We start from the raw sequence: 120,369 nt of genomic DNA, 5'->3' as shown, positions 1-120,369 counted from the left end.
GGGAATCTAGTTCCCTGATGAGGGATCGAACGTGGGCCCCCTGCATTGCTAGTGCAGAGTCCTAGCTACTGGACCACCAGGGAAGTCCCATGAAACATTTTTAAAGAGTAAATAGGAGTCAGAAAGAATAACAGCATCAGTGTCAGGAATGAGAAAGATGAGAGGGAGGCAGTGACCTGGTCCTGAGACCTGAACTAAGTTGGGCAGGGAAGTGAATAGAGATTGGGTGGATGATGTGCCAGGCTCCCAGGACTTGGCACCAGGGAGGGTGAGCCGAAGGGAGGCGCCACAGTGTTTTATCTAAGTGGGGCTCTGTGGTACCAGTTACCACGGAGGGATCAGAACACCTGTCCAAGTTATCTCAAAAAACTCAAATATTTTAAATGTTTACATGTACACACATGTCATTTTTATCTTAACACAGATATTTTTCCTGACAATCTCATAAAATTCTGCTCCAGGAAGATGCACTCTATTGATCGCATGATATTTTAACCTAAGCCACACCCTAACCTGTGAAATAAGAGTACCTCCCTCCCCTCAGGAGAAAGCATCGGGTTAATGCAATTTCAGAGCAAAATGATGGTGGGAAGAAAGGTGCAGAAAGAGGGACCTAACACTAACACAAAAGCCAGGTCAGCAAAGACATGCCTACCAAGTTTACACGTCAGGAAAATAGATTTGAAAGATGTTGTCTCCAGAAATAGCACTGAGAAATCAGGGGAAGGTGTGAGAAAGTCACATGGACACCACTGGCTTGAAGAGGCCCTGCCTCCCACAGTGCTGACAGGACGTGTCCTTTCTGCCCTGGGGAGAGCTCACCCCAGCCTCCCTGTTGGGTCTCTGCATCCTCCACACTCTCATAAAGTGTAAGCCAAATGAAGAACTCAGCCTCCAGCCTCCTGTCCCTGAGTGCCTGGGCCTCCTTCCCACCTTTGCCTCTCCCTGGTGTGGTCACTTCTCTGTCCACAGGACCCATTTCTGTCCCTGGTGGCTCCTTGCCTTAATATATTAGAACATTGCCCCAGTCAGAGCCTCCTCCTGCCTTCACCTCCCAACCCCAGTCCCACAAGCCCAGTTATTGCCCCCATCACTCCTACGCAGGGACCAGAAGGTAGCAGAGATCTCCCAGCCCCACCCAGTCCTGAGGGCACTTTCCTCTTTTGGGACTCCAGCTGGCCTCCAAATGCTCCCCTTGGCGGCTGGGGAGCACCTCCCAGTTTCTCCCCGCTTTCTGTCTAGCTCCCCTCCTTTACATATTTACATATTTATTTGGCTGCATGCATCTTCAGTGCAGCAGGTGGGAATCTAGTCCCCTGACCAGGGATGGAATCTGGGCCCCCTACATTGGGAGTCTTAGCCACTGGACCACCAGAGAAGAGCCATCTAGCTCGCTCTCTGCCCACCTTGTCTTGGCTGCAGTTGCATGAGTATACCTGTGGCTCTTATCTTTCTGCAGGATCCATTTTCCTCATACAGTGCCATCCTGGACCATGCCTTTAAGTTGTGTCCTTGGCCAGGCGGAGTTGTCCTGCCTCCTTGCACAGGTCACCTCCTTCCCTTGGGACTGAGCTATCCTGCCAGCACACCAGGGTCTATGTTCCCCTTCCCAGGCACCAGAGCAGGTTACATGCTTTCCCGTCCCAGTTCCCTTCTCTCCCTCTCGACACTTGACACTCCATCATTTCACACCCTGCCTCACTCGACTGGGACTGCTTGCGGGCGAGGACGCGGCCACCGGTGCTGAGATCAACAGGAACATCGGAGTTCTGAGACCACAAAAGAAGGTCATTATGCTTCCACCCAGGATGCTTCGATTAAAGCGTAATTTATTTTTGAAAGTCAATATATTTACACGGTGCGAAGTCCAAAACAAGGTATATGGTGAGAAGCCCGCCTCCCATCTTCGCCCCCCAGGCCCTGGATTCCTCTAGGAACCGTGTGGATTACTCTCCTTGTGGATCTCTCCACATACGTACAAGCCTGGCCCTTGTTCCTTTGGCGCACCCTGTGCTGCGCAGCGAACTCCTTTCGCTGGCGCTTTAAGTCTCAAAATCGGTTCCTCTCCGGTTTCCCGCTCCTTTCTCGCAGCCGCGGGACCTCGGCGCTGTGACCCACTGCGGCCGCACAGCGCCCCCTGGCGGCCGCGCCCCCACACGGCAGCGGTCGCGCGCCCCGCCCCGCCCTGCCCCGCCCCCGCCTCGGCGGGCCCTGCCGGGGGAGGGGTCGCGGCGGCCGTGGCGGCGGCAGCGGCGGCGGCGTCAGCGGCGGCCCGGGCGGTGGGAGCCGAGGCGCCGGAGCAAGATGGCGGCGCGAGTGCTGCGCGCTGGCGGAGCGGCCTCAGCCAGCGGCTTCCTGCGGCGGGCCAGCCCCGGGAGCCTCCTGCCCGGGCTCCGGTGAGCAGCGCCGCCCTTTCCGGGAGCGGCCGGGGAGGGGCCGCTGCGGGGCGGAGGGCGCGGGGTCCCCGGCGCGGGTCTCCGCCCCGGCCGCGTTCCCCACGGGGCCGGGCCGCCCGGGTTGCGGGGCGGCGGGACCGGGGCCGCGGTCGGTGCGGCGGGGCGAGCTGGAGCCTCGGCGGGGTCCGAGCGCCTGTCCGGCCGGACGGGCTCAAGGTCATGGCGAGAACGACGCTCGGCGCCGAAGCCACGTCCGCGCCCCGAGCCGGCCCGGCCTGCGGAACCTTGACCCGGCGCGACCCGGAGCGGTGGCCGAGCTGCGGGCGCGTGGCTGAGGCCGCAGGCCTTGAACTTGGCCCATGAGGCTCCGGCCGGACCGCCCGAGAAGGCTTCTCGCCCGCGCGAAGCCTCAGTGTCAGCATCCGCACATGGCAGTAGAGACACCCTCACGTCCTGGGTTGTTGGGAGGAAGAAAATAAAATAACGCATCGTCCCGGGTGAGCTCTCAGTGGAGGTCAGGGGAGTGGTAGTGAAGAAGTGTATTTAAAAGTAGGTAGCGGACCAAAAAGTATGGACAGTTATCAGCACTGAGTCGGCGTAGGGTTCATATTTAAACTTTTTTTTCTAACCTCATTGGATTCAATGTTCCGTTTTCTGAATCCATCCCTGGCATCGCCAGTCCCCTTTTCCCCAAACTGAAAAAGCAAAGCCCATACTGAGCTGCACGTCAGTTTGCTGAATCGGTGTCTGCTAGGTACTTTGAAGGTTTATGTTTTTGTTTGTTGATTAAACAGTGAGCCCGTAGAAAATACAATTGACACTTACAAAGGAAAGAGGGAAGGAACTACCTGCTTGTTAAATGTTAATGCGGGCCAGCTTGATTCTGATATGGTTTATTTAACGTAATCCTGTAACAATCTTAAGAAGTAATAGGATCTGTATTTTAGAGAGAAGGCACCTCAGAGAACTTGAGACACATGGCTGGAAAAGGCATTTGAACCCGTTTGGCAGGCTTCAGGCCTAGTACCCTTCCTGGGACTCATGCTTAAGTTATGTTTCACAATTTGATATTGTTTCCAAGTTGATCACCAAGTCAGTCTCCTTTTATCTTTATTCTGTTACTTAGTATCTCCTGTTGCTTTTTTCACACAAGTGATAAAAGCCCATGAAATTGATATTTTATTCTTGACAAAAAAGACAGCTGACACTGATAGTGATCACCTAAAGTGCCGAGAGCACTTGAAGCTTGTAAACTGGAGAACTGGACCCGGTGTGCCTGGTACCCCCATTTCCTGGTGGGACCAGTGCTCTTGACACTGCTCTGTCTTTATCCAGGGTCCCCAGTACCTTCTGACTCTTTCTTGGGCTCTAGTCTGCCTTAACTGTAGGTGTTCTTTAGGACTCAGTCTTGTCGTTCAGTCCCATCCAGCTCTGCAGCGCCATGGACTGCAGCACACCACGCACCCCTCCTTCACTGTCTCCTGGGGTTTGCTCAGATTCATGTCCATTGAGTTGGTGATGCTATATAACCATCTCATCCTCTGCTGCCCCTTCTCCTTTTGCCTTTAGTCTTTCCCAACATCAGGACTTTTTCCTTCATTGGAAAGGACTCAGCCTAGACCTAGTAAATTCATTTATTCTCTCAAATACTGAATGGATACAATGTCATTGAGGCTCTGTTGACTTGAGCATAATAGCGCAGGTTGCTTTCCCCAGGAAGCCATAGTGAAAACCCTTGTAGACTTACAGAATGAGGTAGGTGCCATGGGGGAAACTCAGGGAACCTCCCACCCAAGATCATGGAAGGCCTTTTTGAGAAGGTGACATTAGGCTGAGACCTGAAGGATCAGTGGCCATGAAGGCCCCAAATGGAAATAGTCAGGCATGCTAGGAAACCCCAGAAAAATCTAGAAGCAGAAGTGAAGACAGAGAACAGGTGGCCAGGAGCGGAGCTGGATAATTAAAGGCCTTACAAGCCATTTTGAAAGCTTGGATTTTATCCTGAAAGCCATGGAAAACATTTAAAGGTGTACACTCGAGTGTGACTTCATCTGATCTACGTTTTTAAAAGATCAGTCTGACTTTGAAAAGGGGACCACATCAGGATGGTCAACTGGGTAGATCTTGGTGCCATTCGCCGAGAGTCAGCTGTTCCAAAGGTGAGCATGCCCACTGCATGCCACGGAGACATCAGTGAATAAGGCACATGGGTACTTGCCATCTGGGAGACTGCTGGTCATTCAGAGGAGGAGGAACAGGTACAGGGAGGGGAGAGGGTGGATCCAGGGCAGTTCTGAACCTGGTGAAGCTAGAGATGGCTGTGAGCTATTCAGACAGAAAGGCCCAATAGGCAGTTGGCCTTCTGGAGCTGTATGACTCCTCCACGAGATGTCTGAACCGCATTTGAGAGTTGTGAGCATATAGGAATCCAAAATGTTAATAGATCCATGGGTTTCAGTGTACTCTATTTGATTGACATTTTTCATAATAAAGTGGTTTTTTAAACTATGGGAATGGGTGCGATTGCTTGAGGAGTGTGAACAGAAAAGAGCTGAGAAACAGACCCTGGGACATCTGGTCATTTACAGGCCGGACACAGGAAGGAGAGGCAGCGAGGGAGCCAGAAGGGGCAGCTGTGAGGTCATTGTTATGGGTCAGTGCCCGGGCAGGAGGTATTTCAAAGAGAGTGGGTCAGCTGTGCCAGATGCTGGTAAAAGGTTAAGATGACAGAAGAAAATCGCTTACCAGCAGGGGTGTTGCGGCTGACCTTGCAAGAGTGGTTTCAGGGGGAAGGCGGAAGTGTTCCTGGGAGGCCTGTTTGCCACACACATCTTAGCTCTGCCCAGTGCCAGGTCCCCCTGCTCAGCTGCTTACTGAACTTTCCCCCCAGGCCCTGGAAATGACCATGTATGGAAACTTAACTCATCTTCCTCATGCTAAGCCTGCTTGCTCCTCCTGGGCTCGCTCTCCCCACTAAGGGAACATCTTCCACAGAGTGCCCCAGGCCAGGAACCAGAATATCTTCCCCATGCCCTTCCCCCGCTGCTCCTGCCCATCTGGTCAGGTGCTAGACATGTTAATTCTGCCTCCGGCATGTCTTGACGCTGCCTCTGCAGGAACACTCCCCTAGCTCAGCTCTGGGCAGCTCTTGGCTAGGTTCCTGTGAAGAGTGTGGACTTGAAGCCATTGGTGAGGGGGCAACTGGAGAACTCTGAGCAGGACCATCTCTTGCTAGAAAGATCTCTATGACGTGAACCTTGACCAGATCGTCATCCCTCTTCCCTTCCACCCCACCTCCACCAAGAAAAGCTGTACACAACATTTTAGGAACCATTGGGGATATTTTAATATGAAGTAGGTATTAGATATTATAGGATTACTGTTTTCCTTAGATGTGATATTGTTAGAGATTCAGTTTGTCCTTGATCTCAGGAGCTGTGTGCCGAAGTATTGAAGGATGGAGTAGCATAATGTCTGCACTCTGGTTTCGTATGGTTTGGTAAAAATAAACAAAATACATATAAAGACTCAGGATAAAATAGTCATCATTTTTCCATCTAGATGCAGGGCATAGAGGTCTTTATTGTACTGTTCTTTCATTTCTGTGTTTGAAGTTTTTCAAAATGAAATGTTGGGGACAGCTCTCTCTAGCAGCCACGGTGAAGACAGATTCACTGGGATTCCGGGGGTGTTGGGTGGTGGGCAGGGGAGTCCGATAGTTCCTGCTTTAAGGCAGGTCTGGATCCAGTCCTTCGGCCTCCCCTCTGCCTTTCATCCCTGCCATATTGACACACTCCTGGCTTTGCTAGCAGGTAGAGTTCTGCTTCTGAGAATGTCCTTCCTCCCACTGGCAGCAACCTGACAGACTGCCCCCATCTTTCAAGTCTGAAGCTCAACAAGCGTCTCCCCGGAGAGTTGGCCCATGTCTCCATGAGGCCAGCCCTCCACGTCCTCTGCCCCACCCCCGCCACACCCACCACCTCCATGTCCGGTAGGGGCTCCTTCCTACTGCTTTGCACTGTGATTACTTCTGTCTGCCTGCTTCCACAGCACAGCGAGCTCTGTGAAGTCAGGGCCGGGTTTATTCCTCAGTCTGGCATGTGCAATGCACAATCAGTAGATACCTGGTGATGAGGCCCTTTGCACTACTACTGCCTCATCCCATGGTCTCCACGTTAAATATATTTCCCTTCTGTAATTTGTTCCAACTGAACCTAAAACCATCTTCCGTACCTAATCAGGACCCGAGTCTCCTCCTCTTCACTTCAGGAGTTTTTCCTTTTGTTTTGTTGGGTTTTTGTTTGGTTGGGTTTTTTAAAAAAATTTTTTGCCTTGCCATGCAGCCTGTGGGATCTTAGTTCCTGAACAGGCATTGAACCCAGGCCCTTAGAGGTGAACGGAGTCCAAACCATCGCCCGCCAGGGAATTCCCAGGAGTATCTTTTGAATGTATTCTTTCCCCTTCATCCCTCCTGTCATTGTCTGAACCCAGGATCATCCCTCGGTCTGTCCAGTGAGTATCGAATGCCTCGGCTGTGCCTGGTACTGCGGGGCTGCGTACCCAGCCAGGAGCCATGCCCCGTGCCTTTCTTACTGCTGTCCACCTGCCTCACCACTGCCAGGCTGCTTTTTACACCTAGATCTTTTCTGAAAACTTGCTGGCATTGCCCCATGTATAGGAATAGAGTGCAGCCCTCCCTGCCCACCCATGTTGCCCTCCCATTGCCCAGCTCCATGTCCTCCCACGCCGTGTTCTCTTGCCTTCCTGAACACTTTGCTGTTCCAGAAATATGCCACATAGCTTCACAACTCCATACCCCTGGACACGTTGTTCCTGTGACTGGAATTATCGCCGGCTTCGTGCACCTGTCTTGCCTGTCCTCCAAGACGAAGCTGGAGTCTCTGCCCTGAAGTTCCTCCGGCTCCTGGCCGGCCAAGGCCAAGACGGTTCACTCCCTTGAGTTCCCACAGTGCCTGCGAGTCCACAGCGTCCATGACCCCTCTGGCTGTTTACTGATAGGTTTTTCCCCTGAGACCAGGCAGACTCAGCATCTGGTCATCTTTGTATCCACTGAACCAGGCACTCAGTGCTTGTTCTGTTTAAAATCTAGTGTTTGGGGGAATTACCTGGCAATCCGGTGGTTAGGATTCTGATCTCTCACTGCCAAGGGCCCAGGTTCCAATCTCTGGTCTGGGGTCTAAAAATATCCCACAAGCCCTGTGACTTAGCCGAAAGAAATAATAATGGTAAATTAACAAAAGAAGAGTGTTTTGTTGGATATGCTGCCCCCTACGCGGCACTCCATAGAGTACCACCTGACGTGCATATGATGGTGTAAAAACAGCTGATCCCTGTGTGTGTTGCTCTCAGTAAAGAGCCAGCCCAACCCAGGCCTTAGAATCCTGGTGGCTGTTGGCATGGCTACTTCAGCCCACTGCCATGGTTCAGTGAGGTGGACTGGGCACAGGGGGCAGCTCCAGTCACCTGCCACTCGGAAGATTTCAGAGGTCAAGAGTCATTTGGCGCTGATGCTGAGTCACACTGCCTTTCATTTGTCAAGACAATTGCTACCCAGCTTTGACAAGTAAACAGCACGTGGGTTCTTACGTGTGTCCCGAGATGTTGGCTGTTTCGTACGTTAACCCTAGTTTACAAAGTGTTGTCGTAACCCTTACTTCATCTTACCCATCCTAAAGTAAACCCCTTTGGTGTTAAAAATCTGGAACAAATGCTTACTTGGGGAGATCCGTGTGGGTGAGGTGTCCCTTATCAGTGAAAATATTTTGAACTTTATAGTTAGATCTGGGTTCATATTATCTTGCCACTTCTTACCTCAGGTTGGACTTCTGGGGTCCAGTCCTTAAAATGCAATAGTAACCTACCTTGCTAGATTGTTCTGGGGATTAAATGAGAAGACATATACAAATTGTCCAGAGCTTGACAGGAAGTATGTGCTTATTAACTTGTAATCCCCTTAAATTCTAAAGAAGGGAAGAATTACTTCAGAATTTTTTTCCCTCCAGATTTAGCCTGTCAATAATTCTTTATTATGCTCTTATTTTACAAAGCATTAAATACACTGAGTTAAATAGCAATATGTGTGTGCATGGCATATGCTTGTCTGTGTACTTCTGGAAGGATTCATTAAGAACTGTGAGTAGTGCTTACCTTTGTGAATTACTTCTTAATGAAGTTCCTTAGTACTGATATTTTTAGAAACTTCCATTGTATCTCTTTCCTAGTTGTTCGTAATTGTTATTCCTAAAGTCTTAAAATTCATTTAACCAAAACATATTTTTAAACACAATTTCTGTTTAGTAAATTTGAAATCTAAAAACTCAAGGAACTATACAAAGTCCTGTTCACAAATCTTAAAACTTTCTGCTTTGCATATCACTAATTTTATATGCTTGCCATTTTGCTTCATGATATTATTTAACCCAGTATCCAAAAATGTGGTGTATTTAAAATACTTTAAACACGGGACTTCCCTGGTAGAACAGTGGTTAGGACTCGGTGCTTTCACTGCAGAGGACCTGGATTCAGTCCCTGGTTGGGGAACTAAGATCCCACAAGCCACTGGGTAGGACGAAAAAAAAAAAAGGAAAATACTTGAAACAAATTGACAAAATATTTTTATTGAAATGAATTTTACCATGATTCATTTGGAGAACTGCCATCTTCAGAATTAGTTTATATAATTAACGAGTGAATTGAAAACAGAGATAAATACCATATGATTTTGATTTTTACTAAAGGGCTGATACTTAAGGGCTTCCCTGATAGCTCAATTGGTAAAGAATCCGCAATGTGGGAGACCTGGGTTCAGTTCCTAGGTTGGGAAGATCTGCTGGAGAAGGGACAGGCTACCCACTCCAGTATTCTTGGGCTTCCCTTGTGGCTCAGCTGGTAAAGAATCCATCTGCAATGCGGGAGACCTGAGTTCGATCCCTAGGTGGGGAAGATCCTCTGGAGAAGGGAAAGGCTACCCACTCCAGTATTCTGGCCTGGAGAATTCCACAGACTGTAGTCCCTTGGGTTGCAAGGAGTCACACGACTGAGAGACTTTCAAAGATCTAATAGTTTTTATATATAACTTTTTTTTTTAGTTTTTTAAAGTAGTTTTAAAAATAATTTTTAAATCTCTCACCATTAATCAGGTGCTGTCCTACATGTTTTAAGTGTGTTTACTAGGGGTTAAACGTGTACTTAAAAATATACGAGAGGTACTTCCCTGGCTCAGTGGTTGAGACTTCCCCTTCCAGCACAGGGGGTGTGGGTTCAATTCCTGGTGAGGGAACTAAGATCCTACATGCATTATTTTATTTAAAATACTTGCCCTTTTAACTTAAAAATTGTTACTGAAGTATAGCATACATTCAAGAAAGTACACAAATTCTAGATTTATAGCTTGATGAATTTTCCCAATATAAATACAACTGTGTAAGCAGCACCCACATCAAGATACAGGACATTACAAGCCCTCAAAGCCCTTCTTGTGTCCCTTTCAGTGAGCTCCGTCAAGGGTAACACTACCCTGACTTCTAACACCTTAGGTTAATTTTGTCTGGTTTTGAACTTGTGTGTCTGGCTCTTCCACTCAATGTTTGTGAGAATCATCTATGTGGTGTGTGAATTGTAATTCATTCATTCTTTTTTTTTTGCCATGCCATGCAACGTGGCGGAAAAGGCAGTGGCACCCCACTCCAGTACTTTTACCTAGAAAATCCCATGGATGGAGGAGCCTGGTAGGCTGCAGTCCGTGGAGTCGCTAGAGTCGGACATGACTGAGTGACTTGACTTTAACTTTTCACTTTCATGCATTGGAGAAGGAAATGGCAACCCACTCCAGTGTTCTTGCCTGGAGAATCCCAGGGACGGGGAAGCCTGGTAGGCTGCAGTCTATGGGGTTGCACAGAGTTGGACACGACTGAAGCGACTTAGCAGCAGCAGCAGCAGCAGCAACACATGGGGTCTTAGTTCCCTGACCAGGGATTGAACCTGCAGCCCCTGCATTTGAGGTGCAACAGAGTCTTAACCACTGGACCACAAAGGAAGTCCTTACCAGGGTTTAATTTTTAAAGTCTTTTCTCAGGTTATATATACATATCTAGCTTACCAGTAAAGGAGTTTTTAAACATGCACTTTTAGATATTTTAGCTAATGTTAAGTATAAAAATAATAAATGTATATGGAAAATTCACGAGTGCAGAAGGGTATACAGGGAAAAGGAAAACTCACTCCTCACACCCCAAGCCCAGTCACAGCCCGGATGTCCTCACTGTGAGCATTTCACTTTGTGTGTGTATTTAGGGCACTGTTCTGGGCCTTTCCCCACAGAACTCATCTCAGATACCAACATGGCAGTGCGTGTAGGTCTACTCATTCTTTTTAATGACTGCATTCTGTCCTGATTTTGGATCTGCCTTGTTTGATCTGCCCAGTCCCCATTAATGGACTCCAGATTGCCTTTACCAGGAACAAACTGGAAGGCAGTAAGGAATGCTCGCCTGCATTCAACTGTGTGCGCCTGTCTAAATATAGCTGCCCTTGGACATAACTGCAAGTGCAGCCCTTAGGGCGGAAGGCCCACACAGTTTGCATTTTGCTGTAGATAAATGCCACACTGCCCTCTAGGGAAGTCACACAAATTTGTGATCCCACTAGCAAGCATATGGGAGTTAAAACACTCCGCTAAAATTCTACTGGTAAAGTGTTGCTTGTTAGTTCAGTCAGATTTATCATCACTCGGACAGTGTGTACAGTAGAAGTTCAGTTATAAGATGAAAATTAGCAGGTCATTTATATGTTAATGAGGTTTATATTCTTAGGTTTTTGTGAGTTAAAAATCTTGACTCTAGGGGTAAGATAATTTTTTTAAGGAAGGAATTCATGTCACTTTCTCCGTATATTCCTTTTCACATTTTTTATTGTGGTAAAGTACATAAAACATTTGCCATTCTTAAGGGTACAGTTCAGTGGCATTAAGTATATTCACATTGTTGTGTAATCGTCACCACTGTCTACCTGCAGAACCTTGTCATCTTCCTCACCCATTAATAATATCTCCCCATTCTCTCCTCTGCCCCTGGAACGTACTGGTCTACTTTCTTTCTCTGTGAATTTGACTGTTCTCAGTTTCCGTGTGTGTTTTTTCTATGTTGAAATTTTTCCTCAGAGAAGGGAAGAACACAGCGGGACTCATGGAGATGCACGTGAGGACTCTCCGAGGATTGCCGAAGTTCCTTCTCTCACACTTTGCTCCTGCATTCCGAGTGCACACTGTTGGCACGGAAGGTGGACACATGATATCTCAAGTTCTAGAACAGTGCTTCGAATGTGTGCCCGAGGAGTGCTTGCTGAACGGATTGATGAGTTTATGAAAACAGTGGGCCACGCACTACCACCCAAAGACCCTGACATCTTTGTACCTCTGATTAAACTCAGATTTTTGCATTTGTGATCCCATAGGAAATTGACATCTTCTGATAACAGACCTCGAGAGGACAGCTGGTTAAAATCCTTGTTTGTTCGGAAAGTTGACCCAAGGAAAGATGCTCACTCTAACCTCCTAGCCAAAAAGGAAACCAGCAGTCTGTACAAATTACAGTGTGAGTCCTGGGTTTGCTGTCTTCATAGTTAACGTTTTTCCCTTGGTTCATAAGTTTATCGTTGAATTTTCTTTTGTTTCAGTTCACAATGTTAAACCGGAATGCCTAGAAGCATACAACAAAATTTGGTGTGTATACCAAACTATCCTTTACTTGGGGAAAAGTAATGATTTTAATATTTGTTGGTTGTGCTAACCCTTGATAGCAGAACGAGATCTTTCATGCCTCTTCTTAAAGCCAAACATTGAGAGGCTGTTAAGTTGAGCTCTGTGGGGTTACCAAGGGCATTCTGATTTTAAGCACTTATTCACCGAAGTCTGCATAGACTGTCAGACTTTGGAATGTTACTAGACTTTCAGGTTGGAAGGAACCTTGCCAGTCTGTCCAGTCCAGCTACTCATCCAGTGCTTGAGTCCTTTCTGGAGCCCTTCCTGACACTGTTCTTAAGTACATTCATATGCTCCATCTCTGGGCAGCTCTGAACGTTAAGAGTTAGATTGCACGTCCCTGGGACTGCCCCTATTTCCAGTATTATGCCTAAGTACCCCTGCAATATAAGAGCCCTGTATAATTTCAGTAGAGCTGCCATTTCTTTCAAAGTCTTCCATCTGCCTGGGTTCAAATCCATTCAGCAGATTCTTAGAGTGATGTGAAATCCATATACTCTTACAGAATTTGTAAACTTTAAGACCAAAGAGAATTACATGCACCAGTTCTTAAGTTAATAGAAATAGCAGTTCAGTGATCAGTTGTCTGCAAACATGATTTAAAAGCACTTTTTAAAAACTGTTCATATCTACTGCTTTCATGAGAAAGCAAATGATTTTGTTACCAGAATCAGCCTAACTTTCAGAAGCAAAAAAATCTTTTGTTTTATTTTTGGAGGTGGGTTGCAAAAGGTAACATTAGCGTAGTTTCATGCTCACCTCAGCACTGTCCTCTTTATTTAAAAAATGACCTAAAACAAAGCAGATGGTTTTTCTCTAAATCTCTTTTCATAAGATGAAAATTTTCTATATGCTTATATTTCCCTGGATTATCTTCCCTGTCCTATTTTTTTATTAGTTCATCTCCTGTCTCAGATTCCTGGCCATCTACTCATGTTTCTATTTGAAAGTCTTGTTCTCACTTCACACTCAAAATGTAGAATTGCTCTGCTCCTCCCGCTTCCCCATGTGTGACACTGACCGTGGTTTTATTTGACTCTCGCCTTAGTTTTCTGTGACCAGTCCGTCACTAAGGGCTGGGCATCTTCATTTGACATGCATTTTGCTTCTCTTTGCTTGTTTCCCTCTCCAGGCCGGTTGAGGCCCATTTCCAAGTAGCCCTTCTGACTGCCTTCCTGGGCTTGAAGCTGCCCCAGTACCTCAAGCCCCACCCCCTCCCCACTGCAATCCGTTACCCAGAAGTTTGTCAAGTTGGTCTGCTTGAGTTCTGTTTTCTCCTTCATCCTGTTTCTTTTCCTTTTCTCTGGAACTTTCAGCAGCAACCTATTTCCAGTACATAAAGGCTTAACACCTGCCTGGTTTTTAGGGGCTCCAGTAATGAGGTTCTGCCCAACCCATCCAGTTCTGGGTACTAGGGTCACCTACCTCACAGCCCCGATTCACCTCGGTCATCTGTGCAGGCTTCCATCAGCCGCACTTGCTCCAGCGCTGGGTTCTTTACTTTCTGCTCATGTCATGTGGCAAACAGAAAACCCATTTCCCTAACATAATCCATCTTTCCCAATTTCTATCAACCCCATGTTACTTCTGAGCATTCATGTGTCATATATCAAATAGATTTAATATCTGATCTTAATTTTAAAAGTAAATGCTACCCTTCAAAAAATAATATGTGGTTTGGTCATCGTACTTGGTCAGAAAGACATTTGAGTTTTCAGTTAGTTAGACATAAGACCATTCAGAGCTTTTCTCCATTAACTAGTCACATCCACCCTGTCTTAGGGCTCCAACATTGGGTGATGATCACTAGCTTAATATCACCTGATGTCAGCAAATAATCTGAACAGGTTCCGTTTCTGACCCTTGATACCTTTTTGCACCCATTGTTGGATCTGTATTGTACTTTTTTGTCATAATTTTTCTACTCAAAAAGCGTGCAGGTTTGAGCTTTCCTCTTGGTGCGATTCAGCTATGCCTCTTCCCTTTGTCTTTCCCTGTCCATTAGAATCTGTACTGTGGGAGGGTTTCCATGGAATGAGGCCCTGCCACCTCTGCTAACGTGACACCCTGGCATGACCACGTGTGATGGACAGCAACAACCTGGGCGCTGTGTCCAGTGTGGGACTCTGCGATACCTTTCACATCCCCTTAGCTGGTTGAATATACTTCATGTTGTGTCTTTCATTTGCATTCTCCTGCACTGTGGATGCTCTTTGGGATTGGTGGGGTGGAGGTTTCTTCCAGACTCTGTTGTGTTTCAGCTTCGTCTTCTTCCTTAAAGCCCACCCTCTCTGCCCCTGCTTCCTCTGCCTCTCGGGCCGCTTCTGTCATCTCCCCCATCCTCAACATTACTTTCTTCTCTTTCTCTCTTCTCGCACGTTCTTTTCCCATTACTCTCATCCATCCTATCTTTGGAACCACCAGAACTTAGCTTTTATACATATCACCGTTCCTAAGTGCTTTTTTCCCCCTGAAATGGTGAATAATGGACTCATAGTTGTGGAATTTGGGGACCTTTGACTCTTCTTTATCATTTTTATCAATATACTTGAGTTACTTACCACTGTTCTAGATAGCTGGGTTATCAGTCACCTAAGCATTTGATAACTGGGCCATTAGAGTTTTACAACAGAATTCAGCTAAAAGGCTAATTCTGTAGTTTGTTTCATCATAAACGTATTCTGAGGTCAGTTGTCAGAAGACAGAGTAGATGACCTTTTCCTATTATTGATCATGTGTTATCCACCTGATGTAATTTTGTTGCTTGTTTAATTAGTGTTGCTCTTTCTTCTCTTTAAGTCAAGAGGTGTTGCCAAGGATTCATGAAGATAAACATTACCCTTGTACTTTGGTGGGGACTTGGAACACGTGGTATGGCGAGCAGGATCAAGCTGGTAGGAAGCAGAAGTCTTTGGAATAAACACTTGTTCCTTAAGCCTTTACTGTCATCACTTAAATGATTTTCAACTTAGTGCTTGTTTTTATAATCAAAGCTTTCCAAATCTTGATCTAGTGTTATGGTTGAAGTAGTTTCTCAGTAAATCACCGCAAAAACTCCTTCTTGATCATTTTTCACATTTGAATCTATTATTGAAACTTTACGGTATAACTCAGGCCAACACACATTACAGTTTTGTACTGTGTTAACACTAAGCATATCTGGAATATTTTCAAGATCAGAATATCATAAAGGCCTAAATATATGTTATCTTTTAAAATATGTTTCAGTTCACCTTTGGAGGTATGAAGGAGGCTATCCAGCCCTCACAGAAGTGATGAGTAAACTCAAAGAAAATCAGGTAATGATTTTGAAAAATGTTTGCTTATTCAAACTATTGATATAGTAGATGTTGCTGCTGCTACTGCTGCTAAGTCGCTTTAGTCGTGTCCGACTCTGTGCGACCCCATAGACGGCAGCCCACCAGGCTCCCCCATCCCTGGGATTCTCCAGGCAAGAACACTGGAGTGGGTTGCCATTTCCTTCTCCAGTGCATGAAAGTGAGAAGTGAAAGTGAAGCTTCTTAGTCCTGTCTGCCTCCTAGCGACCCCATGGACAGCAGCCTACCAGGCTCCTCCGTCCATGGAATTTTCCAGGCAAGAGTACTGGAGTGGGGTGCCATTGCCTTCTCTGTAATAGTAGATGTTAGTACAGAATTAAATGACTCTTTTCTAGCATCAGTTTTTGTAAGGAAACTGTTAGTTTTCGGTAGTAAAGATTTTATTATTTGGTTTCTTGAGGTTGTATTTGAACAGAGTCATCAGTAATACTGTTAAAATAACAGTTCTTATTGTAAAAGTCAGTTGTACTTTGAAACTGATAAGCTGGTACGTTTGAAGCCAGTGAGTCAACCTAGTCACCACAGTCAGCCTGAGTTACCTAACACATACCTGCTTTAGGAACTGCCAACCACACATTCTTCACCTTGGGCTGACTTTGCTGTCCTCCCCTCCCTTCACTAATAGAAAAGTGTTTATGGAAAAATTCTACCAGCTTAACATTATTAGAGAAGAAAATGTTTTGTGTAGATTCTCTGTCCCTATATAAATGGCTTTTGGATTATCTGATATTTTGAGGTGTCCATGTCATCTGTCTTATAATACTGTCAAACACTGTCAGGAGGACCTAAAAGCATAGGAAATTAAATTTGTTTCCATTGTCATTTAAATAATCAAGATAACGGTGAAGTTTATTATCTAAACCTGGACACTTCTGAAAGTGAAAGGGAATGCTAATAGCCATTATGCTGACTCAACAAAATGTGAGCTGGGACTGTCTCAGGCCAAGGGACCCTGTTTATAATAGTATTCTACTAGAGGGGGAACGTACATGTTACTCAAGTGGGTTTATATTGTATGTAAATACTAGCAAGTCTCATGAGCACCTTTTTCACTCAAAGGAATTTTCGGAATTCCGTAAGGCAAGAAGCAACATGCTTCTCTCGAGAAAGAATCAGCTGCTGCTGGAGTTCAGTTTCTGGAATGAACCCATCCCACGATCAGGACCGAACATATATGAACTCAGATCCTACCAGCTCCGAGTAAGTCCTGGAACAGGAGTTGGCCATGTCCCCTCGTTCTCTGTGCAGCAGGACGCACACCCCTGGTGTCGAGAGCAGTCGCTGGGCATATGTTCTGTGATGTGTGCTTGGCTCATTTTCTCCCCTGTCCAGTTCTTCTCATTTCCTTTTTTGGTTTGTTTGTTTTTGTCTTTTTTTTTTTTTTTTGCTGTGCAGTATGTGGGATCTTAGTTCCCTGACCAGGGATCGAACCCATGCCTCTCTTCATTGGAAGCAGAGAGTCTTAACCACTGGACCACCACGGAAGTCCCTTCTTTTTTTTTTTTTTAATCTTTCTTTCTCATTCTTTCTCTTCTTTTAAGGATATTTGTTTTTTATAGCCTTAGACATAAGAGAAAAGACCTAAAATGCAGGACCAAGTACATTATATAGCATCTATTGTCATTGAACTAGAGCAACTAATAAGCGTGTGATATCTGAATACATTATACAGCACTGTAAGAGAAAAGGGGAATAATATTTCTATGACTTTCTAGATGTTTCCCTGCTAGGACACGACTAAAAAAAAAAAGCCCAGATAACAGCATAGTTAAAGTGAAAACATATCAGTAGATCTCAGTGGTCTAACATTCAGTATTATACTGGGGGGAGAAAAATCAAGGAATGTCTGTTAGGTTTACTTAAATTGAATTATTTTAAAATTTCAAAGTAGGGACTTCCCTGGTTAGGACTCTGTGTTTCCACTACACAGGGCATGGGTTCCATGCCTGGTGGGGGAGGCAAGATCCCACATGCTGCACAGCAAAAAAATTAATAAATAAAAAACTAAAATTTCTCAATAAAGTCTGAATAGGTACCAACAATTTAATCGTGAATGGCCTAACTGTGATTTTCATAGCTGTAACTGGATGACCTTAACTCTTACCCTTGAGTATATGTTGTCTCCTTAGATGGAGCCATAGAATTATTACTCCCACCACAAGATAGGTATGAACAGAGTGCATAATGTTGTTCTGTTACATTTTTTTACTTGTTAGATCTCACATTATTAAAAGTTAATTTCTTAGTTAGTCTTGTCATTTGGTATTTTTCATGCTGCTGTTTCCATATTTCTTCACAGAAGGACTAACAAACCAAATCCAAATCTCTTTTCAGCCAGGAACTATGATTGAATGGGGCAATTACTGGTGAGTATATGACCAAATGATGAGTTTGTAAGTCTTAGACTTAGATTCGTAAGTCTTAGAGTCTTTTACACCATAGTGTTAATTCTAGAAATAAAATCTGGGGTTCATGCCACAATTTAATATTAGACTGTTGTTTTGTTTGACATATTTGTATTATGAGATTTTTCAAACAAGCACACAACTAGAGAGAAAAATACCACCAGCGCCCCTCCCTGCCTTGCTTAGCTTCAGCAATTATCAACACATGGCCGGCCTTGCTTAAGTCCAAATGCCCTACCCAGAGTATTTGAAAGTAAATCCCAAACAACGTAACACTGCATCTCTGGGAATTTGAGTGTGCATATATCTCCCAAAAGATAAGGATTTTTTATAAAAACAGAACCCCAGTGGTACATGAGGTTATTTCCTATTCTTCTTGGATATTATCTTTTCTGAAATGTTGCTTTTGTCACATAAACAGAACACCACAATGATATAACTGCTTCCATTTCTTATTCTTTGTTTAATTAGCGAAATACCAGTTTTTCTATCTTGTATATATACAGATTCAACAGAATCCCAGTCAAAATCTCAGCAGACTCTAAAAATGCAGAGGACCCCAAAATAGCTAAAACAGTCTTGAAAAATAGGAACAAAGTTGGGGGACTCACTGCTCAACTTCAAAACTGACTACAAAGCTAGAGTAATCAAGACAGTATGGTGCTGACATACAGACAGGCATTTAGATCAATGGAATAGAATTGAAGGACAAGAAACAAATTTTCACGTATGTGAACAATTAGTTTTTGACAAATGTACAAAGGCAATTCAATGGGGACAGATAGACTTTTCATCAAAGGGTTCTGAAACTTTGGATATCCTTGCAAAAAGATGAACTTAGATCCCTACCTCATATTATATACAAAAATTAACTGAAAATGAATTGTATACCTAGATGTAAGAGCTAAAATATAACATTTTCAGAAGAAAAATAAGGGAAAATCTTTGTAACGTAAGGTTAGGCAAAGAGTTCTTAGATAAACACCAAAATCACAATCTACAAAAGAAAAAAATTGATTATTATTCACCAAAATTAAAAACTTTTGTGTAATTCAAAGGATACAGTTTTAAAAATTAAAAGACAGGTCACAGACTGAGAGAAAATTTTGCAAATCACATACCTGATAAAGGGCTTATATCCCAAATATATAAGGAAATCATACAACTCAATAATGAGAAGATGACCCAATTAAAAAATGGGCAAAAGACTTGTAAAAACAGTTCTCCCAAGATATACAAATAGCCGAAAAGGAGATGAAAAGATGGTTAGCGTCACTGATCATAAGAGAAACTCAAATCAAAACCACAAATATATGCCAACCATCTCGTACCCTTTAGAAGGGCCATTATCAAAAGAACAGAAAATATCAAGTGTTAGCAAAGATACAGAGAAGTTGGGACCCTTGCATAATGTAGGTAGGAATATAAAATGGGGCAGCCATTATGGAAAATGTTTTTTCATACAGCGCTTCTTAAAAACATTAAAAATAGCATTATATCTGATGCAACAGTCCTACTTCAAAAGAATTCAAAGCAGCATCTCAGAGAGAGATTTGCACAGCACTGTTCATCACAGCATTCACAGAGGTAAGAGGGTGGAAGGAAGGTAAATTTCCATCGACAGATGAGTGGATGCATATGTGGCATGTACATAGAGTGGAATTTTATACAGCCTTTAAAAAGAAGGAAATCCTGCCACATGCACTGTTAACCTTGAGAACATTGTGTTAAGCCAAGTAAGCCCATTATAAAATGACAAGTACTAATGCAAAGTCTCTAAAGTGGTCAACGCCAGAGAGACAGAAAACAAAATGGTGGCTGCCAGGGCCTGGGCGGGCGGAGGGGAGTTGGTGCTTAGTGGGTAGTTTCAGTTTTGCAAGATGAAATGTTGGAGAGATGTGTTACACAGCAGTGTGTGAATAGACTTGGCCCCACTGGCCTGTACAGTAGGAGATGTTGAGGTAAATTTAATGTCAGGTGCTTTCTACCGCAATAAAAAATAAAATTGTAAAATAAATTTGAAAAAAAAGTTAATAGGCAAAGCATTTAAATAGACATTTCCTCAAAGGAGCTCTGTGAATGCCTGATAAACATGTGAAAAGCTGCTCGGTGTCCTTAGTCATTGTGGAAATGCAAAGTACACCACATTGAGATAGTGGTTCATACCCCCTAGGATGGCTATAATTAAAAAGAATAACAAGTGTTGATGAGGTTGTTAATGAATTGATGCCTTTATACATTGTTGGTGGGAATGTAAAATAGCACAGCCACTTTGGAACGGGAGAGCTATGACTTTTTATTTTCAGTTTATATATGTTCTCTTTTCTTCAGTTATGAAATTTATTGCTTTGGGCTTGATAATCTCTAAGATCTTTTTACCTCCAAAAACAGTTCTTGGACCTTTCTTTCTAATGAGTCTTTTCTTCTTAGATCATCAAGGCTAACTAATACAAGATAGAATTCCCTTTCATTTGAAAACTAAGAAAAACATATTTGATTTATGCTGTTGTTGGGGGAGTGTGTAATTTCCTCGGTTTTGTCTTGCCGCAGCAAAGATTTGAAATGGTGGACCAGTGTTACCGCTTGGTTACACCTCAGTTTTATTTGGCAAGCAAAGGCTAGTACACCCTCAAGGTGTGAGGGCAGGCCAGCCCAAAGGAGAGGCCCTCCTCCTTTGGCTTCCTCGTGGCTTCCTCCTTGTGTGTTTTGTCTCCTCCCCGCTGAGCCGGCCCTATGCAAATTGGGCTAGCCAAGAAGGGGGCGTGTTTGTTTCACCTGATGTTCTCATTCCCATCTGTAGATTTTCTTTTGTTCTGTTTTTGTGGGCTTTTCCTTTCTTTGTCATTTAGCCACTGCTATTTTAGACTCCTTTTTCCTATTCTAACTGCCTAACATTCCCCCCCTCAAGAGATGGGAGACCCAATTCTTTGGGAATAGGGGTATTGCGGTTTCTCTGGCTACTTCCTTCTGAGCTGGGATGGTGAGGGGCATTGGGTCTCCTCCTCTTGGTAATCTAAGCCTCAGAGTCCTGATAGCGGTGTCCATCTAAGGGTGAGTGATATTTTTCATGGTCGGGTGTAGTTTGATATGTCTTTGTTGAACTGGCACTGCATGTTGTAGCTTGTTGACCTGGGCAGAGAGAAAACAGGTTAGACAATTGATAATACATGGAGCAATCATGTGCAGCATCAATATGGTGATAACAGGGATTAGTAGGGGCATTAGCCAACCAAATTCCCCCTCTCCAGGAGAAGGCTCCCCCAAAGAGAGATTGTAGCCACCCTGAGAACTCTCCAGCTCATTCTTTGAGATCCTATAGGATCTGAATATTTTTCTTGAGGATTGTGAAACTTTGTTCAGCTTAGCTGGAGGTATTTCCCAGAAACAACACTCCTCATTCATGATGGCTCAAGTCCCTCCTTGTTCAGGGATCAGGTGATCTGTCTCCTATCTATTTGGAGTACAATTCCGGACAAGCTGTGTTGGCTCTTCAGAGCTATCCTGAGAAATCTTATCCCCAGAAACTTAATTTGGGGAGTGTTCATTAGAATGGCACTCATTTGTAATCCTGAATAGGTATTTGCCCACCCCAAAGGAGAGGCCCCAATCTGCGTTGGCTTCCTCCTTTTATACGTTTTGTCTATCCACCCCCCCCCCAGCCTGCCCTATGCAAATTGGGCTAGCCATGAAGGCTGTTTGTTTGACCTGACGTTCTCACTCCAGTCTTTGGATTGTCTTTTGTTCCATTTTCATGGGCTTTCCCTTTCTTTGTCCTTCAGCCACCGCCATTTTGGATTCCTTTTTCCTGTTCTAACTACCTAACACTTTGATTATAGACATCATTTTATTAAGGAATTGGTGAGTGATCTCGAAGTGTAGTAATTTAGTTGCCCACAGGATAAAATCACTCATTTCTATTTTTCCATGTTACTAATTGAGACATGTCCAATGTGGAATCCACAGAGAAGTACTGAGTGTATTCTTCAGTTATTTTAACAAATTATTTACAAAGCCCAGTTCAGCATGCAATTTATATTTTGGCACATAGGTAACTATTTAAGATGGTGATCTCCTCTTCAGTACATGCTTCTGATTATTTCCAGGCTGAGGCAAGTATGTTTTCTTTCCCTACTGAGAAAGCGGATGAGAAAAATTCCAAATGAAGTGAACAATCCTGAACATTTATCACTATTGATGAATATGGAGGGTTTTCCCCTCTTTGGGTTAAAATGCACACTATAGTGATTTGCCTAATTTTAATAATTAACTAATCAGGTTTGTAATTTTGGGTGATAATTATGATCATGTAACACTAAACGCAAGGTTAAAGAAATTAGCATCAGGGACTTCCCTGGTCATCCATGATTAAAGACTCCAAGCTTCCAAGGCACGGGGTGCAGGTTCGACCCCTGATCAGGGAACTAAGATCCAACATACCACGCAAAATAAAGACATCTCCATTTTTTAAAAAAATCAGGACTGCAGCCACATATCTCATGCTGTTTTTATTTTAATAGTTACGAATTACTCTACACATTTTACAAAACTGACTAATGTTGCTTCAGAAAGGTAGATTGACATCTAATGTACATTAAAATAGCTTTCAAATACATTCAATAAAAGTATTCTTTGTTCTGAACAACTTGCGCTGGGAATGGAGGAAACTCACTTTTTTAACATACCTGATGCGGTATCTGAACGTTGTTTTTTTGTCGTAGGGCTCGTGCCATTCGCTTCAGACAGGACGGTAATGAAGCAGTTGGAGGGTTCTTCTCCCAGATTGGGCAGCTCTATATGGTGCACCATCTCTGGGGTATGTTTTTTTCCCTTTCATTTTTACGTTCCTGGGATTTCAGAATTCATTACTAAATAAGTTGTCCTAGCCTGTAAATCATACCTCAGGTCAGGAACCTGGAACACTGCAGCTGACCCAGATGCCCCAGATGGAAGGTAGGTGTTCGGCCCCCAGCACAAGAGGTCCACAGTGAAGGGTCCCCAGACGCACAGCTCATCGTGAGCTGGTGAGATGAGAGCAGGGCTGAGAGGTGCTGCGGCCTTTCACAAGGCAGTCCCAGCCTCCCTCTCTGAACATCCCCCAGCTCCCTCAGGGACAGTGCCACGCTCCGCACAGAAAGATGTCCTCGAAGAGGGCCCACTGCCTGCCTCGGGTCTGGATCCGCTGTCCTCTGAGGCATCTTCTCTCGCCTTTGCTGTCCCCACCTACTTTGGCTTGACGCCTCCTTTGGTTTGCAAGAAATACTGGAGTGGGTAGCCATTCCCTTCTCCAGGCGACCTTCCCGTTCCAGGGATCAAACCCAGGTCTCTGGCATTGGAGGCGGATCCTTTACCATCTGAGCTACCAGGGAACACTTGTAAATGGTTATTAACGTTAAAAAGATGAAAAGCCTGACATTTCCAAACCCTAAACCGTATTCATTCACTGAGGTGTGGGTGTCCCCTTGAGTGCTGCAGGGGCGTGCGCCTGCTGGGGCAGCTGGAGGCTCAGGGACAGGGTGATGTCTGGCAAGCAGACCTATTAAGTATAACTTAACCTTTACAGGCTTGAGGTAGGGATAAGGTCGTTTTTATTGTGAATTTTTAGTGTATGATCTGTCCAGAGGATTTAAACTGAAAACACAGACCCCTCCCCTTCCTCAGCCTGGAGGGCCCTCTGAGAGCGGCTACTATGGTGAGCGAGCGTTGGGACCGGAGGGTCCGGACCCGTACTCTGGCACAGGCCAAGGTCAGACATGTGTCTACTGTCAGGCAGTGCCCATCTCCACCTTCCTTTGTGTCTCCATCCAGTGTCCCAAATGTCTACTGCCCACTTCCTACCTCATAGGGAAAAAGTATTGAGATGTGCAGAGATGCATTCTCAGTTGGCCACAACTTACCCTCGCTTATCCATCTTTTTTAGAGAAAGAACCAACACTTACCAAGCACCTCCGTGTGTTGGTTATTTATGCACCATTCCCTTTAGCCCTGACAGCCACACACCACCAATGAGATACCATGACCCACACGTGGTAAAGAAATCACCCCAGCCACAGCTGTGCAGGAGCTGGGCCAGCCTCAGACATCAGCCTGTCTGGCTTCAAAGCAGGTCTTCCCCGAGCAGAGCTCCCCTTCCTGTTACCCTCGCACGTGATGCGGTCCTTCCACCCTCCTCCACCAACACCCCTCCTCCTCCGAGGCCTTGCGGCCGCAGCTGCTCCACCACCCCACCTGTGGGCTCCTTCCCTCGGTATGTGAACAGTCTCAGTGCCTCCCGTCTTTAAAAGCCTCCCCAAACCCAGAAGTCCATTAACAGATGAACAAAATGTGGTTTGTGCAAATTCACAAAAACTGAACATAGAATGGAGGGTACCAGGGGTTGAGGGGAGAGGGGAATTGGGAAGAGATGGTTTATAATGGATAAAGTTTTAACTGGGGCTGATAAAAAAGTGGCACAATGTAATGTACTTATTGCCTCTGAATTATACATTTAAAAATAGTTACAGTAGGGACTTCCCTGGTGGTCTAGTGGTTAAGACTCACGCTTCCACTGCAAAGGGAATGGGTTTGATCCCTGGTCAGGGAACTAATATCCTACATGCCACGTAATGTGGCCAAAAAAAAAAAAAAAGAAAATAGTAAATTTTGTTATGTATATTTTACTCCAAAAAGTTTGTTTTAATTAAGAAAACTTTTTAAGGAACACAGGCCTCTCCCCGCTGTGTTCCCTGCAAGGGGGGTCCCCACACAGTGCACGAGGGGTGCGCCTGGCCCTGGGAAGAAAACTGCTGCTTGTCATGTGAATGTTAGCCATTTTCACCCAGGTCATGAGAGGTAGAGGATTTCCTTTTCCTTCTATTCTTCAGTACCTTCAAAATTTTATGTAATCAATTTACACTCCTAGTGGGGAACTTGTGGTCAAATTACTCGGCCTGCATGGTTAGGTCTTCTCATAGGGAGAAGGAAGCCCTAAACAGAGACTAGAACTGAGTGGGGAGCCCTCCCGGGTCAGTGGTTAGAAGGATCTTGCCGGGTTGGGAAGCAGAAACCAAAGCACCCAGTGAGGTATCTGAATTGTATCCCCAGGACCTGACCCTTGGCCCATGCCCTTCCCTCCACTGGAGGGCTTTTCTCTCCGGTTCCTGCATGTGGACAATGAAATGTCGGTTTCAACCTTGAAACCCCACTTGGTCACATCATACCTTCCAGGGAGCTTTCCCTGGTCAGCTGTGTTCTCCCTGTGGAGTCTCCTTGTTCTCCACTGTCGTGAACACAGTCTCTCACTCAGATTGTTGCACGGCCTTATAAGTACTGAGTAAAATTGAATCTCCTATTGCTTATCTGTGGCCTGACAGTTTCTGGTTATGGATTTAACACATTAATGAGGAAGTTCACTTGGTTGGTAAAGGCACATCTTGAATCCACTAGACTGTAAACCTTGAGAGCAGATTGTTTTGCCTCTCCCACATGGCCTGACAATTCTACTCAGAATAACCCGCTCACAGTTAGCCCAGCTTAGTACTAAGTTCACGAAATATAGATGGTCCCTGACTTAGGATGGTTCAACTTACAATTGTTCAACTTTATGACAGTGCAAAAGTGATCCCTGTTCAGTAGAAACTTTGAAGTGTGAATTGTGCTCTTCCCCCAGGCTTTTGGTACAGTCTCTCATGATGCTGGGCTGTGGCAGTGGTCAGCTGCGCAGTCACAAGGGTGAACAGCCAGTACGCTCACAACTATTGTGGTTTTCACTTTCTGTGCAGTATTCAGTTACATGAGACACTAAACTCTTGATATGAATAAGCTTGGCATCAGATGATTTTGCCCAGCTGTAGGGTAACATGAGCGTTCTGAGCACGTTTAAGGTAGGAAAGGACTTCCCTGTAGCTCAAATGGTAAAGAATCTGCCTGCAATGCAAGAGATCAGGGTTTGATCCCTTGGTCGGGAACATCCTCTAGAAAAGGGAATGGCAATCACTCCAGTATTCTTGCCTGGAGAATCCCATGGACAAAGAAGCCTGGCAGGCTACAGTCCATGGGGTCACAAAGAGTTGGACATGACTGAACGACTAATACACATAACACACACGAGGTAAGGAAGACTCAGCTGGGATGTTCTTGTGGATTAGATGTATTGAATGCATTTTCGATTTACAATATTTTCAGCTTATGATGGGTTTATTGGGACGTAACCCCATCGTAAGTCAAGGAAGATAACGTAGGCTATTTGAGAAAACAAGATGAGCAGCTGAGTCAGCACTTACTGGACATCTAGTTGACCCTTGAACAACACAGGTTTGAACCGCATGGATCTTTTTCAGTTGATACACACAGTACGATGCAGCCAACCCACAGCTGGTTGAATCCGAGGGTGCAGATCAATGGGTACATAGGGCCAGCAGTGGGACTTGAGCACCTGCAGGTTTTGGTGTTCATGGCAGGTCCTGGAGTCATTCCCCCCTGTACTAGTGGAATGTAGGGCGTTATGTTTGGCTAATTCTTCTGTGTGGCTATTTTTAAGCTTACAAGGATCTTCAGACCAGGGAGGATATACGGAACGCAGCATGGCATAAACATGGTTGGGAAGAACTAGTGTATTATACAGGTAATATCTTAATAGGCATAAAGTGCTTTATTCTTCTCGTCTCATTGTTTTAATGTTCTTTCACCCTGAAGCTCATGGTGTATTTGAACAAAAAAATAATGTGTTGCTGTCAGATGGTGAATTGTAAGGTTGAGGGAATAGAGAAATCGTCATATTTTTCTTTGATAGTTACATGACTTTTTCAATAGAGAATATTCATTGTTTCAAGTATACATGTTGTCTAGTACAGTTTTCAGATCTTTGTGTGTTGTAAATTTTACATCATTACATTTTTTTGTACATTTCTGTATTCTCTGAAAATTTATCATACAAATAAATTTTTTCCTAAGCTTTCTCATCAGAATTGTTTATTCCCTAAAGCATTACAATTTAATACAGCAATTAAAATAATTTTGGGAATTACTTCAATATTTAAACTTTCCACATGTACGTGTGTATGCCTGTGTACATACATGTAAGCCTATACATCTGTGTATACTCATATGTGGAGAAGGCAATGGCACCCCACTCCAGTACTCTTGCCTGGAAAATCCATGGACGGAGGAGCCTGGTAGGCTGCAGTCCATGGGGTCACTAAGAGTCGGACACGACTGAGCGACTTGACTTTCACTTTTCACTTTCATGCATTGGAGAAGGCAATGGCAACCCACTCCAGTGTTCTTGCCTGGAGAATCCCAGGGACAGGGGAGCCTGGTGGGCTGCCGTCTCTGGGGTCGCACAGAGTCGGACATGACTGAAGCGACTTAGCAGCAGCAGCAGCATACTCATATGTGTATATATAATACATACACTATGAAATCCTAGTTGCTTGATTTTTAGAAGAAAACAGCCAGACTGAATACCACCCAGTGACACCAGTGCAGGTAATAAGCACCACCCATGTTGCACGTCAGGCACACTTAAGCCTCTACCCTACCAGGAAGATCGAAGAGTAATTTGTTCTGGAAAATAACTATTATCTTGTCTGTTAGTTCATGTATCATAAATCCTATAACTGTATGTGGCTTTGCTGCTTATTCTTACACTTTCATCAGGTCCCAAAGACATATTTCCTCAGCACTGACAGTGTTACAGGTACAGTGTATTGTACCTGTAACAATCTTAACAGGTTTTTTGCTGTATATAGGATACGGTCTTTTTGCTGTATATAGGATACCGTCAGATTATTTGATTCTATATACATTTTAATTCAGTTCAAAGGACCTTTTAAGAAAGCACCATTTTTCTCACAATATAGACTTTGCTGGTTTCCAGCACATGAAATACATCTCCTGACAGAATATTTTAATGACACATGATAGGGTGTCAGCTGATCTGTCATTAGCTTGTATTATTTCTGCCCGAGACCAGTCCTTAGTATTCCAGTACTGATTTCAGGCAGCATGTCTTCTGAATGAATATCCTCAGCAGCCTACTTGTTAGCATGTATTTATTGCCATCTGTTTAGAAAACAGTGAGCCCCAGTGATTACGGCCCTTGTTTTCAGTCCCACTTATTCAGGAAATGGAATCCAGAATCATGATCCCACAGAAGACCTCGCCCCTCCAGTGAAGTGACGGAATGGAGATGTGCCTACAGAAGTTTATGTGACAAGTGCTTGTCATCAATCAGCTTGAACTGTGTTACAAGTGAGAGAAAAACACTGAAGTGTAAACTGCTGTATATAGCTTGTAAGAGACCTCTTTTCTTTAAAATTTACATAATCACAAGACAGGAAACTATTACAGCTTGGCTGATTGTAGTCCTCGGAAACATCCCTAAGTTTGTTGAATGTACCGTATAATATTAACACCAAGCCACCTCTCCCTACCCCCCAGGAAAAGAGAGCCCAGTTGAAAATTGGAGTCATCTCCAAGTAAGACTCTAACCATGGGAAAAAAAAAAAAAAAGTTAGCTATTTCTTTATAAAGAGCAAATCTGTTTTATAATTACAGATTTTTAAGACAAATTTCTTGTATCAGGAAGAAATATAAATTTCATCATGTTTCTGTAGCATTTTTTTCTGAGTTTCAGACTAGGAACAAATTATAAGTGTACTCAATACCTGGAAATGTTTTGCTTCACTTTCATTTTTAATGTCAGCATAGTAAACTGTGTCGTTACTGAGGGGGAAGTGGTTGATCAGTAATTCAGTCTCCACTTTGTGTATTGTGTTGTCTTTATACGCGAGGAAAAGATGGCTTGAACCTGTGTATCATATGTGACTTTGAAATGAACACCTTGAATAGCACTAATTTTTATTTGTAATATTTTTCTACAACAAAACGAGTAGCACTAGGAAAAGAGGTTTTATTTTGTAAACAGTCATCTGTGACCTGCATTTTAGTAAGCTCACAGCAGATTCTTCCAAGATCATGAATGGGGGGAGGGGGGTGTGCATGTTGAGATTTAAATTGACATAAAACTGCATACTTTGTCTAGCTCTGATTTCATTTTTAATAGTGCCAATTTTGTGACTGTAATCATGTGAAAGTCCTGTTGAAGTGAAAAATTATGTCTGACCCCCAGATCAAAGAATTTATGTTAAAGTGTGAATAAATCTCATATCAAATGTCAAGCTTTTACATGTGAATGGTTTTCTCCAAGAACATATAAAAGTTAATAAAAATCCTCTTAATTTTCACATATTACATGTATGCGATCTTTTTTAATGAACTGATGCTGAGAGTGAGCCCATCACTCTTGAAAGATGGCTTGTCCCAGTTCAGTGGGCGTGTGTGAGTCTACAGGGTAAAATAAGCTCATCAGCTGCTGCTTATGGCCACGTGGTAGGTGTTATGGGGAGTGGGTGTCTGTATACCAGTGCATAATGGTCTGGTGCTGGGGAGTTGGGGCGCTGATGGAAGAACAGGCTCTGCTCCTTGAAGGGGTACTTGCCTTCTTTGGTTGGGTCCTTAGCCTATGAAATGTGGAGGTGGAATTCAATAGCGTCTAAGGTCCCTTCAGCTCTGAATTTCTGTAACTGGCCCTTCTTGCTGGCACAGGAAGCAGTGGGGGAGAGCGGGTGTAGTGAACTCTGCCATAGCAGACCTGAAGTTCAGCAGCTACTCTGCTGATTAGATGCTCAGAGCATGTTTGCAGGATGTGAATGAATCACTGAGGTGGAACTGCTTTCTAAATTACTTAATGAAAACTGGTAGAATGACTATTACTAGTAAAGGTAATCTAGCTGTTCAGAACTGAACAAAATGCTCTGGACAGAGGGAATTTTCACTTACAAAATTATGTGGGCTTGTAAATGAAACAAACCCTGTAGAAGTTAAGAATCTTCTGTTATTCACTGGTGTATTAGAGTTCTCCAGAGAAATAGAACCAATAGGCTATCTAGATATATATGTATTTGGGGGAGAGAAGGATGGGGAGTTTGGGATTAGTAAAGGCAAACTATTATGTATAGGACGGACAAATATCAAGGTCCTACTGATAGGACTATAGTCAGTGTCCTGTGACCAACCATAATGGAAAAGAATATGAAAATATGTGTGTGTGTGTGTGTGTGTATAACTGAGACACTTTGCTGTACAGCAGAAATTAACATTATAAATCAACTGTACTTCAATAAAACTTTTTTTGAAAGGTGTATTTAAGAGGAGATTTATTACAGGAATTGGCTTGTGCCATTATGGAAATCAAGAAGGTCCATAGTTTGCTGTGCGCCAGCTGGCAAGCCAAGAGTCCCAGTGGTAGGATTCTGTCCAAGTCCAAAGGCCTGAGAATCGGGGAGCAGATGACGTAAGACCCAGTCCGAGGTCAAAGGCCCAAGAACCAGAAGCTGTAGTATCAGAGCAGAAGGTGGGCATCCAGCTCACAAAGAGAGTGAATTTGCCCTCCTTTCACCTTTTTGTTCCATTTGGGCCCCCAATGGATGGGGTGATATCCACCCACCCTGGGGAGGGCAGTGCACTTTACCATCTATGGGATCTCCTGCTAATCCCTTCCAACAAAACCCTGACAGAAACATCTAGAAATAAAGTTTTACCACTTGTCTGCGCATCCCTTAGGCCAGACAAGTTGATACATTAACTGGGCCTGAGAACCTCCCTAAACTGCCGCATCTACCTGACTGCTCATCCATGGGCCGTTCGGAGTGAGAACCTGGATGTCTAGGTGCTGAATATCAATAGACTATGAAAAACTGATCTTTTAGAAATAGTTTGCTACTCTCTTTTTGTCTTGCTTTCTTAAACAATCTTTCTGTTCAAAAAAGCACAGAGCAATAAGCCAACTCTAAAATGGAATTCTGTCAGAGTACACCCTCCTCTAGAGTCTTGAGCGATTTCTGTTCTAATTAAGTCATTAGGTTTCACAACTTTAGGCAGTAAAAACTGGGTTTTGGCCTTCATTCGATTCAACAAACACTGAGCTTCTGTTACGTGCCCAACACCAGGCACTTGGAATAAGATAAACAAAACATGATTCCCTGTCCTTGTGAAACTTGCAGTCCAGTGAAAGTTCAGTTCAGTTCACTCGTCAGTCATGTCCAACTCTTCGCTACCCCATGAATCGCAGCACACCAGGCTTCCCTGTCCATCACCAACTCCTGTTTGAGTAAACTCATGTCCATTGAGTTGGTGATGCCATCCAGCCATCTCATCCTCTGTCGTCCCCTTCTCCTGCCCCCAATCCCTCCCAGCATCAGGGTCTTTTCCAATGAGTCAACTCTTCACATGAGGTGGCCAAAGTATTGGAGTTTCAGCTTTAGCATCAGTCCTTCCAATGAACACCCAGGACTAATCTTTAGAGTGGACCGGTTGGATCTCCTTGCAGTCCAAGGGACTCTCAAGAGTCTTCTCCAACACCATAGTTCAAAAGCATCAATTCTTCAGTGCTCAGCTTTCTTCACAGTCCAACTCTCACATCCATACATGACCACTAGAAAAACCATAGCCTCGACTAGACGGACCTTTGTTGGCAAAGTAATGTCTCTGCTTTTGAATATGCTATCTAGGTTGGTCATAACTTTTCTTCCAAGGAATAAGTGTCTTTTAATTTCATGGCTGCAATCACCATCTGCAGTGATTTTGGAGCCCCAAAAAATAGTCTGACACTGTTTCCACTGTTTCCCCATCTATTTCCCATGAAGTGATAGGACCAGATGCCATGATCTTAGCTTTCTGAAAGTTGAGCTTTAAGCCAACTTTTTCACTCTCCTCTTTCACTTTGATCAAGAGGCTTTTGAGTTCCTCTTCACTTTCTGCCATAAGGGTGGTGTCATCTGCGTATCTGAGGTTATTGATATTTCTCCCAGCAATCTTGATTCCAGCTTGTGCTTCTTCCAGCCCAGCGTTTCTCATGATGTACTCTGCATATAAGTTAAATAAGCAGGGTGACAATATACAGCCTTGACATACTCCTTTTCCTATTTGGAACCAGTCTGTTGTTCCATATCCAGTTCTAACTGTTGCTTCCTGACCTGCATATAGGTTTCTCAAGAGCCAGTGAAAGGAGACTAGCAATTAAATACAAAACTTTGTAAGCTACATGGTACGGCAGAAGTTGATAAATGCCATAGTGGAAAACGGTAGAATGGGTAATGAGGATCACGAATCTGGGGGTGGGCTGGGAGGGGCAGTACATAATATTAAAAATGTTTGGTCGGAGTTGGCTTCACTGAAAAGCTGAGATTTAAGCTTAAACTTGAAGGAGGTGAGTAAGTTAGCCAGTGTTTGGGGAGAAATCCCTTCATGCTGAGGGGATGGCTACAGCATAGGCCCTAAGGCAGGCTCCTGCCTGGTGTGCAGTAGAGACCACTGTGGCTGGTGGGAGAAGAGGTCACGAAGCTGGATCCATAGGGGGTTGGAGGCCATCGGAAGGTCTTTTGCTCTGAGGCAGGATCCACTGGGAGGTTTTGAGCAGAGGAAGGGCATGGTCTGACTTACACTGTAAGTGGTGGCCCAGACTAGGAGTAGCAGTGGAAGTAGGGAGAATGGTCAGATTCCAAATATACTCTGACAGCACAGCCAAGATGATTTGGTGAACAACTCATTTTGGAATGTGGATGAGAGGGGAAAAATTTTTAATGACTTAATTTGGCCTTGGCAACTAAAAGGATGGGGAAGGCTGAAGGCGGAAAAGATCTAAGGTGTGAAGATCAGGAATTTTGCTTCGTTTGAGTCTGACATGTCTATGCAGATACCCAGGTGGAGGTATCAGGTAGGCAGTTGGGTATGTGAGTCTCAAATGCAGAGCACATCTGGCCTGGAGTTAGAATTGTCGGCATATAGAACTGAAAGTCAATGGACAGGGCTTCCCTGGTGGTCCAGTTGTTGAGAATCAGCCTGCCAAGGCAGGGGACATGGGTTCAGTTCCTGGTCAGGGAAGCTTCCACATGCTGTGGAGCAACTAAGTCCAATACAGTTGCAACTAAGTGCAATACAATTAATGAAGCCTGTGTGCCTAGAGCCTGTGCTCCACAAAGAGAAGCCACTGCAGCGAGAAGCCTGAGTACTGCACCTGGAGATGGCCCCTGCTCGCAACTAAAGGAAGCCTGCGTGTGGAGCAATAAAGACCCCGTGCAGCCAAAAATAATTTGTTTTTAAATCAATGAGGAGTGAGTATAGATAGAGAAGAGGACCAAGGTGAAGACAAACCAGGAAGAGAGAGTGAGAAGCCACCAAGGAAACAGGAAGAAACTCAAAGTGGGATTTCCTGAAACATAAGTGAAGAAGGTCCATCAAGGATGAGATTATCTGTGTCAAACACTAGTGCAAGGTTGGGTTGGATGAAGGCTGAAAACAGATCATTAATTTAGTAACATGGCGGTCACTTGGTGACCTTTGCAGGAGTGGTCTATAAATAAGGTAATTTATCAAATTAACACTTTATTTTAGCAATTCTTACCCAATTTGTAAAATTCTTTTATTAAACCCCTGGAGTAGAACAAATCTTATTAATTTGTCCAGCTAGTAATTTTCCCTGGCAATATTAAACTTCCAAACTCATTTTCCACTCACTGGCTATAAGCCTGGTGATTATTATTTATACAAGCCAACTCATTTTTAATTCTAGTTCATGTGACACCACCCCTACTATTTTTTACAAGCCCTCTTGGAACCTCACTTTGCTCTCCTCCCAACTCGGACTTGATAGAACCTGCCTCTTTTCCCTTATCCTCACAGCTGCCTGTGAAAGATTCTTTTTCTTCAATTCTACATTAAACTTTCACATTTCTTATTAAATTGATAATTTCAGTTTCTGGCTGAGACATAGTAGATAAAGATGCTTGATGAGTCAATAGAAGAAACAGGGAGAAAGGGAAGGAAGGGAAAAGGAAAGAAAAGAGATTGTCAGTTCTAACTGGAGAATACACAGAGCTCTCAGAAAGAAGGGCAGCAACTTTATTCCTATTTTTCATGTTCTATAAATCCTTAGAAATAGGATCTGCCTAGACAAGCTCCATAAATGTATTGATAATATACTGATGTATCAATGTATTGATAAAAGGGAGACAAAAAACGTCTATAGGAACTTCTCTAGTGGTCCCGTGGTTAAGACTGTGCTTCCAATGCAGGGGGCGTGGGTTTAATCCCTGGGCAGGGAACTAAGATCCCCTACGTGCCTCGTGACATGGCCAAAAATATACATATATATACATATATATGTATATATATACACACATATATGTACATTCTGATTTGGAAACTGGTCAAACTATTCCTAAAACTAGCACTTTTTCCAGAGTTCAGTAACCATTAAAAATGAAACCACTTCCCTGGTGGTACAGTGGTTAAGAATCCACCTGCCAAAGCAGGGGACACAGGTTTGATCCTTGGTCCAGGAAGAGTCACATGCTGCAGAGCAACTAAGCCCATGAGCCACAACTAGTGAGCCTGCACACTGCAACCGCTGAAGCTGGTGTGCCCTAAAGCTGCTCACTGCGACGAGGAGCCACCACGATGAGAAGCCCACGCACTGCAGTGAAGGGCAGTCCCCACTCGCCGCCAACTAGAGAAAGCCCACACACAGCAATGAAGACCCAGTTCAACCACAAACAATTTTTTTAAAAAAGAAACCACTTGAATTTTTTGCAAAACGGTCTTCAATCCTAAGAGGTAAAATTTCTTCTGTGTATTATGTTAACACCTGTGATCACAGCTTAGGGTGGACACTCTTGGCCCCAGTAAATAGTTCATGCTCTAGTCATGCATAAGATAAAGGATGCTGTGCAAATCACTGGCCTGGGTTCCAGCTCTGAATGAGAACTCATAGTAGTCATTAACTTGTGACCTTGTTTCCTATCTGTCAAAAATAGGACAGTGACCTCTATACTGCTGACCTCAAGGTTGTGAGAATCACACGAGGAGACAGTTGAACACATCTTGGGAAATGTGAAAATAAGCAGGGTGACTTGGGACTTCCCTGTTGGGCCAGCGGTTAAGACTCTGTCTTCTAGTGCAGAGGGTGCAGGTTTGATCCCTGGTCAAGGAGTTAAGATTCCACATGTCCCGAGGCCAAAACACCCAAAACCTAAAACAGAAGCACTATGGTAACAAATTCAATAAACACTTTAAAAATAGTCATCAAAAAAAAAAATCTTAAAAAAAAATCAGCGTGACTTGTGACCAGATGACTGTCCAAATTTGCTGAACCTGATCATAAAGATTCTGAGGGTCACAGAGCAAGAGCCACCACACTATGCCATCACGACTGAGGCCGACCATTTCCATCCCTGGCATCTCCTGCTCCACTCCTGCCCCACATCTAGAGCGCTGTGCCCTGCTCTGGGAGTGGCAGCCAAGTGGGCCTCCCTAGATGTTGTGAAGAAACACTTGTCTCCACTGAAAGAGAGAATTGTTCAATCACTCAGTCATGTCCAACCCTGCAATCACATGGACTGCAGCAAACCAGGCTTCCCTTTCCTCCACTATCTCCAGGAGTTTGCTCAAATTCATGTTCATTGAGTCAGTGATACCATCCAACCATCTCATCCCCTTTTGCCTTGTTCTCCTCTTGCCTCCAATCTTTCCCAGCCTCAAGGTCTTTTCTAAAGAGTCGGCTCTTTGCATCAGATGGCCAAAGTATTGGAGCTTCCACCTCAGCATCAGTCCTTTCAATGAATATTCAGGGTTGGTTTCCTTTAGGAATGACTGGTTTGAACCCAATTCTCAATGTTTGTTTCAGAATGAAAAATGATAGATGTCACAAGGATAGGAAACCACATAACACTGTCGCGGCCTTCTGAACCCTGTCCTGGCGCCACTGTGTACAGAACTCCTGGAAGAGCTTTTCTGTGGCTGTTTCCAATGAGTCCAGAATGAGAAAAGCATGGAAGAGGTTAGCTCAGTTGTTGGGACGTGTCAGACTCACCCCCGACACAACAAAGACAGGACTGTGCCTGCTGCTTCTGGGCAGCCAGTGAGAGCTGGGCAGCCTGGGGGCGGGAGGGGGCCGTGTGATTGGTGTAAGAGGTTCTCTGTGGGTCTCACGATTCCTCGGCAGATCAGACACCCCTGAGCCACATTCAGCACGCACCTTCTGTTCAGGCCGCTTCTCAGGCCTGGTGGTTAGACATGGAGGGCAGGGGGTTGGACGGAAGCCCTGTCCTCCACCCGTCTGCCGGGCTTGCTCCAGCTCCTACACACAGGGTGGTGGCCAAGGCTGAGGCGCTTTGCGGAGCTCTCCACAGTCTGGCCTGCTTGGTCCTGCCCACTTTGCGGCACTAAAGCTGCGAAACAGCTTTGAGGAGAGCTGCCAGTGAGAGCTCACAATGGCGAAACAACCGCCCTCTTGTCTGTGGTCTCATTTAAATGTTGCCAAACCTATGTCATAAGCTCTCCTCTAGAAACTCTGATTTGGAAGGAGGTTTGGTTCATCTGATTTGATTATTTGGCTAAATAATGATCTCATTATTTGACCAAAGTTGATTATTTGGTTAAATTATAAATTTTTCAAATCTCTTCTGATGTTAAACCCTTCTGGCCTTTGCTACTTAATTATCCAACAGTGTCCACTCGAGGCTGCCTCTTCCTGAACCTGTGTGTCTCTGTCTTCCCTCCGTTTCCCACCAGGGAGTGTATAAAATCTCAAATTTTCAAACCAGCAAAGAGTATAAAATCTCAGATTTTCAAAGCATGTTCTGAAATGTCCCCTTTAAGGCCGCTGCTCAGAATAAACATGAACCTGGCCTTTTGGATCCTCCCAAACCACTTGTGAAATAGTTCAGAAATAGTTCAGGGACTTCCCTGGTAGTCCAGTGGCTAAGACTCCTCACTCTCAATGCAGGGGACCCAGGTTCAACCCCTGGTCAGGGAACTAGATCCCACATGTCACAGTGAACAGTTCAAAGGTCCCGACTAGAAGATCCCAAGTGCCAAAACAAAGACCTGGTACAGTGAAATAAATCAGTATTTCAGAAAAAAGAAAGAAATGGTTCGTATAAGTTCTGATGAGCTATTCCTTAATTCATTTAAGGGAAAATGCTGATCTTTATTTGAAATGAATAAGATTTGTTTTTAGTTCTTTTTGGTTTGTTTTTAGTTCTTTTAATTCATGTCATTATCAAATATCCATTTTAAAAAATTGGAAAAAAAAAATTGGAGTACAATTGCTTTACAATGATGTTGTGTTAGTTTCTGTTGTACAATGACGTGAATCAGCTATGTTCAGGTACATCAGTATACATATATCCTCTCCCTCTTGAGCCTCCCTCCCACCCCTCTAGGTCATCACAGACACCAAGCTGAGCTCAAATATCCATCTTTTAAGGTCAGTACTTTCAACCCTCCACTGTTACCTTTTTTAAAAAAGCCTTTGTAACATTTCCTGTGTGACAAATACCAAGAGGGAAGAAAAGGGCTTCCATCCCTCACACTCAACACCGCCCCCAGGGGTGGGGCCATGGTGGATGTGCTGTGACGACCTCTGTGCTCAGCAGGATCTCCACCCCTGGGTTCCTTGCTTGGAGGTTGTTCCTACTCGAATACTGAAAGTATCTGAAATATTGGATACTGAAATACATGATAGGCAGAATTAAAATTTCGACAACTCAGAAATTCCCTGGCAGTCCAGTGGTTAGGATTCTGAGCTTTCACTGCCAAGGGCCTCGGTTCACCCTGGTCAGGGAACTGAGATCCCACAAGCTGAGTGGTATGACACACACACACAAAAAAAAACCCTACAAATTTGTTTTGATATGTGGATAAACTTTTATTTATATATAAAGGGAAAACCAATTTCATTTAAAGCTGCCTAATCCACATTCCCAATAGTGAAGGTGTTTAATTTACCATCCACCTTCCAAAGGCTTCAAATCAAACATAGCTAGAATTGATTGATTGATAAAGAACTGATAGATTGATAAAGAATTCAGATTATAAAACTCTCCAGGCAATTAAATGGTCATAATAATACTGGAACTACAGTTTAAAAAAACAAACCACAATGTTATGAGCCCTAACTATCGTTCACTTGGAGGTACAGATAATCAATACCAAATTCATAGATTGGGTTGTAATCAGCAATTGGAAGCAAACAGTATCAAACTGCATAACTTTTAAAAATTAACCTGAAGTTATGAACTTTATAAAAATGGATCTTATTCTTCCAGTGCTCCCAGAAGCTCTACAAAATCAGTGATGTACCATTCCGCGTTATCTTTTACTTGCTGCCTGATCACGTTTCCTCCGAATCCAATGAAAGCATCCTATGAAGAGAAAGAAAGGGAAATAGTTTATAAGGAGAGAGAGAAAGAGAGACAGCAGCAGCCTAGGGAAATAAGTATTATTGAAAAGAAGAAACTCTGAACAAAGACAAGTGAGCCCAGCATCACCTGGGATGCCTCCCTCCCCAGCTCCCTGTGAGCCTGCTCACCTCCTCCCCTCTTCCCGCCACGCGAATAAATGAGTCTGACCACCACTGCAGCAGAAGCACTCAGCTGGACACTGTGGGCTTCAGAAGAACTGAAGTCCTCGGAAAATCAAGACCACTGCTTACAAAAATAAAACCTGGGACTTCCCTCGGTTGGTCCAGTGGTTAAGACTTCTTGCTTCCAATGCAGGGGGCCCAGATTCAGTTCCTTGCCAGGGAACTAGATCCTGCACAGCACATCTAAGACCCTGCACAGCCAAATAAATACATGTATATATTTTTTTAAATAGGGACTTCCCTGGTAGTCCAATGGCTAAGATTCCATGCTCCCAATGCAGGGGGCCTGCGTTCAATCCCTGGTCAGAGAACTAGATCCCACTTGCTGCAACTAAAAATCCCAAGTACCACAGTGGAGCCTCAGCACAGCCAAATATTAAAAAACAAGTAAATAAAACCACACCAGGTGGCAAACATCTGAGTCCTAAACTGGGTGGCAATCACATCCAGGCCAATTTCAAAGAAAGAAGATTGAAGAGAGGCCTGTGGGGCTGGGGAAATGCCCGAGGCATGGAATCAGGGCCATGGCAGAATATCTCCCAGCTGGTGTCCTGCGTGAACCTGAAGGACCCACCCCACTGCCCGCAGGGAGGCCTGTTATCCCGGGCTGAAGGAGATGACAACCCCGGAGTATGTTAGCAGCACTCTATGTTTCACTGGTAGAATGATTTAAAGGTGCATTGTTTCATTCACTTCTTCTCAGTGATACCTTCTCTTAGTTAATGATCTTTTGAATTTTTTGGCTGCGCCTTCACAGCATGTGGAATCTTCGTTCCCCGACCAGGGATCAAACCCATATACCCCTGCACTGGAAAGTGGAGTCCTAACCACTGGACCACCAGGGAAGCCTCATTGTTGTTAGTCACTAGTTGTGTCTGAATCTTTTGCAACCCCATGGACTGTAGCCTACCAGGGCTGATGCAATCTGTCCACGAGATTTCCCAGGCAAGAATCTGGAGTGGGTTGCCATGCCCTTCTCCAAGGGAAATTCCATAGTCAATGGTCTTTTTAAGTGGTATTTTCTCTTTTTTCTGCCAGGACACAGACACAATATACATTGATTTAGAAGTATAGATTTATCTTACTTGCCCTTTCTCTTCATTTTTATTTTCATACCATACAATGGGGGAAAAATAAGTAGATTCTTACATTTAGAAAAATCGAGCCTCTTGAACTCCTGCCTCTGCGGCAGCCCTCTGCAGGCCAGCACCAGTTCCACTGTCCTAACACCCTGACTTGTTCCTTCTTGGTCCAGAGGCTTCCAGGACTTCCCATGATCCAAAGGTAACACCAGACAGCCTAGTGCGTGGGGTCTTCTTCTCTTGCTGAAGAGAAAGCCCACTCCCACACCTCCCTGCCCACTGGCCAGCCTGAGACTGCGCTAGTCCATCAGGACTGTGCTCTGCTGCTTCCCTTCCCCCTAGAAGCCCTCCCCGCCAAGTTCTGCCTAGCTTCCACATGGCGACTGCTAACTGCCCTTTAGGGCAGGGCTCCCACTCCCGGGCCACGCACTTGGTACTGCACACAGGAGAAGGTGAGCAGCAGGAGAGTGAGAGAAGCTTCATCTGTATTTACAAACTGCTCCGCATGGCTTGCACTCCTCCTGAGCTCCACTTTCTGTCAGGTCAGTGGCGGCAATTAATAAATGCAAAGCCCTTGAATCATCCAGAAACCATCCTACACCCCTCAACCCCCGGTCCGTGGAAAAATTGCCTTCCACGAAACCGGTCCCTGGTGCCACAAAGGTTGGGGCCCAACCTTTGGGCGCGGATTAGGGCACAGATTCCTCGGACCACCTTCCAGGGCTACAGACCTGCACACACACCACCTACCCTTGGTTCAGTCGGGCTGTGTCACCTTCTGACCGATAGGATCTTCTGCACTTTGTAATTCTGTCCTTCTTGGATACCAGGATTCAGGGCCCCCTGAGAGAACCCTGCATTTTATGCCTTGTACTCTGATATCCACTGGCCTGGCTTTCAGTACTTAGTCGACCCTGACATTGGCTGTAAATCATTTAAGAACGCATTATTTCAAACTGACTCAAGTAATGTTAAAAGGATCCCCAAAAATTCTTTAACCACTTTTAATTAATCATTGACAGACAGATGTTATTTTTAGATCTGAGGAAACTAGGTAGTGAAATGTTCACCACTATATTTTTGGTTCAGTTTTTTTAAGGTAGAACGAAATGTTAGAGTCACAGTCCTATGTGAAATGGACATGTGATATTTAAGGTATTGGCTACAGTCCATGGGGTCCCAAAGAGTCGGACACAGCTGAGTGACTGAGCACACATGCACACACACACACACACACACATACATAGAGCACTTATTTCCTGCTAGTCTCAGAAAGCAATGGAAATGCAGAAGAAGAATAAAATGCTTTAATACGGCCATAGTATCGAATCCCCATGACCCTCAGTTACCCCATCAGTAAAGAGGAAAAGATGATACTTTTTACTTCACAGGGCTGTTATGAAGATTAAATAAGATAATGTATGAGGAAATAGTTTATCAAATATAAAACACAAATTCTGGTTGTAGTATAAGAGCTGCATTAATTGTGGAAATGAAGCCAAACCTCATTGAGCACATACTTGGGCTAAGAGGCAGCAGCCATACTGCAGGGACAAGGGGTCTTTGGAAGTTTTAAATGGGGTTTAAGTTCCTTACTTGCAACCTTCCTTGGGTTTGCAGAAAGTCAATTAATATATTGAGATTGAATGTGTTTTATTTATTTTGTTTTTTTGTTTTATGGTAATACAGGTTTTTGTTTCATTCTCACAAGCTGCATAAAAATGAGCATGCTTAATACATACAGCAGGGGGACAGGCTTCCATGTCTGTGGCTCCATCTCCAACCATGACGATCTTCTTAAAGTGAAATTTTTCCTTTAACAATTTAATAACTTTTCCTTTTCCACCAGATTCAGCTGTTGGCTGCGTCTCATCAAAACCTGCATATTCACCTATAAAACAGATCCACAGAATTAGATCAGTAGGGCCACTTTTTTGCATAGATGATATCCTCATTTACATACGACTGGCAAAGCTAAAAACGGCCTTCCACACAGCCTGGACTTCCACACTTATTTCTCAGAATAAACAAGCTATGCTTTTAAATTACAAACTTCTTGTCAAGGTTATTCCTTTAGGTGATAAACACCTTGCAGTTAATTGGTTTTATCTTCTAAGCTTCCAGTACAGCAAGTCTCAAAACTTATTGAAATGGCAGAACACCATGAAACAGTAATATATTAATTTAAAACATGTTATTATATAATTTCTTCTAAGAGGAGATTCTAATTTACATTTGATGGATTATTTCCATCTTACAGTAATTACTACACTTATACTCTACTCTTTTTTTTAAATGATTTCTATCTTAAAAACTCTTCAAAAGTGTTCTAGTAACACATTTAAATGTTTTTAATTAATGCCATTTGGTTTTAAGAATGCCAGCCACCCCCTGACATAACTGGAGACATCTTAAGATGACGAGAAGATTACAGTTGTGGCTCTGTGATGGTTCAGAAAGGGGCCAGGAGGCGCCTCCAAAGGCAGCTACAGTGCAGTGACTTGCTCACAAATTAACTCTCCTTCCTGAGTCAAACACACGAGCCAAGTTGGCTCTAATACATGAGAGCTTTCATAAAACTGAAATATACTGAATGACAAAATAAGTCATATGGGTTACATGACATTATTTACTAAAATGCAGACATGTATATACAGACAGATGATTTTATGGATACTGAAGGTAGGAGAGATGATGCCCTAAGTGTATCTTGCAGAGTAAAGGATACCAAGGTGTGAAAGACATCAGTAAAGAGAACCCTCTATCTCAGCATTTAACTCTGACGCCACCTTGCTGAAGCTGCATTCCAACAGACATTAAATACTAAAACTGATTAGAGGGGAAAATGTGACCATGAAAGTCTTACCATTAAAGTAGAACTTCAGCCTATTGGCAAATACATTGGTTGATGGAATGTTGAGCTTTGAAGCAACATGCTCCACAATGCTCCTAAAGCCACCAGATATCAGGAAAACCTGAACATTTCGTTCTTGTAGGCGACTTACTAGCTCCCTGTTAAAAAAAAAAAAAAAAAAGGAAACTCAAATACCAAATGCTGATCAATACAAAAGTGAAAACAGGAAACGTGAAAAGGAAACTCAAATATGCATTTCTCCTAATGCATCTGTCCAAGGTACATCAGACAAGGTATATCGCCTAGTGAATTAATGTTTCATATATATTTTTCTAAATGCACTTAGAAATTAGTGGGTGGGGCTTGACTGCTTTAGGAAACCATTCCACAACTCTGCTCTGCCCATGGACCTAGAAACACGAGATGAAGAGGGGATTTTGGCTCTCTGTTGGGAGAGAGGGAAGGCAGACATGGGCAGGACCAACCAGCCAGACAAGACCAGTCACAAGGACCGAAAGAACCACACGGAAGCTCTACAGTGATGAAGGACATGCCCCCAAATGCAGGTGCTGAGAGAGAGGCAGTGTGCCCAGACTGGGCATCCCTTACCTTATGCCGGGGGTCAGGTGCGGGGGGTGCTCTGCTAGGAGCCTCTGCACCTGTTCCCTGGAGGGCTGGATCAGAGCTAAGCGCTGTGTGAGGGCAGCCTTGAAAGGCACTGCTCCGCCCATGGCTTGCCGTGTCCTAGGAGGAAGAAGACCCAATAATCAAGCCAGCCAAGTCAGCTGTCGTCAAAGTTTACATGCCCACCCTCCTCAGCTCCTCTCAAGGTCCATCCACAAGGACAGTGCCCCACCATACAACAGACGTGCTACGTTGCCATGGGAGTAAGTGGGGCCAGGGATAAACTATGGAGGGTTTGCTTGAGAATCACATTGATATTCTGCATTCACAAATACACCATCCAGTGAGCTGAGAAAAATGCACGTACTATCCACAGGTACCTTCCTTAGAAGTCGTGAGCTCTTGTAAACCAAGAAAGAGACTAAAGGCCAGTACTCTTTATACATACACATACACATATATAATTTAGCATGTTAAAAACAATCACATCAAAGAAAAGTATACAGGGGCTTCCCTGGTGGCTCAGTGGTAAAGAATCCGCCTGCCAATGCAAAAGACACCAGTTTGATCCCTGGTCCAGGAAGATACCACATGCTGTGGAGCAACTAAGCCCGTAAGCCACAACTATTGAGTTGGTGCTCTGGAGCTCAGGAGCTGCAACTGCTGAAGCCTGCCCAAGAGCCTGTGCTCCACAACCAGAGAAATCACTGTAATCAGAAGCCCATGCCCAGCACAGCAAACAAATAATTTTTAAAGTATTCAGATAAAAAAATGTCATAGATGACATAAGAATAGTGTGCATATATTTTTGCATATATATATAAATCTACAATATTTACCACTGTTGATTTATATATATTTTGGAGCAGCTCTGATGCTGCTATCATAAGCCAAATTGTATGGCTTGGTTTACTAGGCCAGGCATGCTTGCATCAGATGAAGCTGAACATGAAACAGTCTAGGACCTGGTGAGTGTGGGTGGCACAGGGGAGAGCAGAAGGGAGGAAGGAACTCTCACCTGGGCATCCGTGGAGACACTGAACCAAAACTAGCTTTCTAGCAAAGCTCTAAGGCCATACTTTCAACCATGACACCAAGCACTGGACCCCTGGAGATCTGGTAGGTTATCTTTTTTGGTTATTTGTGGTCATCTATCCCCTGGTCAAGCTAAGGGTATGTCATCCATATTTATTTGTCAAAGTGTATATATTAGTGTTATATATACACTTTTTTGGCATAAATGTGTGTATAAATGGGAAATCCCCCAGAAGTCCAGTGGTTAGGATGCCATGCTTCCACTGCAGGGAGACAAGTTTGATCCCTGGTTGGAGGGAACTGAGGTCCTGAAAGCCATGTAGTATGGCCAAATATACATACATACACATATATGCAGCCCTCCAGGCTCCTCTGTCCATGGGGATTCTCCAGGCAAGAATACTGGAGTGGGTTGCCATGCCTTCCTTCAAGGAATCTTCCCAACCCAGGGATTGAATCCAGGTCTCCCACATTGCAAGCAGATTCCTTACCATCCGAGCCACCAGGGAAGCCCATGAATAATGGAGTAGGTAGCCTATCCTTTCACTAGGGGATTTTCCCAACCCAGGAATCGAACCAGGTCTCCTGCATTCCAGGTGGATTCTTTACAAGCCGAGCTACCAGAGAAGCCCATACACATACACACATAGATTTATATAAGCCCATATACATATATACATATATATATATTTATATAAATGGATGGTTGGATGATGTACTACACCAACAAATTCAGCTCTAAGTGATGGAAGAAAATAACCCAGTGCCCATATTTCATAGGAAGGGACTAAAATCAGGGAATTGTGGCTCTGGTCCTGTACGTCATTCAAAAGTCACTCTTCTTTTGCAATCCTCTATCATTTCATAAGGTGAATAAATACTGTTCCTACATTTCTGACACGGCATCCTCAACTCCACAGAATTTGGCCAGCTCATCAATTCCTTCTTCTTGGATGACGGTGCTATCGACATCAAAGCACACTGCATCAGCTGAACAGAAAAGATTCCTCAACTCTGAATGGGAGACCATCTTTGGAAGAATTTTCCTCCTACAACAGAAAAAGATGAATCTATTTAAAGACATAAAATATAATCATTTGTTATTGTTGTTCAGTTGCTAAGTCCTGTCTGACTCTTTGCAACTCCATGGACTGTAACACGCCAGGCCTCCCTGACCCTCAGTATCTCCCAGAGTTTGCCCAAGTTCACGTCCAATGAATTGGTGATGCCATCCAACCATCTCATCCTCTGTCGCCCTCTTTTCCTTTTGCCTTCGATCCTTCCCAGCATCAGACAAAATATAATCATAAAAGGTCTAATTTTGCCTACAAATGTCAATATATTGTATTTCCCATCAAAGTCATTCATTTTTTTAAATACAAATTAAGCACCTTCTAAATGTCAGGCTCTGGGGCTACAAAGTTGAGTGGAGACCCAGATTCTGCTCCCAGGAATTAAGTCTAGTGAAGGTTATCAATTTATGAATGTATTTGATTTTCAACCAATATTCAGATACTTTTGACCTAACAGTTAGAGCAATAAGGCAAGTGCTACAATGGAAATGTGCATAAGATACTGTGAGCACACAGAGTAAATGGTTAACCTTGTCCATGAGACAGGCTTCCAAGAGGTACCGGCATTTGAGCTGAATATGCAGAGTAAGTGGCCTTCTGCATGGGCTCTCAAAGGGAAGGGTATCAGTTTGTTGTGTCCTGAGAATAAGCCAGGGGGAGAACAGCAGCAAGGAGCGGGGTAGTGATGGCAAAGGGAAGAACACGTGCAAAGACAAGGCAGCAGAATATGGCTGATGAGCTGGGAGCTGCCCAGCGGCCCAAGCCAGCTGGCAGGCAGTGCACGCGCAGTTAGTATGGGCGGGCTAAGGAGCTGTTTTTTTTTTTTTTTTGACTTTTCTGGGTTTTCATTGCTTCACACAGACTTTCTTTAGTTGCGGCAATCTGGGACTACTGTTCGTTGCGGTAGGTGGACTTCTCATTGCCATGGCTTCTCTCGTTGCAGAGCACAGACTCGAGAGCTCGGGCTCAGCAGTTGTGGTGCCTGGGATTAGTCGCCCCACGGCCTGTGGGATCTTCCTGGACCAGAGATCGAACCCGTGCCCCCTGCATTGGTAGGCGGATTCTAATCCACTGGACCACCAGGTAAGTCTTAAGGAGTTTGGATTTTAACATTCTAGCTAACAGAAGGACTTACCTGGTGGACCAGGAGCTAAGACTCCATGCTTCCAATGCAGGGGGCCCAGGTTCAATTCCTGGTCAGGGAACTAGATGCCACATACCTCAGCTAAGAGTTCATATGCTGCAACTAAGACTTGGTGCAGCCAAATAAGTAAATATTGGGGGGAAAAAACCTTTTAGCTAATAGGAAACCTTGAAAGGCTTTACACCTCAGAAGTTCGAGCTAAACATACACATGAGTCTGTTTCCAGTGCAGAGATGGTAACTGAAGCCACAGACTGCTGGAAGAGAGAGTAGAGAAAGAGAAAAAGAAGAAGGCTGAGGACAGAGCACAAAGGAACAGGGCAGTCAGGGCAGGAATCTGTGAAGGAAAATGAGAGGGAGAAGTCACAGGGAGGAACTGAGAGACCACAGTGCCGCAGAAGCTGCAGAGGACAGTTTCAAAAGAATTTTGAGTATTTTTTATTTTTTAAGAAAACTGGGGCTTCCCTGATGACTCAGTGGTTAAAAAAAAAAAAAAAAATCCACCTGCCAATGCAGGAGACACCGGTTCAATCCCTGGTCCAGGAAGATCCCACATGCCATGGGGCAGCTGAGCCCAGGCTCCATGACTACGGAAGCTCTTGCACCTTAGAGCCTGTGCTCCACAACAGGAGAAGCCGCTGCAGTGAGAAGCCCCCGCTCGCCACAATAGAGAAACGCTCAAGCGGTAACGAAGACCCGGCACAGCCACAAATAAATAAAATTACTTTTTAAAAAAGAAAGAAAATCAATGGACTAGAGTCTTGGAAGTGAACTAGATCCTAGAGGTCATCTGGGGCCACTCTCCCATCAAAGAAACTAATACGTCATGTACAAGGTACACGGACCATGCAAATCACATAAACAGTGGCTGACAACTGACTCACAGGAGCCTGGCCAACCCACTTTGTAACTCATTACAAACCAGTGCATTTGGTAGAACCATCCAGTTCAAAGTTAACGTGGGGGAAAAAAAATCTTTCAAGACAGGGGTCAACAAAACACAGCCAGTAGGCCAAATGCAGCCTGCCACCTGTTTTTTGTACAGCCTGTGAAGAATGAATTTTACATTTTAAATAGTTGGGAAAAGTAGAAGAGTAGTATTTTGTGACACATTCAAGTCACATAAAATTCAAAATTCAGTGTCTGTAAATAAAATGCTATGGGAACATAGCCACGTTCATCATTTACATGTCTATAGTGACTTCCCCAAAACAGCAGACAAGCTGAGTAGCTGTGTCAGAGACATGGTCTGCAAAGCCTGAGATACATACTGTCTGGCCCTTTAGAGAGAAATTTTGCTGATCCTTGTTTCGAGCCCTTACAAGAGAGTACTCCAAACAGGAAACATCAATTTCATTGGAGTCCCACTAAAAACAGGCAGAGGAGGGTAAATTAATGAATCCAGTTAGATAACAGAATTTAAAACTCTGCACTGACATTATCGACCTAAATGTGGATAAGTCTCCACAGAAGAGAAGTATTTTTCAAAAACATGAATACAAAACACATCTGCTACTGGTTATCTACTGGGTTTTCTATAAGAGATGATGGAAAAACCCGATCGACTTTTTGGCCAACACAATACGATCTGTTTTTTACCCACAACATCATGTTCTTGTTCAAGCTGACCACTCAAGTTAGAGGACCAACTTCCCAGGTTCACATATCTGCTCTTGGAGGCTAAGCTTCTTTGCTGGTTGGTTCTCTTAATGTAATAGCCCAGGGTCCGTACTTGGTCTTCTCTACCTATATACACTCCTTGCTAAGTGCTAAGTCACTTCAGTCATGATCAACTCTTCGAGACCCTATGGACTGTAGCCCACCAGGTTCCTCTGTCCCTGGGAATTCCCAGGCAAGAATACTGGAGTGGGTTGCCATTTCCTCCTCCAGGGGATCTTCCCCACCCAGGGATCAAGCCAGAGTTTCCTATGTCACCTGCATTGGCAGGGGGATTCTTTACCACTAGCACCACCTGGTCACTCCTTAGATGAATTAATTTATCCTTGATCATAGCTTTAAATGTCAGTTCTATGACAGTAACTCCCAATACACAGCTGCAGCTCAGTTTTCTCTCCCAAACCCTAAACTCTATATACTTACCTGACTTCCACTCAGATGTTTAGTGAACACCCCAGACATAAATCATAACATCCAAAACAGAACTCCCAGTGTTCCCTCCCCTCCTCAAAACTGCCATTCTTGCAGCCTTCCTTTTCTCTCTTGATGGCAACTCCACTCCTCAGTCACCTTTAACATTTCTCTTTCCCTGAAATCCCACATCCAATCTTTCAGGAAATGCTATTTGTTCTGCCTTTAATACATATATATTTTTTTGGCTGAGCCTCGCAGCATGTGGGATCATAGTTCCCTGCTGCTGCTGCTGCTGCTAAGTCGCTTCAGTCGTGTCCGACTCTGTGCAACCCCTGAGACGGCAGCCCACCAGGCTCCACCATCCCTGGGATTCTCCAGGCAAGAACACTGGAGTGGGTTGCCAGTTCCTTCTCCAATGCATGAAAGTGAAAAGTGAAAGTGAAGTCGCTCAGTCGTGTCTGACTCTTAGCGACCCCATGGACTGCAGCCTACCAGGCTCCTCCGTCCATAGGAGTTTCCAGGCAAGAGTACTGGAGTGGGGTGCCATTGCCTTCTCCAATAGTTCCCTGAAAAGGGATCAAACCCACACCCAGTACAGTGGAAGTGTGAAGTCTTAACCACTGGACCTCCCGGAAAGTCCGGTTCTTCCTGTAAGAGCTAACCAAAAAAAATCTAACCAAAGTATGACCACTTCTCACCACATCCACTGCTGTTGTTCCAGCCTGTCACCAATGTTTCTAGCCAAGATTGTACCAACAGCCTCTTAAAATGTCCCCACCCCTACTATCTGCTCTCAACATTACAGCCAGAGAATCATTGTAAGCTATAAGCCAAATCATGTCACAATCTTTGCTCAAAATCCTTCAGTGGCTTTTCATTTTACTAAAAGTAAAAGCCCAACTTCCTATGATTACTAATAAGATCTGCCCCCCAACTCTGGCACCACCACCACCACCAGCATGCCCTCCCGATACTTCTCTGGCCTCATCTCCTACCCCTGTCACCCTTGTTCACTCTGCTCCAGCCTCACTGGTCTTCTTGCTGCTCTGCAAATACACCAGGAAGGCTCCCCTCTTAGGGTCTTTGCTCTAGCTTCGCCCTTGGTGGGAATGCTCATCATGCGAATACTCTCTTGGCCAGTTCCCTCAGAAGCAGTTTGCCCAGATGTCAACCTGACCACGCTGTTTATCACTGTAACCCCCTTCCCTGACCTTACCCCTGACATTGCTGATCTCCCTCATGATGCCCTACGTCTTTTCTTCTGTAACATCTCTCATCTCTAACACCTGATAACACATGTCTATTATGTGTTGTTTATCTGTTCCCATTAAGATGTAAATTTCACAGGAGTAGGATCTTTATCATCTTTGTTCACTGCTGGATCCTTAGGACTGAGAACGGTACTTGGCACATAGTAAGGCTCAGTAAGGCTTCCCAGATGGCACCAGTGGTAAAGAACTTGCCTGCCAATGCAGGAGACATAACAGACTCAGGTTCAACCCTGGGTCAGGAAGATCTCCTGGAGGAGGGCATGGCAACCCACTCCAGTATTCTTGCCTGGAGAATCCCCATGGACAGAGGAGCCTGGCAGGCTACAGTCCATAGTGTCACAAAGAGTCGGATATGACTCAAGTGATTTAGCACACGCACAAGGCTCAGTAATGTGTGTAAATGAATAATGCTCAAATGCCATCTTCACTATGAAGTCTTTCCTGATCCCCTGATCTGGAAAAACATCTCTCCCAGAACTTCCAAAGTACTTTATGGAGACCTGCTTTAAGATATGGAATTCATAATATTCCAACTTATCTTATATTGATTTATGTGCATATCACTTTCACTCCGGGATGGCAAGCTCTTTGTACTAAAATACAAAATTTTCCAAAACACCTATCGTTTGAACCTTTTCTGAGTGGATACTCAATTAATTTCTGAAGGTTGAATGAATAAATAAAATGATACAATTGTGAATTACATACCCACAGCTAACGATTTTTTAAAACTTTTTATCATGGCAAATTTCACATGCATATAAAAACAGGAAGTATGAATACATGAACTCCATGTATTTATCATCCTGTTTCAATAATCATAGCAAATCTTACTTCATCAACAACCCCACTATAAAAGGTTCTGCACCCCAATTCCAACAAGGGGGTTGGGGTTCCCACACATCCAAGCAGTTCTTGGATACCAGCAGGGTGTTCTACTTTTCGATTCAATTCTGACACTATCTACCCAGAGAGGGCATCAGATTCCACAGGTTAAAGGTTTAGTCCACAAGACTGACCCCACTCCACCCCCGACACACACACACTCTCTCTCTCTCTCTCCGGATGTCGGTCACAAATCCAGATTATCATCACCTGTGCTTCTGACTGACCAGCTATAGAGTGGAGGTTCCAACAACCCCTCCTTGGGTTCAATTAATTCATTAGAGCAACTCACAAAATTTACGAGGTTTATTATTAAAGGATATAACTTAGGAAAAGCAAATGAAAGAAATGTACAGGGCAAAGATATGTGGAAGGGGAGGTGAGCTTCCATGCCCTCTCCAGGCTCGCCGTTCTGCCCAAATCTCCATGTGTTCACCTACCCAGAAGCTCTTAGAACCCCGTCCTTTGTGGGTTTTGAGGAGGCCTCATTACAAAGGCACACTTGACAAAATCATTGGTCACTGGTGCCCGAGCTCAGCCTCTAACCCCTCTCGGGGTCATGTCAGTGGGACCGAAGGTTCCAACCCTCTCATCACATGGTTGGCTCGCATGGCAAACAGCCCTCATCCTTAGGTAGGTCCAAAAGTCACCCATTCACACAAGAGACATCTTTATCTGTCTCATCATGGAAAATTCCAAGGGTTATGGGAGCTCTGTGTCAGAAACAGGACAGGTCCAAATACCTGTTTATTACAAATCACATTCTCACACCCACACAATTCTATCTTTGAGATAAATCTGACTTATCTCAAAGTAAACCATATCATTTCATACAAAAATATTTCAGTGTATACACTTAAAAGTGTATACTTTTAAAAGGTAAAGGCTCTTTTTAACATAGTCATTTGCATTTATTAAACCATATCATTTCATACAAAAATATTTCAGTGTATACACTTAAAAGTGTATACTTTTAAAAGGTAAAGGCTCTTTTTAACATAGTCATTTGCATTTATTAACTCTACTGTTGGCACCTGCCTGTATGCAGGTGTGGCCACTGACAATCAAATCAGGTTGATCACAGCACACCTCAGAATGCCCCTGCTTATCCACTTCTCATTATTAGCGTAGAAATCAACATAATGTCTCTGTTACTTGATTCATTTATGCCCTTCATGATTCAAGTCCTCTCCATTTCACCAGGCTTTTCCCCACCACTTTCCTCCCCTCACAAACACTCACATACACATACACACACTTTATGCTCAAGGGATACAGAGGACTTCTTGCTCCTTAAACATGTCATGGTTTTTTAGTTCTCTTTATCTTTGCAAATGCTGTTTATTCTGCCTGAAATCACCTAATTACTCATGTTTAAGGGGCAAATTCCTATTTATCCTTCAAGGTGCAGATTAAATTATTTTCCCTGTACTATCTCCTTCATAATCCCCTCCAAGAATTAATTAATTACCCCCATTCCTCTCCTAGAATGTGAGTTCCTTCAGGGTAGGGACCTTGACTGAATTACTTTTCTGTTCCAGCACAGTAGGTGTTAAATTGAAATGTTTCAGGAATTAGAGCTGAATCTAAGCAGTTAATGAGAACCCAACACAGAATCGAGTACATTACTGTTCTCAATTAAACAATTCCAAATTAGTATGCTATTACCCTAAAATTAAAATCCTTAACCAGAAATGGTGACTACAACAGAGAAACAGAATCAACATTATATATTCCGAAGTTGGAAGGAAGCTCAAAGCCATTATCTGGGGCTAGTCCTGTGCCTTTCTACAGGAACAATATAGATACATCCATTTACCAAATTAACTAATAGAGGTATAAGGAATTAAATGTTTTACCCAAGGTCATACAGCTCCTAAGTGATGGCCAAAGAACTGAAATTTGGATCTCAAATGCACAGAGACAACATAAAAGATGTGGATAAATTAAGTAAAATTAAGTAAAGTTAGACACTGTTAAGAACATAACATGGATCCAGGAAATGTCAAAGACTTCCACCAAGAATTCAGACTGGGACTTCCCTGGCAGTTCAGTGGTTGAGAATCCACCTTGAAGTGCAGGGGACATGGGTTCAATCCCTGGTCAGGGAACTAAAATCCTACAGGCCATGGAGAAACTAAGTCCACGTGCCAGAACTGGAGAATCCATGTACCACAATGGAAGCTCCCACATGCTGCAACTAAGACCAACACAGTCAAATAAATACAAATATTTTTTTAAAAAAAGAGTTCAGACTATTCTTCAAAGACAGTGAAGCCAGTGCACAGTGCCACTCTGTGCCCAGCACATGATCTGGGAACCACAGAATGGGCACCACCTTCAAGACGCTCTCAGTCTCATTGGATGGCTGGACAAATCATCATTGTTCACATTTGAAAAGCCAGAGCCTTGAGCCTCTTTCCAACCACTGATACCAGCAATAGCTTCAACCAGATCATGAGCCTCAAATACAAAAGGAAACATACATTTACTCTAATGAAGTGAGAACTGATTTCTACAAATCCGGATGAACAGTAGTCCTGACTTGTAACTCAGAACTGCTGACACCTGTAGGTTGCACTGTGGGTCCCAAGACAGGATGTTTGAGACAAACTATTGGAGGACAGAGGGAACAAAAAGTACCCACAAACTGAGAAGGCATCTTGAGAGCGACAAATGAGGCAGGGAGATCCATGTAATCAGGGTCCTTGGAAACAGGGCGTGCACTCCTAAGCCAAGACTGATGAATGGGTAAGTAGTCTTGGGGGTGCTGGAAATATGTCAGGGAGGGTTTTCATCATTGTTTGGGGACTAACAGAGTGTAGAGCTACCTGGCCCTGATGATTATTAAACAATGTCTATCAACTGTAAAGCCCTTGAAGACACAGAAGTGATTCACTGCACAATACAGTTCTGGGTAGGGTCAGAAGGACAGGAGAAACTGTAAGGACCCAAGATGATGCTAGTTATGCTAACAGCCATGCACAAACATTACACTGAAGCTACCTGGAAGGCTAATTTTTTTCTCTGTGCCCTCCCTAGAAGACAGAGCTAGATTATATGACCTTAACCTTGCCCCCAGAATGCTTGTGCCAGGGGATATGCCCTCCACTCCTCAGCTTACGTGGGTTTCAGTCCCCTGCTTAGACTACAGAACAAATTCAGCTTCCACCAGCACTTCGCAACCCCCACTGTAAAATGCTCTGCCTTCCTGTTCACTTCTGATTCCCTCTTTTTTCATTGTCTCCACCAGGAGTGATTCATAATTCGTACAAATTCAAAATCCTCATAGTTCCAGGGGCAGGAAGGGAAATGTGCTGAGTAAATTCAGTTGCTTCAAAGTGAATTGTGTACATTAGAAAAACTGTTGCTGGAGAATGGACTCTGGAGCCCTCACATCCAGACTAGCAGGGAAGGGGGACAGGACAGGGGTGGAAGAAATCCTGATGGAAAAGGTCTGTGTTTACATGGCAGTTGCCAAGCCTGGTCCCAACCCCTAGACCACTGCCTTCTGGGGCTCAGGACAGGACTCCTGCCCACCCGACCCCAAGCAGGTCCACCTTGGGGAAGCAGAGGGCCAACTGGTAAAGAAGCCACAGCTGACAACCCCTCGTCACCTACTCCCAGCTCCAAAAGTACAAAAGCAAGCTTCCCTTCAAGGCCAACCTTAGGAATTCTGATGTTAGATAAGAGGGAAAAAACTTTCTCATCCCAACAAACTCTCTTCCAGCTTCTCATCTAAGTGTCTCACAAGAGACATCTAAGATCACCTTCACCAACTTCCGCTTTTGCTGGGATTGACCTCTTACCTTCACCTATGTAAGAACAAATATAAGCTGGTACAGAGGTTGAGGAAGCCAACAGAGCAAAGATTCCTGGACTCAGATGGGCATCATCTAGGGTGGCTTTGGTCCTGGTGGTGAGGCTGTTTGGGGCCCTCCAAGCAGTGAAACAAGGTTGAATGGAGTCTGAGAGGCTTCTGGATCAGAGGAGAGTCAAAGAGCCTTCCTCTAACTAGGACGGGGGTTCCTGCCAATGCATTTATAGTACATTTTATGATTTAAAACAAAACAAAACGGATCTTCTTCAGGGAAACCGAGATTGTATGTGTACCACTTTACAGCAGACAATTCTTTTTATGCAGGTGAAGAGTAAACTGATAAACATATAACATTGACAATGACGACAACAGCAGACAAAAAGGACTCACGCTTCTTCAGTGCTGGATTCCCAGAAGACAACGGTCTTCTCTTCCCACTTCTTTCCTGGGGGGGTGGGGGGGCGGGGGATAAAGAAACACAGCATGAAGTTCTGACTACAAATTTCTTTAAGAGAGATCTCGTGAGTTCTGCAAGAGTAAGAACCTAGAAAGAACGGGGAAATCAACATCAAGGTCCAGACACAGGAGAAGAAAGAGACCGTCTAGCTTCACTATCCTCCCTCTGTAGGACTGGAACAAAGAAAGGTCGGCTGCAAAGTCTCCTAAGGCTACTTTCTCTGGGAAATACTTCACATCTGCCTCCTTCAAGCTCCACAGAAGAGGAAACATGCCCTTTTCTGTGGCTCTAAACCAGAAAAAGCTTCGAATCTGATAGAAAATCACCTACACCTGATTGGCATGGCTCAGAGGCAAGGGAAAGGAGAGAAAAAGGGAAAGAGGATCTTGGGGGAAAACAAAATACAAATACAGAGAAGCCAATGTAGGAACATTACAGACTGTACAAAATGGTCCCTGCTGTCTTCAAAACGAGGAAAGTCAGCAACATTCCAAGAATAGTCAGAGAGGAATCCTGCTGCCTCGTAAGAAGGGAACAAAGCCAACAACTTCCAATTATTATCCTCATCATTTAAACTGTAAAAAGAAGTGGACGAAGGTGCTAAATCTCAGAAGAAACAAAGAGACAAAAAGAAGCAGTTAAGAACAGGCAGCAAGAAAGAGCAAAGTAGGGCTTGACAAAGGACAGACGACAGAATGGAAAGAAATCTTCTGGGAGGTTCAAATACAGTCCTCACTGCACTCAGAAAGGGTTTGGTGTACCCTTTCTCTCACCAGAGTCATAGAGGATAATACTCCCGAGAAGGAGGAAGAGAACAAGCTGTACTCAAAGCCTCATACCTGAGCACGCAAGCCTAGCATGTCTTCCCCACGCTGCCAAGCTTCTGCAGGTGTTCTGAATCCCGCTCCCCTGCAGGCCCGGAGAGGGGCATCCTATTGGCCCTCCCCAGAAGCTGCTCCTTTTAAGAGACAACCCACTGCCCAGAATGGCAGCACAAGAATGGTACTATTTCCAATTTTCTTCTTTTTTATTTGTTTCTTTTCAAGCGTGAATTATTTTTTTACGTGTGTATATATTTTATTTTATTTTGGCTCTGCTGGGTTTTTCTTGCTGTGCCTGGACTTTCTCTAGTTGCAGCCATTGGGAGCTACTCTTTGTTCAGGTGCTCAGGCTTCTCACTGAGGTGGCTTCTCTTGTTGCAGAGTGCGGACTCTAGGTGTACAGGCTTCAGTAGTTGAGGCTCAAGGGCTCCAGAGCCCGGGCTCAGTAGTTGTGGCACATTGGTATTTGCCTGGAGGCATGTGGGATCTTCCCGACCCAGGATTGAACCTGTGTCCCCTACATTGGCAGGAGGATTCTTTACCACTGAACCACCAAAGAAGGCCCTAACTTGCTTCTTTAATATAGTTTATTATTTCTCCTTTGATCCATTTACATCTAAAGCAGAAATTCTTTTAATTATAAAGGCAGGCTCTTTTTCTCTTCTAATTTAGAATTTGTACATTGCTACTTACCTTTTTTTTTTTCAACTGGGCATGTATTAAATCATGTGAAAACTTAAAATGTTCTATTTTGTTTCACCAATATGAAAATTACAAGACTCTGATAGTCATTATACTGAAATCCTACCTGGTAGTTTTAATTATATATAGAAATACTGAAATATACATCCTTCCCTAACCTGTAGTCCAACGACAAATTATGTAATAATAATAATAAAACTTGTAGTCCAATGCCAAAAATCAACTCCAAATGAATCAAGACCCAAACAAAAAAGCTAAAACTATAAGACTTCTAAAATGTAGGAGGAAAATTGCACTGCTGTGGCAGGCAGCCTCTAAAACAGCCCCTAGAGGGAATTCCCTGGAGGTCCAGTGGTTAGGACTCTGTGCTTCTAGTACAGAGGTCTTGGATTTGACCCCTGGTTGGGGAACTAAGATTCCGCAAGCCACACAACTTGGCCAAAAAAACAAAACAAACAAACAACACCTAATGAACCAACTTCCTGCTATTCCAACCCATCTCTAACCCCCTGTCCTTGAGAGTGAGCTGGGTTTAGTGACTCTCTTCCAGTGAACAGAATGAGGCAGAGGTGATAGGGTATCACTTGCAAAATTAGACTGACACAAATGAGTGTGTATAACTGTGAGATCTGAACAAGCTCTATGGATTGTGCCAGAGTCAGTTCCTTGAGATGTTGCCCTCAGGGGAAGGGACATGAAAGAAGGAGAAGTGCATGAGATTTCCCTGTATATTTCTTTGCAGCCCTCTGTGAATCCATAATTATTTCTAATCACACAAAAAAAGTGCGTTTTTTAAAGTGAGTTTATCTAGAGAGATTCCCTGGTGGTCCAGTGGTTAGGGCTCAGTGCTCTCACTGCCAGGGCCTGGGTTCAATTCCTGGTCAAGGAACTAAGACCCTGCAAGCCAGGCAGCATGGCCAAAATATAAAGAGTGTGTGCGCCTGTTGTCACTTTAAAAAAAGAATGTGGCTTCCATTCTTGCCCCACCCCCACTCCTTGCTCTACAGGAAGGCAGCTGCCATGTTGGTAGCTGCCCTAAGAGAGATGCATTTGGCAGAACTGAAAGCAAACAGCCAGAGAGAAACTGAAGACCTCAGTCCAACAACCCTCAAGGAACTGAATCCTGTCAACAGCCAGATGAGCGCACTAGGAAGCAGATCTTCCTCCACTGAAGTGTTCAGATAAGTTGACCTTGGCCAACTGCAACCCCTTAGTGAAGTCCCTCAGTCGTGTCTAACTCTTTGCGATCCCATGGACTGTAGTCTATCAGGCTTCTCTGTCCATGGGATTTTCCAGGCAAGAGTACTGGAATGGCGTGCCATTTACTTCTCCAAGAGATCTTCCTGACCCAGGGATCAAACCCAGCTCTCCTGCATTGCAGGCAGACCCTTTACCCTCTGAGCCACCAGGGAACACCTTAAGAGACCCTATTAAGAACCACCCAGGTAAGCTGTTCCCAAACTTCTGATCCACAGAAACTGTAAGAAAATAAATGTTTGTCTTTTAAAACTGCCTAATTTGGGGATTATTTGTTATGCAGGGATAGCTACCTAATAGAACAACCATAATTGGTAAAAATTTTCTTAAATAAAACCCACATAGTATGAATAATAAAAGGAAAAAATGATAGATTGGACTTCATCAAAATTAAAAACTGCTTTTCAAAAGACACCATTAAGGAATGGGAAAAAAAAGGTAAGTCACAGAATGGGAGAAAATATTCACAATCCACATATTTGAGGGGACTTTTATCTAGGATAAAGAACTTTTACAACTCAATTAAACACACAACCCATTAAAATATGAGCAAAAAGAGATCCTAAAAGGCATTTCAAAAAAGATGTGCAAATAAGCTCAAAAGAATAACTTTAAAAAGATCGACAATATCATGTATTGGTGAGGACACGGAACAACTGGAACTCTCATACAATGCAACATTGTACAACCACTTTGGAAAAGAGTTTGGCAGTTCCTTACAAAATTAAACATTTACTTACCGTTAGAGTCAGTCATCAATTCCAAACCTGGAGGTGTATTTGAGAGAAATGAAAACACATTCAAAGCAGCTTTATTCATGATAGCCCAAAACTAGAATAAACATCACTGATAGATAAAGGGATAAACAGAACACTACTCGGCAATAAAAAAGGAATAAATTACCAATGCATACTATAACATGAATAGCTCAATTGGTAAAAAATCTGCCTGCAATGCAGGAGACCCGGGTTTGATCCCTTGGTCAGGAAGATCCCCTAGAGAAGGAAATGGCAACCCACCCCAGTATTCTTGCCTGGAGAATTCCATGGACAGAGGAGCCTGGCAGACCACAGTCCATGGGTTCACAAGAGTCAGACACGACTTAGTTACTAAACCAACCACCATCATACCATGAATATTTAAAAAAATATTATACTGACCAGAAGAAGCCAGACACAAAAGAGTATGATTCTGTTTATATGAAACCCTAGAAAATACCAACAAATGCTATAATAACAAAAATCATTATAGAGACCCTAGGAAACTTTTAGGGGAGATGGAAGTATTCTATTGTGATGGTGAATATAAGTGTGTACAACATTGTCAAAATTCATCAAAACGTACACTTAAAATGTGTGCATATTGTTGCATTAGATTATACATCAATAAAATGTAAGCTTAAAAATAAGTTATAAGGGGTACTTCCCTGGTGGTTCAGTGGTTAAGACTCTTTGCTTCAAAAGCAGATGGTTTGAGTTTGATCCCTGATCAGGGAAAAACTAAGATTTCTCATGCCGAATTTCCCGGCCAAAAAAGAAAAGTTATTAGACATGCATCAGATAATCTGAAAACTTAAAACATCCTGAGTACTTTGTTTTCCAATATGAAAGCCACAGGACTAGGATCATTACACTGAAAACACATCGGGCAGTGGAGATAACATATACAAATGCTGGACTTCATTTTTCTTCCCTGATCCTCATTCCAATTCGGTAGTCAAATATTTCAAGAGTAAACACCATGTGCAGGTCACATATAAGGAAAACTTAGAACGTTAAGTTTGATGAATGGAAGCATTATTTATTTAATTCCCGGCTTGAAGTAGTATAACAATGTATCTGGTAAGTACATATTTAAAATTCGAATTCTGATGAAAAAGAAGTTGACGAAGTCAGACACTGCAACTCTAAATTCTGGAACTTTTCCTACTCTTGTACTGATGACTCCCCTATGCGGGATTGCATCATTCATTCATGCTGTTTGGTAACAGGCAGCAGTAGGATAAAACAAGTGAAAACCATCAAAAGTAAACGGATGAAAAGAAAGCCTTGAAATCCCATGACATAATTTACCTATCCCGATGAAGAGAAAGAAATGCAGAATCATAAAGGCCCCGGGTACAGGACAGGCGGGCCGCTCAATTAGAAAGTTGGGCACACGGCGAGAGAAACACTTGCCCAGACTTACCCCGGCACTGCTGCTCCTTCCTGGGCCGCTGCCACCGCCTTCAGGTCTCCCGCGGCTGTTAAGTTCCGACTGCAAGGGGCCGAGGGTTGGCTCCGACGTTCAGTCGTGGAGCTTGAGGGAGGTGACCGGTGCAAAGCCCCAGGGACTTTATCAATCACCAGATCCGCTGACAAGTGCGGTGGCTTCTTGCGGGATTTGCATCTGTTTTATACTCAACTGGAGCCTGCAAGACCTCCTCTCTGCAGAGCCGGGCTGGGAAGAAGCCCTTGGCCCCGCCCCCGAGGGAGGGACTCCCTGAGCCCGCCCCCTCATCCCGCCGGGGGCTCGGCGCCGGCGGACCTCGACTTGCATTTGGCGGTGGACGCTTTCCTGCGAAGCCGCGAGCCACTCCACCTCCACTTTGCAGAGGAGGAATGGCACAGCTCCGGTCCTTTCCCAGCGCTCCCCACCGTCACCACCCACTTGGGATAAGAGTCGGTGAGAGAAGAGAGGGACCTCTGTACTGATTTTGCAATTAACGAAAGCCCCTTAGGGGCTTTTTGTTTTAATCCACACTTGGCTTATGCTCTTGTAGGAATTTAAGTCCCAAGAGAACTGCAAAAACTGCTCACATTCGCAGCTAAAATGCAGAAACCTATGAGTGACAAAATGAGTCTTTGCACCCCCAGCTTTTTGAGGGAGTCCTCTTACTTTCTTCTTGGTATCACTTGCCCACTACTTTTATGTTGACTACTGTAAATAAGGAGTCATTGCCCACAAACGTTTACCTTTGGGCAGAGCTGTCTGGAGCTAGGCAGTGAGGTCCTACCCTAAAACAACGGAAACCTCGGACACTGACAGTTCACGTCCGCAGGCTCCCTCCAAACTGGTGATTCACACAGAGGGGATGCTGGAGCGAGGCTGGGACACAGCATCCCTGCCTCAAAAAACACAGTTCTATCCAGAAACAAGAGTCCTGATGCTCCGAGGTTACATGTGACTTTGAAGTTCAATATTCTCACATTTCATCAGTAAGAAAATGTTTGCAGGTTTGGGGCACAACCCATTTTTTCCCAGATCTGCCAGGGATGGTTTTGATGAAGGACAAGAAGGAGGAATTTTGATGATTTGAAATATGAGGTAAAAGATTATATAATTAATAGGGGAGGACAAAATAAGGGGGTCTAAAAAATAATCTTGTCAAGAACCTGTTTATAGTCTATGGTTAAGTAATTTAGAAATACAGGGGAATAGAAGAAACAAGGTAATAAACACCAAATACTTGTATATAAGTATTAAAATGGTAATTGAGAGTTTATTTCAAGAGGAAAAGAAACAGTAGAAGAGTCCATTTTTGCTATTATTCATATTTCATAGATGCTTAATGCTAAATAGATTTCAGGTAAAATATACCAAATAAAATCTGTCAACTACTTATGATGCCCGTACCCACCTCACATTCACACCTGTATTAACACTTGTGGATGTGAGGTGGCAGTGTTGTACACTGCACACTGTTTAGCTAGAACACATACTGGAAAAAAAAATTGTCCAGGGTATTTCTTGGTCATTCAGTGGTTAGGACTCTCACTGCCAGGAGGCTCTCACTGCCAGGAGCCCAGGTTCAATCTCTGGTTGTGGAACTAAGATCTCCAGCCACGCAACACGGCAAAAAAAAAAAAGTTTTCCAGAGGAGGTTAATGAGTAGTCACAGATACATGGAACAATCAGACACGGGATAACTATATAAACAGATTTTAATATGCTTCATTGTTGTTCTTCTGGAGTAATGGTAAATAGCATACCTGAACCAAATATAAACATATTGTAAGTCTAATAAAAACATCAGCAAATTTTTTTGCAAACTTGTAACTGGTTATTAAAAAGTTAATATTGAGTTTAATTTAAAACATCAGCAAATTTTTTTGCAAACTTGTAACTGGTTATTAAAAAGTTAATATTGAGTTTAATATTGAGGTTATTAATACAAGTAATACTAGTATTCCTGAAAGGTTTTCTATAGATCATATTTCTATAAGCTAACAAATTTTCTAATGATTAACTATTTTAGAATCAAGTGCTATTTTTATAAAGTAATTCAGTGCTAAGAAAGTAGCCTTCTAAAATATAGTACACTGGACAGTCACTCTAGGAAACAATATAGTATTATTTAGCAACACTTAACCTGTGCATTTTCTATGACCCAGCAATTCCATCTCAAGAATGCACTCAGGGACTTCACTGGTGGTCCAGTGGTTAAGAATCCACCTTCCAATGCAGGGGATGTGGATTTGATCCCATCTGGGAACTAAGATCCCACATGCCGTGTGGGGCAACTAAGCCTACTCACCACAATGAGAGAAACCCCAAGCACTGTAAGGAAGACCCAGTGCAGCCAAAATTAAATAAAAAAAAAAAGAATGTACTCAGAAGAAAGTCATACATGAGTGTCAAGAGTCACATATGAGAATGTGATAGTCAAGTAAGTCACACCCTGGAAATATATCCATGATATGTCATGAATAAAGCAGGTTGCAGAACATTATATACACCAATTCCAAGTTTTGAAAAAGAACTCTGTGTGTGTCTATAAACATGTGCAGTACATGATTATGAGTCTCTATATAGTTGTTAACTCTGGGGAGTAAAAAGAATGAAGAATTTACCTCGCTATGTTATTTGGCTTCACAGATATAGAAAACAGACTTGTGGTTGCCAAAAGCGGGGTGGGGGTTGGGGGTAAGAAAGATTGGGAGTTTGGGATTAGCAGATGCAAACTATCATATATAAGATGGATAAACAACAAGGTCCTCCTGTATAGTATAGGGAACTATATTCCATATCCTGTGATAAACCATAATGGAAAAAAATGAGAAAATACATATATATATGTATGTATGTATAACTAAGGGTTTCCCTGCTCAGATGGTAAAGAATCTGCCTGCAATGTGGGAGACCTGGGTTCAATCCCTGGGTTGGGAAGATCCTCTGGAAGAGGGCATGGCAACCCACTCATGTTCTTGCCTGGAGAATCCCCATGGACAGAGGAGCCTGGCGGGCTGTTACCACAGGGTCATAAAGAGTTGGACATGACTCAGCGAGTAAGCACATGTATAACTAAATCAACACAACATTGTAAATCAACTATACTTTAATAAAATTTAAAATATATATATTTTTATATATATTTATAAAGAGCGACCTAACTTTAGAAGACCTAACTTCTCTTAGGTCTGCACTTACTTTGCAGGTAGCACAGGTTTGATCCCTGGTCAGGGAATTAAGATTCCATATGCTGCACAGCATGGCCAAAAAAAAATAAAGAAAATTCATTCTTAAATTTCTGCTCCTTTGACAGTTTTATCCATATTAGTCAAGATTGTCCATAGAAACAAGACCAACAGGATGTGTATCTATCTATCTATACACACACACACACACAACGAGAGAGAGAGAGAGAGACTTCCACCAACTGAGGCAAGTGTGCCCAGAGCCTGTGCCCTGCAGAGAAGCCCATGCACGGCAATGAAAAATAGCCCCCACTCTCTGAAACTAGAGAAAGCCCTCACACAGCTACAAAGACCCAGTGCAACCAAAAAGAAATAAACAAAATTATTTTTCTTAAATGAGAGACAGGGAGATTGATTTACTTTTTTTTTTTTTTGGCATGTCTTATGGCAAACGGGATCTTAGTTTAGTTCCCCAACTAGGGAATGAACCCTTGCCCCCTGCAGTGGAAGTATAGAGTCTTAACCACTGGACCACCAGGGAAGTCCAAGATTGATTTCCTTTAAGGAATTGGGTCACATGACCGTAGCGGTTTGGTAAACTCAAAATCTGCAAGGTAGGCTGCCAGACGGGAGGCACAGGGGAGACAGAGTCCAAAGTCTGTCTGCTGGCAGAATCCCGTCTTGCTAGGGGGAGGTAAGTCTTTGATTAATTAAGGCCTTCAGCTGAGGAGGCCCACTCATTATGTAGGATACTCTTCACAACAGAGTGTATTTAATCCACCAACAGAGTATATTTAATTCACCAATTTATTAATAAATGTTAATCTCATCTTAAAAAAAACACCTTCACAGAAATGTCCAGAAACATGTTTGACCTAATATGTGGGCACCATGGCCCAGTCACACTGACACATAAAATTAACCATCACAGTCATCTCTAAGTGATGAGATTATAAATTTAAATTTGCTTTTGGTACTTTGTCTATGATTATGTATTATTGTTTTTTTATGTGTATTATTTGTATAATAAGAAAATCAAATACATTTTTTTTAATAGTTAGGAAAAAGATTTGCTTTAGGAAGTCTTCTATAACAGCATGGAACTGAGCTCACATATACCATTACAGGTTTTTAGTACATTGTGTACCTTATGTGTGCTGGTGTATGTTTGTCTCTATCAGTTCAGTTCAGTCGCTCAGTCGTGTCCGACTCTTTGCGACCCCATGAATCACAGCATGCAAGGCCTCCCTGTCCATCACCAACTCCCAGAGTTCACTCAGACTCACGTCCATCGAGTCAGTGATGCCATCCAGCCATCTCATCCTGTCGTCCCCTTCTCCTGCCCCCAATCCCTCCCAGCATCAGAGTCTTTCCAATGAGTCAACTCTTCGCATGAGGTGGCCAAAGTACTAGAGTTTCAGCTTTAGCATCATTCCTTCCAAATAACACCCAGGACTGATCTCCTTGCAGTCCAAGGGACTCTCAAGAGTCTTCTCCAACTATATTGGGAAAGAAATCTTTGGAGGGGCCTTCTCTTTTCATGTGTCTATTTACTCCAAGCACAGTACTCTGCCACAAAGTAGACACTCAAAGAATGAATGGCCAACATAGGAAAAACATTACCCAAAATCAGTATGATTACCCCACCTCCTCATACAAAACCTGCCCCTATTCTGGAATTTCCTTTAACTCTTCAGACTCCTAGTCTATAAATGGTAACTATGTAGCATATATTTTGAAATTCTATTTTGTCAGAAATGCCTCTAACCCCTTGGCCTTTCCCTATCTCCACTTCTATTGCATTAATTTGAATATTCTACCTATTAAACATATGTTTTACTTAAAAATACATGCTTTGAAAGCAACCTATGATCCCAAAAAAAGAGATGTTTAAAAACTGGATTAATTCTATCATTCATTTAAAAAGAAAAACAAACATACAAAATAGCCAGAAAATTTCTGAAAAAAGATTGATGAAGAGGATCTGGCCCTACCAAATTTTAAAACATATTGTAAAACTATAGTAAATGAAACAATATGGTATGTATACTTACAACAGTACACAAGTGAATACAGTCCAAAGTAGATCCAGAGACACCTGGGAATGTAGCAATGCTAATAATCACATTACACAGTAATGGTAGAAAACATTATTCTTGAAAAAAAAAATTGGATTGTGTGAATTTTTTCCCAAACATCAATAACTAATTCTCCAGTTCTCAGACACCAACTGCCATCCAGAAACTCAATTCAATTCTGACACTATCTAGAGTTAGTGCAAACCCCACAGTTAAGGGCTCAGTCTCACAAGACTGTCTCCACTTCACACTCTAGTTACAAGTCCAAGGTCTCTAAGCTACCCACACTTCTGTCCAACTTGGCTACAAATTTGGGGGTTTCCATAATCCCTTCCATAGGGAAAACTGAAAAATGTTGAGACTGATGCAGTACTCAGGAAATCGCTTGACTCAGTAGTTTATTATAAAGGATACAACTCAGGCACACCCAAATGGAAGCGATGCTCAGGACCAGGTGTGAGGGGAGTGACACAGAGATTCCACGCCCTCTGGATATACCATGCTACCAGGACATCAATGTGTCCATTCACAGATTGTTTAAGCATTTTTATAACCCACCTCCACCCCATCCATTCTCTGGAGGTTGGGGGTAGCGGGCTGAGATTTCCCATCCTCTAATCCCGTTTGTTCTCTCTAGTGACCAGTTCCTATCTGAGGTTATCTAGGCTCCCTACTTTGACTCATTAGCAAAGACTCAGGTGTATTCTAAAGGGGACTGTAGTAGGTAACAAAAGACACCCCTATCACTCAGAAAACCATGGTTTTAGTTAGGTTCTAGGAATCAGGGACAAAGACAACATATATTTTTTATTCTATCACAAAGTCTTATCTCATTCCTTATTAAATTCTAAGTGAATCAAACTTTAAAATGAAACAGAAAATCTTGAAAATACAAAAGAAAACATGGGAAATTTTTAAAAATATTTAAGTGTGTAAGGCCTACTTTACACAGCATAGCACAAAATTCAAAACACATTAAAAAAAGGAAACATCTGACTATATGAAAAAAGTTAATGTTTAATTGGAAAAAAGGCATAAATACAAAATACAAATAACACTAGGACAAATTCATTGCAACATAGAAAACATAAAGAGCTCCTGTGAATATTTAGAAACTAAATACAAAAACAGAAGACATGACTAGACAGTTCACAGAAAAATACAAATGGCTCCTACATATAAGATACACTCAACATCACTCTAAACAAACGAAACTTTAAGATACCATTTTTCACCTATAAAATTAGCAGAAACAAAATGTTAAACATTTTGAGGACATCCTTTCCTTTATATATGTATTTATTAAATCATATATACATATATAGGTAAATGATTTAATAAAAATGTTCATTAGCTCAATATGATTTGATAAAAATAAAAATGGACATACTTTGTACATTTCATATTTTCCTGTAAATATTTCTGCCTCCCCCTTTTATGGACACATAAAGTGTGGGTACTGCAAAAATGAAAATATTCTGAATGTTTTTAATATAGTCCATGTTAATATTTTGATGGCCTCTGCCCTTTGAGCTGATGCCTGGGGAATGGTTATAAAAAATGAGAACACATTACACATGCTATTTAAACCATGCTTTTCTCCCTTATTTGTGTCATTAAATATGCTTTCCTCATCCTCTGCACACAGTTTTCAACACCTTTCTGACTGCCCTATCCTCAGTCTTCTCCCTTAGTTCATCCTCCATTCCACCAATGTCTTCATCACTAGTTCTTTGGTTTCTCACTGCCAGCAGGCATATGCGCAAACGTCTTAACTCACAAACCAGGCCCTGGCAGTCAGGACAGGCTACTTCCCTGAATTTGTCTCTTGCAACCTTTTCCCCTCCATTCTATGCATACATCTTTGGTTGGGCTTGACAGGCCCTCCCACTGTCTTCCTGTCTGACATCACTTTCCTAGGCTCTCTTCTCCTGTGAAGTATTTACTTATTGTTCAAAACTCACCTCCTTCAAGGACTTCCCTGGCAGTGCTTAAGACTCCAGGCCCCCAATGTAGGAGGCCAGGGTTCGATCCCTGGTAGGGGAACTAAGATCCCACATGTCATGCAGTGTGGCCAAAACAAAAAACCTCACCTCCTCCAAAAAGCCTTCCCTGATGCTCAGAGTTAATACCTTCATGCTCACAGCACTTCATTCATTCCTTAATTATAACATCGGAATCTTTACTGTTCATTGTCATTGTCTACAAGTTTATCTCCCTAACTAGGCTTATGTGCTTCTTGTGGATTAAGGATCTTCAGGACTAATCACGTATCTCCTACTGTGTAACTCATACACATGCTTTTGTGATTCTCAAATATAAAAAGCCACTGAAAAGCATTACATACCAGGATATTTACTGCAGCCTTAGAACAAGATTGGGAACAACCTAAAAGCCAACCAGTAGGTGACTGGCTAGTCAGGTCATTCTTATAAAGATTATTATGCAGCTGTTTAAACGTAAGAATGAGGAACCCCTTATTTTTATATTTTTTATGTTACCATCTTCAGGATACTTTAAGTGTGACACACCCAACAGTGTGTATTATAATTTGCCATTTTGTGGGGGTGGGGATTTTTAAAAATATTTATATACATATTTATTTAGAAATCCAGACAGCATCTGGGAAATTCAGAGTATCTAAAGGTATATATACATCAGGAGAAAATTGAAGTAGAGGAGGGAGAAATACTTTTCATCATATACCCTTTGTCACCTTCTACATTCTGAACAATTGTAGCTATGACCTATAAAAATAAAAAATAAAAATATCAGAGAATACCTGGTATCTAGGTGGGAGGCGGGAACTGGATACTAGAAACAACTGTGGACATCTTTCAGAATAAGGGAGTCCTCTCACAGGCTGGACACCACTGCTTGGCCAACTTTGAGTTTTCAAACCTGCCTTGAGAGCACTGTGTCGTAAGCCCGAAGGGTGAACCGACTCTTGCTTCTCAACTGTCATCGCCCCAATCAGGTAGCTTTCTAAAGGCTTCTAGCACTTTCCACCTTGCCTTATATCTCTTCTTCCCTAGGCCTAAAACACCTAGGATACTAGGCAAAGGTCCTTTTCAGGTCCACTTTGTAACCGCCAAAGCACCTAGAACACCGTCCAGCACACTGTACATAGTCCAGAAAACTCTGGTCACCGGGATAAACTCAAAAAGGGAGGAAAAAAGTAAACGGCGCGAGTGCGGAATGGAGGAGGCCCACCCTACAACCTAAGGCCGGGGAACTCCGCGAAAAAGCAGCCGCCTCTCCAGTCACGCGCCGACAAGTTCGCTCCGCCTACGTCCTCAGGTCCGGGGTCCGCAAAGCCGGAAACCAACCACCTGCGACACTGGAGCCCTGGGAGCCCTGGGAGCCCCGGTTGCCGGTCGCAGGGATACAAGCTCCGCCCGAACGCAATGGCGCCGCGGCCGACGCGAGGAGCGGGGCTACGTTCGGCCGCGACCCAATGAGCGGCTCCGGCCGGCCCGCGGCCCAGTGGCGGCGGCGCGCGGGCACGCTGGGGGCGGGCCCGGCGCACCCGACTGTTCCAGAAGACCCGGATAGCGCCTCCCAGCCACGCTGAACCGGCTCAGGGCTTTTCGCCACGCCGTGTCCTCTTATCTTCCTCTGCTGGGTCAGTTATGGCGGCCGTGAAGACCCTGAACCCCAAGGCCGAGGTGGCCCGAGCCCAGGCGGCGTTGGCGGTCAACATCAGCGCGGCCCGGGGGCTGCAGGACGTGCTGAGGACCAACTTGGGGCCTAAGGGCACCATGAAGATGTAAGGCGGGACTGGCGGGGAGGGGCGGGCGGGCACCGTGCACCTCGCGCTGTCGCGGGCCTGCGCCGGGGACCGAGGCGTGGAACTCGCCGCCTCTGGGCCTGTGCGCTCGCCACTGCTGCCCTTCTTCCCCGTATTGTCCCGGTTGGGTCGTATTTTTTGCCCTGGCCGTATCCTGGTGCTCGATTCCTTCGCCGAGAACAAAGCTGCCCGCGTGCGCGGCGCTCCCCCGCGCTTGGGACTTGAGCGCCCTTTCAGACTCTTTCCCAGACACTAGAGGGGTGAGCACTGCGCTATCCCTGTTAGCGGGGTACAGAGAACCAACCCCTTTGCCCCAGCTCTTGAAGATCTGGTCAAAACCCGATTGTTAAGGGCCTCTTAACTTGATCTCCATTGAAAAAGTCACAGTGCGATTCATTTCTGCCCATTGAACAGGCTTGTTTCTGGTGCTGGAGACATCAAACTCACTAAAGATGGAAATGTGCTGCTTCATGAAATGGTGAGAGGCTGCTGTCCTAGATCCAAAGTGTCTTGGTTTTCCGTAGTACATTTGATTTGTAGGAAGATTTTTACTCTCAAAAGGTAGTTTTCCAGACAGTGGAAGGAGTAGGAAAAAATGTTATCAGTACTATAATTGACAGTACCGAATAGTGAGGAGCCCTGGAGTCTAATAAAGTCTACTTTGAATCCCTTACTCTTACATTTAAGGCTTTCTTTAAAGGGTGTTAATTAAAATTCTAATAAAACCTGAAGAACTAAGAGGAATGACAGGCAAAATGCGGCAGAATGGTTATACTTTTTCAAACAGTTCTTTTGTGTTACATCACACTTCACCACCACCATCTGAAGGAGAAATAAAACTTACCATTTTTAAAGTCCCAGTGACTAAGAATCTGAGGTTATTGAGAGGAGCGGTCATTTCCTAAGTTCCCCCAAAACAGTTAAAATCCTAGAAAAGGAAATGACTTGCCTATGTTTTGAGTTTAAAATAAGATTTAAGGCTTTGAAAATAGCGTATCATACCTTCAATGTCCAGATGTTTTGTTACTATCTTCAGTATGAATTAGCTAACCTGGAAGGTGTAGTTTTTGTTGGTGGGTTAAGTGGTGGCCTCTGCTTGCAGAGAAAAATAGGAGTCATAGTTTAAAGTCGATGTCAGAAAAGCTATCTTTATCTGACTATTTAATTTTACCTAATCTAATAAACTAGTCTGTTTAGATTCTTAAAACGGTCAGTGTCCCTAAAGACATAAAAGGCTGTAGTAAAGGACAATAAAGGAGACAAGAACAGTGCAGGAGCCATGATTGGATACTTTGTAGTTAAGAATCTGTGGGTGACAAACATTAATATTTTGTTCTTCCAAAACTGTTCCACAGTGACTTAACATCCACTGTGGTAATATTTGCTAAGGAGGCTAAGTGGGTTTTTTCCGTTGTAAATTGTTTGCGCAGTGCCAAATAATAACTGGGCTGCTGAGCTTTCATTTTTAAAAGGCACTTGGTTTATTCTCACAAGAATCCTACATTTGTTATAAAGAGGCTTGCATGGATTTGAAATTGTTGCTATTACTTGTTAGCCCCATTACCTTGAGTAAACCTTCACTGGGCCTCATATTTCCTCATCGATAAAGTCAAGATAATCTGAGAAGTAAATTATACATGAAAATGTTATTGTCATCATAAACTGATAACTCAGAATAGCTAATCATGAGTTTTTAATCAGAGCAATTTGTAGCTGCATACTTTGACATTTTGTGCAAATAGATTAGCCATTTACACATCTTAAGGTATATTTGGACTATTTTAATTTTAAGTTGTTTAAGGAATTTTTCTCTTTCTCTACTTGCAGCAAATTCAGCACCCAACAGCCTCCTTAATAGCCAAAGTAGCAACAGCCCAGGATGACATAACTGGTGATGGCACCACTTCCAATGTCCTCATCATCGGAGAGCTGCTGAAGCAGGCGGATCTCTACATTTCTGAGGTATACATGATTCTTGTGCTGCTTTGAAACTTCGTTGTCAATAAGAAATAATCTCAGTTTGACTCCTACAGACTGATGTACTGATAGTAGCTGAGGCCATATAATGGAATGTAAAGAGCAAAGGGCTTAAATCTGGGAACCAGAGTCTGTATCCTTGTCTGACAAATTTATTGTCATCCTAGAGCTGAAGAATCTTTGTTGACCTGAAAGGTGTTTTTGTTTCGTTTTTTCAATCAAGTTGCATTCCATATATAATTTTTTATATGTCTATAACATAGCTTAATAATTGAGATCTAGAAATGCGATATTCACGATGGCATATTTTTAACGAAAGAGTCAACAAAATTTAAGAATGCCATAAATTTTTTAACTTTCAGTAGTTCCACGGGTAAAGCAAACTTCAGTACTAGTCTGATGTAGGAAGGATTTCTTGGAAAGAGAAAGACAGGCTGAAAAACAGTCTCTCTGTTTTTCATTAGGAAATGATGTGAATTAATTTCAGATTACCTATAGAAAAGATGTAATAGTCAAATTGTTATGACACAATTTTGAGTTTGGGGCATTATCCCTTGTGGTTTGCACAGTGAACACCCAAGTGTGCTTTGTAGTTCCCTTGGCTTTGACTCTGTGCTAGAGTAATGTCTGTTCTTTTCCTCTGCATTGAAAGGACTATTTATCCTTTTAAATGTATTCAGAAAGTCAGCACATTATATTAATTGTGTTTAAGGGTATGAATGATGCAGAATAAACTTTCATAAATTTGCTTTGTAATGAACTGTAGTTAGCATCTACCTGAAGATTTCTAGTGTTAGTGGTGGTTTTGTAATTGTATGTTTACTATAGGGTCTTCATCCCAGAATAATTACAGAAGGATTTGAAGCTGCAAAGGAAAAGGCACTTCAGTTCTTGGAACAAGTCAAAGTAAGCAAAGAGATGGACAGGGAAACACTTATAGACGTGGCCAGAACATCTCTACGTACTAAAGTTCATGCTGAACTTGCAGATGTCTTAACAGAGGTATGTGTTAAGTTTAACATGTGTCTGGTACTTTACGCCTATACTGAGAACCCCTGGCAACTGGAAATATCAGTATTCTTACTAATTGCAACTAGAGAGTGCCATCTAAACTCTTCACAGTGTCATACTGTGTCAACTAAATATTTGGTCAGCCATAAAGTTCATTTTTGTGGCAGTAATAACCTGATCTGTGTCCCTAGAAGAAGTAAAGTGAGAAAATCATAGTATTAGTAGTATTCCTGGCCAGGTTACAAAGATATAATCAGACCTTTCAGTAAAGGGGGTTTATAAAATGGAGATTTTATTATTAAAAAGTTTCCTGTTGTCAGTATTTTTTATTGTAGAGGTGTCAGTGGTTCTTTAATTACAATAGAGGTTTCAGGAATGTAAATTACTCCAGCCCTTTACACATAGTGCATTCTGTTCTGTTAGCATGTAGAAAAAGACTTAGATCAGTTCAGAGATTTTCAAAGACAAGAAACTGCTTTAAACATCTGTGAAGAATAAGTACCATAAATGTCTCAACTTCCACAAATCAAATTCATTGAATGGTTACACTCCTGTTGCAGGCCGTAGTGGACTCCATTTTGGCCATTAAAAAACAAGATGAACCTATTGACCTCTTCATGGTTGAGATCATGGAGATGAAACATAAATCTGAAACAGATACAAGGTAGGTGTTACAATGCTATGAAATACTTCAGAGTACACATTTGAAGCTTACACAGTACCTATTTTTGCCTAATTTTTTTTGAATTAATGTATATTGCCTAGACAAGTTATCATTTACTCAGCAGTATTATCTCTTGAAGTCAATTTTTTGTATTTATAGTCAGAATGATCCTGGAAAGTCAGCTTCATCAGTCATTTGGCATTTATTGAACTATTGAGTACAGAGCATATAGGAGACTTTGAGGAATTTTAGAGATAAATTATTTCAGAGACCTAGTTTGAAAACATTTTTAAAAGGAGGTGATCACCAGTGTAATAGCAACCAATTGTGACTGTTTTCTGTGGAGAATTTTCTGTATAAGAAAGAGTTGTGGCTTTAATTTGAATGGCTTGTTTTTGTCATGTTCTGGAATTTTGCGTTTTCACAATTGAACCTTCTTAGGTAGTACCCAAAAGTCCTATTCAAATAACTCAAGAAATAAAGTTGATTGTGTGAAAATTGTCAATATAGTCTCAGTGTTCTAATTTTGTTAGCATATTTTACACCCCCATCTGGAAATAAGTAAGAATATAATCTCTTCCGTGTTTTAACAGCTTGATCAGAGGTCTCGTTTTGGACCATGGGGCACGGCATCCTGATATGAAGAAGAGGGTGGAAGATGCATACATCCTCACGTGCAACGTGTCATTAGAATATGAAAAAACGTGAGTTTATAGCTCCTTAGAAACGAGCTTGGCATTTGGGTCAAGTCATTTTTTCCCCCTAAGACTCAGTGTCTCCACTAAAAAGGGCAAAGTGCCTCCACCAGGGATTCAGACAATTCTAGGAAGTAGCCTCTGAAAGCATACCAGGGGGTGGCATTGGAGCTTGGTGACCACTTGCTAAATATTTCCTCCCCTGTCTGTAACTTCTTTTTTAGAGAAGTGAATTCTGGCTTTTTTTACAAGAGTGCAGAGGAGAGAGAGAAATTAGTGAAAGCTGAAAGGAAATTCATCGAAGACAGAGTTAAAAAAATAATCGAACTGAAAAAGAAAGTCTGTGGTGATTCAGATAAAGGTTTTGTTGTTATTAATCAAAAGGTGAAAAATCTTGTTTTATAAACTAGTCTGTATCTATTTTTATTTTAATGGTAAAATATTGAAACTTCTTCTGTTGTTATTACAGGGAATTGATCCCTTTTCCTTAGATGCTCTTGCCAAAGAAGGCATAATAGCTCTGCGCAGAGCTAAAAGGAGAAACATGGAAAGGTACGGGTGGCAGATTATCTGTGTGACAGGAATTTCACTTTATTTTGCAAGTTAACTTGGATTATTCCTTTTTTCCCTTTTATCTTTGTGAGTTTGTAATTTTCTATTTTTACAAAATATGCATAATATTAAGTTTATAATTTTAAAATATATAATTCAGTGTCATAAAGTGAAATTCACATTGTTGTGCACCTAGCACCATCGTTCGTTTCCAGAAGTTTTTCCATCGCAAATGGAAAATTTGTACTTCTAAACAATAACTGTACACAGTCTTGCCAGTAAATACTAGTCCACTTACTGTCTCATGAATTTGATACCTCATGTAAGGGAATCATGGAGTATTTGTCCTTCTGCATTTGGCTTATTTTCACTTACTGTAGTCTTTTCAAAGTTGATGTTGTAGCATGTGTTGGGATCACATTTCTTTTTCAGGATGAATAATACCACGTGTTGTTGATTCATTTATCTGTCCATGGACATTTCTTTGGGTTTCTACCTTGACTCTTGGGAATAGTGCTGCTATGAGTGTTGATATATACTTGTTTTATTTTGAAACGATGACCTATATGGTACCGTTTTTTCCTTATCAAGAGACTGCATCAAGGGTTTGAGAGAATACTTCTCCCGCAGAGCTCTTGGTGCATCTTTAGATTTCATGTCGGAGGAGTATTTACTGACTTGAGGAGAGTGGTTTAAACGGGGAGTTAGAAGAAAAGACCAGTTTTCAGCTGGTTGGTGGCAAATGGAAAGGCTTATGTAAAATATATTTTAGAACATGATTTTAGTATGTAATTCTGAAAAAGATTGCTTTCTAAAAAGAATTAACCTCTAGATATAACTAATAAAAGCACTTCTGCATCTCCCTTAAAATACTTGAATATTTCAGGCTGACTCTTGCTTGTGGTGGGATAGCCCTAAATTCTCTTGATGACCTAAATCCTGATTGTTTGGGACATGCAGGACTTGTCTATGAATATACATTGGTAAGTGTATTTTCTTCCCAAAATAATACTACTTTTTGGTTCATGAATTCTTCAGTAGTTAAAAATTCTTCCAAACTCAGGGTAATGTTTTTGCTTTGTTTACATACATTTTGATGATTTGTACATAGTAATAATAAGCCCTTGATGGGGAAATCACATTTCATTTATGTAACCTTTTTTCAAAGAAATTATTAGCTTTAATGTGATCAGTGTGGTGCCCTATTAATACCCCATTTATTCCTCCATAAGCCCCTCTCCTCTGGTCATCCCTTGCACAACCATATCCTGTTTTTTAAAATACTATCTCTTCACACAGGGAGAAGAGAAGTTCACCTTTATTGAGAAATGTAACAATCCTCGCTCTGTCACATTATTGATCAAAGGACCAAATAAGCACACGCTTACTCAAATCAAAGATGCAATAAGAGATGGCTTGAGGGCTGTTAAAAATGCTATTGATGATGGTAAGATCTTCCCTGTGTTTATTCTTTTTTCTAGTCTAAAAGGCATGGCTGAATACTGTGTTCTTTTTGTCAGTAGTTTACACAGCCAGACACCATGCAAAAGTAATGTTTTCCCTTTAAAATGGCTATGATGGTATGCTAAGTTTTTTCATAGCATGCTGTTGTTAAAAAGGGGATACAAATAAATGAACTAAAAGCTTGCAGAATTTGCATGTGCTCCTTAAATCATTCTGTTGTTTGAGATGTTGCTTGTATCGCTTTCAAATGCAGTATTAAACTTGCTGTGGTTACATGGAATTCTCAAATCAATGGCTTTCTTGTGTTTTAATGTATATTTTTCCTTATAATTGACTCAACAGTTTTATGTTCTCTGTATCTTAGCATTTTCCTCTTCCCCTCACCCAACAGGCTGTGTCGTCCCAGGTGCTGGCGCAGTGGAAGTGGCGATGGCAGAAGCCCTGGTTAAATACAAGCCCAGTGTAAAGGGCAGGGCCCAGCTTGGAGTTCAAGCATTTGCTGATGCGTTGCTCATTATTCCCAAGGTGTGAATGCTTTTAACAGTTTTCTAAACTATGCCAAAGTGATTCATCCGATGAAAGCTTTTGATGTGGGTTTTTTCATAATGTGGATTTTGAATAAATAGATATCATCCATTTTCACCCTAACATTAGAACAGGTGTTTCTCCATATCTAATGTATTGGTTCCTCTGGACAGGAGGCTTGACTATCTGAAGTTGTAGTGTAGGACTTATCCTTGAGTACAAGCTTGCTTTTTCTTTTTATTTGTTTTAAACTAAGATTAATATGGACTCCCCTGGTGGCTCATATTGTAAAGAATGCCTGCAATGCAGGAGACCTGGGTTCGATCCCTGGGTTGGGAAGATTCCCTGGAGGAGGGCGTGGCCACCCACTCCAGTATTCTTGCCTGGACAGTCCCCATTGACAGAGGAGCCTGTCAGGCTACAGTCTATGGGGTCGCAGAGAGTTGGAGAAAGATTAATATGTTGGTTTTCTATTGTGTGCTCATTTGAAGGTACAGTTTATGGCTAGTGTATTGCTGAGATTGAGGTGGATTGGTGAATGAGTTAGTAATGTATATTAGTCATTGTGTAAAGTGAACATTAATATCAGTCTGCATTCATTAAAGTTTTTTTTAACTGTTAGTTTGAAATACTATTTCTTTATTTTAGACTTAACTATCACTTAGTAGGTCCTGTCTTTAAATAGTTACATTTGTTTCCTTTAGGTTCTTGCTCAGAACTCTGGTTTTGACCTCCAGGAAACACTAGTTAAAGTTCAAGCAGAACATTCAGAATCCGGTCAGCTTGTGGGTGTGGACTTGAACACTGGTAAGGAGGATGCAGCCGTTTGAAGGGGGAGATCTAGATGCTATAAGCAGAGTACAGATTGCTGATACTGCTGAGTTGTGCTAGGTGGTTCAGGTGTATGTTGAAGGGTTTCATATTGAGCTTGTTTTAGTCACCTTTTTATCAGGGACTTTGATTAAAGTGATATATTTGATGATCATATTTATGGGTGAAAACAGGCTAAGGATAGCAAAAGCTGGAAGAGGGAACCAAATCTAATGAAATGATGAAGGCTTTGATGTTAGGCCAGTGTAGTACAGATCATACAAGTAGAAAGTGGAAGATGTACATACATCTGTGCAGTATGTGGAAGACCTGTTGTGAACAGCAGCATTTACATTCAAGTTAATGTAAAACGTTTCTCTTTTTAATTTTTATTGGAGTGTAGTTGATTTACAGTGTTGTGTTTATGCTGTACAGCAAAGTGAATCAGTTACATACATATATCCACTTTTTTTTAGAGTTTATTCCCATATAGATCATTGTAGAGTATTGAGTAGAGTTCCCTGTGCTATACAGTAGGCTCTTAGTATCTATTCTATATATAATAATGTGTATATGTCATTCCCAGATTCCCAGTTAATAAAGATTTCTCTGGAATGAGGGAAATGATAAGCCTATCTTGCCAGATTATAGCTCAAGTGCTGTACTTTAATATGGACAAACAAGAATGTCTCCAGAAAAAGATACATGTTCAAATGTTTGGCAACCAAATAGAGCATTCCTGTCACTGAAAGTATTCTAACTAGAGATCAGCCACTCATCAAAGCTGCTATGCATAGGAGTCATGGTCTGTAATACAGCATTGGGCTAATTGAGGAACTTTGGGTTCTCATAGTTAATACTGGAGAAATGAGTAAACACTGATGAGTAAAGCAGCACAAAATACTCTTATTAGTTCTTTTAGACAGCATTCTGATCTTATGAACCTGCTCTATGTGATTTTAAGAAGACTGAGTTACTTTTCAGGTGAACCAATGGTAGCAGCAGAAGCAGGCATATGGGATAACTATTGTGTAAAGAAACAGCTTCTTCACTCCTGGTAAGTTTGGGAAAGCCAGAACTGTAAAATAACACTTAAGGAGCCTTCATACTCTTTAAAATTGGTACATTTTGTTTCATTTTCTTCCCATAAGAAAATGTAATCAGTCGGAAGTATAGCAGCTGAAGCTAGTCTTCTGTGTATGTAGGGGTACAGGGGGAATTTGACATAATTTGCACAAGTTAGTTGGAGATTGAGTTGAATTAGAGTTCATACCTCAAACCTGAGCTGTCTTGATTTTTTTCCCCCGTTTTCAGCACTGTGATTGCCACCAACATTCTCCTGGTTGATGAGATCATGAGAGCTGGAATGTCTTCTCTAAAAGGTTGAATTGAAGCTTCCCTTGTATCTGAATCCTGAAGACTACAGAGTGATCCTAATAATACAGCTATGGAATTTTGGTCCAAGCTTCAAATGATCTTCAAAGGATTTTCTTTTCCCATATTAAAAAAGGAGAGAACACTGGCACCTATTCAGATTCTGAAGTTCTGAAATTATAATTACAGTATTTTAAAAATTGCACTGCAGTGTCCACATACAGCAGGTCATACTTACCCAGTAAACAGGACATTTTGCTTTACCCTCAGTGATATAAAAATATTAGATAAGCATATGTTATCTACATTGTTATTAAATATTCATTGAAAACCAAATTTTAATAGTTTAATAATTTCTTCTAATGGATGTATTTTAATTTATTTCCAATAGTTCCCTGTCATTAAGCATAAGACTTAAATAACCTAAAGTTTTGAAGCATTCCTGCTTCCCAAGCATACTTTGGACTTTTCATGCTTTTAAAGTAGCTTTGCTAAAATGCTTCCCAAAAGTGTTAAGTTATCGTGAGTAGAAAGATGGAACTAGAGGCAAGAGGGGTTCAAAGAGCTGAAAGTATAAAGTGGCAAAATACAGGCAGAGGTTAAAAACACGACTGAAAATATGGTGACTAAGGACTAGTGAGGTAGATTTTCTGGCAAGATCGTTATTTTCACAGCTCAGAACCTTTGCTTATACTGATATCCTTAAATCCTCCAGTGTCCTGTTTAAAAACTGTTCTCTTCTACATGTTCGCACAAAATACAGTAGGTATATCTGAAGCCCTTGAAAGTGAAATTGTGTTGCTAAACTTTGTGTTTTGAGGAGTTGGCAGTTGCCTACAGTGAGTGTGTAATAAATATGAAGTTAAAACCTTTCTGTGCTGTCAAGATGGTATTCCAGGGTACAAAAGGAATCTGCATATAAAAGGGAAGGAAATCAATCCATCCAGTGGTTCACAACTTAAGGGGATTCTGAATTGGCAGGGCCTCTAGACTGTTCAGTCTCCCAGTCGTATCCGACTGACTCTTTGCAACCCCATGGACTGCAGCACGCCAGACCTCCCTGCCCCTCACCATCTCCCAGTTTGCCCAAGTTCACATCCATTGCATTGGTGATGCCATCCAGCCTTCTCATCCTCTGACGCCCTCTTCCCTCAACCATTCCGAGCATCAGGGACTTTTCCAGTGAGTCAGCTGTTCAAATCAGATGACCAAAATACTGGAGCTTCAGCTTCTAGACCTTAATCCTGAGGAAACAGCTTCTTAACCGGTTCTAGAACACAACGTGGGAATTTGGGACTCTAGTCGCCGCCTAACTCCGGACTGGCTGCTAGCTGGGTGGGCTCTCGTGAACAGTGCGCAGGCGCGCGCAGGGCACGGCCGCCGACGTGAGGCGTGCGGGGCGCGTGCGCAACAGAGCCGCAGGGTGGTGCTACTCCTGCAGCGGTGCTCCGGGGGCTCGTGTTCCCGGCATGGGCATTTCGCTGTCGCCGCTGCTGACTGTGCTGTCGCTCCTCTCCGGCCGGTGGCTCGAACTAGGTCAGTGTGCTGGCCTGCCCGACTGTCCCAGGAGGCAGGAGGAAAGGGCTGGGGCGCTCGGCCACCGCGGCTGGCAGCGCCCGGAGGTACCTCCCAGAGGCGGCCAGCTGGGCGAGGGGGTTAACAGCTCGTATCGTTGTATTTCACTTTTTTTTTTTAAACTTTTAATTTATTATTCTGGAATCTTTTGAGCATAAAAAAATTAATAAAACAAGCCTCTCCCGCCCGCCCCCCGCGCCTCCCCCCGCCCCCCGCCACGTACCTGTTTCCCAGTTTAAACAGTTGCCAATTTTAATCTTGCTTGTTTGTAACCCCTTCCATTTTTCCATTCCTCTGGGAGATTTAGTTTGGAGTGAATTGAGGCACAATACAGTTTTATTCGTAATTATTTAGTTTGAATAGCCAAAAAGACAAGAAAAATCACACACACACACACACACACACACACACACAAAGTATCACTAACTCTCCCACCTAAAAAATTAACAATACTCCTTAATGTCATTAAACATCCAGTTAGTGTTCAAATCTATCTGCTCTGTTCTTAAATTATAGTTTACTTGTGGAATTAATGTCCAAATAAAATTCAAATATTGCTATTGTGTGTTGTTTCTTAATTCTCTTTTAGTCTGAGAATCTCCTGCTTGCTCTATTCCACCCTCCAGCCTCCCTTAAAGTTGATTAAATCATTAGTGTGTGTCAGAATGAGATCCAGAAAAGGGCCAAAGATAAGATTCTGGGGGACATGAAAACGTGTGGACTCTGCCTTTAGGGAACTTAGAGTACTTAGACATCTTTAGGTAAAAACACAACAAAGTAGTACATCAAGCCAGAGGAGTGTGGCCTTTAGGGTCTTGGTTTCTTCCTGTCAAATGAGGGAGTTGAAATAAAGATCCTTTTAATACTATGATTTTTTTTTTTGAGGTATTCAAACAGCATGTATGAGAGAGTTCATTCGATTATTTGATGATAATTTTTGTGCACTTGTGCTAGGTGCCAGGTATAACCTGGGAAAATAGATGTAGTTCTTTTCTTTCTTATGTAATGGAGAAGAGGCAAAGAAACAACATGAGCAGAAGAATGAATGGAAAGTTGATAGATGTATTTAAGGCTATGCTGTTGTTTAGTCGATAACTCGTGTCGGACTCTTGCGACTCCAGGGACTGTAGCCTACCAGGCTCCTCTGTCCATGGAATTTCCCAGGCAAGTATTCTGCAGTGGGTTGCTACTTCCTTCTCCAGGGGATCTTCCCAACCCAAGGATCAAACCTGGTCTCCTGCACTGGCAGGCAGATTCTTACAATGTTTAGATTTATCTCACTGGGACAAAGGGTTGTCATGTAGAGGGACAGAGAGGTAAAGAAAGAAAATCATTTGTTGAAAACCTACCATGTGCTAAACATTTCACACATTTTAATATAGCCATGCATTTGAGTTAGTTAGATATTACCCCCATTTTATAGATGAAGAAACTGAAATCCAGAAGAAGTAATTTGCCCAAGGTCATTCAGCAAATTAAGTGACAGAATAAGAATTTAAAGCCAAATTTTTCAGCCTCCAGATTTTTTCACTATAGCATTGAGTCTTACATATGATCCAAATATTGCCACTTGTTTTATATATATTCATGTAATTAATGACCACTCTCTTTTTCCTCTGCAGGAAATGGGCAGACAGTCAACATGGTCCAGCTACCAGGTGGGCGATTCCAGATGGGAACTGATTCACCAGATGGCAGAGATGGTGAAGGACCTGTCCGGGAGGTGACGGTAAAACCCTTTGCCATCGACATATTTCCTGTCACCAACAAAGACTTCAGGTACTCCCAGTGTTCTTCCAGGAGAAGTGACTCCTGGAAGAGTTACTCTAATAATATTTCACAATATTTAAAAGGAGCTTAGCTTGTTCACTATCAGAATATGACCTTTGCAAGTGTTATCTGCATTTTTCAGATGAGGAATCTGAAGTCCAAAGAGTCCTCATCTTTCATGAGTGGCCAACTGGGCCTGTAACTCAGATCCCCTGATTCTTGAGCCAGTGGATTGTCCCATGCACTGGGCATAGCACTGAGAAACATGGGCAGAAGTCAGACACTCTTCAACAGAAGAGGATCAATCGGGAGAAGGGGCATAATAGTTGAGAGTTCCTTAAATTCCCTTTATATTGGGTTGGCCAAAAAGTGCGTTTGGTTTTAAGTTAAAATGACGTATTTTTCAGTTTCAACAAGGATGTTACTGAACTAACTGAACAGACTTCTTGGCCAACCCAGTATTACTTAGGGAAATGGAATTATTTCCAGAATCAAACATTTTGATTCCAGCTTAATCTAGGAAGCCATGTTGAATGCCTCAATGTCCCCAAAGTGATACATTTTGGGTAGGCTAAAGTAGAAAATGATCCAGCATATGTCAGTAATTTACCTTCAAACAGTGAAGGGAGGAGTATATAGAAAGGAGGGGGAAGGAAGAGGAAAGGATGGGAAGATAAAGCAAATGTGAAAAATGACTCAAATTTTACATTTGTGGATTTAAAAGTTTTCAAGATCAAAACTTGCTGGTGAAAATTGATTCAGGAGACTCAGGCTAAAATAAGCATAAAGATTGTCAGTAAACTCCTCAGGCCTTTTGACTCATTGGTTCCACCTCTAGGAATTTGTCTTGAAGAATTAAGGTTGTCCAAAAAAGTTTAGCTAAAAAGGTGATTTTGTAAATAAATGTTAACAATTTAAGGATCACTTAAATATATTGCATCAATATAACAGAATACTTAGTAGCCTTAAAAACCTGTTGTCAAAAAGAGATAGTTAAAAATGTTGTGAAGAAAGGTTACAAAATACTACATAGGATTTGGCCCAGTTTTTTAAACTATGTGTGTAGAATGTATATGTGTTAAAAAGAACTGGAAGATGCAATATTGCATGAGGTGATGGATTTTGCTCATGTTTTTGTGATTTCCAAATGAAAATAATGACAGGAAGAACCTTATAAAAGCGATTTAAAAACCCTTGATTGGGGACATCCCTGGCAGTCCAGTGGTTAAGACTCTGTGCTCCCAAGGCAGGGCACTGGTTCAGTTCTTGGTCAGGGAACTGAGAGTCTGCATGCTGCACAGTGTAGCCAAAAATAAATAAATAAATTAGAGATGTCATCTTAAAAAAAAACTTGGTTGTGGAGTGAAGAGGGAGAGAATATAGACAGTTGTATCTTGGTGTGATAATGGATGGTTTTAGTTTTTTCCTTTTTCTTACCTATGTTTTCTCATTTTTCTATAATATAATGTTATATATGCTTTAAAAAATATTTGTAAAAGGAAAGTTATTAAAATCAAAGGAGAAATCACTTCTGATCAGGCTCACACCACATGATGACAACCATAAATTGCTAGCTAGATAGATGCATTCTTTTATGTTTCAAATGATGACCTTTTAGATGAAGGAAATATAATGTCACCCCCAGAAAGCCCCTAAACTTTGCTTAGAACCCGTAATCTGTGTTTACCTCTCTGGTAAGAGTCTCAAACCATTCAGATGGTCAGAGGTCAATAAGTAACTATTGCTACCAAATCTCGCCTCCTCCTCCATTCTTAGTACCCCTTTGATGGGTGAACAGTGTCTTCTAATATCAGAGGGCTAACACCAACCGGGTACTCTTAGTCCAGAGAAAACAATCTGTCTTATCCTGGAAATCTGCATGTTGAAATTGGCTCAGCCATACCAAACTATATGAAAATCCATTATAAAATCTCAGCAAGTCATTTCTTAAAACAAATATTCATTTGTTTGGTGACATTGGGTCTTAGTTGCAGCACTTGGACTCTCTAGTTGTGGCTTTCAGGTTCAGTAGCTTCTCGGCATGTGGGATCTTAGTTTCCCTACCAGGGATTGAACCCGCATCCCCTGCATTGCAAGGCAGATTCTTAACCGCTGGACCACAGAGAAGTCCCTCAGCAAGTCATTTTGATTTGACTCAATTTCTCTCATCTGTCTGAAGGAGATAGTAAAACCTATTCTCCCTTCCTCCCATGATCGATGTGAGATTAGGTATGTGTTGAAGAGAGACCCACTCCCTGCCCTTGAATCTTCTCAGCAGCTTTATTCATTATCTCCAAAAACTGGAGATAACCCAGATGACCTGCAGCTGGTGAATGGATAAATGAAATCTGGTCTATCCATCCAGTGAAATACTACTCAGCAATAAAACTGCAAAAAAAAAAAAAAAGGAACAAACCACTGACATTGTCAACAACACGGATGATTCTTGGAAGCAGTATGCTAAGTGAAAGAAGCCAGACCCCAAAACTACATACTGCCTGATTCAGTTTATGTGAATTGACATTCTGGGAAAGGCAGAACTATGGAGACAAAAAACAGATCAGTGTTTGAGGAGGCATCGGGGAATTTTGGGGGGCAGTTAATGGAACTGCTCTGTATCTTGATTGTGACATTGACTATATGGTTTATCAAAACTCACAAAACTATACCCCCAAAAATGTGAATTCTCCTGTTTGTGAACTGCACACACAGAAACAAATTTTAAAAGAAAATCTGCTCAGGCTCTCAGGTTAATTCCTTGTAGTTCCTAAAGACTCTATGATGTGTGACTAATAGGATAAGGGTGTATGAGGTTTGCTGCAGCAAGAGAGGGTGAGGGTGGAGCACAGAAGCCTGTCCGCTAAACTATGAAATCTCTCTTTTTAGGGAGTTTGTCAGGGAGAAAAAGTACCGCACAGAGGCTGAGGTGTTTGGGTGGAGCTTTGTCTTTGAGGACCTTGTCTCTGATGAGCTTAGAAACAAAGCAACCCAGAGAATGCAGGTAAGAGAACCCAGGCTTGCAGCTGGGTTCATGGGAGTGGGACCTGGACCGAGAAGCCTATGGGGTCTAGGGGTCACCTGGGCCACCGTAGAGAATCAAACCTGAGAACCAGAGGCAAGGAAGAAGCCAGAGAGACCCACCCTGGAAGAGCCAGATGAACACACACTCCCGGGAAGTTCACTCTGTGCTGAGGTCCACAGAGAGAGAACTGTAAGATGCAGATAATACACAGGGTTCAGCGTACTCCCTGGACCAGCCAGAGAACCCCTGGAGAAGCCTCCTTCTAATAAGGGTGTTGAGGTGTCACACTTTAAAGATTCTGAACACAGGGGCTTCCCTGGTGGCTCAGTGGTAAAGAATCTGCCTGCCAACGCAGGAGATGACGGTTTGATCCCTGATCCAGGAAGATCCCACATGCCAGTGAGTGACTAAGGCCGTGTGCCACAACTACTGAGCCTGTGCTCTAGAGCCTGGGAGCCCTAACTACTGAAGCCCATGAGCCACGATAAGAGAACCCACTGCAACGAGAAGCCCATGTACCGCAACTAGAGAGTAGCCCCGCTCACCCTAGAGAAAAGCCCGCACAGCAGCCAACACCCCACACAGCCATAAACAAATAAGTAAAAGATCCCAGACACAGCCTCACTTGGACCACCTGAGTCTCAGCCTGAAGTCTCTGCCTCCTGGATGTCCGTCAGGAAGGTGCCTCGCTGGGTCAGAGCACCTTGTAATTGCGCTCCTTCTTTTTTGCAGTCTCTCCTCTGGTGGCTCCCCGTAGAAAGGGCATTCTGGAGGCAGGTAAGGGTTGGTTCCTCAGTCTTGTTTCCTACCCCTGCTGACTCTCATTGTGGAAGCCTGGCTTCCCGTGATCCCTTGCCCATCTGGGAATACTGAGTTTTAAAGGATGACGGAGAAATTTCAGGGAAGCAGCCAAGCTGCCCCGTGTGCTCTGCACCAGTCCTTTTACCCTGGCCCATCCCCTTTGTCCCCTTTCTCCCTTTTGTCTCGTGTAGTCCTTTCTGTCTCTGGACCTCTCCTCGCTCACCAGGCTCTCTCTTCCTACTTCCTTGCTCCATCTAGTGGTAAAAGCTGAACTCAGGCACCCTAAGCCTAGCCTTCCTCAGACTTCCATGAGCTCCCAGAAGCTTGTCTCACTTCATCCTGGCTATCAGCCTGCAGGTCCTGGCTCTGGCATCCGAGAGAAACTGGAGTTCCCAGTGGTACACGTGAGCTGGAATGATGCCCGTGCCTACTGTGCTTGGCGGGGGAAACGGCTGCCCACCGAGGAAGAGTGGGAGTTTGCTGCCCGAGGGGGCTTGAAGGGTATAGAGATGCCAGGGCAATCTTCCTTGATTCTTTCTCTCCATCCTGCCTTGCATGGGTGCGGGGTGGGGAGCTTCAAAGGGTGGGACGGGCTCACACTCCCTGGAGTAGTGCTTCTTACACTCTGTGGTCATGGATCAGTTGTTACTGTTATTTCTAATCTGTCTCAAACCAGTACTTCCATAAAATACCATAAAAATTAATAACTAGAAAATGGAATGAAAAAACAGACATACTTTTTTTTTTTTTAATTGTTGGAGATTCCACAGACATGTGCCACTTCAGATAAATACAATCAGAACCACATGGCGTGAGGAAAAGAAAAGTATTCCCTACGCTGGATACCTTTTCCATAGCTGTGGAGGGATTAATGTGACAAACTGCTATTTGTTCGTAACTCAGTTATTTTTCAATCCTAACTAAACAAAAAGTTAGAGTGAAATGGCAATTCGCCATATTCACTGCCTCTACACACTCTTTGAATGAACACCAGCTATACCCATAGTCAGTATTATTCATGTGATAAATGAGATTGCTTGTTCATTGATCCAGTCTAAGTCCAGTGAACAAATCTCTCAGTGCTTACCCTTGGTTTCTGTACTTACCCCAGCATGAGTGGGTAACAGATAGTTTACAGAATGGCACTGGTCCAAATCACACCTAGGATTGTGCTGTCCAGGAACAGATCAGAAGTCAGGGGCTCTGAGTGCAGTTCTGTGAGGACAAGGGAAGGGTGTGAGATGTCAAAGTGAGTCATCTTACTCTTCTTTCTCATCACCTCCTCTCTTCCTTTCGGTCCCCTCGCTCCTTCTGTCTTTCCCTTCTTCCCCAACCCTTTACCTCTCCCCTCCTCTGCTGTCTCCTTGCCCTCCCGGCAGGTCAGGTGTACCCCTGGGGAAACAAGTTCCAGCCAAACCGCACCAACCTGTGGCAGGTAAGACAAGTTCCTCGCCCTTGTTCTTTTCTGAGGGTGTGGATTGAGACTTGCTGCAGGCTGGGCATGGCATTAGGCCATGGGACTCAGGGGCCTCCATGTTCTAACAGACCGGAAAAGGGGTAAAGCAGTAAAGGGATAAAGCGAAAGACAGTGTAGTGGGGCTGCGTGGTAAAGATGAGCAGTGTGTGCTCAGGAGCGCATCCCTGCCTGGGACGGTGGGGGAGTGACTGGACGGTGAACGTGCCATTTGAGCTGGTGGAACTGAAGCTTGCCAGGAGAAAAATGGGGGAAACACCATGCGTGTCAGCAGTGGGAAAGGGTCCAGCGTGTTCAGAGATGTGACAGACTCTGAGGGCTGGCACACAGAGCTGCTGCCCTCCAGTCGAATGAATAAGTTGAACAAATGACATCAGCAAACACTGGTTACTTGTTCCAGAATCTTGGTGGTAAAGAGCAGGAGGTGAGGAAGGCAGGGTCAGGGCAGGTAAGGGAGAGTGAAGCCTGTTGGTGGTGGAAGGGAAGGGGAAGGTGGAAGGGAAGGGGAAGGTGCAAGGGAGCACTGGTTCCTGTAGGGAGAGGCGGGGTACAGAGCGGGGAGACGGGGCCTTTCCTCCGAAGGCACGTGGGGTTCATGCAGCTGAGGGAAGTCGCTGAGAGTGGAGAAGTGGGTGGGCTGGGCGGGTGTGGACATACGGGGAACCACAGACTTCCTAATCCAGCCAGGAGGTCATGGTGGAGGACGTGAGGCAGCTAGCTTGGGACCTCAGGTCACTGCCCCATGCCCTTCCCCTACCCCAGAGGGTACCGCAAGATGGCCTTGGTTTAAAACCCTCTGGGCAAGTGGATGGTAAATCCTGTAACCTAAACATCCCTTCCCACCCACCCCAGGGAAAGTTCCCCAAGGGCGACAAGGCTGAGGATGGCTTCCATGGCGTCTCCCCCGTGAATGCTTTCCCCCCACAGAATGACTACGGTAAGACTACACAGTGGGTTGCTGTCGGCGCTCACAGGTTGGTTGGCTGGATGGTTCTGCCTGGTAGTCGAGGCAGGAGAAGCAGCGCTGGGAAGCATTCGGTCCCCTGGGCCGTTGTTGGTCAGGGCGGGTGGAGGTGGCATTCCCAGCCAGGGCCTGAGCCGCCGCTGTGCCACAGGGCTCTATGACCTCGTGGGCAACGTATGGGAGTGGACGGCGTCAGAGTACCAGGCTGCCGACCAGGACATGCGTGTCCTCCGGGGGGCGTCCTGGATCGACACAGCCGATGGCTCTGCCAACCACCGGGCACGTGTCACCACCAGGTGAGGGGCTGGGTCCTGGTCTCCTGGAGCACAGGTAGCACCGGAGCTGCTGTGGGCACTGCTTCTACACCTCTCTCTCCACTGGGGGGTGTGGGTCCAGAAGAGAAAGCAAGCCAACCTCACCAGGTAAAGCCAGGAGCCTGGTGCCTTTTCCTGCCAGCTCTCAGCACCGAGGTAGACTGTGTCTGATGTCTTAATTATATGGGTTTCTCTTATCCTCATAGCTAGGCGTGCAGAGGGAGGGGACTGGAATGGCCACATCAATAGGTCATGGCCAGGGATCATTGAAATATTAACTTTTCTAACAAAGAGGGCACGTAAAAAAACATTTTCTGCAACCATTTTGTTTTACAATCAAGGAAATATAGTCTCAGGGAGGTCCTGGGACCTGCTCATTTCATACGGATGATTAGTGACGGTTAGTGCTGGCCCCTGAATGGTAGAGTTCCCAGCTCCCAAGTTGCCTTCTAGGACTTTCTGCTTTGTCTGTAGATTTATTTTGATTAATCTCCTTGCAGCTCCTCCTGCTCCTGGGTTCCTTAAGGATGGTAGAGAGGCCATGTGGATTATCCTCACCTTTTTTTTTTTTTTTTTTGATGTTTATTTACTTATTTATTTGCTGCATTGCATCAGGCAGGATCTTTCATTGTGACTCACAAACTCTAGTTGTGGCACCTGGGCTCAGTAGTTCAGTGCACTGGTTTAGTTGCCCCAAGGAATGTGGGATCGTCATTCCCTGATCAGGAATCGAACCCCATTCCCTGCATTGCAAGGTGGATTTTTAACTATTGGGCCACCAGAGAAGTCTCCCCTTTTACCTTAGGACAAAGGAGTGGAGAAAGTATTGGTCTGGGGACCAGGAAATTGGGTTTGCTGCTGATTCTGCTGAAAGAGTGGTTGGCCTTGGGCAAGACATGTAAATCTTCCTGGTATCTGATTCTGGGGTCTGTGAGATGGTGAACAAAACCTACCCTCCAGAGCAGTAAGAGAAATAGCAAATGCAGGAATCCATGTGAAAGTTCTTTGAAAAGTGTGAGTACTGATTGAGGCTGTGATGGTCTCACTTGTTGCCAACAGGTTCTTTTTGGCTGAGTTATTAGTCTGAACTACCAACAGTTGGAAGTTATTAGGCACAGCCTTTCCTGCCTTCCATGCAGTCTCAGGACCAGCCTCGCTTCCTCCACCCTGTCCCAAGGTCCCTTCTTACCTCTCCCTACTCCCCAGGAATGGCATGCCCTCTGGACCTGCCCTCACACCACTTTTCTTTCGAGACTAGGCCCTCCTCAGTCCCCAGCCCCCAAAACCCCAGACCACAGAAGGCCCTGGGAGCTGGAGCAGGAGAGCTGGGTGAGGCCCAGGCCCCTTTCTCAGCAAATGTCCGTTCTCTCTCCCATTCTCTGGTGGCAGGATGGGCAACACTCCAGATTCAGCCTCAGACAACCTAGGCTTCCGCTGCGCTTCGGGTGCAGGCCGACCGCCTGGAGAGCTGTGAGTGGCTATGCAGAAACCAGAAGAGTCCTGTGGCACCCAGGCCACTCCCTGGCCACATTCCAAACACAGCCAGACTCCAGATGACCTCCATCCCTTCCCCATCCTCTGTGACAGGCACCTCTCCCCAGGGCAGGAAAGGACCCTGACCTCCACAGAAGGGTGATACTGTGTCTTGGACAAGGGGCCCAACTTATTGATTGTGGCCAGGAGCTGGATGTTTCTCTTAGAGGTCAGATATTGACCATATAGGGGCCACATATTCAAACAGTTGGGTCACAGTGCTCAGAAAGGCAGTTTGTGAAAAAAATTTTCAATCTGCTCCTTCCCCCTTTCATGATGTCTGACCCAGGGATCTGACATTATTCAAGGCAGAATCTCCCCCAACCCAGGAATTGAACCAGGGTCTCATGCACTGCAGGTGGATTCTTTACCAACTGAGCTCTTGGGGAATCCAGAATCTCCCCAGGCCTCCTTGTTTTCCCAGCAAGTTGCCATAGAAAGAAAATGATTCCTTTATTTGCCTTATTTGTGGGGTTTCACATGTCTCCGAGGGAACCTGGTTTCCAGCACATGAAATGCAGTTCCGTGGGCTCTTTAAAGCTCAATGTCAGTCTTAAAAGGGTCTAGGAGAACCATGGATTTACCAGGTGAGACTGTGCACCATGGGAGTCGCAGAATGAATAGTACTCAGAAGAAACAGCAGATGATTCCCTTTCTATTGTTAATTATGCAAGGGCGCCCACATGCCTCTATAAACGTCCCCAGAGAAGAACCTGCTCCCATGGTGTCACTGGGTATTGTGGGGTCAGTAAAAATCACCTGTGATTGTGATTCTCAGACTGTTCTCTTTCATCCTCACCCTGGGACCCTCTGAGCAGTGCACTGAGTGTCAGTAACTCTGGGCCTCCAGAGGAGAAGTGGAGATGGTAGTACACCTGGGCAGTGGAGCTGCGTAGAGGCTCCAGGTTCTAGACCACAGCTGGTCCCCTAGTGCGGGGGCCTGGCTCCGGCTGCACTGACCATCAAATGATGCCTCTGAGAGGGGAGAGTGGCCCCAGTTCCTGAGGTCCTGGCCAGGGCCAAGTGTACCCTCTGGACAGGGCCCTGCACACACTCTCACCCCCTTTTGGTGGCTTCTGCACCCTGCCTGACCCCCGCCCCACCTACCCCGCCCGCCCTCCGCTCAGAAGTCCTCCTCAACCAGGGACAGGAGCACGGCCTTGGGCGTGTTCTCGAAGAGGGCCGCCCGGTTCTGCTGCTGCCCCTTCTTCACCCAGTGACCATAGATCCGGAAAGCGTAGGCGTCGATGAGTCGCCGCAGAGGCCGGAGGGCGTAGGGGTCTCGAATGACAATCTCCCGGGTCACGGGCTTCACCCGGCGGTACTGGTAGTAGATGCGCACTGAAGCCAGCACCGTCAGGCAGATCACCTGCGGGGGGCGGGGCCTGAGCGCCGGGCCACACCCCAGGCCTGTCTCCTCCCGCGTCCCACGCAGGCCGACCCGAGCTCGGATGTCTCCAAGCCTTGTATGGCGACGGTTGGGCGCGTCCTACCGTCACCGCCTCCCGCCCCCCGCCCCCCAATTACCCCCATTCCCGCCCGGCCCGCAAGCGCAGGCTTTTAGACTATCAGCAACAGAAGCCGGAAGAAATTGAGCTGGAACCATCATAGGGCTGGATAGGAGGGGAAGGGCAGGTGGTCGTAAGGAGTCCGTATGAAGGGTACTGGGGGCTTGGGTTTCAGGGGCCCTGAGTGGGAGGTGAGCCCGTAGTACCTTGAACTTGCCCCGGGGGCTGAAGTGACGCACTTCCTCCACCACGTACTGCTGGAAGAAGGGGTGCGCCAAGGCCTCTTCTGCCGAGCAGCGCCTCTGGGGGCTCACCACCAAGAAGCGGGAAACCTGAGAGAAACACGGTGGAACGGAGGACGTGTCAGGCCGGGGTCTCTCTCGCAGCAGGCGCCTCCATCTCTCCCACCACTCCTCCCCCGACCCCCAACAACCCCCCCTCCCCTGACTCCGACACCAACACTGGACTTGCCCCTCGCCTGAGCCCGGGAGCCAGCACACCCGGCCTCTCACCAAGTCCTTCACGGTGTCCGAGTAATCATCCCATTCCGGTGAGCCAAACTGGTAGTTGCCACTCATGATCATTCTCAACATCAGCATCTGCTTGCGGTGCCAGAAGGGCGGGGAGCCGGCCAGCAGCGTGTACATGATGACCCCCGTGCTCCACCTGGCATCCGGGGAGCAGCGGAGGGAGACAGGTGGGCGGGCTGTAGCGCCCACCCCATCCCCCTTCCCCAGCCCGGTGCTCCCAGTCAGGGGAGCACCCCTGTCCCTACGGGTCACCTCCCTCTCCCCAACACACTCACATGTCCACCTCCTTCCCATAGCCGGGGTGGTCATCGTTCATGGAGCACTCGATGATCTCAGGGGCCAGGTAACTGGGGGTCCCACAGACCTCTGCAGGGACAGTTTCCATCGGGGCAGGTCAGCAGAGGCACATGGAAGAGAAAGGCCCACAGGGACAGTAGACGTGGAACTGAAGTGGTATGGCCGGACTGGGACTCTGAACACGGCCCCAGGCTCAGAGCCAAGGGCAGGCCAGGGTGCTGGCTCCTATGGCCACCCACTTGGGGCCTGTCAGTGGCTTGGTCATAGGAGCCAGCACTGGGTTGGAACACAGGCAGTGGGAACCTGGCTCAGCCCAGTCCCGGGAAGAGAGAGCCAGCCTTGAAATGGTAGGATTTTTTATTCTGGGGGGGAAAAACCCAGGCAGTCCCTGTTCCCGGGAGAGCTGATGAGAGAGCCTGAGCCCCTAACACGGGCTGGGGCCACGTTTCCAGACCTCGCAGCTTTTCTCCTGGCTCCAGCTGGCAGGAAAAGCCGAAGTCTGTAAGCTTGATGTTCATGTTATCGTCCAGGAGGATGTTCTCAGGCTTCAGATCCCGATGCACGATGTTGAGTCTGTGCAAGGTGGCGATCACCTCCAGCAGGGCTCTCATGATCTTCCTGGGGTGGCACAGGCACACGTTACCCTCATCTGCTACTCTGCAAGGTCAGGTAACAGGCAGGGAGACCAAAGCCCATAGGCCAGCCTGACTGCAAGTAACAGAGGACTCCAGACAGGCGGACCCACCTAGGCTGGGTCAAGGAAGGAGGGATACCACCATAGCCCACAGCGCACACTCCCCAACCAGACCAGTGCACGCCGTGCTGCCTCCACAACCTCCGTGCCTAAGCTGGACTCAGACAGGAAGTAGGGAGAGGGGCAAGTGGACCCTCACCTGGTCTCTTTCTCACTCAGGGTGACCTTCTCAGTGAGGTAGTCAAAGAGCTCCCCTCTCTTCATCCTGTGGGGACAGAGGATTTGTCACTGGATGGCCCAGCAGGTCACCCCCTCCTTACCCTATTTCCCACCTAACACCTCCAGGGGCAAAGTGGCCCACTCCCCACTAAGGACCACAATCTGCAGGGAGGAGCTGGGGAAGTGAGTGGAGAGGCTGTCTGGGAAGGTTGGAGTAAGAACAAGGGACACTGGAGGGGTGGGGTGCCACCATTGTGAGGGTCCCCATGTGTGGGAGTGACAGCATGGACTGGGACCCATCAAAGCCAAAATCAGAGTCGGGGGAGGAGAAAGGGACCCTGAGTCACTGGCCCAAGGTCCCAGACCCAGATCAGAAGGACCAGAGTGTCCTGTCTTTTTCCAGGAACAAATGGAAGCAGCAGCAGTACAAGTGATGGAGGAGCGGTTTTGCCTATTTTTGGATTTTTTAGAAGTGTGATTCCATCTTCCCACTTGAGAGGATCTAGAAGGAGGTCTCTGCTGGAATAATCTAGTTACACCCTGGAGGGCAACTTGAGGCAGCATTATAAATAACTTCCCAAGCAACTTCTTCAAAGGTTAGAGACATTTGAGCTGCCCCCAAGGGCTCTACAGGACTGAGCCACTGAGCAGAGTTGAGACAGCTGCAGCTGGGCAAGGCTGGAGGGGTCCTGGGAAAGTCTCCCTTGGTTGAATAAAAAAGGTGTATCCTGCCCACCCCTCCAGGGAAAGCAGGGTCCAAGAGATTTTGGCCAGTATCAGAGGGAGACAAGAAAATCCTTGAATTTAGCTGATGCAGCAGGGAGGGGAGTTCTCTTTGAGGAGCAGCCCAGAAATTACAGATGTAATTCAGACATTATCGGTACCATGTTCTTAAAAAGCAATGTGTGCCTCCGGTTTTGATCACTTCAATTCCATTTTAAACACACTAGGAGAACTCACTAATGGCAGCAGCAGCAGCAAAAAGATGTACCAGTAAACGCTGGGACACTGCAAGGGCCATCAGCAGGCTCCTGCCTCCTACAGCTGGCAGTTTAATTATACACAAAGGCCAAATTAAATGGTGTCTCCACGAAAAAAAGTAACACTGTGCATGTTCAGTATGGCGACAAAAAAAAAAAGTTCCAACAATACAAAATCTGCTTGAATAATTCTCTGAAGTAAATCTAGTCCCTAGATGACAAGGAGCTTATCTCAATAGTCCTGTTGGTGCACAAGCAAAGGAATAGTGACGTGTTGTTGACAGTGATGATGGTGATGATGACAATGATGATAATGTCAATCTTTGAACTACATGCCAAATACAATCTCTACCGCCTGCCTCTCTCGTGGGCCTCTTGCCCCAATACTGCCTCAGCTCTTCCCTCTGCTGGGGGCTCCTTCTCTGGGTCTTGGCTGGACTCCATCTCGCCCTTCATCCAGGTCTCTGTTCAGGTCACTTCTGGAGAACATTCCCCACCCGCTCCCTCTGACCCTTGCTCAGCTCTGTGTGTCTGGAAATGTGCATAACTCTGTGTGTGTTTTGTGACTTGATTGCTTTCTCCTCACTCTCGGTGAAAACTCGTGCACGCAGTAGGTTTGCCTATCCTCAGTGTCTAGAATAAGCATTGCCTGGCCGCCCTGGTCATCACATGGTAGTTAGTAATGACTAGCATTTACATTGTGTCAGTCCCTGTGTATTTATTACTCCTGCAATCCTGATGAGAAAGCTGATGTGGAAAGTAAATCGTCCAGCCCAGAAGGGACGCAGGGTTCAAAACCAGGCAGCCTGATCCCAGGGGCCTGATCTGCCTAAAACTTCTGTGTCCTTATTTGATGTCCACCATGTAGGGGGCTGGCTGCTGGTCTCCAGGAAGCCCTGAATGGGGAGAATTTTCTCAGTTAGGCCCCAGGCCTGGGTACTTACAGATCAAACACCAAGAAGAAGAAGGTGTTGGTCTCATAAGTGTCCTTCAGCTGTACTGAAATGGAAATGGCTCATCTCAGGAGCAGAGGAGCCCAGGCGGGGCAGTGGAATGCAGGGGTGAGGGGATTAAAGGCTCTGTGGGCTGACTCAGAAGCTGGAGGGGGTTTCAGGGTTCAAAGGAAGCCTCCCCCTCCCCCCAGGAGAGGGGGCAGCCAGGGACTTTGAACTCCACATTCCTCCACCCACACCCCTGCCTGTCATCCCTTCTGTAGGGCTGAAGGAAGAGGCCTGGAGCTGAATCCTGGGAGCAGGAAGTTGGAGCTGGGAGCCCCAAGCCTCCAGGCACTGCGCCGGCGGGGGCCCTGGGTTGCGGGAGACAGTCTGGGTGTTTCTGGCTAGCTGCACTGGGGCCACACTCCCCGGCCGGGTTATCAGCGCAGAACGGGGGCAGGGCACCCTGCCGTGGCTCGGGGCCACCACTCACTGATGTTGGGGTGTCCCGAGACCTTGCGCAGGATGTCCACCTCCTTCTGCGTGGCCTCTCGCAGCTCCTGCACCTCCTCAGAGCTGAAGCTGCCCCCGCCGGTGATGTCGATGATCTTCACAGCGTACTCCTGGCACGTGGGCTTGTGGATGCAGCGCCTGACGACGCTGCTCACTCCCCTAGGGGTGCAGAGGACAGATGGTCCCGGGGGCCCCTCACCCCAGGGGGAGGCCCACATTCAGGCCACAGCAGAGAGGTCCTGCCTTGTCCCCCAACTCCCTGTGAGCTTCGGGGCAGCAGTCCCCAACTTTGGGGCCCATTTTTGGCACCAGGGGCCAATTTCATGAAAGACAGTTTTTCCATGGACCTGTGGGATGAGGGATAGTTTTGGGATGATTCAAGAGTGTTACATTTATTGTGTACTTTATTTCTATTAGTATTGCATCAGCTCCACCTCAGAGCATCAGGCATTAGATCCTCGAGGTTAGGAACCCCTGCTTTGGGGGACAGAAGGTTGAAGAAGGCTCCGGGGGATGGGGGCGATTTGCCTGGAGCCAGAGGAAGAAGTCTGCTTTCAGGCCTCCTGGTTTCCGTCACTGCTCTTTCTCAGCTCAGAGGAAGAAACCGTACACCCCTAGGACCCCGAGCTGCATTCTGACGCCTGACCCCTGACCCTGAGCCAAGGCTGGATTGGATGTGCTGTCAACAGCTCTGGGGTGGGGGGTGGGGCTCCCTTTGCTGGGAGGGTCTCTGATCTGGGTGCCTTTATACCTGCTTCCTCCATCCCAAACCCCAAACTGAAGTTTTCTCTAAGTGGACAGTGCTTTGGAGATGAAGACGGTCAGGACTCAGGGTCAAGGAGAGATTGCTCCTGCCCGCAGAGCCGTCCAGAGGCTCGGATCGCACTTCTTGGGGGAGGTCTGGGCCTTACCTGCCCAGGATCTCCTTGGGCTCATAGTTCTCATAGAAGCTCTGTGCAGAAGAGGAGTCCGGCAGCGACTTGTCCTGGGTCATATCAGCTCTAAGAGGGGAACAGAAAGAAACCGTCAGCCTTCCTGACCTAGGGGATGTGGTCTGTGAGGGCTAAAACTATCTCTCCCTTAGCTTTGTATGTCCTGGCAGAGGGCTGACCTCTTGTGAATATTCAAAATAAATGCTTGTGAATTTTATAGATAGCCAATGGGAATGTGCTGTATAACACAGGGAACTCAACCTGGTGCTCTGTGTCAACCTAGAGGGGTGGGATGGGATGGGAGGTGGGAGGGAGGTTCAAGAAGGAAGTAACGTAAGTATAGCTATAGCTGATTCATGTTGATACATGGAGAAACCAACACAACACTGTAAAACAATTACCCTTCAATTAAAAATCAATAAAATTTTAAAAATAAAAGATAGTTTAAAAACCACTTGTGAATTTTAAGAAAGCTCTGGAAAGAGCTCAGCTTGCTTCTCCCCACTGGTGTAAACTCTTGTGATCCCAGTTGACCACGTGGCTCGCAAAATGTTCTCCTTGTTAGCTGTTGCTCCCCAGAAGGAGCAGCAGATGGTCAGCCAGGTCCAAGCCCAGGTTTGAGGCAGGAATCAGACCACTGGGCCCCAGGGTTAGCTCTGACAAGGCCAACACACCCCTGGGTTTAGGAAGTACCACCAACAAACTCTGCAAAGGACAAATTAAAGTGCTGTTTCTTTTTCCTCTTGGAGGAGATGAAGCCGGTCCTGCTTTCCTTTGCCTGCCCTCTGCACTTGTGGAAAAGGTGAGAGACTTCACCGGCGCCCCCATAATCTCACCTTATTGCTCCAGTAGTAACTGTCCTACCCGGAAAACACCTCTCCTTCCAGGACAGGCTTCCTATGCTTCCCACTGCTGCTTCCTCACTCCTTCCGTCCTTACCCAGGACTTCTGTCACTCTCCCTCCTTCTCTCTTCCTTCCTTCCTCTGTTCTCTTTCCTCCTTCCTTTTCCCCTTCCTTTTTTTAAAAGGTTTTTTTTTTTTTTTTTTGGCCTATATTGTTTTATTTGGGGGGCTGCACCACTGGACATGCGGGATCCTAGCTCCCCAACCCAGGATCAAACCCACATCCCCAGCACTGGAAGCCTGGCATCTTAACCACTGGACTACCAGTCCCCTTTCCTCCTTCCTTTCTTTCATACTCTGAGAAGCACTGTGCCAGGTGCTCCGAGGGAGGCAGAGCTTGATGGGTGAGTCCTGGTCCCGGCCCCTGGTGTCACTCATGGACGTGTGCCCACTCCATCCAACTGTGATGGTCTCTGGGACTTCCCAACCACCCCTCCCGCCCGGCCCAGTGCAGGCGTATTACTAGTGCTGCTCCACAGATGTCAGTCAGCGGCCGGAGGGATCCCTCTGGTCCAGATTCCTGCCCACAGGATGGTCCTGTCCTCAGCATGCCCCAGGCCCTACCTAACGACCAGTGAGCCCTGGGTGGTCCCGCTGCAAGGCAGGCAGAGTGGAGCCAGGACACTCGGGCCTGGACTCAGAGGAGCTGGCCGGCTTTGCTTCAGGAACGTGGAGGCCACTGGGCACCGAACTCCTTCCTCGCTTGGAGGATTTGAGGAATGGAGAAAATGCTGTACCAACCGGAAAAGGGGCAGAGAGAAAACGGGCACGAGCTTCCGCTCAGCACAGCCAAAGCTGCCTCTGGTCCCACTTCCATCTCGCTTTCTGGGTCCAAGAAGGCCTGGCCTGATCAAGGGGCCAGTTTGCTGACTGGCGGCAGCCTGGGCTGCCTGGAGACAGGCTGGCTGTTCCAGGAAGCCTGGTGTCCTCACTGCTGGGTGCCTGGTTACCGGGGGAAGGACAAGAATAACAACGGTCTCCTCTGCCAGTGGCAGGCCTGGCGCTGCCTCCACTCCACCCTCGTCAGCAACCCCGGCTGAGCACAGGAGTGTCTGTTCCCCAGAAAAATTAGCCCAGTTCCTGGTGAGTCCTGTAAAGCTCCAAGGCGGGCATCTGTTCCCCTGCTCCCCACCTCTCAAAGCCAGATAGGAGGTCTCTCCCTTCCCCCAGCCCTCCATGCGCAGAGGGTGTATCCCGACCCAGCCTGGCATGCCATCCCATCCAGGGGCCCCATTCCCTGGCACCACCATCTCCACCCGAGTTCCAGCACTGGGTGGGTAGGTGATGAGGTCCATCTTGCCCCATCCCCTTGCTCTAGGCCTAACTTGGGGCCAGCTTCGTGCCTCTGTCCACTGTCCCCACCTGCATCCCCCAAGGCACCCCTTTGTAAAGGGTCCCCAAATGCGAGGACGTAGCCCGGTCCTTTTTGGAACATAACATCTCTCCCCAAAACTGACAGTCAGCAAACAGTCACAGGGATCTATTTTCTGTGGACAAATACCTTCAAAAGTCAGTGCTGCCATTCTCCTGGGTTCGTCTACTGTCAGAAGTGAGAAGAAGTGGGCCTAGTGGGTTTGGGAGGGTCTTCTCTACCCCATGACTTCTCCTGCTCCCCACCAGGCTTTTATCACTCACTGACCCAGCTACTCACCGCTATACCTCGCAGGCCCTGGAGTGAACGTGATGGGAATCCCAAAGGTCCCGGACCCGCCCAGGGAGAGGGGACAGCGGAGGACTGAACCGTGTCCCGAGCAGACACTTGCGGCCCGAGTAGGATATCTTGCTGTTCTTCCTTCTACTTGAGGACGGAAGGCTGATGTGCCAAAAATAAAGCACAACTGCAAAGCTGGGATGCTGGCCAAGGCTTGGCAGGCCAAGTCTCACCAGCGGATGACCTCTGGTGGAGGGTGAAGGAAGTTCGGGTGGCCTGGGAGCAGGCAGGACAGCATGTGGTGATCAGTCGGTGACCAGTCTTCCCTCAGGAGCTCACTAAGCCTCCCTCGGGAGCTCACTAAGCCTTCCGGCATGTGGGAGAACAAAGCCAGCTTGCCGGGAATGCACTGACTTCTCTGTGTGCTGAGCGCTCTGGAGACACCCCTGTGCGCCAACTCTGCAGCCTGGCTGTCCAGGGGAACTGATCAGCTATGGTTTGTGTGGCTGATTGACCAAATGCAGACCTCAAAGTTTATCCCGGACTCCATCTCTCATCAGCCTCCAAGATTTCATTCTTAACTCATTTTGTTTTCAGCCAGCAGTTCCTGATGAATGAGAGGAGGTTCATGTGCCAGGAAAAACACTTGGGCGCTAACTGTGGGCGGCTTTGGGCCCTTTGGGTTAGGGTCCTCATCAGTGTGATTCTAGCTTAAGAGGTTGACAGAATTGGAAATAATGTATGCTGGCACCAAAAGGACACTTAAAAAAATATTTCAGAGAAATTAAGCTTTTTCCTATTTATTTTTTATTTATAATGTATTTGGCTGTGTTGAGTCCTAGCTGCGGCTGGAGGGGTCTTTGATCTTCTTTGCCACTTCTTTGCATGAGGACTCTAGTTGCGACATGTGGGATCTACATCTCTGACTCAGGCCTTCTGCATTGGGAGCGTGAAGTCTTAGCCACCAGACCACCAGGAAGTCCCAGTAGACACTTTTTTAATGCTCTCTCATTCCAAAGCTACTTGTTATTCAAACCCCTAATTCTAATACACCAAATGAAGAAAGGGATAATACAGTGCTTCATACAGATGCCGAGCCTATAAAAGCCCACTTAATGAGCATTTTACAATGTACTGCAAATGTACTCTCACTTGAGCCCCTGAAACTCTGGTATTAAGCCAATTTTAGAGAATGTGACTTGTTCTATGAGGTCACCAAGTGGAAGGGCCTAAGTCAACCCCAGGTATACGCCCACATGCTCTTTCCACGTCACTACCTCTTTCATTCTAGGGAAATATTTTGCTGAATTGTTACACAGAAAGGAGTTGTAAATGACTTTGTCTCTATCCATAAAGGCCACCAGCTTACTGAGATGCAACATCTGGTCCCAAGGATGAAAACATTTAAGTCCCCTCTTACAGTCAAAAAGACTCATTTGTTTTCCCTCTCCTGATTCTAAGCTGTAGACTCATGCTGGTTTAGTTTCAATGCAAGACAAAAATCCCTCTGACATTAGGGCAAAAGGCCAACATACCTAGTGAATCATTCCCTGTGCCCTTTTCTGTACAGTCATGGTTCCCCCAGGGAGAGGCCAGATCAGCCAGACTCTTACATTTTATTGTCAGAGGTTCATTTGCCTTGGATTCACTGCTTCAACCCTATCTAGGTACCCAACACACATCATCTTGCCTTGGACATAAACGGCATTAACACTACGAACTCAGGGGTCTTAGGCATTTAGGAAAATAGGCAAAGAAGCCCACTGGTGAACCCAGGCAATAGGCTGGGGGACTGGACAAGAGTGAATTGTCTATGGTCATTTAGGTCCTTGGGCAATGCAGTCTTGGCCTCTTTTAGGAACTGAATTAGATTAGGTGCAGAATGGAGCATTCTGAGAACACTGCTGAGGATAGGAGGTAACAAATGAATAATTCACTCAACAGCACTTCACTCACTTCATGGTAACGGAGAGAAAAATAAAGAATCAGATAATGGGAGCTCTGAGAGGTATATGTGAAAGTCAGAAAACTGCAGACCATAATGCAGACTTGAGGTCAAGAAGCAAATGAAATTTTGAGTTGTGAAGGATAGAGCTGGATTCATTTAAAAAAAAAAAAAAAGATGCACACTAAATGGTGCATCTCCATCTCCTTAAGGTAACATGGAGAGGCAACTTGAATCTTTCAGGAAGAGCAACACACCATGCCTTAAATAGAATGAGTTAAAAAAATTTTTTTTTTATTTGGCTATGTCAAGTCTTAGTTGCAGCACACGGGATTTTTTGTTGCACCACACACTCCCTAGCTGCGGCACACAGGCTTAGCTGCCTTGCGGCATGTGGGATCTCAGTTCTGTGACCAGGGATGGAATCCATGATCCCTGCATTGCAAGGCAGATTCTTAACCACTGATCCCCAGGGAAGGCCCCATATGCCTTAAGTAGAGTAAAAGCACTTGCAGGGGAACTGCCTTCACTAAGGCAATGATTTTTCATCTCTAACCAATTAACTGGATGTTCTAGGGTGAAAGTGATAGATACTGCTGACCTGGCCACGTGGAGACGGCATGTATAATGGCTCTGCTCCCACATTTCCTTTATCACTCTCCTGACTTAGGACAGTACTGTACCTGGAACCTGTTTAAGGAACAGCACATTTGCTGGGGAGCAACTAGGTGGCCGCTGCTTTAATACCCAGAGACTATAAACTATATACATGTAGACAGCTGTGTTTTCCTGCAAAATCCATTGTGTTCAGCATGTGTGATTTATAACCTTCTACTTAAGAAAAAAAGTGACTAGAAAGAAAAGCATTTTATTCTAATCAAGTCACAAACAATAACATCAGAAAAGCACGCTTAAGAGGCCACAACCGCCTCTTCTGCCCAATCCCAAACTCAATACCATCTCAGTGAACTTCTATATAGTGACAATGCCCTCTTCCACCGCAATCGTGAAGCACAAAAGCTATTAATGATTAAGGAGAGTTTTAACGGGTGGTCTCACACTTCACATCTTCACTACTAATTATACTTTAAATGCTAAATCAACATGGTCACGAGAGGTGATTTTTCATGTCTTCAACTGGAACTTCTTGATTAAGCTAATCCTGCAAATAGAAAAGGTTTGTTAGAACAGCACTAGCTACATATTCTCAACAAAGCAGAAGTCCTCCAAAATGATGAAAGGAGGGATGAAATACAAGGTTATTAGTTCCTTTCATAAGAAACCGTTTAAGGCATCTTGAAGTGAAGTGAAAGTCGCTCAGTCATGTCCGACTCTTTGTGACCCCATGGACTATACAGTCCACGGAATTCTCCAGGCTAGAATACTGGAGTGGGTAGTCATTCCCTTCTCCAGGGGATCTTCCCAACCCAGGGATCAAACCCAAGTCTCCCGAATTGCAGACGGATTCTTTACCAGCTGAGCCAACAGGGAAGTCCAAGAATACTGGAGTGGGTAGCCCATTCCTTCTCCAGGGGATCTTCCCGACCCAGAAATAGAACCAGGGTCTCCTGCATTGCAGGAGGATTCTTTATCAGCTGAGCTATCAGGGAAGCCCTAGGCATCTTGCCACAACCAAACTTCAACTCTATACTTGTCACAAGTGAAAAAAGAGAGGGTGTATGTCCTTCTCTGCACAGAGTACTGAAGCAGAAGTATAGTCACTTTGGTATTAGATGGAGCTTCACCATAGACTTCTGATAAAACTTGGCCATTAAATCTCTTAATTCCACAGTTCAACCACCTGAAAAAATTAACTTCTGCCATATTTCCTGCCATAAATGAAGGAAGGAAAATGAAAACAAGCATTTTTAATAGATGGTGAATTCCTAGGTTGACAGGAGGAAATTACAAAAAAAGGGGGGGGGGGGAGGAGGAGGAGAATAAGTTGACTGCCAACATTCCAAAGAGCATAAAGCTCAAAGTCCCACAGAGGGATCTAATAAACTTGTCTCTCCCAAACGGGGTGTGTAGACTGACAATGCTCCATCAAATCTTGTGCACATTTCTGGACTCTGGTGAAATTAGCACTAAGGCTATGCAATAGCCACAGTAAGATCCTGGCACACTAATCTCTATCTGCTTAAGGAAGAATTAGACTAAGAACACAACTGGCAAAAGGTAAGATAATGACTAGAGATCTCTGGACCAGCTCCTTGTTAAGATTATTTTTAGAGTAAACAAAATCTCCTCCAATTTGTCAGTTGGATTTATCAAACACAGACTCCGTAAGTTTTACAGGGTCCAGAAGTACCATTCAGTGAATTAAACAGATGCAAGTTTGGTCATGGACTGAGAGGTCACCTACCATTGGCCAATCTGCACTGTTTCAGCACCTCGCTGAAACCCTCGCAAAGTTTAAGGTCACCCTGGCTCTGGGCACACTCCAAAAACTGTTTCACCTCATAGAAGCAGGGGCCATTCTGCTGCAGTTGTGCCGGCTGGGTTCCCTGAGGCTCCTGCAAACACGCAACATTTAGGACTATTAAAAAAGGAAATCAGACTTATGCCCCAGCAAAGAGAAACAGCCACTCTTTGAGGTTAACTGGGGGAACAGAACTAGAACCAGAGGCAAATTAAGTTCCTATTTCATAACATGAAACACGAAGAAATTTAAAGGCAGAAAGAAATGAGCTGTAACTAAAATTCCAGTCGTAATCAGAAAGACTCATGAATCAAGATGTAATTCAAAGTGGTTATTTGGGCATCTAAAGATCAATGGTTCAGTCATGTTTCATGAAGGAAAAAAATGGGATTACTACAGAAAAATAGAGGAACGAGAGCTTTTAGTACACCAGAAATACAACGAAGTATATGCCCACTCTCCCTAGAGGAGAAAATTCACATGTCAGAAAGAAGGGCAGTGGCAAATATTAGGAAAGATATCAGACAGCATTAGAGTCACAAAACAGATTTCTAAACACTTAACTAAGTTTGAGCCTGGATGAGTTAAGAGTGACCAGGAAAAAATACATATATTTATATTCATTCATTAATTTATGCCAGGCCACCTGGCTTGTGGGATCTTAGTTATCCAACCAGGGACTCAACCAGAGCCCATGGCTGTGAAACAGCTAAGTCTTAACCACTGGACCACCAGGGAACTCCCCAAAACATTTAAAATAAGGGGAAAGGGGCTGCTTGACAGTGCGTCAGGATGAACTGCTACAATTCTACACCTTGGGAAGAAATACCATGTGTACAGGATTCCCTGATGCTGGCCTAAGGAACGTACTAACTCAACTGCCAAATGTGGCTCTTGATAAACCATTTTCCCCATGTGGAGATAGTGCCAACACATAAGAACCTACAAACAACTAGATTCTCTCATAAAACACACCACCAAAGGGAATGCTGCCCCAAGTCTTACCTGGTAAGTGATGTCAGGCCTTGAGGGTTCAGCACTGCTTCCTCCACTGAAGCCCCCAGTGATGGCGTGACCCAGAGTGTGGCCGACGGCAGAACCCACAGCCACACCAGCAGCAGTGGTTGCCATCTGGGCCATCAGACCTGGCTGCCGGGGAGCAGCAGCAGGGGAGCCGACGGCAGACGGTGGCGCCATTGCTGGTGGCTGAGCTGTGGGTGCTGGCCTGGGCGCTGCTCTCATCTGAGGCGCGCGGCTGTGAAAGAAAGGACAAAAAGTAGTTTAAGTTCCCATTCCCAGCCAGGTTTGGAAACTGTCAACTTACACAAACAACCCTGTATATTAAAATAAACCTCAGGGTGCCGGGAGCCGGTGAGGCATTCCACTCGTGACAAAGGTCATGAGGAAGGAGGCTCGGGATACGCAAAGGCGGGATCGAGCCTCAGGAGTCCACCTGGATATTCTCGAGCATTTTCCCCCCAAAAAAACCAGAGTCTGCCTACTTTATTGCTTTGTGCTCTCACCTCTAACTTCACTGGGGGCTGTCCCCTACCACCATCTCACTCTCTCTGTCAAAGAGTTAACTTACAGCTCCAATTAATAAAGTTCCTGGGCAATTAGGAGTGTTTAAATCCAAACCCCTCAGATGGCTCTCTAACTCACCTGACAAGTTTACCCGGACTCCTACAGCTATGCATACGATTGTTTACAGTCTCCCAGCCTCGAGAGGCACAGGAAGCTTAAGATATTCAAATAGCTTAGAGCCTCTCAGAGAGTTAGAAACTGTCAGAATAAAACTAATAAAACTAATAAAAGATTTCATTGATGAGCCAATGCTTGTTGCCAAGTTTTCACATCCCCTGAATTGTATCCTTGAATGTGTATTAATTAATATAGTTGGTATGTAGAAAAAATAAGTAGTGGCCTTGGTGTTAGTAACTTTAGACCCTTAAGGTAATAAATTCTTTCCTTTGTTGTAAACCCATTACACATCCGCCCTATAGGAATGCAATTTTATCTTTGGAAGATGGCGCCAAACCTTAAAATAATTACTCTTAGAGAAAATAAGTCTTTGTTGATAAGTCCTTGTCAAGAGTCATAAAATGTTAATAGGCCTTCTGGCCAGAAGATAATGTAAATCACCTAAACCATTTGTATACGATAAATGTGCAGGAAAGAAACCGCTGACTTTGCATCCCCTATTATCCTCTATGTGTAACTTAGGGTATAAAAGCCCCTGTTAAAAATAAAGCTACGGGCCTTGCTCACCAATGCTTGGTCTCCCTATGTCATTCTTTCCTTTAACTTCCGGCTGAAGTCTCCACCTGGAGCGTGGATATCCTCTGCGACCACTTATTTGCCTGGGCTTCTAAGACCACTCGAGAAGGTGTCTAAGGTGGGGCACCTTCCGCTATTCGAGAGGGCGCCTGCGGCCTCCGTGGTCAGAGCTAACCTGGTGTCACGGGTTATATTGATTTTCCGCGTAAACCAAGCTACTCAGCCTCTTTTCTCCACTGAATTTTCCTACTGAGCTATCCTCATTCTATTACTCTTTATATCTCTAATTACCATTTGAATAGGTCGCCGATGCCGTCTCCCCTTGAATACCCTGGATCAGCCGGGGCTGGTCCCCGGCATCAGGGTTTTAAATTATCAAACACAAATATGATATACATACAAGAAAACTTCACAGCACATAATTCCCTAAGCTATTTACATCATTTCCTCTCTTGAACCTTTTGTTAAGGTTGTAATCACTGGATATAAACTTCTCTTCCCTGCTTTTTTGCAACCATCTCCATGTATTCACAAAGTCTATAGTATCTTTAAGAACACAGTTCTCCCAAAATTTCATAAAATTCGATATAACTGTTCATGAGACAAAACTCTCTGCCTTTATGGAGCTGACATTCTATTGAGGGATCAAGTGAATGTTAAGGGAAAAATACTACGAGAGGGAGGGCATGTTCTGGGATGTTGCAATTTTAGGACTGTCAAGGGAGGTAACAACTGAGTAAAACGGACAGTCGTCTAGAGAAATAAACTAGTCCAATTCCTTCATTTCAGATTAGAAAACTGAAACCCAGCAAGTGGAACTGACTTGCCTCGACTGTTGTACCTACACTAGTATCAGTGATTTCCCATCTGCAGGACATCTGGATATCTTTAAAATTTCACTAAAATGTCCAGTGGCAACCCACTCCAGTATTCGTGCCTGGAGAATCCCACGGACAGAGCAGCCTGGCAGGCAACAGTCCACGGGGTCGCAAGAATGGGACACAACTTAGGGACTAAACCACTACCCAATATGTCCAGTACTGCTCTAAAAAGCTTTCACATAGATTATACTCTCTGTCCATTTTTTAGATTGTTTCCTTGGGTGCTCTTCCTTTAGTTAAGGCTAGGTCAAAAGTTTGACTTCTAATCAGGTGGTATCCAGTATCTGGTCTAATTTCACCAAACAAATGTGGTTTCCCCTCCTTTGGATAGCAGCATCTTTCCATTACTGAACTCCTTCTCTACACTCCTAACACAGTTTGAACACAATTCACCTTAGTCTAGAGAAGCAATGTGGTACTGTGCTAAACGTTCTGAAGCTGTCACCAGAAAACTCTGAGACCTGGCTTCTCTATACATACAGAAGGACAGCAGTGAGCGGTCCTGAAGAGAGATCTTAGCTCCCTGTCCAGGGATTGAACGTGTCCAGGGTAATCAGGAATGAATTTTCATCCAGGATGAAAATCAGGAATCCTAACCACTAGACCACCAGGAGAAGACTCTTGAGAGTCCCTTGGACTGCAAGGAGATCCAACCAGTCCATCCTAAAGGAAATCAGTCCTGAATATTCAGTGGAAGAACTGATGCTGAAGCTGAAACTCCAATACTTTGGCCACGTGATGGCCAAATGAGAACCAACTTATTTGAAAAGACCCTGATGCTGGGAAAGATTGAAGGTGGGAGGAGAAGGGGACAACAGAGGATGAGATGGTTGGATGGCATCAGGGACTCAATGGACATGAGTTTGAGAAAACTCCGGGAGTTGATGATGGACAGGGAGGCCTGGAGTGCTGCAGTCCATGGGATCACAAAGACTTGGACACGACTGAGCGACTGAATTGAACTGAGACCACCAGGGACTGGAGGCTAGATGCAGTTCCTGGCTCTTCCCCTGTTTGAAAGCAAAAATGTTTCCAGGAAGCAAAAACTATAAAAACAGGTAAAAAGTTTAACTTAAAAGTCAGAAACTAGGCAGAAATACACACCCAGAGAGGAGTGCCAGCATCCTGAATGACACGCTCAGTAAAGAGGTGATTTAAATCACTTATACAGGACAGTCCTTCAGGGTCTTTGTTTACATTTGGCCAATTACCTTGTCCCTTTTCACACAGTGACTATTCCTAGAACCCTCCCCAAGATGCACGTGCAACTTTTTGCTAAGATGGTTCCCATCGTGGAGGCCTGTGGTATATTCCACACTTATCATGGGGTGGCGCACCCTCCCTTTCTGACCCCCACGGAGCCTTCCTGCCCATGTGCAGAGAAGGACGTTTTCCTTGACCTCAGGAGTGGACACCTTATCTCTTCACTTCAGCAGAGCTCAGCTTCTGCCACTAGCTTTGTCCTTAGTATCAGGGCGAGAACAAAGCTTCAGTTTTACTCCGCTTGACAAATACCAGCTGCCTGGCCCAGGGGCCCATCTATTTCCTACCTCTACATGACCTTGGACAAGTCCCTTATTCTGCTTCTCCAGTTTCCTTGTTCCTGTAACAGGAAAACACCTACCTTCGGAGGCTATCAGGAGGTGCAACTGACAGTATATTTTACAAGTATCTTATGAACCGGAAAACGTCATGCACACGTGAGACCTTAGCCACTGTATACTGGGCTGAGCCCTTGGAACGCTCACTGCTTATGGAAGGTGCTCAAAGGTTATTTACTTGAACTGAGGTACGATCATTTTCCTGTTTATACCATCTGTTTTCTACTTTTTTTTTTGGTTGTTGTTATTGTTGCTGTTTTTGACGTTTCAGCCAGATTACACTTACAAATATCCACTTTCTAGAACTGGCATGTTTTAACACAAAATGGACTCTAAAATATGTTAAGAAATAACTCATGGACATTCGAAATTAGGAAGTTTGCACTAACGGGAAAGCTACCCAAAGCCCCATAACCAGTTTGCGGCGACCGGAGAAAGGCCCACGCCGCCCCAGGCTTCAGACGCCCCCGCCCGTAGACGCCCCGCCGTCCCAAGGCAAAGCACAGCGTCCCTCTGTGACACAGCACGGGCAGGACCCCAAACCCCGACGTAGTCTCACCTGGCAGGAGGAGCCACGCGGGAAGTGCGGCTTCGGCTTCCACGAGGCATCTTGACTGCACTGCTAAGCGACGTCAACAGGCGGGAGACTCTGAGACCCTGGCGGATTCTGCGAAGCGCGAGAGCGGAAGTTGAGAGGCCGGGCTGGTCTTAGCGCGCGGCCAATCAGCGCACAGGGTTTCCGCTCTCCGACTTCTCCGCGGGTTTGAAGGTCACAGGAAGAGCAGGACGTCACGGCTGCGCCTCGTCGCATGCAGTTGACGTCAGACGCTCGGGGCCAGGACTGTTTAGAAAATCGGAGGTGGCCGTGGGTGTGGAAATTCTGTCCGAGCCTTAGCGCGACTCACAACCGTTTCCTAGGGCACAAGGACCGTCGCTTCTACCTTCAAACGTTTGCTTATTAATGTGGTAGGTCAGCTTCAACCTTGAGAGAGTGAGTCAGACCTCTGGCGAGAGTGAGTCAGACCTCTGGCGTGGTTGTTCCTGGACCTTGGGTCAGTTACTTAACCTTTCTCACCATTAAGTTACTTATTTGAGTATTTCTTGAAGCACAGTGTGGGCACATAATAAGACTGAAATGAAGAAAATGGACAATTTTAGGGATCTACAGAGCCGAGTTGGTTCTACTTGTGTTTTGTCTGTTCATCCAGTAAACAAAAGTTAAATTCAGACAGTAATAATGCCTTACTTTTATGTATTTCACACATTTCCGAACCCCTTCATGTGTATTATAGAACTTGTGCCCGTAAGTGGAATGATATTCGTTCACTGATAATGAAATAAGGTGTTCTGAATGATTTCCCAAGTGCTATCTAGGTTTAGAGCAGGAAACAAAACTACCTTCAAGGAGTTTAAATTCATAGAGGCGAGACACAAACACCTACATTAATTAGATGGTGATGATAGGAAGCAAAAGCAGGATAAGCGAGGTGTAGAGAGTTAGGGGTCCGAGAGGGCAGGAGGTTTTTTTTGAAGGGGCAGTATTTGAACGGAGTCCTTAAGGAAGTGGGGAGGCAAGCCACCCCAAGGGTAAGAGCTTTCCTTACAGTGAGAACAGCAATTGCAAAGGCCCCAAGGATCTGTGCTTCAGTGATACTTGGTGGAAAGTTCTTTTAACCATGTATTTTAGGGCCTCTGCAGTAGGGGACAAGTAAACTAATGGCATTTCATGGGGGGCTTCGTGGAAGTCCTTGGAGATGGGATGGGTTTTATGGAGGAGAGAAAGCAGAGGTAGAACCTCCATTTCTGCTTGGATGTCAGTCAGAAATTTCCCCCTTTCACCAGAGGTGACAGAGTTAAAGCAGCCTTTTCAACAACAGCAGAATGTTTGTGGAACTGAGGGGTAAATAATGCAAAAAAATTTGTGAAAAAGTTTTATTTTCACAGAATTTCTTAAAGAAATGAAAACTGTAAATGGTAAGCCCTTGTATTTGCCTTTGGATAATTCATAACAAGAGATGGGAGAAAGGAACCTTATTTATATACTTACTTTTAATTGAAGGATAATTGCTTTAGGAACCTTATTTATAAAGGACATTCTGGGACCGGAAGAGCTTAGACTGAGGAGAGCTTTGGACAGACAGGCATGCAGACCAGAACAGAGACAACTTTAATTTTACCTCGCTAAGTCATTCATTCCTAAATTGAGGACAGAAAATTAGATGTTTGTACAAGGTTATTTTGAAAGTAAGAGATTTAAAATAGTCTAAATCTCTGTCAGTAAAATACAGGTTAAAAAAATAATGGCACACTCACAATATCAGTGCAGTTCAATTGCTCAGTCATGTCCAACTCTGTGGCCCCCATGGACTGCAGGCCTTGCCTCCCTGTCCATCACCAGCTCCCGGAGTTTACTCAAACTGTCCATTGAGTCGGTGATGCCATCCTACCATCTCATCCTCTGTCGTCCCCTTCTCCTCCTGCCTTATGTCTTTCCCAGGATCAGGGTTTTTTTAAATGAGTCAGCTCTTCACATCAGGTGGCCAAAATATTGGAGTTTCAGCTTCAGCATCAGTCCTTCCAATGAACATTCAGGACTGATCTCCTTTAGGATGGACTGCTTGGATCTCCTTGCAGTCCAAGGGACTCTCAAGAGTCTTCTCCAAACCACAGTTCAAAAGCCTCAATTCGGCACTCAGCTTTCCTTATAGTCCCAACTCTCACATCCGTACGTGACTGCTGGAAAAACAAAGCTATATATAAAGCTACAAAAAAAAAAAGTTTTTCTGTATATTGATATGAAATGATTTCCAAGCTAAACTGTCAAGAGAAAAAAAGCAAACGGCAGAATTGAGTGCAAGGTGCTATTATTTGTGTGAAACGGAGAGAAAAGACCATATTGTGTGTGTATAACATAGCTGACAACACTGGTTGCCTTAAGGCAGTGGCACAAATTCAGTTAAAAAGTAATCAAAATTTGAACAAAGAACTCTTGCAGATGTTGTTACAGACATTTGGCTGAATGGACTCTTGATGATTGCAATTAAAAATTGCAGAGGGAGACAAAGGGTAAGGGAAGAAAATCCTGAAGGCTAAGATAAATATCAGAAACTTTAAAACTGTGCAGACTTTGTTCCATAAATTCCATATCTAGGAATTTTCAAAAGTCGTGAATGTGAAAGAAATTAGCCATAAGGATGTTGATTTAACAAAATGTATAAAATAGGGAAAACCTGAAATACCTTAAGTGTCTTGCAATGTATTTAGAATTAGTTAAATAAGTTCTAGTACCTAAATATGATGAAATGTTTGGCATCCATTTAAAATGTTATAGAATATCTGATATGAGAATTGTCTTCACAAAATATTAAGTGAAAGCAGATTATAAAATAGTATATACAGTATGTATTTTGAGAAAGTTCATATATATTTTAAAAACTGGAATTACATATAGCCAAGTAGTGATGTTATCCATTGGATACTGCTTTCTCTGCTTCCTTTCATTTTTTTTTTTTTTGGCCTGTCTCTATTTTCCAATTTGTCTACAGTGAACACACAATGAATAAACCTACCCTGGTGGTTTAAAGCGTGTCCTCAAATTCCTTGACACTCCCTTCAAAAGGTGAAGCCAAATTAAATTCTTCTCCAACCTCATGAGAGACCCTGAGCTAGAACTACGCAACCAAGCCACTCCCAAATTCTTGACACACAGAAGCTAAGATAGTAATTTGTTACACAGCAATACGTAACCAATACACATAATCTCTATCTACAGTGACTGTATTTGAATTTTAAAAGCTCTACTATCTAAAATGGGCAAAATCTAGTTAGAACACTTTACGGGTTGCTTTAACATAGCTGATGTCTATCTGGGTATGCTGTACTTTACAGCAGAAATTGTGAGGAACTGAGATGTTTAAGACATTAAGGTCCATACACTGTGTACTCAGTTGCTCAGTTGTGTCCCACTCTCTGCGACCCCATGGTCTGTGGCCTGCCAGGCTCCTCTGTCCATGGGGTTTCCCAGGCAAGAATACTGGAGTGGGTTACCATTTCCTGCTCCAGGGGATCTACCTGACTCAGGAATCGAACCCGTGTCTCCTGCATTGGCAGGTGGATTCTTTACCGCTGCTCCACCTGGGAAGTCCATACACTGTAAATGTAGTTTTGTGTTTGGATAACTAAGACATATGTATATGATTATAGTGCCTGGCACATACCAGACAAGAATGAATGAATGAATTTAACTGATGATCTAAAAGTACAAAATACTATAAAACAAGTTGTTGTGTTGTCTATATGAAGTTCTAAAGGATTTTAAGGGGATGGATATTCAGTGTGAATGATGGCTTCAGGAAGAAAGTGGCACTTTTAAGTATAGCTGACACTAGTTTTAGAAAAATTAAAATTGATTAAGGGCACCCTGAGTAGGATAGCACAGATTTAAATGAAGAGGAAGAATTGAATATGGTGAGTTTAGAGGACAGAAGACCTGTGTCAAGAACCAGTGTGTTTTCGGAAGTTGTGAGAAACAGATTTAAGAAAATCCAATAGATGATTTCCAGCACAATATAAGGCATCTAAGCTTTTTAACCTACAAGGTTACAGCAGTCATTGAGGGTTTTTATATGATTAAAGTGATCTTCAGGAAGATTGGTCTAGCCATGTCTGAGATGCAGTAGAGGGAGACTAAGGGTAAGGAAAAAAAATCCTGAAGGCTAAATAAGACAGTGGTGATGGGAACGTTATTAGTAACTATTATATATCAGGCAGAGAGCTTTATATGCATTATTTCATTTATGCTTCACAAGAACTCTTGAAATAAGTACTGTATCATTCCTAACTTATAGGTAAGGATACAGATGTATAGAGTTTAAACAACTTGCCCAAGTCCATACAGGCATTTTACTCCAAAACCAGGAGGACTCCTACCACACTGCCTGAACGTTGGAGACATTTTTAAAGAATTAATGAAATCAGTGAAAGAACTTAAGGCTTCCTGACAAGAGAGGAAAAAGAGGGATCATGTTCTGTAAACTTAAAAATAATCACCATTTATTGAGCACCGATTATGTGCCAAGCCCTTAAGTGTGTTAGATGTTTTATATACTTTATCAATTATCACTTTGGCAGGGCAACCCAGTATGATTCCCATTTTACAAATGTGAAACGTGAAGCTTGGCAGAAGTTGAAAGTAGTTATCACTCAAAGTCTGCTGAATGCCAGGTCAATGAACAACCATTGCTAGGATTAAAATTCAGGTTGCTCATTCCAGAACACCACCCTTCTTTCCTCACCACTGGGTGCAGAGGCCTGACAGAATGCAGACTGAAGAGACAGGAAAGGGACCCTGCCATACTCTGCATAATCTTTAAACATGGAATTTGTGGGTGGTTCTGAGCCACAAAAGGATGTCTACAGTTGATGAAAATGGTGGTGGTGGGAAGAGTGAATGTTTTTGAGTATCTGTTAATGTCTTCTAACTTGTACGGCCTCTGGAAAGTTACTTGAATTCTATGCCTCAGAATCCCCTGTAAAATGGAGATAGCATTCACTTCAAACGATTGTTGTGGGCCAGTGGTGCAGAGAACCTAGCATACACCATTTGAATTTAAAATACTTCTATTCTGACAAATATTAAGGGCACACAGTCCTAGGTGACATTTGAGTTAAAGTCTTATACAAATTCCTATCTCTGTTCTGCCCGTATTCATCTCTGTCACTTCTTTACACTTAACTCAAATATTTGTGGGCTTGAAACAAATTACCACAACAAGTTAACCAAAAAAACACCAGAAGACTTAAAATGCCATTCTTGCTGCTCTCTTTTAATGAAAAACCCTAAACCCTAAGCAGGCATACCCACTTGGATGTTACTTAACAATCAGTAAGGAAAAGTTACTGAAGCAGTAAACTTAAGCGATGTTGTAAAGTTCTGCTGACCAACATGGACTGTTCCCCTTAGGACCACAATTACAGCTGGAGTCAGAGAAAATACTTATATCAGGTCCTTCGGGTATGGGTATCCTGTAGAAAATCAGACAAAAAACAAAATTCAATTATTCTCTTTAGTCCGTGCATAAACACTGCAATTAAATCCCTTCCTTGTATTTTTAGGAAGATGTTTTCTGCGTTTCCTAGCCCCGTCTACCCAACTACAAATTTCCAAAATATAATTTTACACTATTCCAACCGCAGCCGGGAGAGAAGCTGGGAGTGTAGGGGGCCCACCCGGCTAATGACTTGGCTACAGGGTAGCCTCAGAAGGGGGCGACTGTGCCGGGTCGAGTCGCAGGGATCGGATCGGAGCGCCGCCCGGGCGATCGCACGGCTCCCCGGGGCCCGGGCCACTGGCTGCCTGCACGCACCGGCGCTCAGGTGAGACGGGTGCGCGGCCGGGGCTGCAGCTGGCGCTGGCGACGCTTGCGCTGGCTGTTCAGGAGCTTCTGCGCGATCTTGCGCTCGTGGCCGCCGGGCACCAGCCAGTTGGTGCGCAGTTCTCGCTCGCGCCGCGTCCGGCCCTTGATGCGACCGGCCCCGCAGGCTGGGAAGTCGCGCAAGTAGTAGTAATCCGGACAGTCATAGAACTCCTCCTCGGAGCCCACCGGGGGCCACACGTCGGGTGGCGGTGGCAGCGCTCGAGGCTGGACAGTGGGAGCGGCCGGGTCCATCGCGCCGGGTCGCCCGCTCGGGCGGGTGCGCGCGTTTCTGGAGGGCCACGCCCCGCGCTTCGATTGGCGTCGCCGGAGAGGGGGTGGAGCCTAGGGATGACGTCACAGAGCTGGGATGCTCCCTGGCGTGAGGCCTCTGCGCTGCACGCAGTCCGGGTAACCATGACCTTTTTCTCCATCCAGTTTTGTGCACCCCCAGTGGGAGAGGGGCGGAGGAGGCAATGGCACCCCACTCCAGTACTCTTGCCTGGAAAATTCCATGGACGGAGGAGCCTGGAAGGATGCAGTCCATGGGATCGCTGAGGGTCGGACACGACTGAGCGACTTCACTTTCACTTCTCACTTTCATGCATTGGAGAAGGAAATGGCAACCCACTCCAGTGTTCTTGCCTAGAGAATCCCAGGGATGGCGGAGCCTGGTGGGCTGCCGTCTATGGGGTCGCACAGAGTCGGACATGACTGAAGTGACGTAGCGGCAGTAGCAGTGGGAGAGGGGCATTTGGCAAATCCGATCGAAGACCCGTTTATGTCGGTCAAAAGTGGGAAATTAGCCAATTATCAATAGTGAGGGGCTGTGCATTCGTCGGGGTGATCAACAGTGAGCATTTTGTCAGGTTATTTGATGACATGAGTTAAGTGCTCAGTAATGATGATGGTTTGATCGCTAAACCATGGACTGTAGCCTGCCAGGCTTCTCTGTCCATGGGATTTTCCAGGCAAGAATACTGGAGTGGGTTGCAGTTTCCTTCAGGGGATCTTCCCAACCCAGGAATCGAACTCGGGTCTCCTGAATTGCAGGCAGATTCTTTACCAACTGAGGTACAAGGGAAGCTTTGCGCAGTAATAATGCAAAATGAAAGATAGGGTTCTGAAATAATATCTCTGGTATCCCAGAAATGTATTTTTTGAAATTGATTCATTCGTTTTTCTGCACCGGGTCTTAGTTGCAGCACACGGCTCTTCTTTTACCTTCGTTGCGGGCATGTGGAATCTGTAGCTGGCATGTGGGATCTAATCCCGACTGGGGATGAATCGTTCCCTTGAATTGAGAGCGCCAAGTCTTAGCGACTGAACCAGCAGGGAAGTCCCCCAGTAATGTATTTTTAAAACACATCTAGATGAAAAGGAAATGCATCAGAATGCTAAAAGTATTCCTGCTGCTAGGGGCATACATTAGTTCTTTTTTCTTTCCATAGTCCATGTGTTTGATAAGGAGTAGGAAATAAGTATTAAGCGAGCAATTAAGAAGGGAAAGTTACCTTGCCTTGTGGAAGGCCAGGAACCGCGCGGCAATTTCGGATTATCCGAGGGTGCCCAAGTACTGTGGTCAGGGGACGCTGGTGTGATAGCTTGATGCTCTGGCAGTTAGGGGGTGAGGGCCGAGAGTCGGGGAGCAGCCGCGCGCGCCCCTCGTCCCACCCGCCAGCCCGGGCTGCGTCCAGCTCCGCGGGCATGGGGGAAAGGATGCTCGCGGAGAGCAGCTGAGGCGAGAGGAATCAGGCCGGGTGTTCTGCGCTGAGAAAAGGCCAGGCTTACATCCTCGCCGAGGGCTGATGCACCGCGGAGCAGGAGTCATTAACATCCAGCGGCACCCGAGGCTCTGCGGCGACTCCCAGGTCTAATTGCCTAATTACTGTCTCCCTAAACGCTGCTCTCAGGGTATTATTGCCAAGAATGCCTTTGTTTGCGTTTGGTTTAACTAGTGCAGATAATTCTCTTCCCACAAATATTGCAGCCATCTCCCCCGGGGACTTTTCTTTTTAATAGATGGAAAATAATTCTCTACTAAAAAAAAAAAAAAAAGCCTCAGATATTTGATCTTGCTGAGTTTCTGTCAGTGACCAAGTTGCCAATTTGAGTTTTTTCCCCCTGCTCTCTAAAGTCGTGTCCCTGGTGGGGCGTGGCCTACATACCGAGCTCTGAGGGCAATTTTGGCAGTTCCTTAAATGAGCAAGTCCCAGGAGAGTGTTTTTAATAACACACCCAGGGGATTTTCTCTTCCACCCTCGTGTCTTACACCTGCTACTGGGAAAGAGAGAACCTGTTTATTCCCATCCACTCTCCCACACATTATCTCTTAAAAAAAAAATCTCTTTAGAATTTTTAATGAAAATATTCAGACATTCTCAAAAGTGAAAATAGAACAAAGAACTCTCATAGCCCCTCACAGGGGAGCTTTTGCACAGTTATCAAGATCCTGTCTGGTTTGCTTTATCCCTTTCTGTTTTGCTCTGCTACAGATCTTAAGTTTTATTCCTGTGTATCTCAATGGTTGTGGTTTAGTCACTAAGTGGTGTCAGACTCTTGCAACCACATGGACTGTAGCCTACCAGGCTCCTCTCTCCATGGGATTTCCCAGGCAAGAATACTGAAGTGGGCTACCATTTCCTTCTCTAGGGAATCTTCTCCACCCAGGGATCCAACCCATGTCTCCTGCTTGGCAGGTGGATTCTTTACCATTGAGCCACCTAGGAAGCATGCATCTCAATATACAGCTCTAAAAAACTCAGCCTATTTCTTAAATAATTTCAATCTCTAAATTACAATAGGAAACATACAACTTGGAATACATTTAAAAAATCTACAGATAAAGTTTGCTTGTTATGGTGTTTAAGTCACTTCTTATATAGGGCGGGCCCCTGCCCTTTTCCTTTTGCCCTGACATGACTTGTTGCAAAAACTGGGTCAGCTGTCCTGTAAATGCCCCACTTTGTGGATTTATCTGCTTCCTTGTCATGTCATGTAACTTGTTCCTCTCTCCCATATCTTGTCAATTGAAGTTGATTCTAGAGGTGGGTTTATGCACAGATTCACTTTCCTAGGAGGTGATGTGTTTTGGCATCACACCAGGAGACCCACAATAGCTCATTGCCCCAGTTTTAGTGATTAGTGGGCTCAGGTGGTGACAGCCTATCCCTACAACTGTATAGTTCAGGATTAATAGTTTCAATCGAATAGTTTCAACCATGGTTCATTTTTTTGTTTGCTGTTGTGTTCATTTGTTATTATTTCATTAGGTGCTGTGAGATGGTAATTTTTTAATTCAATGATTTCTTCTACACTTAGTAGCTAGAATTTTTTCCCTCATGAATATACCTTAATATATTATTTAGGTAATATAATATATTTTTTTAATATTTAATATAATATTTTTTCTTCCAGTTTTATTGATATATAGTTGGTGTAGAGCACTGTATAAGGTTTACAGCATAATCATTTGACTTACAAAATGGCAACCCGGTCCAGTATTCTTGCCTGGAGAATCCCATGGACAGAGGAACCTGCTGGGCTACAGTCCATGGGGTTGCAAAGAGTCGACACCACTGAGTGACTAACACTTTCACACTATCATGAAATGAGGACCCCAAGTAAGTTTAGTAAACATCTGTATCATCTCACAGAGACACAAAATTAAAGACATAGAAAAGCATTTTTTGTCCTTGTGGTGGGAACTCTTAGGATTTGTTCTCTTTTGTATATAATACACAACAGTGTTAATCATATTAATCATATTGTATGTTACATGCCTGGAACTTGTTTGTCTTATAGCTGGAAGTTTGTGTCTTTTGACGGCCTTTGTCCAAACCCCCACCCATACCGCTCTCCCACACATTACCACTAGACCTGTCCTACCAGAAATGCCACAAGGATTCCTTCAGGTTGACATGAAAGGATGCTAAACAGTAACTTGTAGTCATATGGAGACATAAAAATTCCTGTTAAATGTAATACATGGGTAGTACTTCTCTGGTGGTCCAGTGGTTAAGACTCTGCACTCCCAATGCAAGGGGCCAGGGTACAATCCCTGGTCAGGGAACTTGATCCTGCATGCTGCAGCTAAGGCCTGGTGCAAACAAATAAAAATAAATACATACTTTTTTAAAAAGAATACTATCAGGAGTTGTGAAAAAGCAACTTACAGAATGGAAGAAAATATTTGCAAATCATATATCTGATAAGGGGTTAATATCTAGAATATATGAAAAACAACAAGAACCAAAAAACAACACTGGTTAAAAATGGGCAACAGACTTGAATATACTTTTCTTCTTTCAGAACCTTCCTTGCCATGTTGATTTCTAGATGGAGTCTGTGCCAGGTTCCAGTTAATTGCCTCTTGACTCCAAATTCACCCTTTATTGCTTGCTGTGCAAAAATTGAGGTGGACCACTTGAGTATTTTTTTCTAAACCAGCTGGCACAATGTTAGTTTTTGTCAACTGAACGCTCTGGAGAGTAACTGCAGGAGGAAGGGCTTTCCCTCCTCCTTTTGTTAGGTAGTCAGACATGGGCTGGTCCCTGCCCCATCCTGGACAGGGTCACCTTTCTCTCTGCCTCCCTACCCCCACCCCACACTGGTGATCAAAACACACCTCAAGATCTTCCCTTTTTGTGATCAACGACCGATAAGTTTCCAGCCTTATCAGGACCAAACAAGATAAAACCTGCCAGCACAGGTGCACCAAGACCTAAAAGATGACTCGAAGTAACCCGGGGTTCATTATATTGTATTTGTAGTAAATTAGCATTTCAAGTTTGCCCCACCCACCCCGCCCCATGGTGGGTTCCACTTGGGTGCTTGTGGGTAAGCGCCTGTGCGCTAGGAGGAAAGTTATACAACCTAAAGCTGCCAATCAACTTAGTCAAATAACACAGGACAGAGAGAGGGACTTGCCACCACTCTGAAAAACCAACCCGACCCTGTTGCAGGCGGCTTCTTGTTTCCAGGCAGCCTGCTTTCCTTCATTTTCTCTGTTTGGTGTGTACTTCTGCTTTGCTTAATACAACTCTTGCTATTTACAACTGCTCTCTGTCTCTTGATTGAATTCTTTCCTTTGGGGGATAAGAACCAAGGAAACACCTGTGTTTCGTGGTAACAATTCTAGGGTACTCCTGTATCGGGCTCCTGCAATGTGTAGGGGTTCAGCTCTTGCAGTGCAGATGGCTTCTCCAGCACCACGTTTCCAACTCATGTAGCTCCTCCGGAGCCCCAGTCCTGCCATGACAGGGGCCAACACCACCCAGCAGCCGTACTTTCCCCCAATTCTCCCCACCTTGGATGGCTTTGTCTCAGGATGCCTCCATTGAGATTCCTCTCCATGAATGACTTTTCTTGACACTCCAGATGGTAAGTTTGTTTTTTGTTTCTTTAATTTATATTTTGGCTGTGCTGGGTCTTCATTGCAGCACTCAGGCTTTCTCTAGTTGCTGCAGTCAGGGGCTGCTCTTCATTGCATTGCATGGGCTTCTCATTTCAGTGGCTTCTCTTGTAGAACGTGAACTCTAGGCATGCAGACTTAAGTAGTTGTGGCACATGGGCTTAGTTGCCACAAGGTACGTGGCATCTTCCTGGACCAGAGATGCAACCCTTGTCCCCTGCATTCTTAACCACTAGACCACCAGGGAAGCCCTAAATGGTAGGTTCTTGACACATTCTGGAGGGCAAATTTCCAGCAACTACCATTGTTACTGAAAGTTCAGCTTCCCTGTACACCAGTGCCAAAGAGAATCTCAGTTTTGGGTGAAATAGGTAAGGAGAGCTTTATTACTTCGCCAGGCAAAGGGCTTCTGCCTTGAAAAACTATGTGTCCCAACCCAGGATAATTTTTTTTTAAGACACCCAAATCTCTTTTAGTGGGAAAGTGAGGCAGTTGAGGTGGGGGTCTTACTGCACAGCTTGTCCATTGGCTCTGCTTCCTGAGTCCTGTGGCTTCATTACATCTGGCAGCTCGGGTGGGCTGGAGAAGGGCTCGATGCACACGTCTTCAAATGCCTCGTCTTCCCTGAAGGCTAGCCCCACAGTCACTGGGGCCTGAGGTAGTGCCATTTGGCTGGTGAAACCACACTCGCCCAATGTCTTGCTGTCATCCAGAAGCTGGTTGTCTTTATACAGCCGCTGCTCATCTGGTGGACGCTTGAGGATACCCTGGATGACGCGCTTCAACTCAAACACGGTGCTCGACTCCTTGGCCTCAGTGAAGATGGTGGTCTTGCCGCGCCGGATCATGAGGAACACATCCATTGCGGTGGCGGTGGCGGTGGCGGTGGCGTAGCTGCCTTTCCCCCTAGATTGCCAACCCAGGAGGATTGAATGAAGGGTTTTATAAAAGGGACTCCAAGGTGGGTCTCTGA

General features: G+C 44.4%; 8 protein-coding genes and 3 non-coding genes across 16 annotated transcripts in view; 6 read left to right on the top strand and 5 right to left on the bottom strand.

Annotated features, from left to right (window-relative positions):
• Positions 1-2,209: 2,209 nt before the first annotated feature.
• On the top strand, positions 2,210-29,143 carry NIPSNAP2 (nipsnap homolog 2). 2 transcript variants are annotated; one of them, XM_070362794.1, is made up of 10 exons: positions 2,217-2,396; positions 11,868-12,007; positions 12,090-12,135; positions 14,974-15,068; positions 15,403-15,473; positions 16,572-16,712; positions 17,847-17,878; positions 22,636-22,730; positions 26,433-26,516; positions 28,003-29,143. In XM_070362794.1, exons 1-10 carry the CDS (start codon positions 2,305-2,307, stop codon positions 28,065-28,067), a joined length of 861 nt encoding a protein of 286 aa, XP_070218895.1. In that variant the 5' UTR covers positions 2,217-2,304; the 3' UTR covers positions 28,068-29,143. The 2 variants fall into 2 exon arrangements, with proteins under 2 accessions (XP_070218896.1, XP_070218895.1); XM_070362795.1 differs by lacking the exons at positions 12,090-12,135; positions 15,403-15,473 and having other exon boundaries at positions 2,210-2,396.
• A 7,551-nt stretch (positions 29,144-36,694) lies between these two features.
• TRNAE-CUC (transfer RNA glutamic acid (anticodon CUC)) lies at positions 36,695-36,767 on the top strand. The gene has a single exon. It is a non-coding gene; the product is annotated as a tRNA-Glu (tRNA).
• Positions 36,768-37,214: 447 nt separating this feature from the next.
• Positions 37,215-59,939, bottom strand: PSPH (phosphoserine phosphatase). Of its 2 annotated transcripts, XM_005886954.3 has the most exons (7): positions 59,681-59,937; positions 54,647-54,701; positions 44,864-45,022; positions 42,924-43,058; positions 42,327-42,472; positions 41,203-41,351; positions 37,218-38,157 (listed from the first exon to the last, which is right to left on the bottom strand). In XM_005886954.3, the coding sequence occupies exons 3-7, from the start codon at positions 45,001-45,003 to the stop codon at positions 38,050-38,052; spliced, it is 678 nt and encodes a 225-aa protein (XP_005887016.1). In that variant the 5' UTR covers positions 45,004-45,022; positions 54,647-54,701; positions 59,681-59,937; the 3' UTR covers positions 37,218-38,049. The 2 variants fall into 2 exon arrangements, with proteins under 2 accessions (XP_014332157.1, XP_005887016.1); XM_014476671.2 differs by lacking the exon at positions 54,647-54,701 and having other exon boundaries at positions 37,215-38,157; positions 59,681-59,939.
• Positions 59,940-68,487: 8,548 nt separating this feature from the next.
• On the top strand, positions 68,488-78,701 carry CCT6A (chaperonin containing TCP1 subunit 6A). The gene is made up of 14 exons (XM_070362336.1): positions 68,488-68,736; positions 69,172-69,235; positions 70,585-70,719; positions 71,563-71,736; positions 72,306-72,409; positions 73,003-73,113; positions 73,329-73,488; positions 73,574-73,656; positions 74,543-74,639; positions 74,956-75,103; positions 75,512-75,645; positions 76,350-76,452; positions 77,440-77,512; positions 77,770-78,701. The coding sequence occupies exons 1-14, from the start codon at positions 68,600-68,602 to the stop codon at positions 77,840-77,842; spliced, it is 1,596 nt and encodes a 531-aa protein (XP_070218437.1). The 5' UTR covers positions 68,488-68,599; the 3' UTR covers positions 77,843-78,701.
• On the top strand, positions 71,296-71,429 carry LOC138985677 (small nucleolar RNA SNORA22). The gene has a single exon (XR_011462717.1). It is a non-coding gene; the product is annotated as a small nucleolar RNA SNORA22 (small nucleolar RNA).
• On the top strand, positions 75,146-75,286 carry LOC138985676 (small nucleolar RNA SNORA15). Its single transcript, XR_011462716.1, has one exon. It is a non-coding gene; the product is annotated as a small nucleolar RNA SNORA15 (small nucleolar RNA).
• Positions 78,702-79,233: 532 nt separating the features above from the next.
• SUMF2 (sulfatase modifying factor 2) lies at positions 79,234-94,875 on the top strand. Of its 2 annotated transcripts, none has more exons than XM_070362337.1 (9): positions 79,234-79,365; positions 81,027-81,183; positions 84,061-84,175; positions 84,929-84,973; positions 85,348-85,498; positions 86,377-86,432; positions 87,324-87,408; positions 87,587-87,731; positions 94,727-94,875. In XM_070362337.1, the coding sequence occupies exons 1-9, from the start codon at positions 79,299-79,301 to the stop codon at positions 94,851-94,853; spliced, it is 948 nt and encodes a 315-aa protein (XP_070218438.1). In that variant the 5' UTR covers positions 79,234-79,298; the 3' UTR covers positions 94,854-94,875. The 2 variants fall into 2 exon arrangements, with proteins under 2 accessions (XP_070218438.1, XP_070218439.1); XM_070362338.1 differs by lacking the exon at positions 94,727-94,875 and adding an exon at positions 89,139-89,978.
• PHKG1 (phosphorylase kinase catalytic subunit gamma 1) lies at positions 89,711-101,091 on the bottom strand. 3 transcript variants are annotated; one of them, XM_070362334.1, is made up of 10 exons: positions 98,445-101,091; positions 95,870-95,959; positions 94,939-95,117; positions 94,455-94,509; positions 92,511-92,576; positions 92,072-92,235; positions 91,596-91,686; positions 91,303-91,456; positions 90,997-91,122; positions 89,711-90,651 (listed from the first exon to the last, which is right to left on the bottom strand). In XM_070362334.1, exons 2-10 carry the CDS (start codon positions 95,950-95,952, stop codon positions 90,406-90,408), a joined length of 1,164 nt encoding a protein of 387 aa, XP_070218435.1. In that variant the 5' UTR covers positions 95,953-95,959; positions 98,445-101,091; the 3' UTR covers positions 89,711-90,405. The 3 variants fall into 3 exon arrangements, with proteins under 3 accessions (XP_070218435.1, XP_070218436.1, XP_070218433.1); XM_070362335.1 differs by lacking the exon at positions 98,445-101,091 and adding an exon at positions 98,295-98,339; XM_070362332.1 differs by lacking the exon at positions 98,445-101,091 and adding an exon at positions 97,535-98,260.
• Positions 101,092-101,241: 150 nt separating this feature from the next.
• CHCHD2 (coiled-coil-helix-coiled-coil-helix domain containing 2) lies at positions 101,242-108,289 on the bottom strand. Its single transcript, XM_005886949.3, has 4 exons — positions 108,130-108,289; positions 103,817-104,066; positions 102,755-102,905; positions 101,242-101,551 (listed from the first exon to the last, which is right to left on the bottom strand). The coding sequence occupies exons 1-4, from the start codon at positions 108,177-108,179 to the stop codon at positions 101,541-101,543; spliced, it is 462 nt and encodes a 153-aa protein (XP_005887011.1). The 5' UTR covers positions 108,180-108,289; the 3' UTR covers positions 101,242-101,540.
• A 5,067-nt stretch (positions 108,290-113,356) lies between these two features.
• NUPR2 (nuclear protein 2, transcriptional regulator) lies at positions 113,357-114,280 on the bottom strand. Its single transcript, XM_070362386.1, has 2 exons — positions 113,936-114,280; positions 113,357-113,594 (listed from the first exon to the last, which is right to left on the bottom strand). Exon 1 carries the CDS (start codon positions 114,236-114,238, stop codon positions 113,942-113,944), a length of 297 nt encoding a protein of 98 aa, XP_070218487.1. The 5' UTR covers positions 114,239-114,280; the 3' UTR covers positions 113,357-113,594; positions 113,936-113,941.
• A 5,622-nt stretch (positions 114,281-119,902) lies between these two features.
• Positions 119,903-120,369, bottom strand: part of LOC102265644 (elongin-B) — a 1,384-nt gene continuing 917 nt past the window's right edge. Inside the window, exon 1 of the mRNA XM_005886948.2 lies at positions 119,903-120,369. This exon is cut by the window's right edge and continues 917 nt beyond it. Coding sequence (XP_005887010.1) covers positions 119,903-120,259 — 357 coding nt within the window. The 5' untranslated portion in view covers positions 120,260-120,369.

Source organism: Bos mutus, chromosome 25, assembly GCF_027580195.1.
Source record: "Bos mutus isolate GX-2022 chromosome 25, NWIPB_WYAK_1.1, whole genome shotgun sequence".
Taxonomy (NCBI): domain Eukaryota; kingdom Metazoa; phylum Chordata; class Mammalia; order Artiodactyla; family Bovidae; genus Bos; species Bos mutus.
This window is presented reverse-complemented; position numbering and strand designations above follow the sequence as displayed.

Bases quoted from the DNA above. Each gene is read 5' to 3' on its own strand.
- NIPSNAP2 (XM_070362794.1), top strand. From the start codon at position 2,305: ATGGCGGCGCGAGTGCTGCGCGCTGGCGGAGCGGCCTCAGCCAGCGGC. The intron at 2,397-11,867 runs GTGAGCAGCGCC...GTGATCCCATAG, and splicing joins AGCCTCCTGCCCGGGCTCCG to GAAATTGACATCTTCTGATA. The intron at 15,474-16,571 runs GTAATGATTTTG...TTTCACTCAAAG, and splicing joins GTAAACTCAAAGAAAATCAG to GAATTTTCGGAATTCCGTAA.
- PSPH (XM_014476671.2), bottom strand. From the start codon at position 45,003: ATGGTCTCCCATTCAGAGTTGAGGAATCTTTTCTGTTCAGCTGATGCA. The intron at 42,473-42,923 runs GTAAGGGATGCC...TTTTTTTAACAG, and splicing joins CACCTGACCCCCGGCATAAG to GGAGCTAGTAAGTCGCCTAC. The intron at 38,158-41,202 runs GTATGTATTAAG...TTCTCTTCATAG, and splicing joins TGGAAGCCTGTCCCCCTGCT to GATGCTTTCATTGGATTCGG.
- CCT6A (XM_070362336.1), top strand. From the start codon at position 68,600: ATGGCGGCCGTGAAGACCCTGAACCCCAAGGCCGAGGTGGCCCGAGCC. The intron at 72,410-73,002 runs GTAGGTGTTACA...GTGTTTTAACAG, and splicing joins AAATCTGAAACAGATACAAG to CTTGATCAGAGGTCTCGTTT. The intron at 73,489-73,573 runs GTGAAAAATCTT...TTGTTATTACAG, and splicing joins TTGTTGTTATTAATCAAAAG to GGAATTGATCCCTTTTCCTT.
- SUMF2 (XM_070362337.1), top strand. From the start codon at position 79,299: ATGGGCATTTCGCTGTCGCCGCTGCTGACTGTGCTGTCGCTCCTCTCC. The intron at 84,974-85,347 runs GTAAGGGTTGGT...CCTGGCTATCAG, and splicing joins AAAGGGCATTCTGGAGGCAG to CCTGCAGGTCCTGGCTCTGG. The intron at 85,499-86,376 runs GTATAGAGATGC...CCCTCCCGGCAG, and splicing joins TGCCCGAGGGGGCTTGAAGG to GTCAGGTGTACCCCTGGGGA.
- PHKG1 (XM_070362332.1), bottom strand. From the start codon at position 98,088: ATGGACCTCATCACCTACCCACCCAGTGCTGGAACTCGGGTGGAGATG. The intron at 91,687-92,071 runs GTCTGGAAACGT...CTGTCCCTGCAG, and splicing joins GCCAGGAGAAAAGCTGCGAG to AGGTCTGTGGGACCCCCAGT. The intron at 90,652-90,996 runs GTACTACGGGCT...CGCCCCCCGCAG, and splicing joins GCCCCCGGGGCAAGTTCAAG to GTGATCTGCCTGACGGTGCT.
- CHCHD2 (XM_005886949.3), bottom strand. From the start codon at position 108,179: ATGCCTCGTGGAAGCCGAAGCCGCACTTCCCGCGTGGCTCCTCCTGCC. The intron at 104,067-108,129 runs GTGAGACTACGT...TTTCTTTCACAG, and splicing joins CGCGTGGCTCCTCCTGCCAG to CCGCGCGCCTCAGATGAGAG. The intron at 102,906-103,816 runs GTAAGACTTGGG...GCGTGTTTGCAG, and splicing joins GGCCTGACATCACTTACCAG to GAGCCTCAGGGAACCCAGCC.
- NUPR2 (XM_070362386.1), bottom strand. From the start codon at position 114,238: ATGGACCCGGCCGCTCCCACTGTCCAGCCTCGAGCGCTGCCACCGCCA.